At 39.4% G+C, this 107883-nt stretch overlaps 12 protein-coding genes across 30 annotated transcripts; 5 read left to right on the top strand and 7 right to left on the bottom strand.

Annotated features, from left to right (window-relative positions):
• The first annotated feature begins 403 nt into the window (after positions 1-403).
• On the top strand, positions 404-6145 carry LOC116261505 (uncharacterized). The gene is made up of 5 exons (XM_031640297.2): positions 404-910; positions 4053-4168; positions 4252-4623; positions 4767-5451; positions 5782-6145. The coding sequence occupies exons 1-5, from the start codon at positions 661-663 to the stop codon at positions 5841-5843; spliced, it is 1485 nt and encodes a 494-aa protein (XP_031496157.1). The 5' UTR covers positions 404-660; the 3' UTR covers positions 5844-6145.
• A 5255-nt stretch (positions 6146-11400) lies between these two features.
• Positions 11401-20147, top strand: LOC116261482 (4-alpha-glucanotransferase DPE2). Its single transcript, XM_050075346.1, has 22 exons — positions 11401-11912; positions 12944-13091; positions 13171-13232; positions 13391-13521; positions 13671-13797; positions 13872-14068; positions 14221-14299; positions 14450-14488; positions 15004-15123; positions 15379-15480; positions 15608-15691; positions 15788-16030; positions 16214-16339; positions 16487-16561; positions 16638-16709; positions 17224-17343; positions 17464-17561; positions 17896-18055; positions 18127-18225; positions 18541-18738; positions 18833-18926; positions 19801-20147. The coding sequence occupies exons 1-22, from the start codon at positions 11562-11564 to the stop codon at positions 19893-19895; spliced, it is 2820 nt and encodes a 939-aa protein (XP_049931303.1). The 5' UTR covers positions 11401-11561; the 3' UTR covers positions 19896-20147.
• Positions 20148-21915: 1768 nt separating this feature from the next.
• Positions 21916-25583, top strand: LOC116261511 (4-diphosphocytidyl-2-C-methyl-D-erythritol kinase, chloroplastic). The gene is made up of 11 exons (XM_031640310.2): positions 21916-22214; positions 22308-22403; positions 22533-22601; positions 22849-22953; positions 23193-23249; positions 23365-23565; positions 23785-23877; positions 23961-24060; positions 24147-24246; positions 25062-25147; positions 25236-25583. The coding sequence occupies exons 1-11, from the start codon at positions 22035-22037 to the stop codon at positions 25337-25339; spliced, it is 1191 nt and encodes a 396-aa protein (XP_031496170.1). The 5' UTR covers positions 21916-22034; the 3' UTR covers positions 25340-25583.
• Positions 25584-26728: 1145 nt separating this feature from the next.
• Positions 26729-31486, bottom strand: LOC116263196 (uncharacterized). Of its 2 annotated transcripts, XM_031642834.2 has the most exons (3): positions 31241-31486; positions 28890-29494; positions 26729-28791 (listed from the first exon to the last, which is right to left on the bottom strand). In XM_031642834.2, the coding sequence occupies exons 2-3, from the start codon at positions 28893-28895 to the stop codon at positions 26830-26832; spliced, it is 1968 nt and encodes a 655-aa protein (XP_031498694.1). In that variant the 5' UTR covers positions 28896-29494; positions 31241-31486; the 3' UTR covers positions 26729-26829. The 2 variants fall into 2 exon arrangements, with proteins under 2 accessions (XP_031498694.1, XP_031498702.1); XM_031642842.2 differs by lacking the exon at positions 28890-29494 and having other exon boundaries at positions 31241-31480.
• A 2263-nt stretch (positions 31487-33749) lies between these two features.
• Positions 33750-38710, bottom strand: LOC116262562 (uncharacterized). 4 transcript variants are annotated; one of them, XM_031642057.2, is made up of 4 exons: positions 38407-38710; positions 36757-36821; positions 36542-36650; positions 33750-35835 (listed from the first exon to the last, which is right to left on the bottom strand). In XM_031642057.2, the coding sequence occupies exon 4, from the start codon at positions 35812-35814 to the stop codon at positions 33841-33843; it is 1974 nt and encodes a 657-aa protein (XP_031497917.1). In that variant the 5' UTR covers positions 35815-35835; positions 36542-36650; positions 36757-36821; positions 38407-38710; the 3' UTR covers positions 33750-33840. The 4 variants fall into 4 exon arrangements, with proteins under 4 accessions (XP_031497917.1, XP_049936658.1, XP_049936659.1 ...); XM_050080701.1 differs by lacking the exon at positions 36757-36821; XM_050080702.1 differs by lacking the exons at positions 36542-36650; positions 36757-36821 and adding an exon at positions 35948-36073.
• Positions 38711-42161: 3451 nt separating this feature from the next.
• Positions 42162-53001, bottom strand: LOC116245105 (uncharacterized). Of its 11 annotated transcripts, none has more exons than XR_004170386.2 (11): positions 52753-53001; positions 51493-51547; positions 50880-50915; positions 50731-50775; positions 49039-49122; positions 47698-47763; positions 46851-46889; positions 45456-45555; positions 43927-44077; positions 42767-42899; positions 42162-42529 (listed from the first exon to the last, which is right to left on the bottom strand). XR_004170386.2 is itself a non-coding variant. In XM_031616819.2 (10 exons), exons 1-10 carry the CDS (start codon positions 52956-52958, stop codon positions 43644-43646), a joined length of 801 nt encoding a protein of 266 aa, XP_031472679.1. In that variant the 5' UTR covers positions 52959-53001; the 3' UTR covers positions 43557-43643. The 11 variants fall into 11 exon arrangements, 1 of the variants encoding a protein (XP_031472679.1); XR_004170387.2 differs by having other exon boundaries at positions 42162-42522; XR_004170406.2 differs by lacking the exon at positions 42162-42529 and adding an exon at positions 43421-43609 and having other exon boundaries at positions 45434-45555.
• A 1540-nt stretch (positions 53002-54541) lies between these two features.
• On the top strand, positions 54542-59143 carry LOC116265742 (RAN GTPase-activating protein 1-like). Its single transcript, XM_031646601.2, has 2 exons — positions 54542-54788; positions 57247-59143. The coding sequence occupies exon 2, from the start codon at positions 57277-57279 to the stop codon at positions 58933-58935; it is 1659 nt and encodes a 552-aa protein (XP_031502461.1). The 5' UTR covers positions 54542-54788; positions 57247-57276; the 3' UTR covers positions 58936-59143.
• A 214-nt stretch (positions 59144-59357) lies between these two features.
• On the bottom strand, positions 59358-60760 carry LOC116245274 (uncharacterized). Its single transcript, XM_031616912.2, has 3 exons — positions 60366-60760; positions 60186-60272; positions 59358-60077 (listed from the first exon to the last, which is right to left on the bottom strand). Exons 1-3 carry the CDS (start codon positions 60573-60575, stop codon positions 59997-59999), a joined length of 378 nt encoding a protein of 125 aa, XP_031472772.1. The 5' UTR covers positions 60576-60760; the 3' UTR covers positions 59358-59996.
• Positions 60761-61987: 1227 nt separating this feature from the next.
• On the bottom strand, positions 61988-68945 carry LOC116246104 (uncharacterized). Its single transcript, XM_031617809.2, has 6 exons — positions 68678-68945; positions 65156-65228; positions 64415-64508; positions 63717-63833; positions 63541-63595; positions 61988-62735 (listed from the first exon to the last, which is right to left on the bottom strand). The coding sequence occupies exons 1-6, from the start codon at positions 68708-68710 to the stop codon at positions 62286-62288; spliced, it is 822 nt and encodes a 273-aa protein (XP_031473669.1). The 5' UTR covers positions 68711-68945; the 3' UTR covers positions 61988-62285.
• A 1100-nt stretch (positions 68946-70045) lies between these two features.
• Positions 70046-72832, bottom strand: LOC116245980 (p-coumarate 3-hydroxylase). The gene is made up of 3 exons (XM_031617638.2): positions 72283-72832; positions 71159-71550; positions 70046-71035 (listed from the first exon to the last, which is right to left on the bottom strand). Exons 1-3 carry the CDS (start codon positions 72776-72778, stop codon positions 70391-70393), a joined length of 1533 nt encoding a protein of 510 aa, XP_031473498.1. The 5' UTR covers positions 72779-72832; the 3' UTR covers positions 70046-70390.
• Positions 72833-77092: 4260 nt separating this feature from the next.
• Positions 77093-84647, top strand: LOC116252354 (65-kDa microtubule-associated protein 1-like). Of its 5 annotated transcripts, XM_050076978.1 has the most exons (12): positions 77605-77834; positions 77933-78022; positions 78233-78436; positions 79107-79364; positions 79706-79921; positions 81432-81587; positions 81704-81863; positions 82272-82423; positions 82892-82979; positions 83481-83554; positions 83848-83922; positions 84088-84647. In XM_050076978.1, exons 3-12 carry the CDS (start codon positions 78278-78280, stop codon positions 84379-84381), a joined length of 1632 nt encoding a protein of 543 aa, XP_049932935.1. In that variant the 5' UTR covers positions 77605-77834; positions 77933-78022; positions 78233-78277; the 3' UTR covers positions 84382-84647. The 5 variants fall into 5 exon arrangements, with proteins under 5 accessions (XP_031482414.1, XP_049932937.1, XP_049932934.1 ...); XM_031626554.2 differs by lacking the exons at positions 77605-77834; positions 77933-78022 and adding an exon at positions 77093-77364; XM_050076980.1 differs by lacking the exons at positions 77605-77834; positions 77933-78022 and adding an exon at positions 77093-77364 and having other exon boundaries at positions 84011-84149.
• Positions 84648-90043: 5396 nt separating this feature from the next.
• Positions 90044-92629, bottom strand: LOC116251365 (WAT1-related protein At5g07050-like). The gene is made up of 6 exons (XM_031625630.1): positions 92311-92629; positions 92159-92221; positions 91939-92055; positions 91527-91779; positions 90957-91267; positions 90044-90532 (listed from the first exon to the last, which is right to left on the bottom strand). The coding sequence occupies exons 1-6, from the start codon at positions 92511-92513 to the stop codon at positions 90256-90258; spliced, it is 1224 nt and encodes a 407-aa protein (XP_031481490.1). The 5' UTR covers positions 92514-92629; the 3' UTR covers positions 90044-90255.
• Positions 92630-107883: the final 15254 nt, after the last annotated feature.

Raw genomic sequence — 107883 nt, 5'->3', positions numbered from 1 at the left:
AATATTCACATTCAGCCTCTTGATTGGGTCGAGATTTTCTGGTATGCATGTGAAAGGGCACATTACCACTTGATTCAGGATCCGATAATATGGAACCGCAGATCACATTAAAAATCGGGTCCAAAGGATGTAAGTCCAGATCCATACCCCAGTATTGGGGGACGAGTTGGTCATTTGTACGAATAAAAAGGCCAAAGTTCAGCGTAATATTCTGTTCCTCCAAAAAACAAAAGCTAGGAGATTCGTTTGGGAGGCCTGTGTTTGTCCATGGAGCCAGAAGACAGTGGCAATTAGGTCATTTCAGGGATCCGGAATCCTTCCTCCTTTTGGTTTTCGTTCTCTTTCATTTAAAATATATTGGTTTTTTTGAAGAAAAGGAAAAAAAATTGAGTGTACAGCACACAGGGTGAAGTGAGCTCGTCCTCTCTTCCAATAAAGAGCGCTTAATTTCTTCATCTTTTTTCTCTCCTTTTTTAAAAAAATGGGCGCTTTAGAGTGGAAGCAGCCGACGCAGGGAGCGCCTTTGCCCTAACACGGCCGATGCCCCAGCGAGACGCCGTCTGCCGGAAAGCCGTTCCGCCACCGCTCCGCCTCCGCAGCACTTTTTAGTGGGAGCTGAGACTCCGGGGAAGGTGATTTTGGCCCGGAGGATGCGCTGCCATGGGGAAGCTCGACGAGGAAGGGGTTCCCGTGACGTCGTCTTCGTCGTCGTTGTCGGCAGCCGATTCGAGTTCCACCGATCCTCGCAGAGGCCGCGGCTGTAGATCCAGGGCAATCTGCCGGTTTCTCAGTCTCAAGTGCTTTTTTTCCGTCATCTTCAGTCTCGCCGTCATCGTCTCCTCGGTCTTCTGGTTGCTGTCTTACATCCGGGGGGCTGATCGTGAGGATCTGGTACTATGGCGTTCCGGAGGTAAGATCGTGTGCTTTGGTTTCTATTTTTGCTGGCTTATGAGCTGCATTTGGGAGGAGGAAGGGTTTATAAGTGTTGTGTGGTGATTTGGAGGGGCATGGGTTGGGATCTCTGCTTCCGGAGGTTGAAGAGTTTGATTTGAGGGTTTGCATTTGGTGAATTGGAATCTGGAGTCATCTGCATTGTTGATTTTCTTGGTTTCTTTAATTTCCAACAAGTTTTGGTTTTCTCCTTTCCCTTTTCTTATTTCCGTTCAGGGGTTGGTTTTGAAACGTAGGTTCATCTACTTGGATGCATTTTCCGAGCACCTTTTCTTTGAGTTTATGGGGTCTTGGAAGTCTGTTGTCTTAACCTTAGTCGCAGTAATTCGATGTGTACATGGAATTTAAGGTTCTCCTTGTGATGTTGTTATTCTCCTGTATCATGTATGTTAAGTTTTCTGCTTCATGGTCTTTGTTTTACTCTTGTTCTTTTTCCTTTCCGGGCCCCTGAAATGGGGACAATTTTCTCCTTTTCCCCATCGAACTCCGAACTGTTGAATCAAGAAGTTGATGTGGAGCGCCAGTTTTCCTTTCTCACTTCCTCATCCTCCCGATTTTCCACGGTATTGGACTGGGATTTTGTAATATCTACGTATCCTTCGTGCTTTAAGGGCTGCGGTTGCTGTTCCCTTTTTTCTTATTTTCTTTTTATTCCGGCAGCTGAACTGGGTCTGGTTTTCTCCATTTGATGATATTGATGTCCTCTCCTTTTCATATTTCCAAATTTACTGTTGGTTGATGACTTTTACAGTATGGTTCATCTACTCAATATCAAATTTCTTTGTTCGTTCTATTGCTTGTTATATGGGTTTCGTAGTTCAAGCGTCTTTTCATAAATAAATAAATAAATAAATAAATAAATATATATAAATATATATATATATATATATATATATATATATATTTTTTTTTTCCTACCCGGTCTTCTTTTGCAAGTGCTGGCTTGGATTGATCTTGAAAAATATACGTTTGTTTGAGAAAGCAGAAACAGCAGAATGGATTTTTGAACATGACGCGGGTGCATTTTATAGACGAACTTCAGAATTGATTAGTGCTTACTTTTTGAGTTTTACAGTGGACCAGTGGTTGCTAGACTGCTGAGACTTATATGTTTATCATGGTTTACTTCTCTAACTGGTGATGCTGTAAGCTACACTTGGTCTGCCAGAGAGAAGCTGAAAAACAGGAAAAGGAAAAAGAGCTGCTCATTTTTAATGACAAATCTAAACATTTAATTATGATATTGTGAACAGAATTATAGAATTTCCATCATGTCGAATGGAATTGATCTTTGAAAGTGAGATAAGTGAGAACATAAACTAGCTTTGAAACTCTCAGATGCTGTAAATTTTGTTTCGGTTCTTTTCACTGATATCGTCTATATGAAAGTTCAGTGTACCACTCTTTTTGTACCTCTGGCCCTGGGTTGGAGTATCTTTTTGTTTTGTAGAACTAAATATCTGTCCTAACTCCTAATTATCCAGTAGATTGATATATCTTGAGTAAGATGTCATTTTGCACATCTACATTCTTGTGTGGCAAGTTATGTCTGTTATAGTGATTAGATGAACAGTCCTAATGTACGATTCTTTGTCTGATATTTTGCGTTCCAACGTTCAAGTAACCATGTTGATAAGTAACAATCGTTGCACGTTGTTAATAAATCACTTAAGTTCTTTTATCTTGATGTTAGAAGCCACCTTTACATAGGTAGCTGCTGCATCCTCTACTTTTTATATGCATATTTTCATTAAGAGCATGGGCTTTTTAATATCCTATGTTTATTTATCAAGTAGATTCTTTATTATTTCATCTGTATAACCTAGGATGTTGTAAGATATGAAGCATCCATGTTTTAACTATTTTATGGTCTTGAGGAATGAACTTTACTTCAGTTCGTTTCAAGTTGGTCGTGTGTTGTTCACTTGTTGTTAGTCATGTAATATATCAACTTAATTCTGTTATCACATTCTTGGACTGTTTTACCAATTTTTCACCTTTTCATTTTATTGTGCCCTGCGTTATCCTTTTCTTGGACAGTTTTCCTTTCATGTTTTTTTTGAGCTGCTGTTTCTTTGTGTGTGTTGGAACTTTATCTATTTTTCATAATTTTTTCTTTGGCCAGAGGCCGAGAACTCTTTGTTCTCTTCCATTTCATCATCCATGCTGGGGTGCTGCTTTGACAAGTAATGTGGCGTCACTGTAGATGTGATTTACGCTTAGTTCCATTAGTTTCTATAATAGATTAAATAAAATAATTATACATAAGGTTAATATATTCTTGCATTATGAGGCTCAAAAGTTGTGTACACAAGCAACAGTCGATGATTATCTGAAAAGTGATGATGGAATCTGTGGATTGTATAATTCTTTCATGTGTGTTATTGGTGGTTATGTTGTTAAAGTTTGATAATGACTTGGTTCCATAATTTCCTAGAAGAACTGTTTGTCCTTGATTCTAGAACTGGAAGCAGCATCAACAAAGATATATGAGAAAAAGTGAAACCTCCAGTTTTCTTGGTTTCATTTAGAATTTCTTTTAGTACATTCCTGGTCTTCTTTTTTAGTAACTACACCAAGCAATATGAGGTTAACTGGGCCTCTGAGTGTATACATACAGAATCTATGTCACATGAGTGCCGGGTGCGGATGTGGGTGCCGGTGTGACGTATCCCAAAAAATTTCTGTGCAAGGGTGCAGCGAGGTTGTATATATATATATATATATATATATATATATATATATATATATATATATATATAATTTTAGCTTGTTTCTTAGCTTAATCTGTCTTTTCACTTTTATTACTATACATAAAGAAAGAAAGGGACAGGGAGAAGAAAAAAAAAGGAAAATATTTTGAACTTGCATAAGAAAGGATGCAGTTGGGGTGCGTGTCGGAGCAGCACCAGCACCAGCGTCGTGTCGACACGGGTGCGGCCCCTTTTTTGAAGAGTCCGTATGACATAGTACAGAATGATAGGAACTTACTGATTAACATATTGTGCGCTTGTTTGTTATTATTTGCCTTTACAAGGTTCTGTCTAATTCTCTACCCAAATATTTTGGAAGTTTTTGATCTGAGAGAAGTTTTTCTGCAGCTCAAATTGAAGCAAGTTTCAAACTGCAAGGGCCTGTGTCGTTCCTGCGTGCGAAATCTACGATTCTAAAGCTTGAATATGATATACTTGGAGAAATTGGAGTTCCGAACACCACGGTTTGGTTTTTGTTTGCATTCCTTCCATGTCTAGTTATTTGATCAGTTCCAAGCTGCTATGGCTGACGTTGTAATATGAACAGGTGGTTATTATATCACTGCACTCCCATTCTCGATCAAACTGGACAAATGTTGTGTTTGGTGTTCTCCCATATGCTGAAGACTCACCTATTTCTTCTGCTGGGTTGAGTATACTGAGGTCCTCTTTGGTATCTTTGGTTATACAGCAGTCAAATCTGCAGCTGACTCCAAGCATGTTTGGGGTTCCTTCGTCTTTTGAGGTGTTGAAATTCCCTGGGGGAATAACTATTACTCCAGACCAACATGTGTTCCTTCTCCAGAAAGTTCAAGTTCGTTTTAACTTCACATTGAATTATCCCATATACCAAATCCAAGATAATCTTGATGAGTTGAAGAACCAGCTTAAGTTGGGCTTGCATCTCAGGCAGCATGAGGTTTTCCTCATCTTTTCACCTAACACTTTTTGAAGATTCAAGTTAATCATTGGCGTCGACATTTATTTATGTTCTTTTCTCTGATGCATTCTATCTGATAATGTTGATAATATACATTGATTAAAGCTGTCTTTCAATTGCAGGCTTTGTATGTGAAATTGACAAATTTAAAAGGTTCTACATTGTCCCCTCCAGTTATAGTTCAGGCATCAATTTTTGCAGAAGTTGGACTTCCACTTGCTGCACCAAGGGTGAAGCAGTTGGCCCAAACCATAACTGATTCGCCAGAAAGAAACCTTGGTCTGAATCACAGGGTCTTTGGTAAAGTGAAGGAGGTCAGATTATCATCTTCTCTTCCATATTCACTTGGTGGTGATGGCTCGCCAAGTCCAGCTCCTGCTCCTCACCAAAACCATCACCACCACCACCACCACGGGCACCATCACCACCATCATAATTTTCATGTAGCTCCAGCTTCTGCACCTTCTCCTCGCCCTGCAACTAATTATGTTTCTCCTCATCACCACCGCTATGCATTGCCTCCATCCCAATGCCATACTGGATCTTCCTTGGGTCATAAAAGAAATGCCCATGTTGCCCCTGTTACTTCTCCTTCTGCATCAGTGCAGCCAAAAGGGGACCGTCCTGCATCATCAGTCAGATTTCCTGCAGCACCACCTTTGCGAGCAGTCTATTTTGCTCATGTTCATCCTCCAAGTATAACTGCAGCTCCAAGCAAAAGTGTTGAAAGTTCTCCTGTAGCCAGTCCAGGTGATGCCAATCGGGTCTTGCCGTTGATTTCCTCCCCATCGCCATCTCCTGCTTCATGTATGCTCTCTTTCTCTCCCTCTCTCTCTCACACACACTCTCACATACACATACACATACACAGAGAGGACTTTCCAACCAAAGTTTATTTTTACTATCTTTGTGTTCAGAACTTGCACTGCTGTTTGGTTCTTTGACAACTCTGGAATAAGTTATTTCCTAAAAGTTGAAATTGATTCAACCAATTTGTTCAGCTGGGTGCATCTAGCACTTGGACGTTGCCCTTGTTTCAGGGTTTTTGTAAATATGGTCACAAGACTCACAACACACAACTGCCTTAACTCTTGTATTCTGTTCTGGTGATGACACAAGAATCTGCTGTTGATGCAGCTTCCTTCATGTTAATGGTTCCATGGGCTCTTCTGCTTGGAGCATTGTTGGTGCAGGTGTGACAACTTCAGGAAAACTGTTCATTTTCCCTCCCCTTGCCCGAAACCTTTCAGGTCACAAAGTGACTTTTGGTTTCTCTCTGCATAAGGAAAGATATGTTGGAGTTCCCTTGAGAAAAGTGGCACAAAGGGTGTCCAGGATCAGGTGGAAATTTTCTTTTTTGTGTGTATATATTAATGTAATGTGGTGTTACCAGCAAATATGTATTTCTGGTCGAAGCCAGAAGTGGCAGGCCCTTTATTATACATATTGCTGTTACGGACCCCCTACATTTTCCTTCGAGGGAAAAAGAAAGTTTTGCTCAGTCTTTTTCTTGTTACTGACTGTTGTCTGCCTAGGTCTCGTCGGTTGTCTGCAACGCGGCTTTGTTGTTTGTATATGGTCCCAAAGTTGAAAGACGGAGAGAAAAAGGGAGACAGGATTGGTGATTTCAGCAAATGCATTAAGGGCATTATCCTGTTTACTTCGTGATAGCATTTTGTAGTTTTCTCACTGACTGTCGCTGCATTTCCACTCAAATTTTCAATAATTCATAACAAATAACTTGAATTTAATGTAATTTTTCTATTTCCGGCCAAGCTTATGTTTGTATGACTGTCCTGTCTTCATCTCTCAAGCCCGCAAACGGGTTTGTTCTTGTCCGTTTCATGGATAGGGATGAACGGTGTTTGTCCGTGGTTTTCTCCTCTGTTCTGACCAAAATTTGCGTAGTAGTTCTTTTGGAGCTTCATCACCCAAAAAAAAAAAAAAATCCTTACATCTCATTCGGTGATGGTGGCAGGAGGTGTCCCCGTTCCCCTTCTTTTGTTTTATTTATTTATTTTAAATTGTTAATTATATACGTTTTTGAGTTCGGTGGCTGTTGTCTTGTTCGAGTACTCTGATGATGACAACATTGAGATAACCCCACAGAGGCTGGACGGATTGACTAGGGTGCGCTCTCTTTTGTTGCCCCAGTTGTTACAGCTCAAAATCGTTGAGCACTACTCTATTTGCAGTCGCTGAATTATACTACTATATCCCAGGAAACGATGTCATGAACATGGGATTGGAACATTCTCTTTAATCGGATGGTAACCCAACATAGAAAAGCTCCTGGACGATGTAAAAACAGAAACCTTACATAAGAAAGTTTCACCTCAAATAACATTTGGCAGTATAAAAACAGATAAGAACCTCATCAACGATTCAACCAGCGGCATAATAATATTTCAACAATGTTTACTTTGTGATGGCATCACTATGAGGGGCCTGCTTTTTCAACAACCATCAAAATTTATGGATGCCTCACACCAAACGAACACTTCTTGCTCGGGAAACTGGTAAGCCCGCCCCTATCGTATCTATGGGTTTACCTTTTGAAGTTTTTGAAGCTTATCAAATTAAAATTATGAAAAATTGTTTCTCTGAATTTGCTTGGTGTGAGTGACTTTAGATCATGCAACTGCAGTTTCTATTTCGATTGTCCGTTCGGTTCTGGGGATTTGATCAGAATGAAGAGGGGGTTTTATCAGAGTGAAGAGTAAACATAACGTCGTATCTATGACTTTGTGGATACAATGATTTATCATATAATTAGACATACCCACTGTCACCTAGAAGGAATATTAGGGATAGGAGAGTTGAAGTTGGCAGCCACCGCGGCAAGTTGGTGAGGGGTGGCCGCACTGCGCATGTGATACATCTGTGCAGGTTTCGCGGCACAGATTTCGTGGAGCTCAGGCGGAATGACGTTTGAGGCGTCAATCCATTTGCTTCGCGTCATCGCCATGTTGCTCTTGCGGTTGGCTGCCAGCCATTGACAGTGCTGCAGCTTGGAGTGTGGGTCATCTATGAAGCCGATTCACCCTTTGGGGTTGATCAACCATTTTTTATGATGAAAAGGTCAGGAAATTCGATTTTGTATCCTTTTTTTTGCCACAAGTTGGTAAGAATCTATTCAGGGTCAGCTTTTCAAAGGAAAAAGTGAAATCTTAAGACATATATTAAATTTAGAGCGCCAAAAATTCGATATTCGAAATGTATTTTTTTTAGGGGGCATCAGTTGGTAAGAATCTATTCACGTCAAGCCTTTCGGAGAGCAGAAATAAAGAACTCTCTGCTAACCAATGTGCAACTGCAATTCATGAATAGCAGGTCTCAGGTTCAATTCATGTGGGCATTACATTTTTGGTCAGCATTGATTCCATCTTTATCTAACTTATCAGAAGCTTCAACATTTCAATTCAGAAGGGCCTTCAATATCAGATTGGGAGGAGTGCTTTGTGCAATATTTCGCTTTGCGAGTCCTTTTTACTAACCACCAAGAATCTCAGGAGGAGGAGTGATCTTGAATGAGGTTTCATTGACCAGCTTTGTTCCACTGATCTCTAGACCGATCCAACTTTATAATGTTCTAATAACGGCTCATGCTGAGAGGTAAGAGTTGAGGGTGAGAGGTCCTGTGGGCTTTCAAGACGACTGAGGTTGTGTTTGTGCTCCTTTCTCCCCCTTCTTTGTTTCTCTCTGTCTCTTCCACCTTTAGCTTGATGTGGCACACAAGACACGGCAGCCCATTTGATTCAAGCACACCTATGGTGGACAGAAGATGAGAAAGAGATGGTGAGTGTCCGATTTGAGACTGCTTTGGTTCGATCTTCATCGTTGAATTTCTGAGGATCGATCACTAATCACCGTAATTTTTAATACGTATGGAAGCTTTTGCTGCCTCTCCTGATGATAATGTCAACTTGTTGAGCATAAAAGATATTTTACATCAAAACATAACCGAATAACTTTAACCAACTGAGAAATTTTCTTAACTACAATATGGCATAACATGCTCTGGTGCATTCCAAAAACCTGCATGAACAACAAATTCGAATCGAGGAAGTGGCAAACCAATTCAATTGAGAGAGCGACAAAAGATGCCAAATTTCATTTTTTTTTTAAATATTTCCAAAATATTATTAACGTTTTTCCTGTTTTTGTAACACACACATGCATTTCATTGATTTTTGAGATATGCCACATTTTTATTTTTAAAATATTTTCAAAATTATTAATGTTTTTCCCGTTTTTGTAAACACACACATATATGTGCACATACATTTCATTAATTTTTGAGAATAGGAACCAGATCCAATTTTTATGGCAGTGCTCAACACAAATCCCTCAGCTGCTGAATGTTTTGTTATTCTCACTGTACAGGATCCGATTCGGATTCAGTTTTCAATAGATTAAGCTGCTTCAAATCGAAATTCCAACCCACACTCGTCGCATCCACCAGAAAGACAAGCAATAATTGACCCATGAAACGTGTCGATGGAGGAATCCATTCTTGCCTTCTTTCGCCACCTGCCTTTGCACGAGAACCATGTATGGAAAACTCTTTCTTCCTTGAAACAGTAGAAGACAAAACATCAAAACAAATGGGACATCCTGGACGCTGACCCTCTCCCTCTGCAAGCATCTGCATTTCCAGATGCACTGTTTCTTCGTCACACCCTAAAACAGTTCTTCATTCTAGAGATGATCACCTCTGACTGGTTTGAATCTCAAGATTAAGTGCAAGAGGGATCTTTCTTCTTCTTTCTTGACCTTCCTCACCTCTCTTGTACAAAGCTCCAAACTGAGTGGAGGTGGATGGTCGTTTGATAGGGACCATACGGACATACAGTTGTAGTTGCGTTTTAACTCTTCCAGCACTCTGAAAATCTTTAACTTTTTCCTTCCACGTTATGGGTAAAGGTTTTTTTTATCTCTTTTCTTTTGTCGTTTTTTTCTATGGCTAAAGGTTTTTTTTATCTCTTTTCTTTTGTCGTTTTTTCTCAAGAGTATGGTTGTTACACAGGATTTTTTTAGAGTATCCCGAACATCCAGGTGGGGTAAGACTGAATTCGAATCCAAACAATATATGACGCAACTAAAATTTTTTAATTTTTTCAATGTGATTTTTTTTTCAATTGGCTCGGGTAGGGCCATGGCCTAGGTGGCCCTCCCCCTCCCTCCGTCTCTTGTTGTACACTATCTCCTCGTCTCCCTGACCCTAGATTCTAGGGCTGCTTCTTTACCTACACGGTCTTATGCGAGAATTTGCACTTGAGAGGAATAGCGTCCCTGAAAATTGAATTAAGTGCCACCAACCAGCTATCTTAAACCCATCAACTCCGGATTACGTTTGGCGAACATGTATTGTGAACATGTATGTGTACTTCATGCAATTCGGGCGGCTGTTATCAGTGGGATCCTTTTATATATATATATATATTCAAAGGTGACATCTACATGGATGAGTTACTATACAAATTAGGTAGATAAAAATTTTAGCAGAGACAGCCTTCGAATTTGAAAGTTTGGCCAGATTTTATTCTTGGGCTGTACATTCTTTTATAAACTTTATGGCTTGTATATAGCTCATTTTTTCTCCCATTAAATTAGTAAAATGTGATGTGGGTTTGTTTAGCCCCAGCTTCTTATTTGAAATATCAGTTTTGCCGAATAAGGGAGATGGTGAGAACAAAAACGTAGCGCATAAATGCTTTCGTTTTGAACTTTCTTTTTTAAGGACCTGAAATGCTACCGAAACTGAAGGTTACATGGAAACATAAGCGCATTGTCGCTCCAACACCAAAAGTTGGATACTTTGCTGGGAACCTTTTTCTTTTCCTTTTTAATTTTTAAAGAAAACTAATAATTTGTTTATAAGGAGGTTGGTATAATGAGAAGGTTGATATAAGGCTAGTTTTTATTTTGAACTACTTTCTAATGTAAGTTGAAGTATAGTAAAACGTCACTCCGATATATGAAAGCATGCTTGGTACCTTATAGAATGGGAAAAAAAGATGAAAGCTTCGGTTCTTTTAAATTGAGTGAAGGAATAAAATGCTCCTCTTACCAAGATTTTTTTTTTTTTTTTTTTTTTTTTCGTTTTTTGGCAACCAAGAGAGCTCCCAATTAAAAAGCATCATTTCCCTTGGAAATATGAGAGTATATGAAGGTAAAGAAGTGGAAGATTTGTTAGGACATGGGGCGTTTGTTGATGAGAAAGATTATCTCAAATATTCCTTTCGTGTATAAACAGTAAAAGGTTTCCCAGGAAAAGAGGTCGGACTTTTCTAGTGACTTCTATCTCTTTTTTCTTTTTTGTGTCGCCGCCACAATTTCTCCCACTCAAAAAGTGTGAAGGATGAATGCACGTGAATTCACTTTATTAACTTAAATCCTTCTTAATTGAAAAATGAGGATGCGAGTGATGATTTATCTGATTAAACATTAAACTGAACTACGCCGAATATCACGGAAGAAAATCTGTTTAAGGGGCTTTTATCCTCCTTTGTTTCCACTTATACTAATTGCACAGCTTTAATTACTTGTTGACATTCATTTTTATTAAATTATAAAGTACACGACTATGAATAATGTTTTTTGATGTACAAAACGCAGTTTGTAGTTAAAAAATTTTAAAGGTTTTTAGGCTGCTGAGTTTTATCGTTATGAACTTGTATTTCAAGAACTAGGCAACTATTTAGGTGCGGTTCATGTCTGTTAAATTTATCACGTTGATAGTAGAACGTTTGAACATTGATTTTCGTAACGTGACAGAATTTTTACGCAACCACGATTGCGACGAACCTCTGTAATAAATCACGAACTGGAAGAGTGACTTCCGCACCACAAACTGGAGTGATCTCGGAACACTTGCATTGGACTGTGAGTTCTCACTTCAATCTCTGAAAAAAATGGCGACCATCGATCTAAAATCCCCACGAAGCCCATCAAAGAGGCTCCTCCTGTCGTTCAGGATCCCTTACCACACTCAATGGGGCCAGAGCCTACTCGTCTCGGGCTCGGAACCGGTCCTGGGATCATGGAACGTGAAGCGGGGGCTCCTTCTAACCCCTGTTCATGCCAACAACGACCTTCTTTGGTGCGGGACGCTCAGCGTTCCCGTTGGTTTCAGGTGCGAGTACGGCTACTTCTTGGTGGACGACGAGAGAGAGCTGTTGAGATGGGAGGGAAGCAGGCACACCATCGCTCTAACCTCTGAATTTCAGGAAGGAGAGGTAGTTGAGATCCATGATCTTTGGCAGGTAATCCAATTTGCTTTGGCATGTTGTTCTTCGTTTTCTTGCCAGCTAGTTCCTTCTCGCTTCACTTTTATAGTTTGAGGCTTCTAGCTCGTGCTATCGCATTGGATTTTGGGACTTATGCTTACCTGTGATGTGCTGCTGTGAGTGTGTGCATGTGTGAATCTTGACTATGGGGTCCGACCTATGACAATCCCTAAGGTCAATTCAATTAAATTATCAGGAAAAATTCTAATTAGTACGGTTTTTTAGCACTCAAGTCCCTCATGGGCTTTTAAGACCCAACGTTCTGAACAATACATGGCCCTTTATGTGTTCGTGGAGAATTTTCTCTAGTTTCTTATGTTACATGAAATGAAATTGGAATATGTTTTACTTGAGGTCACTACATAAAGATTTTCGCCTGTAGGCATTGAAAACTATATATATATATATATATATATATATATATATATATATATATATAGCATGGAATTAGTTTCATAGGTATGAACCATGACAGTGGCCACAGAGTATTTTTGACGTTTGTACGTCATTATTGTGATAAATCATTAGCAATTTGAACGCGGAATTGAAATGTCTACGCTTATTTATTAAAAAATCTAGGAAGGGTTTCTCTGGTTGATTGGCTGCATGAGTGTGTGTGTGGGCTTGATAAGTAAACATATCCACCAGCCAAATGGGGAGAATGCAAGACTTTGAGCTTTTCATGCAGGTCGTTCGTCATAATTTTGCTGGTTTACTCGTTGATAACTTGATGAAGGTTTTGTTATACCCTTACTGTTCCAGTCGTGCAAGGGAATCGAAGTTCAAATGCACCTTAGTTGTAATCCTATCATGTGAAATACTGGGCGCGATTGTATCCTGTTCACTATAACAAAACATCATCTTGTAAGCATAAAATATCACATTTCTCTCATTTTCATGCTTTTTTGTTAAGCTATCGTTGGTTGAGCAGGACTATCTATGGTGACTAGTTCATTTAAAACATTGATGCATATAAAAAGCATGCTGATGGTAATTGTCCTAATCAGACTGCAAAAGAAGCTCTCTTCAATAGAAGTGCATTCAAGGACGTTATTTTTCATAGGAGGAGCAATTCAGATTCTTATGTTGCCCAAAATGGCTGTCAAAATTCCAAGGCGGCTCTGAATCAGCAGGGAATCAAGCCATTGCTAGCAGGTGTCCATTTTCTGGTCAATGAAGGAAAACTTGAGTTTTTTCTTCTTCTCTTTTCAACTTCAACTTGCTTTGGGTACAGGAACGGATTATGTGTACATTCACTTCAGAATAAACTGCCCAAAGTTGGAAGATGGTGTGTCTGTAAGTATTCAATAATTACATGAATATCTTGTGTTCCATGCAAACCTTTATGCATAACATGCTTCATGAATTTATCCTAACTCTTGGTAAGTCATATGTTGACTTATCCAGTTGTTTCTGGATATTCAAAGACTTGTTCACTATAAGAACATGTGCAGGTTATTGTGACTGGAAGCTGTAGCATGCTTGGGAGATGGGAGGTGAAGAATGGACTAGAACTTACATGTTTAGGTGGATCCATTTGGCAAGCAGATTGTATAGTAAACAAATGTGAATTTCCTATAAAATATCCTTCCAAACATGATTTTGTCATATGGGCATGGATGGATGCATACATATATATATACAAGTATGCACACATTAATCACGTGAACAGCACTTGTTTATGATGACGTTTGAATTCATACACATTGGTTTCCTTATTAACTTCTGTACATACAAATATGGTAAAATAAGCAAGAGAGGAAATGCAATCCTGGAAATTGGCCCCAACAGAGATCATACAATTGATTCAATCTTAGACAGGATACCAAGGCATATTTTGGCATCTGATGGTGTCTTCCGGGTAATATTTAGTTCTTGATATTCTCCTTTTGAGTATGCCTTTCCATGCTCACTACAGATTTCAATGTTTTGCAGGAAGCTTCCTGGAGAGGTGCTGGCATTGCTATTCCCATGTTTTCAATTAGATCAGAAGATGACCTCGGAGTTGGAGAATTCCTTGACCTTAAGTTATTAATCGATTGGGCAGTTGATTCAGGATTTCACTTGATTCAGCTTTTGCCTGTCAATGATACATCTGTCCATGGAATGTGGTGGGATTCATATCCCTACAGGTAAGAATATCATTCTGGTTGCTTTGTTGAACTCAGAAAAATAAACAGAGGTTACCGTAGGGCCAACATGCATATACACAAGTTTGTATGAGCCTTGCAGTGACTCATTATGAATTTGAAACATGTGAAGTAAGAATGAGATTATAGTGCAGTTCTCTATCCGTCTTTGCGTTGCATCCTTTGTATTTGAGAGTACAAGCCCTTTCAAAGAGTTTTTCAGATGAAATTGAGGTACCTTTTACTGAGCACTTATGTTCTACAATTTTTTAGGTTAGCTTTCCATGGTTTATGCAAATCTTCTTTTTCTTGATGTGTTCCCATTTGAAACAAATTCTGCAAATTTCATTATGTACTTAGAAATTGTGTTTCATATTCTTGCAGAACGAGATCATACAGGCTAAAAGTAATCTAGACCTTAAGGTAATTCAGGCGTTCCTTTTTTATTGCACAGGAACAAGCTTACCGATGCCAACGTAGGACCCTTAATACACTATTATAAAGATATTTTTGTTTCTTTATTGGTTGGGACCCATGATTTGATTTTCCAATTTACGTTTGCTTCTTTTTGCCTTGTTCTTAGCTTGTGGCACGGTGAGATGTGGTTATTGAGAATGCTGCATTAATGAATTTTTATGTTTAACTTGATCAACTTCATTTGAGCTCATTGAAGCTGTGGGATAAGATCAACATCAAACGTTTTAACAAAATGTTTTGTTCATAAATCAGGCTATTGGTCATTTTTATTGGACAACCAATTACTTTATGCTCCACAAATACAAATTCTTTTTTGTTCTTCATGCTATGGAGGTTATTCCATTTCAGAATTGTCCTAGCCATTTTAAAATCTTTGATATGGTGGAATTCGCATGCAACATGTGTTGCTTCATTATACTTGGTGTTAGGATCTGTTCTATTTTTACCTGGGTCAAATGCAGGATGTGGATTATGAAGCTACCATGAACATAAAAATTTCCATTGCCAAGAAGGTTTTCTCAGTAGAGAAGGATGCTGTGCTTTCTTCCAGTTCCTTTCAGAAATTCTTTTCTGAGAATGAGGTATATCATCTTTTTTTTTTTTTTTTTTTTTTCAACAGCCCCTGCAATATCATGTACAACATGTGAAAGCCATCTGTTGTTTTCATCTTCAATGCCCATTAACTTTTGTATATGTTCTACATATCTGTCATGCTTGAAGAAAAAGTTTAGTGTTTAATTAGTCAACGCTCAGGCTTGCTGCTTAACTTACCACTTTCTTGTTTACATATCAGCGGGGACCTTATTTTTCTTTTACCTTCTATCAACTATGGACAGGATTGGTTGAAACCTTATGCAGCCTTCTGTTTCCTAAAGGAATTTTTTGAAACATCAGATCACACTCAGTGGGGTTCTTTTGCCAAATATTCGGTTGAGAAGGTAATTTAGTTTCCTAGATTATTTGCACAGCATTTCAAAACTTTCTATTGTTTGACTTTCGTAAATTGTTTATATTTTGATTCCTTTCCAAGTTCTTCCCACTGTTGATATTTTTTGGATATTTCAGTTGGAGAAAATTGTTTCAAAAAACAGAGTACACTATGACATCATATGCTTCCATTACTATATCCAATATCATCTACACCTACAGGTGATCCAAGTTGAATTATCTGAAACATTATATTGCAGTGGAAAACTTACTGTTTTGGGATGCATATAAATATTAATTTGTTTTTTATTATATCAGCTCTCAGAGGTAGCTTCCTATGCAAGAAGGAAAGGAGTAGTCTTGAAGGGTGACCTACCCATTGGGGTGGATAGATGGAGTGTTGACACTTGGGTTTACCCAAATCTCTTTCGTATGAACACATCAACTGGAGCACCTCCTGATTATTTTGACAAAAATGGGCAGAACTGGGGTTTCCCAACCTATAACTGGGAGGAGATGTCAAAAGATAATTATGCTTGGTGGCGTTACCGTTTGTCACAGGTTCCTGCTTATCTTATAGCTGTTTATGTCATACAGTTTTCCTTTGTCCTTCAAAATTGATAGACATCCTTCTAATAAATCATGTTAATATATCTTTGACGCCATCATTTTCAAGGTTGTACTCGGTGTACTTGAGGACACCATAGACTTATCTACCTGTGATTTATTTCATATTACCTTCAGATGGGGAAGTATTTCACTGCATACAGGATTGACCATATTTTGGGTTTCTTTCGAATCTGGGAACTGCCTGAACATGCTATTACTGGTTTACTGGGAAAATTTCGGCCATCCATCCCTCTTAGCCAGGTATTGGTATCTACTAGAATAGCATTTTCCATTGAGCAATTTACTGCATTACTACATCTATTGTCAGCAACTTAGCATATAAGGAATATATAAGACAAGGCACCTACTGACATTTTTTCTTGGCTGCATCTTATTTTCACTCTCCAGGAAGAGCTTGAGAAGGAAGGTATATGGGATTTCAATCGACTCACCCATCCATACATTCGAAAAGACATGTTAGAGGTATTTGTACGAACATATTTTGAGCTTTGCGATATCCTATCCAGTTTTTCTTGTCTGATTACTGTGAGTATGTCAGGGGAAATTTGGATGCCTGTGGACGGTTATTGCTTCAACCTTCTTGAATGAGTACCAGAAGCTCTGCTATGAGGTGATTTTAGTTCCTGTGTTGGAGTTTCCAATGTCTGCTCTTTTGTTTTGGTTGCTGTTCCGTTTTGATGATTGTAGGGCTATTGGAATAACTTGCCTTATTATATGACTTTGCGTTAAAAAAAGTTACTCATTTATCATTTTTTGCAGTTTTCCTTTCTTCTCCTTTGGTTCAAGTACTTCTGATTTGTGTTTTGTGGTAGGTTTATTACAGATCCTCCAAACTGCTGCCTCCTTTGAAAAACTAACAGAACACATAACTGAAAAGCTATAAGTCTAGGATGTTTGTTCGTACTTCATAGGAAACATATTCAGTAATTTAGGATGTCTCACCCTGCACTTACAAATTCTTCTGCTGAGAAGGTTTCAAGATTCCTAGATGTCCATGCGTTTATCTGTTAAATTCATGGATCAATAGATTTTTAGAAATAAAATGCACAAGACCTTGTTTCTTTCATTTTGTTCACTCTTCCTGTAGAAAAATGAGCAAAGCTCATTCTTAATGACAATTCCAGTTCAAGGAGGACTGCAACACGGAAAAAAGAATTGCTGCCAAGCTTAAGTCAGCCACCGAAAGGATCTTGTGGATAGAGCAAGAGAACAAAATACAAAATGATCTTTTTGATCTTTTAAAGGTATCTTATTAAATAGTTTCCGTGATTCTTTTGAAGATACAGTTACTACAGTTCTGCATTTCTTACCTCAGGATTAGTGCAACTGTCACTTGGAAATATGCTGATTGGTTTTATTTGCAGAATGTTGTTCTTATTAGAGATGAAGAAGATACAAGAAAATTTTATCCTCGATTTAATATGGAAGATACATCTAGCTTTAAAGATTTAGACGATCACAGGTACTTGAATTGGGCCCAGTCAATGTTTGGTAACAATAAAATTACTATAATATTAATGATATTATTTTTATTATTGCTGCTGTTTTTTCTTTTGTTGTAATTACTAGAATTATTATTATCTACCTTAATTCTTGGTTTTTCATCATTTTGTAATTTACTAGAGCATCATGTGCTCTTGCTGGTGTTAGGAAAGATTTATGGGTTCCTCTCTCTTTTAAATAAGTTTATTATCACTTATGATGGATCTCTCTATTTATCTCTAAATAAGTTTTGGTTGTTCTATTTCTTGTCAAATTAAAAATCTGGCCTCATGCATTATTTTCTTGTCATGCAGTAAAAATGTACTGAGAAGATTATATTATGAGTATTATTTCCACCGGCAAGAAATCCTTTGGCGTAAAAATGCACTGAAGACCCTACCTGCCCTCTTGAACTCATCAAATATGTTAGCTTGTGGAGAAGATCTTGGACTTATTCCTTCATGTGTTCATCCTGTATGTTCTTTCTACTCATCCGTTACTGTAAGCATCTTTGCTTATTTATTGACCTTGGGTGCCCTGTTCAGGTTATGCAAGAGCTTGGTATAATTGGACTCCGCATTCAGCGGATGCCTAGCGACCTGGGTCTCGAGTTTGGTATCCCATCGAAGTATGACTACATGACAGTAAGTTATAATTCATCTTTAAAATGACTGTCAAGACTCAAGACTAGTGAACTAGTTGGATTTATGCATCAACTGGCATCTTGTTGAGTCTTTGATGATGCCAAGCAAGTTCTTTTAAGCATGATCCAGGTTTTCCAGTTTGACTAGAGAATTCTATTGAATATGACCTGGAACCCTAGAATACACAGTCCTTGAACTGGCCTTGGCATTTTTCAAGGTCATGTGCTAGAAGGGAATAAAATATTGTTGCTTCATAAATCACTGTGAGAGGCAAACCTGACTATAATTCAACTAGACTGCTTTCACTATTTCCAGGTTTGTGCACCATCATGTCATGATTGCTCGACACTGCGTGCTTGGTGGGAAGAAAGCGAGGAACGAAGAGAACGATATTTTAAGGAAATAATCGGAGACGATGGTATACCGCCTTCGTCCTGTGTTCCCAGTATCGCATACAACATCATACAGCAGCATTTTGAGTCACCATCAATGTGGGCAATTTTCCCTCTCCAGGTATTGTTGTTTGCCTAAAACAATTCACTGTAACCCCACAGTTAGAAATTTGAGAATGTGCATCATTTACTGGTAACCTTCTATTCATGTGCAGGATCTGTTGGCACTGAAAGAAATATATACAATCCGACCTGCAGTGGAGGAGACAATCAATGACCCAACAAACCCAAAACACTACTGGCGATATCGTAAGTTGGTCACCCTCTTTTCGGTGAAAAAGATAGCCTATTTTTATTGTTTTGGTTTTCACTTTGCTTTCCCAGCTGTTCATCTGACGGTCATTTTTTCTTCAACTTTATTTTCTTTAGTTAGAGTGACTGTTACTGCATTGGGTGGTGAAACTAGTGAACTCTCAGGCCCTTGAAGCATCACATATTCAGTATTGTCTCTTGCTAAGCAACTTGGATGGAAACACGTGTGGAAGATGAAAAAGCACTCGGATGAATCTGATCATCATCTTCTTTATCAGGCACATCAAAGATTCCTAGGCTTGACATTTACATAAGAAAAATAAGGTATCACCAGCTTTGTGTCTTAGAAAGCTGGGTAAACGTAATATTCAGTTGGGCCCTTACTGGGTAACCATCCTGGTTACACCTATATATGATGCATGGTAAGGGCCTTCTGAGAAACATATGGCACACATATGGATAGATCTTTGCCAGTCCAAAATAACTTACCTTGGCAGTTCAAAGAGTTGAAAACATATCTGAGTTGATGAGTTGGTCTGATGATCTTACTCTCTTTCTATTTGGTGGTTGTCATGTCTTCCCATGGCATTGTACTTCTCCAAGCAGTTGACTGTAGGAGCTAAAGACACATTTGTGAATGCTGAAATACATTAAATTAGACTTGTGTATGGGTTTAGTCCCGTTTAGTTACTGAAGGATTAACAAAGACTGAGTTTAGCTGCTTATAGGCCTATGTGTCTTATCTACATTTAACCGAACTGCACAAATGATACGCTACTCTTGCGGTTCCAAACTACATGATGATTTCAGATGTTCTTTTACATCTCATGCTCTTATTCTGTTTGTTGGATCTATCCAACTCACATTTCAGGTATGCATGTGAGTTTGGAGACACTATTGAGCGACAATGAGCTCACAATGACCATTAAAGATCTGGTGGTGAGAAGTGGTCGATCATCCCCTTAGGCGGAGAACGACAATAAGAATCTCAGTGATAAGTGCCGGTGGATACGGTCAGCATCATGTCTCACCCTGTTGGAAAATTTGACGCCTAATAATAATCATCATGGATGCAGTTTGCCAGCAGTTAGCTTTTCAGCTGTAATATGAATAATGAGCTATGTATAAGATACTTCATCTGTTTGGAGCTGCTTTTCTTTCTTTCTGCATATTGTCTATTGCTATTATAAACAATAAGCCACAGGTTTTGCATTTAAATTGGTAATGAACTGATATCTTACAGTTTAAAAGTACAGAAAATGTCCTCCAAGAGAAACTACTTCATGGACTCCGAGTTGGTGAGTCAGCTGGAATAGCAGCCAAAGCTTTTGAACTTATCCGCCGATTGGTAGATGGGGTTGGATGAGTTATGCAGCGCATTGGTGCTCAATCACTTACTGGAAACTCATTAACCTGACCATCTTCATTGGGTGCGCTGAAATCCAGAATTAAGATGTCAGTCGGCATGATACAACATCTGTCGGAATGCCCCATAATTCCTGTCATTGTCCTGACTATGTTAAAAGAAATCGCGAAATTACTTAGTCCTGGTGGAATTTTACATTTGTAAGCCGCGACTTCCTCTAACTTCATCGGCACTTCTAGGACCTGGGCTAATAGCTAGAGAACACAGATGGGTTGAATTTCATATAGGCGTTTTGTCAATTTTAGTTGTATCCGAATTCAATTACGAATTGACTTTAACGTGTGTAGTTCGACCCTGTCCAGGAAATTTGCAACTTTGGCAAAGCAATTTGTTTCTTTTACTCTCAAAAAAGTGCCTGAAATCAACCTGGTTAGACTCTGGTTTTGCAATACAGTCATTTAGCTGCAATTGTGGATACGGTCCACCATAGGCTAGGTGTAAGGTGTTGTATTATCCAGTAGCTGACACCAATCTTGCTTTAGGACCATCCCTGAGCATTTATCTGTAACACAGGGACACTTGATTGGATTGTGCTTTACTATTGAAATTTGTAGAATACGCAAGTTTTCATTAGGACAAACGGCTGCATCAATATTCTTTAATGTTTAGCATTATAATAACAGGTCAAAAGATTGGTTTTGTTATTACAGTAGAAAAAATAATGAGTGCCCGCCTACCCTATTAATTATTATTGGCAAGGAATTCAGAACTAATGAGTCACAGAGGTCGGAGCCGGATATGATTAGCCAAATTTGAATCTGAACTTGAATAAACTTAAAAGATGCATGAATATCTAATTGGGATCAGATTTTAGCTTGGATTCATAAGTGATTCAGATACAGTTAAGAAGTTGATACTAGTAAGAATTCAAATCCTAATTGAATCTGATTTTGGAATCTGAGTCCTGCCATTTACGCCCGTTGGCTACATCATGGATTGAAGCATAATGGATAAAACGTGGAGAGTTTCTTATAAAAATACGACCACTCACTTATATGCCTCCAATATGAGATTCATTTATCTGGTTCAAGCTTTCACCTCAGACTTTTACATTATTGAGAAGGCTTCCTTTATGTCGCACTATAATAAAGCACTCTACACCTAAAATAGTTTATTACATGCAACTTTTTGGACTTGAAGCTAAGTAAGATTGGAGGTCGTTGGATCTTGTCTCATCCAGTTTAATTCCAATTCAAACATGATTTAGCCTTGTACTGGATCCATTTGCCCCTAATCCTAAGAACTATGGTGTGAAGAGGATTTTTTCACTAAATCAAAGTGTGATAAAGCGCGGATCCAGGTCAAGAAGGTGAAACCCGATTAACCGGAGGAATGACATGCCAAATATTTACTACGTATATATCACATGTTTAATACTAAAATGATAATAGTATTATAATATGGTGAATTTGATGATAAAATGTTCAATTAACATTGTAATGTTATATAAAATATATTATGTCACAAGGAATTTTGCTAGAAGGGTTGGGTTCAAAAAATGTACCCTGATGTTTGGACGGTATAAAATATATTGTCATAATGAGCTTTCGGATTGGATTTGTCAAAAAACGTCACCTTTTTCTCCACGGGGCGGCGGAAACTAAGGAGCAGCCGTCTGCGGAGCCGTCCGCGGATTCCTCTCTCTCTCTCTCTCTCTCGTTCATGCCATTACGGCGACAATGATCTCCACGAATCTCTTTCCCCACCATTTCTGCTTTTCCATACAACCGAAAGATGAAGCCCGTTACTGTCGGAAGTTCCTCTTCCCCATGTTAACTTCTCGAAGCTCTCGGTTTCGAGAATGCCCCTTCCCCAGAATCGTGTGTTCCGACAGCAAGTCGGAGAGAAGACAGATAGAGGTGAATTGGAACCTACCACCATCTCTCTATCTCTTTCTGTCTCATATTCCTGTTTATTGAGACTTATTCCTTTTCTGGGTAATGTGCCCGTAGATTGTTTATGACCCAGATGAAAGAATCAATAGGTTGGCTGACGAGGTGGATAAGCAGGCAGGACTTTCAAGGCTGACACTTTTTTCTCCTTGTAAGGTACCACATTATTAGTTCAATAGGCTCATATCGTCATGTTCCTGCTTTACCATTCTGATGCTTTTGTAGCAATGCAATTTTAATTTTCTGTCTGCTGGTTTTGATTATATCGCGCCTTGTGGAAGCCAGATTAATGTCTTCTTGAGAATAACAAGCAGGAGAGACGACGGGTACCACGATTTAGCTTCTCTTTTTCATGTAAGCCTGTACGACTACGCTTTCCTTATTCTAAATCTGCTGTTCTTTTGAGAATTCGTAACAAAGTCATAGGAAGATTAGTCACATAACTAAGTTATTGGCACTTTCACTGCACGAGACCTTAGACTTCTCAGAGATTCTGGATGAGCAGGATTAAACGTTATATACTTGTGCAAACTGACACCAGATCGAGTTTTGTATGAAGTTATCTTGAATATTCTTAGCCTTGTGTTCATTTTGTGATCAGGTAATCAGTTTAGGAGATACAATTAAGTTTTCATTGTCCCCGACAAAAAGTAGAGACCGGTTGTCAACTAATGTGCCAGGAATCCCTCTCGACGAGAGCAATTTGGTGAGCTTAAACAAAACTTGGATTTCAAATTTAAGTGCCAGAGTAGATTGGATGTTTTCATTATCCTATGATGGCATGTTCTCTGTATTAGTTGTGATTTCTTAGGTCTCTGTAATTTACCAGTCTTTGGACATGCTCTGTCATTTCCATACGCGAATTCTGTTCACATCAAGCTGATGAACTTCCATGTACCTAAAGGTTGTTCTTTCTAATTTTTTGACCTATGTTATCTTTGCCAGATTATCAAAGCACTTAATCTTTACAGAAAGAAGACAGGCACTGACAACTACTTCTGGGTATCTACTATTAGGATCTCATAATATTTGTCATCATTATTTTTTGAACGTGTGAACTTTACATGAATGTGGAGCAACTGGACTGCCCCATCTTATTGTTTACGGATGCCTGCAGATCCATCTTGACAAAAAGGTTCCTTCTGGTGCTGGGCTTGGTGGTGGAAGTAGTAATGCTGCTACTGCATTATGGGCTGCAAACCAGTTTACTGGAGGCATTGCTACAGAAAAGGAGCTTCAAGAATGGTCAAGTGAGATTGGTTCAGATATTCCCTTCTTTTTCTCTCATGGAGCAGCATATTGTACTGGTAGGGGTGAGGTATGCTCTTTGCACCTTAAAGGCATGGCCACCAATGATTGTTAGGAGAAATAAAAAATGACATTGTTGCATATCTCTTCGCGGGTTATTATTTGCTTATTCTTATTTGGTAGTAGTCCTATCTCTTTTTCTATTACATCTCAACCATGCCTATGCTGTTCAGGGTTTAACTGTTTCAAGATTATGTTTTTAAAAAGTTTGAATAGTTGGACTGTCCAGGTCGTTCAGGATATTCCTTCACCAATTCCCATGGATATGCCATTGGTTTTAATAAAGCCTCAAGAAGCTTGCCCTACTGGTGAAGTTTATAGGGTACGTTAGTAAAAATGAGCTGATCTTCAATTCTTGCTGTTAAGCTTGTGTGGTGCTCATTTGACAGTGTTCTAAATATGCAGAACCTTCGCCTAGACCAGACTAGCTCAGCTGATCCTTTATCCTTGTTGGAGAAGATCAGGGAAAGTGGGTTTTCTCAAGATGTCTGTATCAATGACCTGGGTATGCTACATGCTTGGATGGAAACCTTGTAGTCTTATAATAATATTTTTCCTTGCTAGCTGATGAAATTGTCCGCTGTTCTCTAGAGTCCCCTGCTTTTGTAGTCTTGCCGTCCCTGAAAAAGTTGAAGCAAAGGATCCTTGCTGCAGGGCGTGGGCAATATGCTGCTGTTTTCATGTCAGGAAGGTAAACCTTTCTCCTTATAGGGCATTTGTTTCTCCATTTTTTGTAGGGAAGCAACTGGTGTTGCACGCATATGTATATTTTGAATAGATGAACTGTTGGAAGGGATCTTGGTGGTACATTAACCTGAAATCTGTTGGCTACCGATTTCTTTTTTTTAGGATCAAGTTTTTATATTCATCAAGTGGCCATGTTCCTTTGCATACCAATCGTTTTCATTTAGATAGTAATCTGTAAACGAGAAGAAGCTGCCAAGAGCATTTGGATGAATAAATTTATTAATCGTGTGAAACAAGTGGGGAAGCTGCGTAGAGCAAAGTGACACTGTTCACTAAGGGTGTTGATGGAGGTTTGTTATTTTCCTAGAGCTGATATGGCACGTTATGGAGTAAATCTTGTATTCTTCGAAATTGGCATACAAAACCACTATTAAAAAAGAAACCTGCTATCTGTATCTACAAATAGAAGCTGCAGCATCGTAGTCCTAGTTCAATTTAAGTTCCCAGACGGTATAGGGCTGAGCAAAACTATCAAGTACAAAAGTTAACAACCAAAATATATTTGTTGTAAGTAGCCCTTGAAGTCACAATAGGATAGCAGAATAAGCCTTTGGGATCATTAAGTATAGGATATTTACTGCTGAAGCTCATCGAAGTGATCTCCACACATTCGTTCTTCTTAACGTAGGAAGATTTATTTCGCCAACCATTCCAATGAGAAGTCACAATCCCATCTGGTTATCTCCCATTAGAGAATTATCTTTTGCTATTATGTCCATGTGTGATGGGTTGCATGTTCACGTGACTTATTTTCTGTAGTGGAAGCACCATAGTTGGTGTTGGAGATCCAGATCCTCCACAGTTCATCTATGATGATGACGAATACCAAAATGTCTTTGTATCAGGTAAGCATTTGGTTTGATGGATGAAACTGAAGTTTATTGTTATACGTTGTTTTTGCTGCTCATTTATTATTAGTACGTAATTTATCAGAGGCATATTTTCTCACTCGAAGAGAGAATGAATGGTACACTGAACCGATCTCGCCTGGGGCCACGCCTTGCAATGATAGCAGCGACAGCAAATCAGCAAGGTGATAGAGTGCAAATCATGTGTCATAAACAAATTGACATACAGCGATTGTAAAACACGATGGAAGTAAATGCTGTAATTGTTTATTTTAGTGCTCAAGAGAGTGGATACCTGATGTAAGCATGATCAGTGATGCATAATTAGTTTCCGTTGAGGTATAATCTTTTCTTATTTTGGCAATGACAAAGTGTGAACAGATCAAAATTGTGGACCTCCTTTATATATGAGAATTTGCATAATGCAGTGATACCTTTATTGCAGTATGGAAAGGACTAGCGATCATATTAAGTCACTAGGATCAACGACTACCTCCATGCTCCCTGTTCCATCATCCCAAATGAGAAAATCTCAAGTTTCATGCTAAGAAATTGTGCTCCAATAAAACTGAAACTGGTTGCACTTCAACTTCTTGGAAGAACACCACCCACCCACCCCCTCCCCCCCCCCCCCAAAAAAAAAAAAAAGAGATCTCTCTCCAAGAAAAGCTCGCTCTCCTCTCTGAAGGGGATAACTCATGTTCCCCCTTGTTGGTAGGCCCGAGCAAAAGCGCGGAAAGTCTCGACCTGTATTTAGCTGAAATCAATTCCAATCGCCCTGAATTTGTCCAACTCAAATCGAATCGATTTTACTTATCCAACTTTCAACCTTTAAGATTATATCAATCGTTTAACAGTTTCGGCTTATTCTTTCTGATTGATTGAACAATGTTACACGTTTTATGCCCACAACTTCTCACAGACAACTGAATTTTAGTAATGCATTATCCATTTGTCATAGAACAATTTCAAGAAGAAAGCTGGCCGTTCAGTAGCCTTTCACCTTTAATACTCCCATCATTTTTTTTAAAGATTCAAATTTTTAATAAACAATGTTGCATATCTTATTAATAAACAACGCATATCTTATTTTGAAGAATGAACGAAAATTTGCCTCACAAATGAAGTCGTTTTTGCAGTAGGCAGAAGCTAGCCTTCCAGTCATACTATAGATGAATAGATGAAACCGTTACAATAAATACTACTTGCGGATTTTAAACGATAAAGTTTTTCTTAAATATAATACATCAGTTATTTTTTTGGGAAAATATCAGTAAAATCTCAACAAGTTACAAAAGAAAAGATCCTAAAAATACCACGTAAAAAATTTTGAAAACAAAAATCCAATAACTAAAAAATGTAAAAAATAGAAACAAACGTTAAATAAATAAAATAGAAACAAATGTTACAATGGATGCGTTTTCTGTGACCATGGATGAACGTGCCATATATCGATGAACCTGGAGAATGGTACCTTTTACCGTTTGCTGAACCATCAGCTGCATAGCCCCAGACAATTGACGCTGAGAAAAAGGGCGAGAGAGAGAGAGAGAGAGAGAGAGGAGAGAGAGCCAGTCGTTTCACAGCAACATGCAATAGCACTCATCAACGGCAAATCACAATCTGTCTATTTCTTTTACGGAAATCTCTATTCCACTTTATCCTTTTTTAAATTTTTATTAAAGAGACGGAGAAGTCACGATCTGCCTTGGCAGGTTGAACAAATCCTTCCCAGCAAAGGGAGACGTCCAATCATGCAACGCAGAGGATCCTTCCCTTGCGACACCATCGTCCTGCAGCCGGGAGCCAAACAGGCCACCCTTGCCCTTTGAGTCGCTCGTTCCCAACCATGGCTCATACGGCCGACTGTTTGGACTCAGCGAGCTAAAACCTTGCCTTGCTTGACCCGGCCGAGATATGCAGGACGAAGGTGTTACGCTCCAGTCGATGTTGGTGTAATCACAGTCCACCATCAACCGGCCCCTATTCCAATCTGCTGGTGATGCCGAGAACGGGTTACTATACGGCCCTGATGAACTCCGCGCCGTGTACGAACCCAGCGCGAACGGCAAAGAATCGAGTGATACTGGAGCGCTCCAGACACCACTAGCAGGTAGCAGTTGGTCTGCTGATCCACCACAACCTCTGGAGATGCTAGTTGCTGCATTCCAACTTGCAGCAATTGCATCAACCGGACTGGGCATGAACGGCTGATACTGACTTAACTGACGGCGTTGGGCACCAGCAATTGATGTCGAGGTACCGACCGCCACTGTGTCTTCAGTGCCAGTTTGGTCGCCGGTGCTACCACCTTTCGTTTTCCAACCGACCGTTGCTGAAGTATCGCGCGGACTGGCTGCTGAGTGTTGCGTCGAGTAAACTGACTGGGGCCGCTGCATAACAATCACAGGCTCCCTAACCGTTACTGTCTGAGAATTAGTCTTCCTCTCATTAGACCCAACCAGAACCCTAGAATCAGGCTGCAATGCCTTTGATGCCAGTGGCAACACAGGCATGGTTGTGGCCAGAGAATAAGAGGGACTCGTATTTGCACTCGGCCACAACTTATCTGTGGAGGACGGTCGCAGAGTCCTAGCCCAGTCTGTCTTGCTTTGGCTTCTTTTCGCAGCTGCAACTTGTTTGTTGCTAGGATCTGCAACCGTTTTTGTGTAGTTGAAATCTCTTTCATCTTGTCTTCGCATAACCAGAGGAGAAGCTGCAGATTTGGCAACCGCCGGTGACTTCAAAATAGTCAATGGCACGGAGGTTGCTTGCTTGGTGCTGCCACTAGAAGGTGAACCTATAGGCTCTTCAGGTTTTGAAGATTTTGCTTCCTGTTTGTGAGCCTTTAGAATTTCTGCTGCTTTCTCAAGGTCACCTTCACAGGCAACAACAGCTCGTTCAACCTCCTGCCTCGTACACTTGAACGTAATTTCCATGTCTGCTATTCGAGAGAGCTCTTCAGTTATATCTAACTTAAGGTTACCTCTTGTGGGCATTTTTGCCTCTGCCCCAAGAACTTCCTCACCAGCTTCAAACAGCCATGCAACAGACTCTTCAATGCGGCCGTCGTTCATGGTAAGCGCCATGGTTGCTTGATCTGATGAGAATCCCATAGCCACAAGTTGCTGACAAAGAGCTTCCAGCTTCCATGACATCACGTAACCATTGCAGCGGTCATGGACCTCTTGTGCACGCCGCTCCCTCTGTCTCTGATGCTTCCTCTCATTCTTCTGACGAATCTTGTCCCGCTTCTCATTTCCAGAGGATGGACAGCCAAGAGGAGGTTCTAGCCTAAGACCAACAGAGACCTTGTCCTTCAGGTCTTCTGACCCACCCGAGCAGCTATCGTTGTTAGAGACGGAGTCATACTCTGCTGCCGTTCCAAGTGAGCTACCAGAATGTTCATCGGTTTCATCAGTAGATATGGATCGCCCATGAGGTGATGGGGCAGGTGAGACAGCTACCGTTTCAAGTGAGTGAAGTGTGACAAACCCAGGGTTGTATGCATTTGCTGGAATACCAGCAGTCGCATTGCTATTCACCATTTTGGAAGGGGTTTTCTGTTCCTTGGTGGCCTTTGTGGACTTCTTCGATTTGGACCTGCCTTGAGGCGACATGAATGTCAAATAGGAAATTACCTGCGTAACATGCATAAATATTCAGCTTTAAGCAACAAATGTAAGTCCATAAATAGCGACAGGCATCTTTATAATAAAGAACAAGATTGAAACTGAACTTCCATGCACTCTTGAGTTCTTTTAACGGCCTTTGGTGAACAGGATCTCCCATGCTGAAAACCTAACAAGCACAATGCGTTTGTGTCCGGCACTTAACGTTCCTAGGAAAAAAATTTCTGTCCACCACAGGCACTCTAGCATAGCGGTGCGCAGTGCCAGCAAAAAGTAACCACCTCACAAACAAAAAAACAGCCACCTCATATGTACAAATTCCAACAAATGGGAACGGACGTGGAAACCAATTTTTCCTATATCTTGTCCAGCATATCGTTCAACATATTAATCACGTCCCCCATAAAAAATCAGGATTGTGTCCTAGCATCATCCATGTGTTGTGTCCTAGCATCATCCATGTGAAACAGACAGACAGAGTTGAGAAGATTACATTCTGTTATGGCACCCATGACCCAACCGTTACTGCAATACATACAAGCAATTTGGCCAAATTGTCCATAAAACACATTTGTGACCTTGACATTATTGAGCTGCAGCTATAACATCAAGATATCCAATTTCTTCATCCTCCTCAAATCCATCTTTGCATCCAATCCCATATCAGAACTTCATGTTACGGTACCTTCACCTTCCATGAATGTTAAGGTAACTACATTTGGAACAAAAAGCAGGTTCAAGGTAAAGATTGTTGAGGTGCAGGCCCATATTTCAGTCAAACATAAACTTACAAAGCCATTAAACCAAGCACAAGTCAGGCAGTACATAGGGCTATAAACATTACAACCCCTCCCTCCCCAACTTCTTCTCTCTTTCCCAACGAACTGGCTATAAACATCTGGCATATGCTTATAGACCGGTTAAAATCCAGTAGGATCTCCAAAACGAAACATTCAGATGACTAATTTGGCAGACATAGAATCAGATTTACCAACTTGATAAAGTCAAAAGGACAAGAATTTCTAGATAAAGAATATGATAACAATGCAACAAAAATAGTACCAAGAGGAAGTGTTGATACAAGAAGAAATAAAAAAAAAGGTTTCAAGGAGATTAAAAATCAACCATAAAATATGTGTGTGTCTGTATTTTTGTGTCCGTTGACCTCCAACTACCAAGTAACAAACAAAAATGCTAAAAAAGAAATTATTAAATACTATTCATTAGGTTTTCACAGTTAATGGACGAAAGGCTCCCTTTCAGCAAGTAAGGATGTCAAATTAAGTCTATTTCATGTAAAATTGATGATTTAGTTGACCAAAATCCCAAATTCCATGGAATTTGGCCAGCTAAATCATCAATTTTACATGAAGCTGTATACTTAATTTGACATCCTTACTCGCTCAAAGAGAGCGTAGCGTCCATTAGCTAAGAAAACCCGATGAATGGTATTTAATTCTGTTGAATGCATGTCTGCCAAGTTACCCATCAGACAATCTAAGAAAACAGAAGGTAGATGCGTCATATTCCTTCGTGTTACCTCCAAAAGCAGCAATATGCAGAAATTCCTCCCCCCACGAACCACCCCGCCAACCCAGCCACCACCTTCTCTTTTTTCGGCCCCCCTCTCTTCCCCCCCTAACAACAACATGACTACCGATCTCAACATCGCTAATATCCGTAAGCATATTATACATTTTAGGACACCTTCAGTCCTTCTCTAGGCCCCTAAACTTTAGGAACTTCCGAAAAATCCAGAATGCAACCCCATATTAAGCAGTATAGAACCGTATCATTCCCATTGCCTCCGCAATTTGACTCTAACCGCTGCTAGCTCCATTTCAGCTTCCAAGATCAGGTAACCTTTTACATACAAGCACAAGCTGTTCACGGATTCACAGACGTCCCACATCAGCAATTTGTCTACGATTTTATCCATGATCAACCAAAAGAAAAAGTGAAGAAAACAGCGTCGAATTCCTTATTCGCAAACACATCGTCCACAGTTCGCACACCCAGACGTAAGAGTCTCGCATTTGCATCAATACATCCATCGAAGAACCAAGGAAAAAAAAAATCGATTATGAACACGGAACCCAAGTTTTCATCCTTCGACCATGAAAAATTCTAAAAATTCTATTTCACGCCGTTCGGCAAGTCTACCACCGATCAGCTGTGAAGCGGGAACTACGGATCAAGACCCAGCACATATGTTCCTAACCCACCCTCCACCCAAAAGAGAAAGAAAGGAATCATCAAATTAAGAACAAAATCAACAGGCGAGACCAGGGAAAAACAAGCCACTTGAGTACCAAATCGTCATCGGAACCACTACAACCTCAAACAAAGCGAAAACCTCAAAGCCCACAAATTCCGACAAAAACCAGAAGAATTTAAGCCACGGGAGGCAGATCAACGAAACAGCAGATGGAGAAAGGCGAGCAAGGTGACGACGTACCACCGGAAACCGAGATCCGACGGAGAATTAGCGGGAACGAGAAATGGACGGCCAGGAATGGATTTGGCGAACGGATCAAGCGATCGAGACGCGTCGATGACTTTAGGGTTTGCTTTTGATTTTCTCTTTCCCACCTTTCTCTCCTCCAAGACCAAGAGGCCTCGGACAACCTTAGGTGGATATGAATGGAGGCCCTTGGGTTCCGGCGAATTAACTAAATTGGGTTGGGCAATCGTGTCCGTCCTCCCTTTCACGACCGGCGTTTGGCAGATCCCGATAATTCCGTCTCCGAACGCGTTTTCCGCCGTCTATTTCGCGACTAGTCCCGTCCCGATTTTCTTAAAGCATGCCACACCCACGTTGTCGGGTCGGGTCAGAGTGGCCTACATTGTCTGAGATGATTGCTAGTCCACAATATGGATGTCAGAATTCGAATTCGGATCCAATTAGCATAAGACCGGACATTTGTACATAATTGGGTTGGATATTAGACTCTGATATACTGGTTACCTTATGAAAGTGCATACTGACGTCCTCTACAGTTTTAATTGGATGAATTCAAATCCTGACCCGATCCATTTATGTTCGTGGTTCATAAGATACTTTTCTATATATGCTTTGGAATTATGTAGTCTAGTCACAGATGAATTGACACATAGTGTTAGTAATAGTCATGCATAAATAGAAATTATTCTGCCTTTGTCGTTATCAGTTATGTGAAGCTCTACAGAAGATCAATCTTTGTTTACATGTGCCATGTACGAGGCTGAAATACATTCATATCAGTCTTGATTTCAACTAATCTTTGCTTTTTATCTTAATCTCCAAAACCATCTCCAACTTAATGCCTCGGTTAATTTGATTACTGTTAATAATTTATTTTCTTTTTTAAACGCATTCTTACATCTGAGTTGGGACTCGAACGAGGCCTCTAGTTGGAGGGCAATAGCGGTCATGATATTCGAAATAATAACTGACTGCCTACCAACCACTGGCGTAATCAAGTATGCCAAGCATCCTCAGCCATGGTGCAACACCATTATCGTAAACTATGAAAACTATGAGTGTTCTTTTAGTTCCAAAATGACTTCAGGTATCGTAGAGTTTCAAAAGTATGCTTTTATAGTGCATGAAGTATGCATGAATTTGGAAAACTTCAGTGCTTGTTTTATCAGCTCACCCGAACATCACGATCTGTTTACGTAATTGAGACGCATGCTATATATGTGGCGCAGAATGCATTGCTCTAAAGTCTAACCATTCCACAAGTATTGCTCTCCACAATGCATTTTAATTAATCCAAAAGAGATAAGAATCTCAAGTCTTCAAGGATGAGTGCTCACTTCGTGCATGCCAAACAGCGTACTTAAAAACAAGTGCAAGACCAGTAATTTAAAAAAATCAAGAACTTAATTCGCACATAGTTTTTTATTTTTTGTTCTTATTGAATTTGATGTTTTAAGTCTATTTGTACGATTATATTTACAAAAAAGTGATTTTTATACTATTTAAGAACAAAACAAAAGTAAAAGGTACAAATAGCTTTTGTTTAAACACCCAATTTTACCATTGTATGGGAAGGAAGAGTTGAGATCCTCAGGTTATGGGCCAAAACGTCATTTTGAAGGTCAGATGAGAGAGAAGTCTGACCTCAAATCCATGGATTTGAAACTTTTAATGATCTCAAATCATTTTGTATCTTAAATCTGAAGCTATTAAAGGCAATGAATAATTTTTTTTTTCTATCAAATATCCATCTTGTAAATATCAACGCTTAACATTATTCCTCGTAATCTAAACCATGAAGAGATTTAACCCGTATTGGTAGCTCTAATAAACTTGAGTTGTTTGTTTCAAATGCAATAATGAGAAACAAAATGCAAGACCACCGCCACGAATATCTAAAAAAAGATTGTAGAAAGCGCTAGATGGAAGTAAATAAACAACCAAAGTCTCCATTGAGCCGGTGTGTTCCTTTCTAAAATTGGTGGCCGAAACTCATCCAATTTTAAAAAATTATAGTTATTTGCTTAACAATTTAACATTATCGATTTTTAATCGACTGAAACGGACAAACTAGTTTATTTTTATTTTCATAATATTTAACGGCTAAAAGAACTTCTGTGGATCACATTTCTGTGGGACTTCCTTCTACCAATTTTAACAATAGGATATAATAAATTTCGTAGTTTAACAATTGTACCAATTCAATACTATAGTTCTGCAAGTTCTTTTCAGCAGAAATAGTTAGACATTAGGTTGAACACCTAGATCGTCGGAACTTTTCAGCGGTATCATCCTCGAGAGGTTTCGGAAATATTACAGTTTTTTATTCAATAAAGTAACGAAGCTGATGCCTAGCTTTCAAAAAATTTTTGACCCTTGGAGTCACAAAATCTACGGAATCCAGTGACGTTGAAACTTGCTTAATGAGATGGCGCTACACACCCTTTTATATATATATATATATATATAGACACACACACACACACACAGAGAGAGAGAGAGAGAGAGCAACACTCGATAGCACTCATCAACAGCAAATCACAATTTTGTCCATTTTTTCACTGCAAACCCTATCCCACTATTACCATTTTTGCTTAAAGAGACGGAGAGGTCACGACCTGCCTTGGCAGACTAAACAAATCTTTCCCAGCAAAGGGAGACGTCCAATCATGCAATGCAGACGATCCTTCCGGCGCAACACCACTGTTCTGCTCCCGCTGCCGGGAGCCGAACAGGCCACCAACGCCCTTTGAGTCGCTCGTCCCCAACCATGGCTCATATGCCTGGCTGTTAGAACTGAGCGAGCTAAAACCTGGCGTCGACTGACCTGGCCGAGATATACAGGACGATGGTGTCAAACTCCAATCGATGTTGGTGTAATCACATTCCATCATCAACCGGCCTCTACTCCAATCTGCTGTTGATGGGGAGAAAGGATTACCAGACGGACCCGATGAACTCCATCCTGCGTACACACCCAGCGCTGACGACACACCAAGGTGCTGGTGCCCTTGTGCGCTCCATCCAGCTCCGGCAGGTATCTGTGGGTCTGCTGATCCCCCATACCCACCGGCGATGCTAGTTGCTGCACTCCAACTTGCGGCAATGGCATCGACTGGACTAGGCATGAATGGCTGATACTGACTTGGCTTATGTTGCTGAGCACCAGCATTTGAGGTCGAGGTACTTGTGGCCACCGTATCTACAGGGCCACTGCTCGGCACATGCTCGATGCCACCATCACTTTTCGTTTTCCAACTCACCATCGCCGAAGTACCGCCCGGATTGGTTGCTGAATGTTGCTTCGAGTTATTGGACTGAGGTCGCTGCATAACAATCACAGGCTCCCTAACAGTCACTGTCTGAGAACTAGTCTTGCTCTCGTTACCCCCAGCCAGGCCCCTCGCATCCGGCTGCGACGTCTTTGGTGCCAATGGCACCCCAGACAAGGTTGTGGCCAGAGAATAGGAGACGGAGGCACTCGCACTAGCACTTGGCCACGACTTCCTATCTGTTGTGGGTGGTAGCTGATTCCTAGCCCATTCTGACTTGGCTTGGCTTCTTCTCCCAGCCACAACTTGTCTGTTGCCAGGATCAGACACCATTCTTGCATAGTTAAAATCTCGCTCCTCTCGTCTCTGCAGAACCAGAGGAACAGCTCCAGCCTTGGCAATTGACGGCGCCTTTGAAACACTCAATGGCACAGCAGCTACTTGCTTCGTGCCAGCACTAGAGGGTAGGTCCATAGGCTCTTCAGGTTTTGAAGATTTTGTTTCCTGTTTCTGGGTCCTTAGAAGTTCTGCTGCTTTCTCAAGGTCACCTTCACAGGCAACAACAGCACGTTCCACCTCCTGCTTCGTACATTTAAACTTAATTTCCATGTCTGCCATCCGCGCCAGCTCTTCGGTTATATCTATCTTAAGGTTTCCTCCTGCTCCTACTTTTGCCTCAGCTGCCTGAACTTCCTCACCAGCTTCAAACAGCCATGCCACCGATTCTTCTGCACGGCCCTCATTCATGATAAGTGCCATTGTTGCCCGATCAGATGAGAATCCCATCGCCACAAGTTGCTGCAAAAGAGCTTCCAGCTTCCATGACATCAGATAACCATTGCAGCGGTCGTGGAGCTCTTGTGCACGCCGTTCTCTCTGCCTCTGATGCTTCCTCTCATTCTTTTGACGGATCTTGTCCCGTTTCTCATTTCCAGAGGACCCAGAACCAGGGGGAGGTTCTTGCCTTGGAGCAACAGAGGCCTTCTCCTTTAGATCTTCTGACTCCCCAGAACAGCTCTCGTTGTTAGACACGGAATCATAATCTGCTGTAGTTCCAAGTGAACTGCCAGAATGATCATCCGTTTCATCAATAGATCTATACCGCCCTTTAGGAGATGCAGCAGGTGAGACGGCTACCGTTTCAAGTGAGTGAAATGTACCAGAAACAGGGTTATATGCATTTGCCGGACTACCAGCACTAGCGTTGCCATTCGCCACTTTTGAAGGGCTTTTCTGTTCCTTAGTGGCCTTTGAGGAGGACTTCTCCTTTGATTTGGACCTGGCTTGAGGCGACATGGTTGCCAAATTGGAAACTAACTGCATAAAATGCACCAAATATTCAGCTTTAAACAGCAAAATCAAAGTCCATAAATAATGACAGGAAGCTATGTAAGAAAGAACAGGATTTAAACTGAACTTCATCTGCTACCGTGTTATTTTGACTACTTCTGATGAACAGGCTCTGATAACAACACTGGGAGCTTAATGTGCATAATGTGTTTATGCATTAGCACTCGAACATGTTTCGAGAAGAATTTTACTCTCACATGCACTCCTGCATGGTGGAGACACAGTGCCAGACAAAAGTAACCACCTCACGGAAAAAAAAAACAGCCACCTCATACGTACAAATTCCTACAAATTGGAACTATAACGCAACAGGAATAAATTCAACATTTCCCCAGGTCGTGTATAGCATACTATATTACACATAATAACAATTTATGGCATACAAATCAGAAGTGTGTGCTGGCATCAATCACGCACAACAAAAAAAGAGTTGAGAAGATTGCATTCTGTTATGGCATCCAACGGTTGCTCCAATGGATACAAGCAACTCAGATTAATTGACCATGAAACAAGTTGGTGACTTTGACATTATTGAGCTAACAGTTGCAAAAATCCAGAAATCCAACTACTTCATCCTCATCAAGACCATCTTTTGATATTGCATCCCATCCCATATCAGACTTCACCTTTGGTAATCTTCACATTGAAAGAATGTTAAGATACCGACACTTACAATGAGAAAGGAGGTTCAAGGTAAAAATTCCTGAGGTGCTACTTCATCCTCCTCAAGACCATCTTTTGTTATTGCATCCCATCCCATATCAGACTTCGCCTTTGGTAATCTTCACATTGAAAGAATGTTAAGATACGACACTTACAATGAGAAAGCAGGTTCAAGGTAAAAATTCCTGAGGTGCAGGCCCATATTTCAGTCAAACACAAACTTACAAGACATTAATCAAGCACAGGTCAGGCAGGCCCAGGGAATCCAGTCCCCCTCCATGAGTACAGTCCTAACCAAAAAAAAAAAAAAGAACTAGCAGTCTAGAACTAATGGAACCAGAAGGAGGACCAAATTGGTAGTCATCAGCATGGAGAAAGATGGATTTGTGAATGCAAAAGAAAATTTTCCAATATTCATAGGAAGAAATGGAGGAATAGCAAATTGCAAGAAATCTGCAGCATCTCTAAAATCATATCAACTACACACTTAAGACAACAAAAAACCTATGCCCTCCACTTGCATACAAGTTCACTAGCAACTTACAATCAGCTTTTAGGAATAAGCGCCTCTACAGATCTTAACCACATATGACATACCCAACCATCAACTGACATGAAAGAATTTGCAACTGCAATTGCCAGAATTGTTACCGTCATATGCTGACTCTGAGAGTCTGAGGTAACAACGCCCACTGAAGAACCTCAATTCTTATAACGGCCTTCTATCAACTCTTCCAGGAAGAAGATAGAGAAATGGCAGAGATGAGTTAATGGGGTTAATGTTTATTTCAGCATAAAACCATTCCAGGCAAGACAAGCATTGGCAACCCAGAGAGTGAAATCAACTGGTGACATACGGCAAAAATTCCAACTAATTTGGAAAGTCATAAGAGGATACCGGCATAACTAAGAATGCAAAGAGACGTATACAAGTCGTGCCTTATCGTGTCACTGGCAGCCTGCATAACTACCATTTTTAGATGAAATTAAAGCAGCAACACGCAGAAATTCTTCCCCTCATGACTACCAATATCAACATCGCTAATATCCATGAGCAAATTGCACATTATAGGATACCTTCAGTCCTCAAACTTTTAGGACCTTCCCAAACATCTAGTGTGTAACCCCATGTTTAACAGCATAGAACCGCATCATTTCCCATTGCCTCCGCAATTTGAGTCCATGCGCTGCTAGCTCCATTTCAGCTTACAAGATCAGGTATATTTCGATTGGTCGTTTTTTGTACAAGCCCAAGCGGTTCTCGGAGTCACAGATCTCCCAAATCAGTGCATTTCTCCACGATTTTATCCACGATTAACCAAAATAAAGCGTGAAAATAAACGCGTCGAATTCCTTATCGACAAACACATCGTGCAAAGTCTCGCACACCCAGATGTAAAAGTCTCGCATTTGCATCGATACATCCTTAAAATATAAGTAAGAAATCTGAAACCGAAGCTTCCTTCCTTCGACCATGAAAAGCTTTAAAAACCGTTAAAAAAAAAAGAAAGAATTCCAAGCTGATCCGCCAGACTACCACCGATCAACAGTGAAGCCGAAACCACGGATCAAGAACCAGCACATACGTTTCCAAATCACGATAATCTCCCGCCCCACACACCAAACAAAAGTGAAAAAACGACACAAAATTCAAATCTTCAACCACAAACGCGAAAATGAATAAAACAACGGGAGAGAGCAGGAGAAAACAAACCATTTCAGTACCAAATCCTCCTTGGGACCACTACAACCTCACGGAACAAAACGGAAACCTCACAATCCACAAATTCCGGCCAAAACAACAAGAATTTAAGCCACGAGAAGCTGAACCAGGAAACAGCGGATGGAAGAAAGCGAGAGCAGGTGCCTACATACCACCGGAAACAGAGATCGGAATGGGGCAACGGAGACCTAGCCGGAACGAGAAATGGACGGCCAGAAATTGGTCAGGCGAACGGATCAAGCGATCGAGACGCCTCGATGATTTTAGGGTTTGCTTTCGCTCCTGTGATCCCTCCTTCTACCTTTCTCTCTTCCAAGAGTCCTCTTGGCCAACCTTAGGTGGATATGAAGGGAGGCCTTTGGGTTCCGACGAATTAACTAAATTGGGATGGGCAAGCGGGTCCGTCCTCGCTTTCCCCAGCGGCGTTTGGCTGACGCCGATAATTCCACCCGAGAACGCGTTTGCCCTCCGTTTATTTCGGGACCCAAATTCGGGCGGCTTCATTTTCTTACAAACCCACGTTGTCGGGTCGGGTCGGTTTAGATTTTCCTATGTTATTGCCAGTCCATAAAATAGAGAATGTAAGAGTACGGATTCCAGTCGAATCCAACTTTTATCAAACCATATTTAATTAGATCTTGTGCAAAAAAATCTAAATTTAAATTCAGATTTGAATCGTTCAATCAACTAGGGCGAGACTGGAACTTTGTATGTAATTAAAATGGGTAGTCTGACAAGCTTCAATTAAATGAACCCAAACTCATGACCTAAAAATTATACATATATAATAATGGGATAGGTTGGCTGGACCGGGGCTCAACTCAATCTGATACATACTTTTAAACCTTGTATCTCTGGCATTTTTCTCTGATACATACTTTTAAACCTTGTATCTCTGGCATTTTTCACTTTGTTGCCTCTCTCTCTCTCTCCTCTTCCTTGGCGAGACTCCAACAGCCAACTCCGTTTCTCAACCACTGTCAGTCTCCGACAGGTGCATTCTCTTTTTAAAAATACAGAAACCCTATAAGGTAGGGTTGGGCAGCACCAAGATTTAAATCCTGAGATTCAAATCTTCCTGGAAAGGATCAGCAGAATGAGGATTTCCAAAATGCAGGCTTTTTGTTGAACTTGAATTATAATCCACTGGATTTCTATCCAGTGCTTGTTGACAACATGGAAAACAAATTGGAACATTGTTAAAATTTTTAAGTACAACTTATTCAAACCCTAAAATTGATCTGTTTGATAAAGTTTCTCTCTATACGATTATGTTTTTCATGTAATTGCCTCAATTGCACACTAAACATATGGTTAAATGAAAGAAATAAGAAATCAGTCATTTTTAATTTGGGCACCCTCGAAAATCACCAAACTTTTGCTATTCTTTCTCTGCGTTCTTACAGCAACAGAGAAACTGCTCTCATGGTGAAATACATAAAAGCAAAAGCCAGAACACGATCTAAAATTCGGCTAACAAGGACAAGAAGGTGCAGTAATTGCTTAATCTATCCATTGCTAACTGGAGAAGGGGGCTGTCGATTGCTTCGGCAGGAACAAAAGAGCTTCAATGCCCAAACATGAACAGCAGAGCTTCAATAGGGGACACCCTTGGTGACGAGTAGGAGCTTCTGCAGGGAAAAGGGGCTGTCAAGAGGGCACACGCTTGGCAGCAGGAGCTTCTGCAGAGGAGTGCCGATAGTCCACCGTCTTAATGAGGGCCATTTCCATTCCGTCAACGGAAAACTGTTGGGAAAAAAGGGGCTACGGCGGGGCGAGTTAGCGGTGGTGTTGAGACGGAGAGAGAGATGAGTGGGAGATGGCTGCGACGACGGAAGAGGGCGATGGTATTGAGGCAGCAGTTGGGGGACGCACCAGTGGTGTTGAGGATGCGGTGGGGGTTGAGGCAGCAGCAGGGTGAGGCAGCGGCGGAGAATGAAGATGAGAAGAGGAAGACGATGGGAACCCCAACGGGCACAAAAATACTCCAATAGGGGTGGATCGAAATCCCGAAAATCGTTCAGAAATCCGGGATTTCGATCCCGTGTTTGTCTGAATTGTCGAAAAATCTAAAAAACGGGATGAGGATTTCGCTGACCACGTTTTTAAGAAATTAAAAAAAAAATGCTGATGGTTTTGAACAAGGATGGGTACGAAGCCAGAAGACGATGGTTTTGAACAAAGTTGGGTACTAACTAGTAAGCTGGAAGACGACATGAAGATGCAGCTCAATAACTAAATGGGCAGAGTTTAAGCTGTCAACAAGAGCTTTGGACCTACTGAGCCAAGCTTTGTCCAATATTGTGCCAGTCGGGTCTGGGCTGATGTTAGCTCTAATGGCAACCATAACAACTATTTGGATTAGAATAGTTGATTGTGAAGTAATTCATCTTTAAGTGTGTTCTTGGAAAAAGGAAATCCAATTTTGAACCATAACGGGGACAATGACACACCACTTAGTCATTCGATGGAAGAGTGTAACTTCCAAAACTATTCCCCTGCCCCTATGGTTAAGTTTTGATCCGTCTTGTTCATGCCAGCCCAAGCCGATCTCGGAATCACAAGTTTTCCGAACGAGCAAATTCCTCTGCCATTCTATTCATGATTAACCGAAAGCAAAAAAAAAAAAAAAAAGGATAAATCCATCGAATTCCTCCTCGACAAAATATGTGAACTACAATTTTGCACCCAAACTCAAAATTCTCGCTCTTGGCTAACCACATCACCGGATAATCCAAAGGAAAATGTTGGATCATTAACAAAATCCAAGGAAAAACTTGGAACATGAACAAGAACCCCAAGTTTCCTTCACTCGCTCTTCGTTTATATTTTTGCTTTTTGCCAGTAAGATTCCTGATCCCTGCCTATATATAGGGCGATTTGCCATTATTGGATTTGAACTGGACAAAGAAACCCAGTTAGAATGACAATTGAATATTGTATTCTGAGTCTAATTTAACCTCAAGTCCATATAATGCTAATACGCATTACGTGACCATCAGCACTTAACTAGGTAATTTGACACAAAAGTACGAGTTTGTAAAGCAAGGAAAAGTCTAATGAATGTCGGCACTTAAGTTGTTTGAGTTCGCCTTGTACTTGGTGTAACAGATAATTACATTGATTGGTTTAGGATTGCCAAACAAATTATATTGAAGTTGGCGCTGAATTTGGATGCTGAGAGAAAGAAAAAGAAATGGTTCTTTGATATGCATAAATCCAATCCAAATCCGCTCCATCTTACATAATTTCCTAATTCTTTATTATCCCACATAAGCAGCCTTCGGGAAAATTCCCAAGGGCCAATTTTAAGAAATCAAGAAAATAGGAACCACACTAAACAATGTAAGGCTCAAGCTAAAATCTACATTTTCTCCCCTTCTTGTCAGAACGACTCAGATAAGGCAAACTCCCTACCAAGATTATGCCTAAAAGCACCATTCCTTACGTCATACTCTTTCATTTAACTTACGGGCCTCTAATTTGGTAAGATAAAAAGAGCCTTTATTGGCTTAAGACTGTCAAATTGTACATTTTATAATATTCTTTTAAGCAGAACAGTGGTTCTCCACTCACATTTAGAAAGGAAGCTTGATCAACCTCACCAAGTGTACAGCTCTTAAAAACTCACTCACTTTCACGAAACTTTCCAAATAGAAACTCACTCGCTTTCTGGAAAACTGATGAAAGACTTCCTTTCACAGCTCTTAGGTCATGTACCACCTTCGTTTCCATACTACAAATAGAGATACATGTAATAGGCGGGCCTGTGTTTAGGCACCGCTTGTGCACATCAGAGACACAGAATGCCTGATAAGTCCAAGCTAGACGTCCTGAACTCAAGTTCACTCATTTTCAAAAGAATATAACGGGTCGTAGGCAATGGAGCGGCATACCCATTTCCAACTTGAAGGAAACGAAGCTAAAAACAGATTCCCATTGGCATAAGAAACACAATATCCAAGCTATTGATTGAGAGCTCCTCTTTTGCTTCAAGGTTACATTTTGTGTGCATGCTTGACATCTTTTGGTGTCCGGTTGTAAATGGAATATCACTTGCTACAAATACTAGAGCTTTTGAACTTAATGCTGTGCCATCATGCTTTGGAGACTGGAGGTCCACTTACTGATTCTTGTTTTGCAAATTTGCCAAAGGACTTGCTTTTCTTGAACAACCTTGTATGCAAGAATAAGCCTCCATATTGTGTCCTCTCTGCTTCTGAAATGCTTCCTAACCTTTTTATTATATAGGATGGTGCACAGGTGATCTGACAGCTTCAGGTTTCCCAGCAGTAATGGAAAAGAAACAAGAAAAAAGTTAAGAGCAATGATAATAATAGAAATAATAAAAGAGAACAAAAAAGCCGTGATTAAGAAGCTGCTTTGCAACAGAAACTGTTGCAGACTAGAACTGATTTTGTATAGAATGCACAAATTCCTTTTTCTAAGTCATCCATGGACTGGAAAGATCGTGTCACAGCGTGAGGATGAAACTTGTGTCATAATTCATACCTTTCCTCACTCCACACATTTGGTAGTAGAAACAGATGCTGCCTTGTCCAGAACAAATTACCAATGGCCACTCCGGAGTAATGTATGGAGAAAAATAGATGCAGGAAATCAAGGATCCATTTCTCTCTTCCTCCTGCATGGAAACCGAGAAATTTTACATTGATTTTTTTAATTCATGAGAAATGCTCACTGTACAAAAATTGAAATGACCACTTCAAAGATTGCATTCACCCAAGGGCTGAAGGACCACAAGACAAACAGCACCGGGGGCACAGATAATACCACACTTTGGACTGGACATCTATCAGAGTTCATCGGTTAATGGGCCAATGCTCTAATAACCTGAACTATGATCTCTCTCTCTTTCTCGCTCTCTCTCTCTACATATATACAAATATATATATATATATATATATACATATATATATATACATATATATATATATAAGCTATATCTAAACTTCTAACAAATATCACACCAACGAGTAATATGTTTTTCTTTTTCCTTATTGACTGCTCGATAGTGAACATTCAATGAGAGAGAGAGAGAGACTCAGAAGTTGAAGTTCTTAGGATTTGTAGAAGTCAAGATCTAGTTTCTTTATATGCATATATGAGAATATAGATCCAAACTAGTTAGAGAATATGACAAACCTACTACTATGTCAATTTGACATGAGGCTCACAGTGAGGATGCACACTCGAGAGAACGGTACTAGTGATGCCCCTTCAGCTTGGGAATGTTCGCATTTTGTATATCATATCAGCACAAAATATGTAGGCAACATCTGCCGAGTCATCCCCAGCATTCAACAATTTCACTCATAATTGGCAGTGGAATACCTGATGGACTGCAACGTATCAATGATTGATGTGTCTAATTGGCCGTAAATACTCTGGAAGCAGAATATTCAGGTAATTGTCTACATCAATTCAACAGTTGAAAAAGCCAAGAAACACAGACAAAGCAAGAGAACTTTGTTTTGAATTGAACATAATCCTTTCATATAGCAACTTTTAGAGAATAGGCATTAAGATGAACAATGGTACACTAAGTTCAGGTAGCTGCACTTTATCGCTTTGAAGTAATAGACATACCCATGTCCCATGGACTATGAAAAAATTCTACATGGTTAACGAAAGGAGATCATGGTTCATACCTCTGCATGGCATTGCTAGCTCGAGAAACAGAATCTCTAGCTAATTGGCATATTCTGTCAAAATCTCGTTGCCTCACTGATACTTTGTTAAATATAGCATCAGATAAAACCACTGCTGAAGCTCCACAATGAATATATTGTTCGATTGAATCTGCAACCAAAAAATTATACAAATAAATAAGATATCAAATAAAGTGCCAATTATTCCAGTTAATCTAGTGGATCATTTTGAGAAACACTGGATCCAAAATGAAGTGATTATCACGCTTCCACATTCATCTTAAAATAAACTTCATAAAGTGTAAAAAAGAGTATATAAGAAGTATGTGAAAGCTAAGGAGTCACAATGTCCATAGACATTCAGCAACCGGAAGTACATTAGGATCACTAAGGAATAACTGGAGGCCTGCTAACATGTGAGGCATTACCCTCAAGGTACTATGTATGACTTGGATACATAAACTGGAACTTGAAGTGCAGTAAGTTCCTCGATAAATCAAATGCAAGCAGACTAAGCCTTCCACGCTACTAGAGAACATATTAGCAAGCCCAAAAATCTTTTTTGCCACCAATCCATGGTGCAGAATATCTGCATAATGGATCAAATGTACAATATGATGCTAGCTTAACACGGATATATCCAATGATTCATAATTAACTGCAGGAGTGAGACTCCATGTATTCATTCCAGCAAATTTTTTGTACTTTTAGTATGATCTGGAAACCACATTTCACTATCAGCCATGACACTCGTTGAATAGAAATGAGGCATGGACAAAGCAATCAGAACAGTTTATCAGGATCAGTAACTATGATGCATTCACAAGCAACCATAACTCTGAACCTGTTGTGCATATCCCCAAACAGGCACTTAAAGAAAGTCAAGGCAGTATGTACAGGCAGCTTGCTTCAGTCAAGCTTCCTATACCAGCTTGCATCAGCCATGGTTTGTGGCAAAAATGGACTGTGTCTGGACCAGATTCCAGTATATCAGATCTAAAAGCTGAATATCAGAATCCTAATCCAAATAAATCCAATAAACTGGTGTCAAATCTAGATCAGAGAACTCTGTAATACAATGGGATCTGATAAAAGGTGACAGACAACATACTTGATCTGATAAGGAGTGATAAAAAAAACATACACTTTTAATGTAAAAATTGAAGTCAAGTTGGATCTTGTTCAGATCCAAACTGACAGTGATTTAAATGCTGGTGTCTGAACCTGAACTAAATCTGAATTTCAACCCAAGCACATTTTGCTATAAATTAATGAGCCAAATGCAGAAGTATCAGATTATTTTCAAATAAGACGCGACTTAAACTGACCCATTTGATGCTCTAACTAAGGTTCTCCATTGAACAAAAATGTTGTTCCATAATGATATCTAATTTTGACCAAAAATTCCCTCGATCAAATATTCAGATGTGTCAGAACAAATGAAAAACGTTCAATGGTATCAAGCAAACAGAACAGAATCAGACTCCAAACATGCTTTGACAATTACAAGTTTGGCTCTTCCGAGAGACCTATTGTGATGCCTTGAGAAGCAACCATTGGAATATTGGGAAATGGCTTCTTAAGAGCTGATATGTATTGCGGGCCTCCTAGTAATGAAACTGGATAAACCTGCACAAGTAAAAGCTGTTAAAAGATTAATGTGACACAAAGGAAGCATGACAATGGCAATCCGATCCAGACAAATAAAATAATACTGAGACTACTACAGTCAATGGACATAAATCACAAAATCTTGGCAAACCAAATCACAAATAGCAGTCAAATATAAAGCACACATACATGGGGAATTATGACAAGCACAAAGCAGAAGTGATCAACAAGGAGAAGAACAAATTAACCGGAAGCCCACAACCGAACTGACAGATCCCAACCTACTCTTTGTCCTACTTGATTCGACACCAAAAAAGAGTTATAAACTAGGACACAAAGTACTAAAAGCTCAGGTTTGGATGGATATCATTCTGAAAAAAACAGATGTGAGGCTGTTTGGCATGTTGAAAGTCGCTAGCAAGCATGGATGTGACAAAAACAATAACCTTTGTGCACCTTAAAGTAAAATCCTAGAGTAATTATAATTTCAGTCCAAGTGGTGCTGAATTTCCTGACATAGGGACATCTACTATAACGCGGAGAAACTAAAGTAGGTGAAGTTTGATTTAGTTCTTAGCATGATCAAAGCATATCTGCTTCAAAAATCCAATGGTTCCATTACAAACCTCAACCTGGCTAGTATAACCATATTTATTGGATATAGAGCTGGTGTCATGGATCGAAATGTCCAGATCTGGCTCAAATCGATGCTGAATGCTACTACATTGGTATCCTAGTGTCATAAAATGGACATAACATGTGGTCAGCCCTTCATCCACAAAATCCTTTCTTGATAGGGATAACCTGAATTTGATTGGAATGAGGACCCCTAAAATAAGGCAAATAAGAATAAACAATCTACCCAAGTCGGACCCTTCCATGTGCTTGTGTGCAACTTTGTTCTGGTGGTTTTACTAAATACCATCGGAAAGGTGGCTAACTACTTCAGCCCTTGGCTCTCATTATAACAAATCAAAGGGTGACAAAAAGGATGACCCTCTCCCTTACAAGCAAAGCACTTCCCAAAAATTCAACAAGTTCTAGGTTCACAGGGAACATATATTTCTTACCACAAATAATGGGAAGTAGCAAACCAAAGAACGTGATAAGTACCAAACTAATTGAACGAAGAAAATTTCTGAACATTTTTAAAAGAAAGACCAAGTATGTATGTGCCTATCAGAGGATGGCATTACCAACAAAAACGCCATCACATAAGATGTAGAAGACAAAGTATATCAATCACGTAATGAGATCCAAATCAAAAGATATAATGCATTATGTACACTCAAAAGAAAGACAAAATCTCTAACCTTCACAGCTCTGGCACCCTCAACATATGCAGTTAAAACCTGATAATTTGTTAAATATAAGAGAGTAATTATTATTCAGACAAAAAAGGATTCCAAAGTTAAGACTCCAGATAAAATGAATTCAAATGCCTAGCTTGCTTATACTGGGATACCATATCATTCGGGATGAGCACAACAAAAGTAGGTGCTATGCATACATTGACAAAATGGCAGGCTGTATACTGTACTTAGTACAAATTATGTTCTGTTTTTAAGAATAAGGCAGAATCTTCCTGAACAACTTATCCTACCTTCTACAAGCTATCACAATGCCACCTCAGTTCTCTTGAGTCATCTGTGTGTGTGCATGTGTGTGCTTTTGAGGAATAGAGGTTTAGCTGTCCACATGCTTTCATTTGACCAGGTGATATTCAACTTGGCATTAGCTTTGTCTTAACCTGTGTCTCAATTCAGACTAAAGTCTTGCTTCATCCCAGGTTGAATTTGACTTGGACAGCATATCTAAGATTCTACTTCATATCTTTCATCAAACTCAAAACTTAGATCTGATAAAATCAAACTTTGAGAGATAAAGTTGGAGCTGCTGGCATACAGACATACAGCAGCTACACACCCAACTGCTTCTTCCAAACTAGATCAGTTGTATCTTCTATAGTCCACAATGACTGCATCAACATCCATATTGGTTGGATACAGATTTAAATATGCTGACTACTAAAAAATTCAATATACACAAATCCACATCAAAGACACGCCATACATTATACATGATGATACAAATGGTTACTTAGTTAAAAGAAATCAACTAAAACTAAGACTAGATAAGCACAAGAGAAGATTATCTCACTTCTGTTGGGGTCATTACTCCAGGAAGATAAAGAACAGAACTGCTTCTCAAATCGCCAATGATATCCTACAAAAGCCACAAAAGCGCATCAACACCTATAGCTAATTGTATCTTCAGTTGAGGAGAACCAAAACCCTCTTGCCAGAACAAAATTGGAGATCAACGTGGAGAAAAGAGAAGCAGAAAATAAGAGGAAGTAAGTCAAATAAAAAGCTTCAGGCTGCCACACGGAATACTTCATTTCTTTCAAAATTACACTTTCATCCGCAAAGATGTATAACAAGAGTGTTCCATTTTTCCAAGCTAAAACAATTCCCAGTATAAAATCCGAGATGCACTATCGCCAGAAAACTGGAAAACATGAGAACTCCAAGTATCATACAACATCATAGTCCAATTCAGCTTGGCAAGACAAGGGAATAAACAAATATCTTAAATACTTAAAATCCATGCTTTGGAAGAATTTTCATATTTCAACCATTTGCATGGCTAGTAGAAAAATAATGCACATCAATGATGTATCGCCTTACTTTCTTCATGGTATTTTGGAAAATTTTGTACATGAATATTACATAAGATACTTCTCAAAAAGCTAAAAACAAATGTAGTCAGACAATGTATGATACAGTATACAAGAATAAAAGTACCTCCATGGTGCCTGGACATGGAAATAGAAAAATTAGCATTAAGCATCCAAACATTTATGCTGTTGAGTCTTGAGTACCCTATGCATTCACAATTCAGGTTGAATTACTTCTATCTTCTCATGGCATGTACCGTGCACATGAAATAAAGGATTTGATACTGTTGAAATTCAGAATTTTTGTGTATATGAAACTATTATTTTCTCACATTTTTTTCCAGAATTCAGTTGAAATGTTCTAACCTTTCTTCCTCCTAGTAATTTTTTCAAGATCAATTCCTTGTGTTTCATTTTCTAGAGCCCCTTGTCCTTTTTTGGCAGCCTTTAACTGTAACTGAATGTTGTTTGGCATCATGATCTGGATCCTTTTATTTTCATTTTTTAGTTCTTACAGTCCAATTGAGAGTGAGAGTGCAGTCTTCCACGGTCTTATGTGTGTTTCTTGTTTATTATCCTGGTATTATTTCTGGTTCTTTGTCTAATCTCCTTACACATCTACCTCTTATGCTTTCTATTCATTTTTCCTTCTTTTTTTCCTTTTAGTCAACTCAAGAGTTTCTAACCAATCTCTCTCTTCTGTTAACAAAGACATGATGCAAAAAGGCAACTCAAATGCCATACAAGTCACATTACTTTCTGAATAGATAACAAATGCAGATAAATGATGTCCTATTTCAGTAGAAGTTTTATAGTCAAACCTTAATAGTTGCTGGACTCAATAGGAATTTTGCCCCAGCTTGTACAGCATGTTCTGCATCCTTGGAGCAGAGGACTGTACCCGCCTAGGCAATAGCAAAGCCACATTATTCCAATTTGAGAGAAGATAAAACACACACGCACATTTTATAGAAGCATGTGTTAAACATTGACAAGAAATGACATGTTAGGAGACGAGGAGCAGAGAAGAAAAAGTGGAAGGCACAACCTGCACAACAGATTCTCAAACTCGAGTTGTCTATTAACGAGTGCTTTTGTAGAGATTTTTACGAAAGCTTAGGAAGCATGGTAAGCATGGATAGTGATCAGTTACCAGCCATGATTGGTTATGAAGCAACAGCTAGAATATCTTCACAATATACACATATACATACCTATAATTATATAGTAACATAAAGCTGTATGATACATTTATATGTATTGTACGGACTAAGAGTAACTAATGGAGCTCCTAGAGCATTAGCTTCTAGTCATCGCCATTTCACCTGTTGAGATCCAATGGCTGTGACAAGAAATAAATTAGTCTTTCTATCTGTGCATGCATGAGGGAAGAGAGACTTACCAAAGCGGCTTGGTGCATGGACACATGAAAAAGACATAAAGAAAGTTAATAACTCCTGGTTTCAGCTTTGGAAATCTACTCTTCTGTTTGCTTTTTCTAGCTTCAGTAATAACTAAAAGCCGTGAGCATATCTAACCTTATCACAAAAAACCAATGTCAGTAGATCTAGGTGGGTGCTCCATGAGCTTCTTATCATTAAAGAACAAAATAATATATAGTATACATAAAGCATGATGAACCACTTCTCACACATATGTCTTGCCCCAACCAATCACAGCAAGCATGCACTCGTGTGTGTCAGTTATGACATTACACCCACGTGAACTGTCAGCTAGGTGAAAACCCTGGCCTCAAATAGCCTGCTTAACATTTTTATCCATGTCCAAAACCAAATCATCACTCTTAATCTAAAACCATTAAAATATTGAAATCCCTCTACAGTAGCATTTCTGGTAGAACTTCATCCGGACTTATACACTGCATTAGGAAACCATGTTGTGTTTGCAACTTATGATCCGCATGCAATAGTCAGATGAACAAGTTCAAGACCAGATCACAAAAAAAATGAGCCTACAATAGCCTGTTTTCCCTTCATTTCCCTTTAGTGGTGATCCTTCTCTAGAATGGACATGATTAAAGAAAGGTATAATTCACATTCCAATTAGAGTGGCAAGCGCAATTAAAGAATGGAATTTCATTACAAAGTGCACATATTTTAAAACATTAAAGAAAAAACAAATCTCCCATTGGAACCAAGAAGAAGCCTTGAAGACCACATTAATTCAAACATCCAGAAATAAGCAAAGGCTGTCATGTACCATTACCTTGTTTCAGTGGTATATGTAGCTTATGACACTTATACACTGTGCTTCTAACCGTTGAAAATTATAATCCATCATAGAACAATATATCGAAAGAACTTGTCTGAAAACTGAAGAATTTACAGTTTACTCAAAATCTAGTTCTAATTCGTTAAAGGCATATTCCAATATCATAGTTAATTGACAAAAGTTTTCCACTATCCTAACAATAGAAACAGAGAAGAAAATTAAGTTCATACGTTGAGACCTACTGCATGACATTGCGTCTAAGTTACACATTATATACTTACTCCTATAAGGGATGATGGATATTCTCTTACAAGCTCTTGAATTGCCTGCACATGGAGAAAGAAAACATACTTTAGTTTCTGGACTCAAAAAAGCAATGGAAATTCAAGATTAAAACAAGAGAGCAAACCAAAAGTTGTACAAAAACAACCTCGAACACACCTGGTGTAGAAATGATGATCTCCAACTGCAAATTAGAGAGTAAAATATTTTAAAATATATCAAAGAAATACTCATTTTCATAAATGAAGTCCATATTCTTATATATATATATATATATATATATATATATATATATATATATATATATATGTATAAAGCCCCACAGATTCATCATCAATGGATGAAAAACGAGGAAAAATTTCCCTGCTTTCCTAACAAAGTTACTCAAATTCCCCTACATGACATACGATCAGCGTATTCAATGCATTGGCACTTTGAAACATCAGACATGTATTTATCATCTACAACTAGAAGACAAGAACATCAGCCACTAAATTTCCTAAGAATGAGCATGAATTCTGAATACCATCAAGATTAACAACGAAAAACGCAAAATATTTTGTAATGGCATAAAAAACACACATCCATGTGGTAATTAGCACACTTCATCTACCTATAGTGGGTTATGTACCCATAGGAATTAAACTAGAAGGATGTTTTCCCATGAAAACTGAATGCCATTGCCATAAAAGGTATAAAGACAATTGTATAAGGAATTGGAAGGAAGGAGATAGAAAATAATATGATTCAAGAATTCCCACCAAAGAGATACCACCACTCAGAGCTGCACGTGCTGCTTCCACTGCCAGCTCCATGCTTCAGGGAAAAAAAGAAGGATTTGTTAGAGCAGAATATATGATGCCGCACAACACAACAAAGAGAAGAGGAGGAAATGGAAGCTTAAATAAGATGCATAACAGGGTTTGTTTCTCGAGTTGCAAAAACAGGACATCATTTATCATCACAACGTAACCATCATGAAGGGTTCCTGAATCAACTCCCTAGCATTCACCACAAAAGAGGAAATCTCCAAATGGCATGATTCAGATTGGAGTTTCTATCTTGCTCCAGCTATACCAAGGACGCCAATGAGCTTCCTCCACCTGGCTAGGGAGGCGACTTAAGAGCTAAGACCCTTCAGCTTCAGATGTACCCCAGAAGAAAGAAAAAGAAAACCAACAAAAATAAAACAATAACTTGTTACATGTAAAGCCAGACATTGTACAGGTTAAAAAGGTAGAACAAATCTGTCTATTAAAGCCTATCAGCATTGAAGTACAATCTTGAACACAAATCTGCCTTGATCCAATTCGGCAACAGAAGCATCTAAATAAAACCGTAATAATTTGAAACTCAGCTCCACCAACCACCACCATCCATACATGTTTCAGAAACAGCTTCGCGATCAACCACAATCACATAAATGCGATCGCATTGAAAACATATAACCATTTAAAAGACTGGATCTGGATGCGATGGCACGTAGAATCTAGAGTTAGAATTCCCGTCCGCCAACAGTGCCAATGAGCCAACAGAAATTGGTTTCCGCAATTTCCCGTGTTACGATTCGGACGAGACTCATAAATTATGGAAGAAAGTATTTACCGAAAGCGCGTATACTTACAGTCACTCTGAACCTTTATTGGAATTTGATATCCTAAGCGACTGACGATCCAGCCTTGGACATCGAATGCGATGACTTTTTTCGCAGGTTGCAATATTTTCCTGAGTAATGGACAGTAACTCCTGTTCCGAAAGTGGGATCCGTTGGGATTTCAATTTAAAGTAAATTCAATTTGCAGACACAGACCTACTCTATTTTCTTCTAGTTGATAAAGACACTGATTCCGAAAACAGAATTCTGACAAAACACCTTCCGAGTAACTGTAGCATAAGCATCCACAAGATAAACCCCGCCGTAATCAGGTGGCGATGATGTCCATTTCTACGAAGCCTTTTCCCTCGAAAGGACCCTAAAATCCACAAATACATGCAAACAGAGAAAGCGTCTCGGGAGTTACCTATCCGCCCTGAGGCAAGCAATGACGCCGGAATTCTGAACGGCCCTCAGGACGTCGGTCGGATAAGAGACCAAAGACGACGAAGACTCACCATGATCTTCCTTCCAGAGACAGCGGCGAGCCACCGCACGTCGCGGCGCCTGTGAGAATCCGGCTCCCACGGGGAGCCGGAGAGACGACGCGTCAGGCAAAGGCAAGGACAGCATCCTTCTCGGGGTCTTGAGTTGCAGCGCGGCAAGAACTAGCGGAAACGAGTCTGGGAAGGATAATATAAGATTACCATTATGTCCACATTCCCGCCACGAGACAGGATGATCATTCTTGATTCGGATACGGGTCCTAATTTTTTGTTCTGGATCCGAAATTCCAATTTTGGATCTAAACGCGAACCTGTGAGGGTCATTATTCGGGTTCGATTACTGAATCTGCTCTTTGGCTAATATTTTCGAACATTGGTACCGTCTCGTTTTTCTTACAAACGATCCATCTTCGGCCGATATGGACCGATGTGTTGCGGCTCGTATCGGTGATATTAAAATGCTTTCATATCAATGTTTTAAAATAATACAGTAACTCAACATTCGATAGGTTGATATAAGGTCATTTGACCCGATTCAGACCCATACGGATCAATATTGGAGTGGACTGTTTCATGTTTTTTATTGTTTCATTTTTCACAATTGATATTCATATCAATTTGGTATGGTTTTTATCGACTATTAACACATTCATCACTACCCAATTTGTTAAAATTGAAATTTGAATCAAACCGCCACAATCAGTATATATATATATACATATAACATTTAAAATCACTTTCCTACTTTCCTTCCCGAACTTTTATTACAATAACATTACATGTTTTGATGGTACTAACAAGTCTAACACAAAATTTGTATGTTAAAATTTTTGCTTGGGATATGTGTTTAGTAATAAGATCATGGTTATCTCATTGGGATCATGGTTTTCTTTAAAATCCAAGTCAAAGTATAGAAAAATCGCATCCATCCAGCTACAGTTGCCACATTATATTGTTGGATGACATTTTCTTCGTTACTTTTTAGACTTGTCTATTCTTCCAAGGAAAAGGCCGAGCAGCAGCACATGCGAAATCTGAATCACGACTGCCTGACAAGAAAAGGTTGGTGGAAAAACAAAAAGGAAAAAGGCTGTTACGATATTTTCTGGTTTCAATCTCAAAATTGCTGTGTTCTTTGTCTCTAAAATGTTACAAAACAAATAATTGATTCGTATTTGTCTCTAAACATGCAAAAGGAAAGGAGGCTTTTGCCTGATGGCAGCACATTCACAGCGCCGTTGCGTCAGATCCAAATAATTGGAGGAAAATTGGTGCTTATTGACCTTCGCATTAGGTGTTGTCAATATAGGGACTTATTTAACATGTTAGGTTCTCACTAACTTGGAAATGATAAAAATGAAAATGATAAAGACTTATGAAAAAATTAAGAAGAAAATTTGGCATATCATATAAAAAGGCAAAACACTTGTAAAATTAAGTGCTTTATGCATTATTTGAAGTTTGAATATATATATAGATAATATAAATGTTGAACTATTGTGCAAGCTTGCTCTTATTGCCTATGGATGAGGTGAGCGGGAGGACTTGTTAGAAAAGCATGGGTTTAAAATATAGTGGATGCGGATGGACCCTTGTGCAGATGGATTTGGATACGGGTTGACCCGCAAACCCATTTTGCTTTATTGGATGTGCAGTTCAAATTCAAATTCACATCTCGAGAAAAGAAAATAAAATAATGGTGTAATAAATAAGGATGGGGCTTGCGGGGGAAGGGACTCTGCCTTCCGGTCATCTGCGTGAAAGATTGAGGGCAGATCAAGAATTGCCGGGGGGAGAGGCACACTAGGGAGCCCAAAAAGGAGGCGGAGAGCGCCCAATCGAACGACTTCCCTCGTTTCCGTTTCCCTCTCTCTCTCGTTTTCTCTCATTCTCTCGCTCTCTTCCGTTCCATCTGTTGAAGACTGAAAGGGGAAGAAGAAGAAGGCGAAGAGAAAAGGTCAAAAGTTTATCGCCTCTCTTTCTCTCTCTCTCTCTCTCTCAACTATTTATCCTTTTATTTTCCGTTGTTTGTTTTGGCATTGTTGCAGAAAAATGTTTTTTCCCATGAGAAAATGTTTGGTTTGTTCAAATTTCCTTTGTGGGTTTCTGGTACAAAGTTGCATTCAGCACCCTTTGTTTTCTCTTCGCATTTTTTTTTCTGTTTTCTTGCGCTTGGCGGACATTCCCAAGAATGGTTTCCATGGTTTCCTTTAGGGCATCGGTCTGTTCCCTTCATTTCCCCCTAGTTAACCACGAACCTGTGACCCATATGTAGATTATTCACTCGATTTGCGTATCCTGTCATGATTTATTTTATATTCGGCCTTTTTTTTTGTCTGCGTGGCTGTGGGAGAGCCACAGTGAGTGCACTCCTTCCCTGCGCTTGTTTTTCCCTTTTCTATTTGAATATGGAATATGGGGCTAGGGTTTCCAAATTTTCTTATTTTTTGAATTTTTTTGGTTGTTACTTCATACTTGTGTTATTACTCATGATAAAGTACCCTATTCTCACATTTCGTTCGCATCAAAATTGACTTATTGGCTTGTGTTCCTTAACATTCTTTTCTTAACATTCTTTATTTCAATGTGGACATTATTGTTGGATCCATTTCCAAGGGCATATCGTTTTTAGAAGCCGGCTCGCTTTTATTCTGCATTTCGATACTCCAATATAAATCTGAACCCCGTCTTGGCATTTTGTAGTTATATTACGTTTTGTTGGAATGTAGTCAGATTTTAAGTCTGTATCTTCTCCTTTCAGACATAATTATGGGTTCGTCCTTAGCTCGTGCATTTTCTTGTTATTGTGCTTTCTTCAACTGTAACGGTATTTTTAGTTCCCCACGTTACTAGTTGTCCTCATCCCAGCAATTCCTTGATCCCCACAATTAATCCACACACATTTATATCTTTATTTATTTATTTGTTTAGGGTTGTCCCTCCCGATCGGTGATTATACTTGCTGTGTGCACCATTCTTTTCTTGTAATTTTCTATGTGCATAACTTTTTCAAAGGGGTCAGTGGCGGCAGGCGTTTTTGTTTTCTAAACCTTCAATACCAACATTCGGTGTTAGTTATGTAAGAAAACCTCGTTGCTAGAATCATTTGTTAGGCTCTGTTCATGTCCTTTCCGAAAGCTGAATATAAATGCCCCATTTGACAAATAACTTTTTGAAGCTAAGTGGGTTGCTTTTGTAAGGAAGACTCTTTCATCTAATATGTGGTCTCCACTTAATAGCAGATATAAGACAAATTTAGGGTGTGCTTCTCAAACATTTCAATGTTTTACCAACTTGCCTTTCCTGGATAAAGAAGATATTTGTTAAACAACTGCTATCGGTTTATGTTTTCTCTGATAAATTCGGTTTTCATGTGCTGAGTGAGCTATGTGCAGTAATGGAGTCATTTCCGTTTGGAAAAGGATGTAGGTGAGGTTCAAGTTTTGCATAATATATATGGTAAACTTTTTAGTATGTTTTGTGATTTATTTTTCTTCATAAAAAGATAATTACAAAAAAGCCCTTCAGAGTGCATGTCAGTTTTTTTTATTTAAAGCTTTTGTTGTTTTTTGTTTATTTAATCATTGTTTATTCTATTATTTGTTTAATGGATAGGATAGGTGCTTTTGTTGGAAATTAAATGCCCTTCCAAACTGGAATAATCTTTAAGATTCTTCTCTATGTACTCATATTTGGTAGCGTTTAACTTTGGGCTTTTATGGACATGGGAAAGAATGTCTTCATATGCCCGTCGAGGTCTTAATTTTGAGGGTTTCACGCAATATCTTCTAGGGACACTGTTACAGTTCTTTCGAGAAGGTTTTTTGATAATTTAATTCCATTATTTCCATGATCACGATCTACTTTAATAAAATGAGTTTTTGAAACTGTTTGATGGCCTTGAAAATGTTTGGTTGAGACTTTTGCAACGTGTAGTCTAATGGACAAATAGATACATTTTTTGCAATCCCTCAGCTTCCAGAAAGTAAAATCGAGGTTGTTGCCGGTGGCAAGGAAATGAAAAAAGAGGATTCTGATTTTTCTGTCAAATAAAGCTTTTCAAAAGCTGTGTTTTTATAGACTGTGTGGTCCTGTATGATACATGTAGCCCTGGGCAGTGGTCCCTTTGGCTGTATGAATATCTGTTCCATTATCTTTGTTGATTTTCTATAGTCTGGTCTTTTCATCTCTTTTAGCGGAATGTAAGATTAAGTTGTTCTAAGGTTGATACATATTTTTCTTTCTTGGGCAACTTTTTGGTGTTTGTAAGGAAGGATCGAGGCTTTTGAGTTCTCTCTTTCTCCTCTCTCTCTCGCTATAAGGGCTCCTTCTCATCCCCTCATTGTGGTCATCTTCTGTTTGAACTTTGAAGTATCTCAAACGTGATGTGTCACTGATTATTTTTTTCCATTCAGATATTGTTCTGTGCCAGGAACGCTTGGGCAATGGATAAAGTGGCAGATGCTCTTTCCACTCGCTCATTTACGATCAAGTTATGGCCTCCAAGCCAGAAAACACGACTGATGCTGGTTGAGCGTATGACAAAAAATCTTTCATCAGTATCTATCTTTTCCAAGAAATATGGCCTTTTGACACCTGAAGAGGCTGAAGAGAATGCCAAGCAAATTGAGGATGTGGCATTTGCTGCTGCCAATGAACACCATGAGAAAGAGCCTGATGGTGATGGCAGTTCTGCTGTACAACTGTATGCCAAGGAATCCAGTAAACTTATGCTTGAAGTTTTGAAAAGAGGGCCAAAGGGTTCCAAGGACACTCAAGGACCTGAAGTTCCAAGAAGCATTGATAACGGAGTTCCTAGAAAAACTGTTTTCGACATATCTGGAGGTTCTCGTGCTTTTATTGATGGATCTGAAGCGCAGGAGCTCTTGAGCCCATTAGCAGAAACAGGGAATTCATACACTAAGATATGCTTCAGCAACAGAAGCTTTGGAGTTGATGCTGCCCGTGTTGCCGAACCTATCCTAAGGTCTCTTAGGGGTCAGCTAACCGAGGTTGATCTTTCTGATTTTATTGCAGGAAGGCCGGAGACTGACGCTCTTGAGGTCATGTCAATATTCTCGTCTTCCCTGGAAGGTTGCCTGCTGAGATATCTTGATCTTTCAAACAACGCTCTTGGTGAGAAGGGTGTTAGGGCATTTGGAGCGTTACTGCAATCACAACGGGACTTGGAGGAGCTGTACTTCATGAACAACGGTATCTCTGAGGAAGCAGCTCAAGCCATACGTGAACTCCTTCCATCCACTGACAAGCTCAAGGTATTGCACTTCCACAACAATATGACTGGGGATGATGGTGCTGTGTCCCTTTCTGAGATTGTCCAAAGTTCTGCTGCCTTGGAAGATTTCCGGTGTTCTTCCACAAGGGTGGGTTCTGATGGTGGTATTGCATTGGCCAATGCTTTGTCTGCCTGCAAAAATATAAAGAAGTTGGATCTCCGAGATAACATGTTTGGAGTAGAGGCTGGAGTAGCTTTGAGTAAATCTGTTAGTGTACATGCAAATCTTGCAGAACTCTACTTGAGTTACTTGAATTTGGAAGATGAGGGGACCATTGCCATTTCCAATGCCCTCAAGGGTTCTACTTCAACGCTTAGGGTACTAGAATTAGCAGGCAATGAGATCACTGTTAAATCTGCGGGTTCCCTGGCTGCATGTGTTGCTACCAACCAATCCCTGGAAAAGTTGAACTTGTCTGAGAATGAACTAAAGGATGAAGGATGCTTGGTGCTTTGTAAAGCGTTGGAAGGAGGTCATGATAATCTAAAGGAACTTGATTTAAGTTCCAACTCTATCAGGCGGGTGGGAGCCAAGGTTTCTGCTCAGGCAGTTGCTAACAAGCCTGGTTTTGCACTGCTAAACATTGATGGCAATTTCATATCAGAGGAAGGAATCGATGAAGTAAAAGATATATTGAAGGCTGGTTCAAACTCAATTTCTGTGCTTGGACCATTGGATGAGAATGACCCAGAGGGTGGCGACGAGGACGAAGAGGAAGAGGAGTCATCAAAGGCTGCTGAGGACGGTGAAGCCGAAGCAGGAGAGGAACTAGAGTCCAAGCTTCAGGATCTTAAAGTAGAGCAGTAGACTGGTTTTTCTTAAGTACCTCCTTCTGGCCTTTTAGAAGCCATCTTTATGTTGTTAACTATCAATCGATCATTGCTGTTGTGATCATTAGGTCCTCACAAATCGAGATCGTTAGGTCGGTTTTTGTTTCCTACTGAGAATATCATTAAGTATCAACTCGCAGTAGATGCTTCGTTTTAAGGAGCCATATTATATGCGTTTTTCTTCCTTTTTTGCCCCCGTTATTCATTTGTATGATGAACGTTCTGTTTCTGGGTAAGCACTACGTATATAGTTATTAAGGAGGCCAATTTAGATGAAATACTGTAGATGATTAACACTTAGCTTCCAAGTCATTCAAGCGCCATGATATATAGGAAAAGGAACGCCAACTTGTGATAACACGTCGTTTTCACATTGTTCATACCGGCTTTAAAGTGATAAGAAAAAGTACTCTTTAGTAAAAATTACATTGACATGTCCGAGCAGAATCGGAACTGCGGGTATACAAAGGCCCCTGCATGGCACTAGGAAACCTTACCACATGTTCTCTATGTAAAGTTTTCCTGCCTTCATCCAGGTATGAACTTGAAAATCCGGCAAAAGCTTCAATTGTTGGCTTTAACTTTTTTGGCGCAAAAGGAAATACTTTTAAAACCTTGTTCCAGCCATCCACTTTATGTGATTGAATAGAAAAAAACACAGAAAGTTGAACTGTGCTCCACGCATCTGTCCAGATTTGAAACTCCAAAGCTCATTTGTGGATGATTACTATTACACCCTCCTAGAATCTGATTGTGATGATTGTAAAGAAAGCAGACAACGGATCTCTCTCTTATTCATTTCACAATTAAGTTCAGCTGTGAAAAGCAAAAGATCAGACCTCGCAGCCTTTGAGAAGGCAAAAGCAAGAAACTGTATCGAAGGGGGAAAAATGAACATACCAATAGAAACACAGATACACACACATGCAATTTGTTCGCTACAACAAACCGACACCCGAAGCACCATTAAGAGTAAGGCCTTGAGTAACGAGGATGTCAACATGGAAGAAGATGACAAACAGACGACGAAAATGGAGTTCATGGAATAATGAGCTTCTTCCCGGCGTAGATGGTGTCGCTTGATAAACCATTTGCCTCCTTGATCGCATCTATCGAAACCTGAAGGAAATATATGAAAACCAAGAACACAGCTCTCAAAGTGGCAAAGAAGTACACAGATATAAGAAGCAAGACGGCAAGGGAAAAAAGGACAGCAGAGGAACGCACCCCATATCTCTTAGAGAGCCCCCAAAGAGTGTCTCCTTTCACAATCTCGATCGTCTGAGAGCCTCGACCTTGTTGAGTTTTCGGTTCCTGGTCGAATAGAGAAAGCATAATATGAGGTACCCACACTGTGATTTGAATGTCAACTGATGTACTTCACTAGTTTTCTTTCTCTCATTTTACCTTGGTCGAGAGGTCTACTGAAGGCGATGGTGGTGGCGGTGATGGTAATGTTGGTGGCGAAGATTGTTTCTTGGGGGCGAGGGCCTTGATGAGACTCATGGCAATGCCGGAGAAAACCACGAATCCGGCGGTTTTTGCAACAGCGGCTTCCTTTGCTCTGATGTCGTCGTCTTCTCCATTAGGTTTCCCGTTGGGCTTGCCGGATGCCATCTTCCCGTGCAGAAGCAACTAGCAAAAAGAGAGGGAGAGAGAGAGTGAGAGAGACAGAGAGAGAGAAACTTTTGACACTTATTTTGTCGAGTCAAAAGCTGCGAGACGATCCAATATTTGCTGCCAGAGTCTCGTTGGAAACTTGGAGGGACTCGATAGCGAAGGGGATCATTGGGGCAAACTGGACGTAGTCAATCAAAACCAAGCATGTGTTCTTGAATCTGTCTATAAATTGAAGTCGGTAAAAAAGGTGTGAGTGCAACATTATAAAGCAGCTCGGTCAATAAATCAAAATCATATAGGTATTTAATAACTTTAGTTTCCTCCAGCCTATTTTAGCTCCTTCAAAATTCGTCATGGGTTCAAGATTAGACGCCCTCTTTGCTATTAGATGCACCTAGTTTTGAACAGCACAACAGCAAATCGCGAATCTCAAGTTTGGATTCACTAGAATTCCTGACTTTGAGGAACTATAAATTTCAGCATAAATCTACATAGATACATGGGGACCGTGTGGCGTGCACCAGTCCATCAAAAGTTTCATGGGAGAAATAAATTACATTGTCATGAATTCAAAATCACATAAAGCACCCCTTCAGAGCTCGGCTGGTAACTCAAGTGCCCCTTCATAAAAAATTATGGCTTCGCTGTTCTTACAACAACATAAACCAAAATTTATGTCGACCACTGCTTAACTTAAGCTGGCAAGGAGGAAAAGAAAAAAGAAAAAACCTATCACAATTGCGAACAAGTTGCTCTTATTTCTTTGCTGGTTTCATTTTCATTTTGCAGTGTTGAAATCTATATAGCGCCACCAAACATTCAGTTTGTCACAAATCTCTGCTTCTTCCTCTCTCTCTCTCTCTGTACCTTGACTGTTTCTGCATCAGTTGTCATTAGTGCACACAAAACATTTACATTTGCAACTATTTTCTTTTGAAGCTTCTCGGCTAATGTGATCCTTGTTGTCCAAATGATGGCTATTAATTACGGGACCAAATCATCAAGCTACGCAACTAACACGGTTTCTATAAGAAAAATGTCTCCAAGCCGAACCGCTATGCTTTTCAAGAGGAAAACTTATGCAATTTCAATTGGGTGCATACTGCCCCTATACACCCCAAGTTAGGTTCAATAAACTCTTTGACATTTTAACCGATTTAAAGGATTTAGGCGCATAAAGTAGTATAGGCCAATATTTAGGCATATCGTGGCCTCCGTTGCCTAAAATGCGATGGACGTTTGGCCAATCATGACCTGGAATTACCTTTTGGCTAAAGGAAGATTTGAAGTGCCGAAGGTTTAGAGATCATACTAGCTTTGCTAAAGGACTCTGAAAAGGTTCTTACATGGTCGTCACCAAAAACCAAAAGCGAAGGGTGGAAAGTAACAGGAATGTGTACGCGGCAAAGGAGAAGAAAAGATGTCATCCCCATCATGGACCTTTATAACAAATCAAGCATTTAATAATTAGAGAAATGAAAGCTTAACATTTGAGCATTCTCCATGTCGAGCATTTTCTTGAACTGTTCCCACGCTATGAAACACTATAATACAATTCCTGAAGTGACTAAAACTGCTTTCAGCCTCTCTTCTATATCAGGTGAGGGAAAAAGACGTGTAATGTGGGAGCTATTTCCTTCCTAACGACCTAGCTTGGAGTACAGAACAATTGGTCAGGATGAAGTTACAGAGCTGAGACTTAGCTTGTCATCCTTCTTCATTGTCATAATCTTCCTCGTCTTCGTCAGTGTGCCTAGTGAGCTGTGCGAGCTGCAAAGGGTCAATCCGTATTTTGTTCATCTCGGATAGCGACCATCCAGGGTACTCCTCATGTTTCAGTTCCACTTCTGCTGTGGAAATGGAAACAGAAGCAGATGTAGAAGCCGCGGAAGTGTTACCATTTTCATCCAAGTCGATATTGAGGTCAAAGTTTCTAAGGCCAGGGTTGTTTGCATCCGAAGATGCATTTTCCTTTGGTCTTGCCTCAACTCCATCATCTAACCTTTTAGAAGAGGGTTTATCTCCACTTTCAGGGGGAAGATCAACATCATCTTCACATTTTTCAAAGTGAATGCTGTCTCTTCCACTTGTCCTACCGCGACCTCGGCCTCTTCCTCTGCCCCGCCCACGTCCTCTACCACCACTATGTGGCGCATCCTGTTGCAACATTGAAAAGAACGTTTACAGGATAAACAATTTCTGGCGATACAACAGTGCACATACCATCTATGTCCCACAAAGATTTTTGGGGCCCTTATTAATCACTAAAAGGTTTGTCAGGAAAAGAAGATAATGAACACAGAACATTGTGGTGGCTACCACCAATGAGAAGACAAAGAACTAATGTGCAAGGTACTTCAAGAGTCATATATTTTGAGATCACATGATGTGAACCAATTTCAGTTCAGCTCGAGTTCACACATAGTTGTGCATACCTGGGGCAGATAGATTGCCCCATGTCAGCCTGACAAAATACAGCATAGACATAAGGCTTCTGCCCAGACTTACTGCAGGAATAAGACGAAAACTTCATAATGCTGACCAGATGTTAGACTAACATACACAGTCCCAGAATGTTGAGTACCATTATGTTTAGAAATGGTGTTGAATTCAGCACTAAAGATCTCTTGAGTTCCATTGTAAGAGATTGTGGCTACTTTCACTTTTTTCAACTGCGTTTTTGCCCCTCTAAGCTTCTGATGTTCAGCATCTGGATGAACCTCGTCTAATCAAGCCTAAGATCTCCAAAACCGAACCATGTCTACTTATCTTCTTCAAACCTCATTGTTCAGTTTTTACCTATCGCTAGGAGGAAATAAGTGTGTGCAGAAAACGACATTTTATTTCCTTATTCCAATCCCGCATATTAGAAATGCATAAGAAAATGATGGTAATAAGATCATATTTACACAAATGAATAGTCAGACCGCGAGAAAGCAATTGGAACAATGATGGTACTTACAGTCTTCATCTTTTTGGGCTCGTCCTCGCTACCATCTTCATCATCTGGAACTCTCCTGATAAATTGACAAAGGTGTTAATTTATGTTTGATTTGATTATGGAACTAGCAATCAATTAACCATTTGTTTCTGACATGAGATGCGTTGTTTGTGAATTCATGCATAATATCATTTTACCTTCTTCTAGGTAGATGTCTCTCATCACCTCCAGCATCAGCACCACCAAGGTCCGGAACTTTGTTCACAATTTCTCTCAAGAAGTCAAAGACACTGAAGCTTTGCACACATTGCTTCCTGAAAATAGGAGTTACAAACGTCAACATTTATGTCCTATGTAGTGTGCTCAACTCATCAATGAAGCTTACGTGATCGGACAGACCCCATAATAATTGTAAAAGGAAAACTTGTAACAAATCATGGCAGAATATCGAATGGCGATTCCACACCAATTGAAGGACAAATAGGAAGAATTCCATAAATAACTTCATCAGTGTCCAGAAAATACAGTGGAAAAGATCTTCAAAGCAAAACAAGCATCTGTTTGTAAAGATAATCAAGTGTCCAATCACTTGATCGCATGATTTACCAGTAACACCTAAATCCCAAGAAATAACAGCATGAGGTTTGATGAGATCATCATCAAGAAGCTCACTCCTCAGGAAAGGGCCAGTTCTACTAAAATTTTGGATGCCAACAGGATTACGAATGTCCAGTCCCCATAAATGACACAAACAGGCTGCAGCTACCCAGAAACTCAGAGATGAACAATCAAATTTCACATATACCATTGTCGTTCATCATACTCTACAGCCTCTGTGCATACCAAAAGCACTGCGACAAAAGAAAAAAGCAGTAAAAAGCAACAAAAGACTTACAGATGTAGAGAATTCATTGTCTTTGCTCCTCTTTGCAAAGTGATCTCATATGTTCGATCACAAAGATCTTGAAGAAACAATTCCAGTGCTTTTGCTGCAAGAATGATTAGTTCAAAACTCAAATAATGCCAGACAAGCACCAAAAAGGCATCTTAATCAAAAGCCTATACAGCAGAATTTGCATATATCTGTAGAAAGGGATAAAAAAACAGTACTTTTTGAATGTTTTTCGGTCCCCTTTCATTTAAAAAAACCAGTACTTTTATGTTGCATACGAGATGAACAACCAGGAGAAGAGTATGCCACTGATCGCTACAGTTGAATGAACAAAGAAAACACTAAAAAACTGTAAATAAGACCTCTTAACCAAATTACTTGTTCTCCTGCATAAACTATAGCCCCTGCATTTTTGTTCTTGTTGATGTCAGACGAAAAACTCTAATGAGAACAGCCCCTCCATTTTTGTTCTTGTCAATATCAGATGAAAAAGTTAGTCCCACTTGGGGACTAGTTTTTTAGGTCTCCAATCCTCCCTAGGATCGGCATGGTGGAGAGAATAGTTCTTTAGGGTAAGAAAGAAAAAAGAGAGAGGGCGAGAAAGAAAAAGTACGTAAAAGTGAGAGAGAAAAGCTTGCTCCTAGCCAGAGTCAACCTCAATCCCTTTACCAGACAACGTCTAAAAAAAGAGAACTTTTTGGCATCTTCAACATGAACAAACAAAAAGTGAATAATATTCCTTACACACTAAAACTGGCACTGCCATAGCAATTTTTCCGACATCTTCATCAGCTTGCATAATCTTTTTTATTCGAGACTGCAAAAATAAAAAGCAAACACATGAGATGTGATTAACAGTCTGTTTGGCCTTGAAAATATGAAATCTATTGAGAAAATATTCATTTGAAAATTTAAAAAGAGAAAAGCAAAAAACATTTGAAAGCAATGAGACATCCGTGGGATACTGATAATAGCTAGCACTAGCTAGTAAGGTTTAACCAACACTATGGCATGCCTATGCCATCATGGCATTGATGCAATAGCAGTCAATATTAACATTGCTTACTTACTAATAAAGATTAAAACTTCAAAATGTTCAAGGAAAGGCTCAGATAAAACTGATCAATCTAACAACAATCATCTGGCTTTTTGTTGGTCTAAAGACTCTAAACATGTTACCTGCTATATCTTGGGTATGTATTCATGTTCTACAATATTACATAAATCCGTGGTGCTCTGAAGACATCCAATTCAAAAACTGATTTTTATCCTTTGCATAACCATGTTGCCTATTGAAGCATTCTTTTTTAAAAAAAAAAAAAAAAACACAAGACCATGAATGTACTAAATGATCATGTTGCAGAGTAGGAACAAGTTATCGGGTTTTTGCAATATGAATGTGCATAGAAGAGTCAAGGGCATGTACAGACACAGCTATGCATATACAGTCAAAGACACAGAAATTTATCTTACTTGTCAAATTCCCAACTAGTTGGCCGACTAGTCCAACCAGTCGACTAAGTCAGTAATTGACAGACCTGTGTTTCAAACCAGCAACTAGTAGTTCAGACTAGTCAATCAGTTAGTGTAGTTGTTCATCAGCTGACTAATCCCTCTATACATACATACATACATACATACATATATATATATATATATATATATATTTCTGTATTTAATTCCATATAAATATATGAACAAGTGCATGTATTTATTTATTTATAGCCAATCAACTTGGACCTAGTCAGACCAACTAGTCCCTGTAAATCTTTTTAAGGTCTTGAATGATCTGTGCCGGACCTCCCAGTTTTGAAAAAATAGACTAAATCAGGTCCATGTGCAATCCAACAGCTATAATTTCCTTGCCATCAAGATATAAAGCACCAAGTTCATAGATTCTTTTGGAATTTCATAAATTCAAACCCTTGTTTTTCATTTCAGTGAAATTAATAGTTTACCTGATTGCTTGATCAGGTTATATTTGATTAGTGAAATAAAGATTGAAAATTTTAGGTTCCCGTGAAGGACAATGTAACATAAACAGGATACTGCCAATCAATTTAAATTTCACTTATGACATCCCGACTTTAATGAGATTAATCAGTTCTTATGAATAAAGACAACCAGCCATTTCAGAGGGCCATTTTCTGCATGAATGGTGACCTCAATTAAGTTAATAACCAAGAAAACAAATCAAGCGCTAAATATACAGAAATATCTAGAAGCCTCAACAAGACTATTAAAAAAACAGTCCTATGATTCAGGAGAACATCAAAATATCACTCACAAAACACCAAGAATGCACTTCTCGGGTAAAATCTGAGAACTACTTGAAGTGAGTGTCATTATACAGTTTGAAATCCTCTTATGGAAAGCATAAAATTGACTAGTGATGTCCATTGACGAAAAGCAATGAGGCTTCATTTGGGTTCAACCAATAATTTTGCCAATAAATCTGATCCCTAAATTTAAGGGCCACAAAACTTGGGTGCACCTCCATGTAACACAAATTTACAGAGAACAATTTGGAATAGGCATATCCTTTTTTATCACAAGGTTATGAACATTGGATACAGTTTATTACCAAGATTAGAATATCTTCTTATGCTTAGGTGATCTATTTACCTACTTTTTTTCAAAAGCACAAAGCAATGTCATAATGCTAAGCATTAGTCATGCAAGAACCAAACTCAATCTGAACAAAGAATATAAAAGTTTTAAATTCTAAAACATATCTGATCATAATTTTCAAGGCAAGGTAGCTGCTAGAATGCCATTCATAGTGTTGATTTTGAAAAATATGCACTAGACCAGAAAGAAGATGAAGGTAGCTCTTCTAAGGATAAAAAAAATTCATGAATCTTCAAATATTGCAAAACAGGGAGAACAAGATGACATAAACATGTCAAATATCCTAAAGAATAAAAAAACTTGGCTTTCATCATATGAAATGGAAAAAGTGATAAGTTAAAAAATGATATTGTTTCACCATTTTATTGTTTAGAATGTGAGGCAAAATAATATTCTCAATTTCTTGCTGGTATTGCTGTTGCTGATTCAACATTCAAGCAGGTCTCAGTAACAAAAATTTCAAAATAACCCAGACATTATTGAATAAGACGTCATTGTGTTACAAGTAGCTGGTGCCACAGTGACACTGCCACTCAGATCAGAACCACAACCACCACCAACTTACACTCTGACTCAGCACACACAATGACACAAAACTGAAGTTGTTCAGCATGTCAGTATTAAGCTTAATACTCCTAATCAGCTTAGTTTAAAATTTACCCACAGTTAGTCTAGGAGTACTACACGGTCCACCTTCCAGCAGTGTCAACTCAAACTGCTCAATAAGCAATACTACGTCCAATTTGATTGGCTCCCTATGAAAGGACTAAGCAGGTCTACTGCAACTATTATCCTACTCGTAAATTATTTTTTTAAAAAAAAAGAATACAGTAAAGTGAACATGTTTAGGTTAGTTAAGTTTGTTAGCAGATTTGAGAAGGTGAGATCCCTAAACCTCCCTTTATCTTTATCTCAACATTTCACCGAAGAGTCAAATTGTAAAATTGCTAGGCCAGTGCAACCGTTGCACTGCAACAACAGATAACGATAAAGTTCCTTCAGAATAAAGCCTCTTACTGACAAGTTGTTTGTTATTTGCGACAAATCAACAAAACAGCAGTTGAAAGAGGCAAAGGAACCACTGTTGCAGATCAGTTATGCAACATTTCAAGCTGCCCCCACGCAACAAATGAAACCAAACTTAGTACTGCACAAAATCGAATCATTCAAAGAGAAGAAATCTTCAGGAACTTCAGGAAAGAGATGGCAAGCAAGAGACAAGTATGTCCAACGCAAAGATCAACCCCCACCAAACACTGGCTTTCGTTTCTAGATCGACGTCTCCCAGGCAGCCATGCTGGCGACCACATCCAAAAACCTAAGAATGACCAAAAGCCGCCATGAAACCATGGTGAAGTTCAACGTGCCAAATTCTACACTAAATTTCAGAGCGGCCATCACAATCCCCACCACGTCCATCATCGCAATCCATAATCACTAAAATTAATCAAAAACCCTACACTAAGCCTCTGCCAGAAAAGAACCCTAGAAGTACAAGAAGGGCAAGCCGCAAATAACAGAAAAGAACGCATCCAAAATCGACCAGAACAAGAAGCTCAAAACGAAATCAGATAAAACAAGCAACAAAAGGAAGGAAGAAAATTAGAAGAAGAAAGGCGGGAATGGAAACCGTACCGCCGGGAAGCGAGTGTCGAGCTTCTTCCTCATGGTGTCAGATTCCGGCCATCGATTCAGACTCCCGATTGGCGATAAGGTTAAAGATGAACCCAAAAAAAAAAAAAAAAAGTAAACAAGGAAAAAAAAAAGATATACTATAAACAAAATTACATATCGCTTCGACAAAAAATCCCCAACAAAATCTTTTTTCACCCGCCCTTTTTCTCCTTGTGATCTTTTGTGTCCCTCACCTCGCCGTGGAGACGTGACGAACAAAGAAAAGGGGATTGGATCAGGCGGATACGTAACCCGAGAAACCCTAACCTTCAAGCTGCTCGCTAAACCATGGTTCGGATCTTCGGTTAAATTCCGGGTCCGACCTCCCCCAGTTCCGACCCGTCGATATAATTCGCCGAGTTCTTTTAAAAAATCGGTGGTGTGGGGCCCGGTACGAGCGGGACCACACCTGAGTGGAGCCCACAGGACTGAAGCAAATCGGCAAGAAACCGCTGATAGAATAGCCGAAATATTATCCTCTCTCATGCCCTCTGGTGGAAGGGAGGAGGTGATTACTATAGAATCTTATTTTTAATTATTGGATTTGGATGAATTTGGTTCTAATTGTAAAATTTGTTAATTATATATGTAGTGTTTTATGAAACAAAAAATCTTACTCGTTCTACTTTTAAGATCCAGCCATTCGGGGTTGCTGATGAATGACTGCTTCGAAACCTGGATGGATCCATTCGCAACCAAAATGTTGTTAATACAACAGAATTTGAACGCCCTTTCTTCCAATGAATAGGCACGGTTCCATAAAAAAAACCATTTTTACTATTTTAAATGAGCGGGAGGATTCTAAGCCGCTGCATAGAAACCAACATTTGAACATTCGAAATCTGGGTTTGTTTAGATAGTTGTTTTTTCTGGTCCTATAATCATGGAAGCCACTTTTTCGTGACCTCTTACAACCATGTATGTCATGCATGACACTTGAGTTGAATGATGAATTTTATGTTTATCCAAGCCCCGAGACAAGGTAAAACCTTAAAAACATAAAGGTATGGTACGTTATCTTCAGAGTGCAGGGTTACGCTGGTATTTCTTTGATTTCTCGTTACGCTCGAGGTTTAAGGCTCCCAATGAAAAGATAGTGTTCTTTCATCTTAGTACCATGTTTCACCCCATGGAGCACAGTTTCAATGTGACAATGTATTTATTGACTAGCTTTGCTATTTGAATTGTTACTTCCCAAGTTATTCTAAGCGGTATTTGGTTGCCCTTGATCTAGTTCAGTCTTAAGATATTTTATAATATGAGATGCATAAACTTAAGATTAGTATCTATTATGCGATCTTAGGCCATAGTTATTTTAAATGCAAAAAGTAAAATAATGAGCTCACTTTAATGAAAGGAACATAAAAGTTACATGTAGAGATGGGCTACTGAGAATCGAAGAAATGAGAACATGAGGAGTGATTATTTTCAGAAAAGGTTGATTCTTATGAAAAATACTTTAGAGCCAAAAATGCAAACCAAATACCAAATGCGAAACGCCGAGACCGTACTCGACCCTTTACAGCCATTCACGAGAATAGCGACGGGAAAAGATTCGGTTCCATCTCATATAAATATACAACAAATGTTTTGTGTGTCTGCTCCAGATCCAAAACACCAAGTATTGTCTGCAAGACGGAAATCCCAAAGGCACGATACGAAGGTGGGCTGGTTTTAGCCCTCGTAGGGCACGCGTCGGTACAAGTGAGCAGGCAGCCTGGGCGTGGCCCTCGCCTGCAAGGGCGTAGCCATGAAGCTGACCATGCCCGGGTTCTCGGACAAGTCGATCTCCTCCTCTCTGACCCCTTCCAGCGGCGCCCACTTGAAGTGGTGCAGCAGGTGCCCCAGCATCGACTGCACCAGGAACACGCCCAGCCCCGCGCCCGGGCACACCCGCCGCCCTGCGCCGAACGGCAGCACCCGGAAGTCTTGGCCCTTGATGTTGATGTCCTCCTCCAGGAATCGCTCCGGCCAGAACTCCTCCGCCCGCTTCCAGACCGCCGGGTCCCGGGCGACGGCCCACACGTTCACGTTCACAATCGAGCCCTTGGGCACGTCGTAGCCGCCGAGCTTCACGTTGGCGGTGGCCTTGTGGGGCAGCATCAGCGGCGTGGGCGGGTGCAGGCGCATGGCCTCTTTGACCACACACTGGAGGTAGGGGAGGTCTGGGAAGTCGGTTTCGGACATGACCCTGTCGTGACCGATGACCCGATCCAATTCCTCTTGGACTTTCTCTTGGACCCTGGGGTGCTTTAGGATCTCCGCCATCGCCCACTCCGTGGAGATCACGGTCGTATCCATCCCGGCCGTGATCATGTCCTGCAATTCAGACCTTGTATTAGTTCCAGGATCCAATTGAGCCTTGGATCTTAAATCATGTGAGCCTTGGATCTTAAATCATGTGAGCCTTGGATCTTAAATCATGTAAGTTTGGAAGCTCACCCAAAGGAGGCCGATGATGGTGTCCTCGCTGAGGTCGTACTCCTGCTGGAGGGTGAGGAGGGCGTCGACGAAGTGCTGCTTGGCGCCGCCGGACTTGTTGCGGGCGAGGGTGTGCTCCTCCATGATGGCCCGGGTGAGGCGGTCCCGCCGGTCGCCGTGCTTGGCGATGGCCTCCTCCTCCAGCGGGAAGGCCCAGCGCAGCCAGGGCACGTACTCGCCCCACGGCAGCGACGCCCCGAGCTTCAGCCCGTTGGCGACGATCCCCTTGAACTCCAAGCCCTGCGGGTGCATCTTCCCGTCCGCGTCTATGAACCTCTTCCCGAACACCAGCCTCGTCGTGTTGTTGAACGCCACCGCCCCCAAGTGGGTCCTCAACACCATCCCCTTCTTCTCTGAAAGCCACCATTGTTCGACTATTGGTCAATCAATCTCCTCCAAATTAAATTAAATTAAATAGAATCGTTTGTTTAAAAAACAAGTATTAAATGAATCTTAAAAATAAAATATAGATTCTTTACTTATCCTACATTTGTTTTGGTGAGACTATATTTTAATCAGCCCGTTCCTAATTCCAACTGCTGCAATAATAATAATATTAAGCTTTAACCAATCTTCGCTCCACCAACCACATATGCGTCTTATAATTTTCATGTCTTTTTGGTGGAGAGGGTTTGTCCATGATAACGACTCTTCTCCTACCGTAGTCCATTAAAGCCACACCTACTCCGACTTACCGAAACCACCAAAGTTAGATTCTTCTTTTTAAGGAGATTAATGAGACAATAGCAATGAATTACTATCCCTCTTTTGTTTGTCCTTTTCTGATGGCACCAGAACTCTCCAGGGCCACGGCCATTCAGTGCTCCTTCCTTTAAAATTAACTAAAAACTTGACGGAGTCCGGACCGTGTTGCTTAAGTTTTTACATCAGAGCTTTCCCTTTGTTAAGGGAAAAAAAAAAACACGACCTACTGGTCCGATTCAAAGTCAGACTGGGGCGCGCCCGGACTCGGTCCGCAACCTTATTTGGTAGCCCGAGCCCGGCCGAGCCTACTTTACCTATATAAATCAAACACGATATATCACTGAAAAAGAGGCAAAAGCTTCAAGAACTGGAAAAAATACCTTGATCTGTGCAGTCTTTAAAGACACACTCAATCATGGCAGTAACTTCATCCTCTCTGATGGGTCTGAGGGCCTCAAGCCTCTTTGGGGAGAACAGTTCCAAGGTGCAAACCTTCCTCACCTTGACATAGTGAGGCCCATAGTCAGCCCAGATAAGGTCCTTGCCGTCCCGGCTGAACCTAGCTGCGGACCTGGTCCTGTGCCTGTCTGCAAGGTGCTGATCGTTGTCCTTGAGCACCTCCTTCGCCAGCTCGGAGTTCGAGACGATCACGTTGAGCGTCGAGCCGAACCAGACCGACATGATCGGCCCGTAGGTCTGCGCCCACTCGGCGAAGCACCTGAACCTGATGGGCTTGATGCTGAATAGGTTGCCCACTATTGGCCATGGCCTGGGTCCAGGAGGCAGCTTGTACCTAAGACTTTGGAGGAATTTGACAGATATGATGGAGAGGAGAAGAACAAGGAAGATGGTGGAGAGTGGGAGAGGGAGATCCATGTTGGGTGGAAGAGAAGGAAGAAGGAAAGTTTTTATGCTGAGGAAACATTGGAGACTCTCATCTTATATATAACACAAGGTTGGGAAAGAAGTAGGTAGGTAGGAGTTTGTGGGCACCTTATTTTAAGCACAAGTGCGCAATTACAAAATTGGCCATGGAGGGACCCAAGGTTCTCATCATACCTGCCTGCTGTATACTTTTGAATACTTCAAGCCACCTCATAATTATATCACTGGGCACTTCATAATTAGGGAAGTAGGCAGTAAAGTTCTACATATATTTTTTCTAAAGAAAAAAAAGTGCTTTATATTTTTTTTATATATATTTTGGAAGGAAAAACCACATACATTTTAAAATTTGGAAAACGTAGTTGTTCATAAGACAAGGGCGATATGGTAGAATTTTCTAATACCCAGGGCCTTTGGCGTCCGTTAACAAGGGCAGGAGAGCAGGAAGAGTGAAGAAAGTTGGTGCACGTAGTTACATGGGCTGTGATGGTCTGAGCCCCTGGTTTCTCGTTTCCCCCTTTTTTCTTTTAAAAGAAAAAGATATAGGATGCAGAGAAGCGAACTACGTTCAAGTCAATTAATAAGTGGACTAAAACGAGTTTGGTCAGCAGTTTCCCTCCCTCAAATTTCTCACATGGAGTATTTCTTTTAATAATTGTTGGATTTTTGTAGTTGTTTATTCGATTTGTGCAAGAGGCTAAATATTTAAATCAATTTTAACCGGTCCAAATCAATGGAAAAATGTAACAAATATGCCGATTCGTGCATCGATTCCTTCTTTCCTTTTAATTTAGTAGGGTTTTGTTTCGAGACTTTTTTTGATGTGATGCTTTTCCATGGACTTAACGGCGTTTGATGGTTTGAAATTTGGATTTTAAAATGAAAATTTCAGAATCATAATTTCTCTTCAAATTGGAATGAAATCAAAGTTTCAGTTTCTTAATTCCAAAAACAAAATACCCCGTTTGTTTGATAATTTTTTTTTTTTTTGAAAAATGAACATTTTGATTCTAAAGTTTCACAATTTTAGATATGTCAAATGCCCCCTTAAGGATGTAATCCAATTGAAGTCGGATTTTATGTAATTTGATTTTTTACTCAAATTCAAACCTTAGTTTAAAAACTCAATTTTAATCCGACTTGCTTAAGGTCTACCATTTGCATGTAACTGCGTGGTATGTAGCTGAGACCCGAACTTGGTTATGCATTTCTATACTAATTCAAACCCAATTAGAGATCGAATTCACACTGTCTTACTTGATTCGACTAAACGAATTCAAAATTGGACAGGTAATCGGATATGTTCAATCCATCTACATCAGCATATATGTCGTTTTTTGTTTTATCTTCATATTTTTAACTAAGCAGCATATATGTCGTTTTTGTTTTTATCTTCATATTTTTAACTAAGCATTTGAAGAAAGAAAGGCAAAATGAAAAACTTATTTATTTGATCAACGTGGGATAAAGTATCTCATCAAATGTGATTCTGATAGAGTCAATCGATCTTGGACCCGATGTTTCCGCCCCGAACCAATCTATCCCGCTTCATGCCGCATGCGTGCTGGTCGCTACCACTCAAAATTGAACGCTTTTTCGTGGATAAGAGCAAGGGGTCGTTGGTGAGGGTTCCACCAAAGGTCGGGTCCCACCAGGGGTTGGTGGGAGGGAATGGGTCCCACGGGGTTGGTGGGGAAGGTGGTTGAGAAAATAAAAAAAAAAAAGGGGGGGGGAGGAAAAAGAAAGTAGTATTAGTCCGCCATGGCCAAAGTTGGGTGATGATATTGACTTGCCGTATTTTCAACGGCGGTGCTGGTGGGGCTTTTTCTTCGTAAAGGTGCACTATTTTTACTAATTGTTGAATTACAAGCAAATTTATGTGTTTTTGTTGCTCGTTTGATAATAGAGGGAGAAACTTTCTCGGGTGAGTAAGAGGTAAATACATAATAAAGGTAATTTCCAGCATCAATATGTAATAAAACCAAATTATATGGACTCGTCTGCGATTTGGAGTTGGAGCTTCAATACATCACAAGTTGGTAAGGGTTAAATAGGCATGGAAATTGAAGGAAAGCCATTAAATACAAATACACCTCTGTGTTCTTTCCTTTGCCCCTAAATCAATTGAATAAATGTTTCGTTGAAAAAGAAGTTCAAAACTTCCTCACAATACAAAAATAGGTAGGTGAGAAAGGTGGAAGTTTGAATTTGTTTTTGTGTTTTTTTCCATCTTTATCTTGGGGAGTGTGATTCAACTTTCTCTTTACATTGATAATAGACAGAAATTTTATAAGCCTTCGGTCGAATTGGTTTTTACTCATCATCTGATACAATGGTACCATGTGTCCTTTCAGAGTTATTTGTAAGTAATTTTAAACAATTTAATATAATTAATTTGCATATTTATTTATTTATAAATAAATATAAAATATTTTTGGTTATTCGACTGAATCAGCGAGTCTGCTCATTCATTGAATAGGTAGTTCAAGGCTAGTTAAATTCAAAGACTCACTTCCATAAGATTTGGTGCCCGAAAGGCCCCCATTCCTCCCTTCTCAAGACCAGTTGGTATGACCCAGGTTGACCAACAAGTTTGGAACAATTGCATACAAAAGCTAAGAATTGACTTAATTAAAATTCATGCAATCACATTTGGATTTGAACTCATACTTTTTCTTCCTAATCTTAACTGGGGACATAACATTGAAGATTTATATATGAGGGCGGATGCGAGGTAGGGGCTGCATGGCCATGGTCCCACCTTCGAAAAAAAAAATTACATGTAAAATTTTAAAAAATTTCACTTGTCTTATATAAAAATTTTGAAAAAAATGATATTTGAGCCAATGTCAAAATTTACAAACTTTAATTGAACTCTCTTCATTCAAAAATTTTTAATCCCATCCCTATTTGGTTCGACGCACCAAAGTAAAAAAGATGACAAGCTCATCTCTATTCCAACGGGGAAAGAGGTGCCACCACGCTCCTCATACTTTTGAAAAAAAAAAGTATATTTTGAAAATATTCCTCTTCTAAAAAACCTGATGTTCAGGCACCATCAGAACATGTTATTAAGTTTTTTTTATTTTTAAGCCTTTACTATGATAACGTTCGTTCTTTCGTGGTTCCTGAATTGTTTTCAGTTAAGACATATAAACATATTATCTAATGTATGGCCACCGATTTAGACATATTACTATCTTTAGGACTGCCCCTTATTATCATTTTATTCCAATTAATAAATAATAGCCTCACTTTTGTCTGCCTTTAAGTCCAAAAATTTATTTGGAGAGGCACCTCAACATTTATGGAGGGGCACTTATATATGCATAAAAGGTAAATTTATCAGTACAAAAGTAAAAATTTGAAAAGAAATAAATTTTAAAAAGTTGGTGTGGGCACGTGTGGCTACGCCTCTTCCTATGTTGCCTATGTTTTTAACTTCTGTTGTTTTTTGGATATAGGCTTCTATTTACAATATCCGGTACTGTACATTTTAAAAGTTAGTTAGTAACATTTTAAGATGCAGATTCCTTTGTCCATAAGAGCCAGATCAGATGCTAGCAGATTCAAAATATACAAAGGGGCCGTTTGATACGGTTGGAATAAATTAAATGAAATTTGAGAACTGCATTATCAAATAAATAATTTTGATCCTTAAGTAATAGGATAATCAAAATTCTTGAATTATGATCTAATCTTATGAGGTGAAATAATGATTCCAGAATTATGGAATTTTTTCATCTCTCTTTGGGGCACAAAGCTTGAAAGTTTTAATGTATGAGTTCTAATTTTTTTTTTTTCTTCATGCAAGTCCTTTTTAATTTTATAATTAAAGAATATACAGTCGTTTTCAATTATACTCAGTTTTGATTATATAATTAAAGAATCTATACAATGAAACTCAAAAGGAAATTGAAACCGGAGTGTTCATCCCAATTTCAAGTTGAGGTGAAAATTGATTGTAAAGAATTATACATAAATTTAGATATTTGAAGAAACTGTGTGTTTTCCTAGCAAACTTAAGTGTGTATCTGATTTTTTTTTTATCGACACTGACACTGAATCAGATTACATGTCAAAAAATGGGAATCCGTGATCTAAATTCGATCCGTCCAAAGCGATGGACAGATTTACAAACAATCCGAACCCGGATCCGAACCATTTCAAGAGGGAGCGATCAGCTAACGGGAAACAACCGCCTATTTTCGTCATCACAAACCGTCCTTCTCCCTCCCTCGATTTTGGCGCCACCATTTAAACCGCCCGATGGGTTGCCCCCAATAGAGTCTTGGTCTCGCCATTTTTCACGCGAGCGAAATTTTCACCTTTCCCCTTTTTATCTCGTTGTCGCTCCGGGGAAAAAGGGAGGGAAAAGAGGATTTTCATCTTCCTGCGGAATCCTTCAATAATTCCGTCTCCTCCGTCTCTTTCTGTCACAAGAAAGGAGGAACGAATCCTAGAGAGAATCTGAAGAATGCGTCGCTAGATTTCGGATCGCCATGTCGATCGCGCAGACAAGGCGGCCGCCCGATCCCTCGAAGACGACGTGCGCGTCGCTTCTCGAAGAGTTGCAGGTACCTGCTGCGCGGTCGCCTTCTTTCTTGGCTTCGTCGGTTTCTTGGATGCTCTGTGCCGTTCCTTGTTTATTTATCCCTTGCAATGGACGCGATTGTTTGCTTCATTTCGGGATTTTCCCGCGCGATGTCTCTAAGTGCTTGTCCTGGTTCGGTGGCTAATGGATAGATTGCTGAATGTAGGTTCGGTTGATGGTATAATATGTCAGATTTTACTTTGCTGGAGTTTGTGACGGTCTCTCCGTGTTTGTGAACGCTTGCCTGTCTTCATTCATGTAGACGTGCGCCTGCATGTCTGGTTGTTTCTTTTTCTTGCTGTTTGTGCGCGCGTATGTCGCTTGTAGTGACACTCATTAAGACTTATACATGTATATGTAAAGAATTGCTTGTGCGCATGTACAGGTCGATGCATATCTCAAATAACTATGAGATAAACCATATCCGTCAAGTTTGTCGAAGCCACATGACGTGTTAGGTTCCTTTCCTTGCGTTTATCCTTTAAGATATTTCTTTTGAATTAGTGTTTGTCTTTATTGTGTGAATGCTGGTTAGGTTTTTCTATCTGCAGCAAAGCCTGCAATGTATTCACAATTCAGATCATGTTTCTGTTGGCAAGATAACAGGAACGGGTGCGCATCATGAAGGTCAAGACTAAAGGGTATACTAGAACCTACCTGTCTTGGCTATATACCAGCTTTATGTTTACCCGAGCGGGATCCTGGTTCTAAATAAGATTGTAATCTTGATTGATGCTTCGTTTGGTGTAATTGAATGATTTTTATTGACTCGCAGCAGTTCAATGAAGCGTGTTTGTACTGCCGTTATTTTTGTTGGAACATTTATGAGCTGTTGTTGGTGATGCTTGTAGAGAATATGGGATGAAATTGGTGAGAATGATGTTGAAAGAGATAAGATGTTGCTGCAATTGGAACAAGAATGCTTGGATGTATACAGAAGGAAGGTTGACCAGGCAAGCAAGTACAAAGTAAAGCTGCACCAAGAACTGGCAGATGCAGAGAAAGAAGCCATTGACATTATTTCTGCGCTTGGAGATCCACATTCATTTACTCGGGTGTGTGGTACATTCCTTGCAACTGATTGGCTCTAATCCTGGACTAATGTTTTTCTTAATCCAAAACACAGCGTAATGAAGAGATCTAGTGTATATAACATTGGTGAACATGTGGGTGCCATTCTATGATTTGGATTGACGTCGCTTATGGGATAGCCCTTAGAATACTATCCAACAGCAGTGCAGTACTTCCTAGTCGTGCATCCTGAAAGAAAGCACCTTTTTGTCTTGCTTATGCAATGAAAGTGGCACGTCTTTAAATAATTTGTGAATTACGTTTCTTCTTTAGATTCTAGTTCTTTTGGTTCACATACCATAATTTGGTTGTAGATGCATTCTTCAATATGATTAAGATTCAGAAAATGAAGAAGCATCTTACTTGGATAAATTTGAAAAGTTGGAGGAAACTGTTTTGTTGCTTGTTAGTTATCTTATTCCTCCTGGATTGCACATTGTCTAAATGTTCGTTATCTTCTTTATCTTATTTCATTTTTCTCTTTTGCACTAATGTGTTATTTTATCTCTTGGCACCTGGTGGATTCAGAAATACAGTTTGCTTTCTGGTATCATGTTTTATTAATATTTCTAAGTGGAAACTGAATGTAAGCATGGACATCCTTTTATTTTCCATCTACGTTTCTATGTTCTGATTTTATTTCTGTTTGTTAAGTTGGACAAACCAAAGGGCTCATTAAAGGAGCAAATGTCAGCTATAGATCCTCTTCTCAAGGACCTTAGGCACAAGAAAGAAGAAAGAGCCAAGGAATTCTCTGAGGTTCAAGTCCAGATTATCTCCATTTGTGGAGAAATATCTGGCAATGTTCAACTCAGTAAATCTGCAACATCAACCCGATTCGATGAAAGGGACTTGACTTGGAAGAGGCTTGCAGAACTAAAGGCAAAACATGAGGAGCTTAGAAAAGATAAGGTATGAAATGAAAAAACGCATGTGTATGCTTCCTGCCTTGGAAGGGCTTCTTGCAAGTTTTCCTACTACTGTCTCTGGTGCGAATTGAGCCTGTGTTTAAGTGCCTCTGGATTTCGATTTTCATGCTCGCATTTGCGTGCACATACACATAGAGTGAATAGATTAAGTAGCTAGATATTATTGCTTCATTTTTTTGATCTGGCTTCTTCTACTCTAATAACATTTCTGATCTGTAGCTGTCTTGCTATTAATTGTTTTTATTTTTATTCTGATGAAGTTCTTAAGCTGACTAGGTTTTTTCTAAAGAATACCTCTTTTTTTTTCATGTGATATTTTTTCAGAATGTTCGGCTGCAAAAGCTCAGCAATTATCTTCGTCTCATACATGAGCTATCAGCTGTGATGTCCCTGGATTTCTTAAAGATAATAACTGAGGTTCATCCTAGTTTGGGAGATTCCACAAATAGCCAACCAAAGAGCATTAGCAATGAAACTCTTGCCCGGTTAGCTGGGTCTGCACATTCACTAACTCAGTTGAAGCAAGAGAGATTGCAAAAGGTGTTATTGTCTGTTTCCTTTTTCTGTTTCCACTTATACTGTGATAAACCAAATCATAGTTGTTGGACGCTTTAGATGTAGTTCAATATCTCAATATGCTACTCGAAAAAGATTTTATCATTTGTTTCATTTTTTTCTTCTAGAGCATCCAAAAGTGTATGTTAGGAAATTAATCTTCTAAGTCTAAGTTAAGGACATGCCACCAGCAACCATAGTTCCAGAGGTTGAAAGGCAAAAGTTTCAGAGAAGCAAATCATCTGATGCTTACAGGTCCAGTTCATTATTCATTTGCCTTAGACATTTTAGATTAGCATATGTAAGCTTGATTAAAGAAACACTGTTAAAATGAATTCTTACTGCTGCTTGAAAGTTGAAACGAGTTACACATGCTTGTCATTTTTCAATCAAGTGCTGCATTATTTCAACTGACATTTGTGTCATCTCATGATTTATTCTTAACTCTTAAGTCTTTTTCTCTCTTTCGATTATATGATCTTGTGGTAGAGACCACTTGCTCATATTGCTCATTTTGTAGAATAAAATAGTTCACCACTTGTTACAGAATTATTTTCCTAGTCTTGTTACATATAGCATAAAAGACTCATTTATACTGCACGGTGCATAGTAGTTAATGTCATAGATAGAATAGGTTAAAACCTTGTATTTTTTATCTACCTATAAGTTTCTCCATAAGCAGGTTATTCATATTATCAGCTCATGTGAATCTGGCTGGAGAAAGATGATTTGGAGATTGGGTATGATTGGTCCTTTCTTTTCCAGTCTTCTTCTAGGAAGGAGATGTTTTTGCTGGCCCCTTTTTTCTCCCTTCTTTTACAAAACCTAATCCATCTATTTCCAAATTCTCAACTATTGGAGGGACCACAAGTTCTGATGATTTTTGTTGCAACTTTGGTCCATGTGGGTTATTTTCTTTTCAATATGTGTTTTGGAACAATCGTCACAGACAGCCATATGGCTCTATGCCTGAGCGTGTATCTAGCTGCATGTTATTTATGCATGCTAACTTTTTCAGGTGACTGCATGAGATGTTGTCCCATTAGTATTTAATGACACGTTTAGGACTTGCATTTTTCTCTAGTTATAGTTCCATTTTTTCTTTTCAACATTGTTTGGGTTATTGCTTTGTAGATGTGATTTGCTACTGTGGCAGTTATTCAAAAGAAAAGGTTCCTGTTTGTAGCTGTCAGGTTGTCATTGCATGTTGGCATTCCAAATACTTTCCTTCATTTAGATGCAGCAACATGCATTTGTGTCCATGTGCTCTGATGAACATATAAGTTGTACTTGTGCTGTCTTTGTCATCCCAAAAAGAAAAAGGAATATGTGTCATGTACTCACAGAGAATAAACCTCTTAGCAAATGGCAATTATTTGTTCGATATTTCCTTAATGAGCTTGTAGCAGCATAATATTTATCACATAATTTTTTGGTCTACGTTTTCCAGCTTTAGAACATCTGACTATCCTCATGTGTTTTGTTCTCTTTGAAGCTTCAAGATCTTGGAAGTACATTAGTGGAGCTATGGAATCTTATGGATATTCCTAAGGAAGAAAGGAAGCGTTTTGATAATGTGGCTCGCTTGATTTCTGCTTCAGTTGATGAGGTTGTTGACAGGGGAGTCCTTGCTATTGAATCCATTGAGCAGGTGTTTTGAATGTTTTCTTCTTGTGGTTTGATTACCTGATTGCTACTATCTTACTTGATAAGTGGATATAATTTTTTTTATTAGGATATACATAATATGGGGTTTGTTGTCATTAGGTGGAGGTTGAAGTTGAGAGGTTAGACAATCTGAAAGCTAGCAAGATGAAAGAGCTGATTTTGAAGAAGCAAGATGAGCTGGAACAAGTTTACAAAAATGCTCACATGGATGTTGATACTGAATCTGCAAGGCAGATTCTTATCAGCATAATTGATTCAGGTTCATGAGATTTCTCTTCGGATATTCTGTTTCACACTTTGTGTGTATTTTAAGGATCACATTAACTTTCCTCTTCCTACAAAATTGCCTCCCCTTGTCTTTATTCGTTAATTCTTTGTTAAATATTTCCTTCATTATTGCCCATAGTTCTTTAGGATCACATTAACTTTCCTCTTCCTACAAAATTGCCTCCCATTGTCTGCATTCTCTAATTTTTTTTGAAGTATTTCCTTCATTATTGCCAGTAGTTTTTTCTGTTCATTTTCATCGATATTTTTTAAGAGAAAAGGTTGAACTGAAATTTATATTTCGTGTGAGATCGTGAAACTTTTCTTGCTAATAAAATGTTCATATTTTTTTTTTTATGATTGTAAGGGTTATAATACATTTGACAGCTTTCATTTTTAGGAAGCGTTAATCTCTCTGAGCTGTTTGTGGGCATGGATGATCAAATTAGAAAAGCTAAAGAGCAGGCAATGAGCAGGAAGGATATTCTAGAAAGATTAGACAAGTGGACATTTGCGTCAGAAGAGGAGAACTGGCTTGAAGATTATGAAAGGGTAAAATCTTTTACTGAAAAATTAAAAGGTTGCTACTTACATATCTGCCTTTATGGCATTACTAATGTTTGGAGATGAAATAATTAAGGGATTACCGTTTGACATGTAGGAAATAAACGTGACTGAGATACATTTTTGCAGTCAGTGTTGTGGTTTTAGTATATCAGGGTTATTAATGACTGTGCTTACATCATGAACATGTGTTAGTCTTTTAGTTGGTTGAGCCCTTATTTGTGTATGTCTTAAATGTACATAAAAGAGTACAAGCATGTAGTTGTGATGCATCATGCATATGAACATGTTCAGCTTTCTTCTTACTTTTGGTGTTTTAATAGTTAATTGTAGTTCTTGGTGTCATAACATTCATAAAATTAATGACGGGTTGTATGTATCTGTGAATGATGCAATTGTTATAGACCTATAATTCCTCCTTTTGTTCTAGAAGTAACAAGTAAAAATCTTCAACAGGATCAAAATCGATACAGTGCTGGTAGGGGTGCACATAAGAATCTCAAACGGGCAGAGAAAGCAAGGATTTTGATCAGCAAAATGCCATGTGAGCAAATTTTCTTAATGTTCTTTTATTTAGCTACTCAGGGCAGTCTATCTTGACCTTATGCTGAATATAGACAATTCTCTTTTTCTCATTCTATGTTATTTTGCGGCTCAAGCTATCTTATAAGGCTACCCTTTCCTTTCACAATCACCAACGCCCAACTGGAAGTGGCCCATCGAAAAGTTTGTGAACTTTTGGTCTGCCTTTCTCTTCTGAAAATGGGCTATTCTATCCATTAGAGTGTGATCCAATACTGCATTCATAAACTATTATCCAACGCAGTGGATTCCAGACTGCTATCTGAGAACAAGGATTTCTTGTAAGATCCAATGATTTGCTGTTGGGTTTGACGTGTATACATTCAAAGCTTCAAAACTTGTATATCAGAATTTCAAGGATATGGCAGGAGGAAATATGCACACACATTCTCTTGCCCCCTTTCTTCTACATAGCCTAATGGGGCACTGTTGACTTAATCATTGTTTTTTCTGCTTCATTTAGCTATGCTGGAGGCACTCAAATCCAAAGTTAATGCATGGGAAAAGGAGAAAGGGGAGATATTTTTGTATGACAAGGTATGTAGGCAACTGATTATAATAATAGTTTGATCTGTGCTAGTAAGATTGAAATCAGTGGCTATAACGAAGAGTAGATCCCAATTGCAATTGTTGTACGTCAAAAGAAAAACTCAAAGCATATTTAGCCAACAACTTTTTACCGTTCTTCTTTCAGTGACTTCACCCATCGTGTTTCACCGTTCAGATTAAGCATAAGACTTTCACACCATATTTCTCGTAGATCTGAAGCCTAAGGACAATGTTTCTAGACGTCTTGACTCGGGAATTCTTGTGTGATGTTTAAAACTCAGGCTCCACTCTCACAAACTCTCGAGGAATTTTCAGCTATCCGTCTGGAACGAGAAGAGGAGAAGCGAAAATCCAGGGTATGATGTTTCTTACTCTGATTTCAAGATTCGGACGTTTCCTTTCTTCTTTCCATTGATAGCACACAGAGCTATGCTTGCAATGCAGCGAACACGAAACGGAGATTGCATAGGCTTTTAACTCCTTAACACGAAATGTAATGCACTGTGGTGTGCCTCTCCCAGGAGCAAAAGAAACAGCAGGAGCAGTTGACAACCGAGCAAGAAATGCTCTTTGGATCAAGACCAAGCCCAATAAGAACTGGTTCGACGAAGAAGACATCGGGCCAGAACTCGACTGGAAACACGCCCTCTGGGACCCAGGTGAATAAGCATTTCCCATCTCGACTTGGGTCAACTAGCAAGGACGGTAAGAAGGAGACACCAAAAAATGGTGCCGAGGGCATACCCATAAACTACGTCGCTCTTCCAAAGGACGACAGCTTAACTCGGAATTCATCGACTCCCACGTCTCCTTGATTTTTTCTGCATTTATATAATTGCTCCCCACTCAATCGAGAGACGAATGGCGGGCAGGTTTCCTCTACCTAGCCTTGCAGGTTCTGAGAGCATGTACATTCTTCATCATAGGCATGAGAAAATAAGTCTCCCTCTCTCTCTCTCTCTCTCTCTCTCTCTCTCTCTCTCTCTCATGCACACACATCATAGACGTGCACTTCATACATGTATCTGCTACTGATGCTTGTGGACTCCATATAGCCATGACGAATCCTTGTATGTAGTTATATCTGGGCGACTACTAGCTTTTGGCGTGTATATCCGATATCTGCACCGATAGGTTTTGACAGTGTTAACGAGCAGGAAGAATGAGTGTCGGAGTGGAAGGTGTGGCTGCTTTTTGCGGGTTTCTTCCCCCTTCGGATAATTAACTGGAGAGTCGTTCCGTTCGCAACCTGATGTAGGTGAAGGTGGCTGGTCATGCACTGCCTGTTACATCTTGATCATATTTGAACCCCTTATCATCCCATTTCCTATGAGCATAAAAATGTTGGCATATGAAATATGAATAAACTTATTTCTGAATATAGTCTATTTCGTTTCCGCTTTTATTGTTTAAAGCTGCGTTTTCTTTTTAAAGGTTTTGTGTTTTTATACTGATATTTCATTCAGTTAATTTCTTATCCCGACCAAAAACAATGGAAATTTCTTTAACCAGATTTTAAGTCTACGTGTTTAGCATGTTCCCTGGTGCTGCTGCTCATGATGTCTACTGAGACAAACCATAATGATCAATCCTCCCCTTTACAAAATGTGTTTCATCTCTCTGTCTCTGTCTCTGTCTCTCTGTCTCTCTGTCTCTCTCTGTCTCTCTCTCTCTCTTTCTATATATATATATATATATATATATATATATATATATATATATATATATATATATATATATATATATATATATCTGTATCTGGTATTCGAGGGTCCATTGAGAAATATCATTTCCACCAGCGTCTAAACGTCACGATGGCCCTTGGGTAACTGCGGGTGGTGGACATCATGAGCAAGCAGAAACGATACAAGCTGAAAATGACGACCAGCTAGTAGAAACTATACTGATGCACATACATCACAAGTAATATATTGTTTGTTTTTATTTGCATGCTAGCTAAAAATGCATAATGGGGCAAGTTGGAATGTTTGGAGTTCCCGTCCCTGGAATGGGAACGCTTATGGAGAGGCAGTCCCTGTGTTTGCAGTGTCCCCACTCTTCTGTGGGGTGCAGTGTTGCCCAAAGGTATGCTGATGGATCCTGGAGTGACTATGCTCTTTCGATTAGAAGGCACTGCGGTTCTACAATTTAAAACAAACACAAAACTTATGAATGTGATTTCACACACAATAGAAGCTAGGGTCCTTTTCTGATATCACACACAATAGTACTTGTTCTTTCTTGATAAACATGATGATGATCTAATCGAAATTGTCCAAACCAACGTACCTTAGGAATCCGATCATATCTCTCTTATTTGAAATCATATCTTGTAAAGCAAGAGTATATTCCCGATCTAGAAGGCCGGTCGATCGAGATGGCACACATCCGCCTCATTTCCTGTGACTCCAGTAAGGTCATTATAATTGGCGCCCAAGCCCATTGTCAAAAGATAATGACGAGAGTAAAGAGCACACAGTTGGAACACTCTCTTTTAAGTAGTGGGTGTGATATCCACTAATCAGGCACAAATTATGGGCTGAAACATAAATAATATCGACATGGGACCCGGGGAGATGAATTCAGTGATGCTTCGATAATTTAATCAAGTTTAAAATTCGTTTATCTACATGGAAATCCATATGGAGAGCATAAAAACTTGACATGACAAGCCTACCTCGATTCCTCACATCTTTAATTCTATGTGCTCAAGCTAGGAGACAATTAAAATCGCACTTTTTTTGTCCTATATCCTAAAGGGTATATATATATATATATATATATATATATATATATATATATATCTCAATTATTCATATCGAAAATGTCAGTAAACATTTATGCCCCATAATCAACAGTAATCCCTTATATAATATATGTATATATATATTAAAAGGCCCTCATCTGAGCAGTCTTTGTGTTTTTAACTTAAAAAATTAAGCACTCAAGATTCCATGTGTGGAACAAGCAAATCAAGCAGCTTTCCACCTTGAATGTAGAACTTTTGGATTAAATATTCTCTGCTTTGCTCGACACGGCGGTTTGACACTGAGATTCCATGTATTTTATAACAGGACTTTATATAAGTCCTTGAATCTTTATGCCTTAATGTCAGCTTCATATCATTGAGCAAATCAACGGTATCAGGTGCTTGAACTCAATTTTATTTTGTTACATGCACCGTAGCAAATATGTGAGCTTCTACTTATGACGTTGGTGGCGTAGTGTGCTGGATTAGCAATACAATAAAGGAAACAAGTCTGGTGAGGGGAGCCCAATTGCATTGTGAAATCATGCATATGACCAAGCACACTAAAGCAACAACTCGCACCTGGATTTGCATTCCTGCTCTCTCTCTCTCTCTCTCTCTTATAAAACCATAGGCAAATGAAAAAGGATCATGCTTCATTGGGGAAATAATAAAAAAGAGAAGGTATTCTTTCGCTCCATGGCATGAGTAGCCAAAGTTGATTTACAGGTATGCTTTAGAGTAGTTTTGATTCGGAACGCTACTCTGTCTGTTTCCTTCTCGAAGTACGGTCCCACTTAGATTATGGCGAGAATGTTCATCACATGGCTTTCTGTGTTTATCTAGGCAGGGATGTAAACATTTTGGATATGGGTTGGTTCCAGCTTTTGCCAAATTTGACTTAATCAGATTCTATGTAATCTGATTCGTTTTTTTTTTTTTTGGTTTTTTTTTTGAAAAAAACTGAATTTGGAACTGGCAAGCATATGAAGGGACATTCATATGCAATCGAGTCAGATCTGTAGCAAGATCCAAATTTCTTTACCAGATTCGATTAAATGGGTCTAAAAGCTGACCGATAATTAGATGTATCTGATCCATGCATGCATCTAAATTTAGGAATACATGGTAGCTCATTGAGAGCCATTAAGGCATTCTACCTGCGCTACCCAGATTAGAGGGAGTGGTATAAGAGCCATCTTATAATAATCCTTCAGCAGTTCTCGACCCTTTGAGGTTGGCGAGTTTCGTAGAGGAGGACGGTAGATATGATGGTGGTCAATCTACCGTGTTGTTTTTGTTTTGCTCTTTTATGGCTTGGTGGTATGGGTTTTAACAGCAGCCATGGCCTTCGATGATAGGTGAGAACAACCCGGTCCTGTGGGCCAGGTTTTCCTGTATATAATTTTTTGATGTAGATGTCATTTTGGTTTAATAAATGATAGGGAACCTATCTTCTAGCAGCCTTTCATTGGGATTCTACTCACGCTACCTGGGAATGTACAATGCTCGAATTACTACTTGAAATGCCTCAACCACCAAAGTCACATAAAGATAAAACACTCCACCATCACAATCTAAATGCCCTAAAAAATAATATTTGGAGGAATCAACGTTTTATTGATAAGATACCATTTAAGCACTATACCTTTTATCTATTTGGAGTTTAACGGCGTTTGCTTTCCCTTTTTTTCTTGGACGCCACATTGTTGTTGAGTTTTTTTTATAGAAAGTGGCCGTCAGAGTTGGGCTAGCGCTTTCCAATCAATAGAAAAACCATCAAGAGGGACGTGTAGCACAGGGAAGTCTCGTTTATTGAACCTGCTTCCGAAGGTTCTAGTTCTAATGCAAAACAATGAACTTGATCTTCAAATAACTTACTCTGCTTTTGACAAATATCAGACAAGCAACTTAGAAAGAGCTGTCATATGAGAAGAGTTTCATTTACTTATTGTCTTTTTAAACTAAAAAAAAAAAGCTTTAGAAGGGCATTAATTTCACTGTGTGTAATAGTGTTCGCCTTTACAGAATCATACTTATCTTTTGAAGGAACAGAAGATTGGTGCACTCTCACATTCGAAGCTTCTGCATTAAGCTGCTTGAATTAAACATAAAAAAGTGTCAAAGTGAGACAAGTATGAAATTTTCTAGTATTACTAAAACTTAGGTGATTTTCTTGTGATAATCACCAAAAGGTTGGTGAGTTTTTGCGCTTTTACTGGACTTGTCGTCCATAAATATATATGATCAGGTTTACTTTTCAAATATGGAAGTCTTTCACTGGAAAACAGAGTCATCCATCCACTTACAGCGCTGAATTACTGAAACATGGTGTTCTTTAACCGTGACATAATTAATAAAATTGAACATTTTACAACATGCCAAGAAGATACATTTTTAATAATAAAAAATAAATTTGTATTCAATAAAAACATTTACAAGTGTGAAGAAAAGCTCTCGAGCCGATCCTCGTACGTGCTAGTATTTTTTTTTTTTTGGTGATTTATTCTAAAATATCTTGATATTTTGCTTAGTTAAAGCCAAAACTGAAAGGTTGGTATATACAATTGAGAAAAAGAAGAGTTCAGATTGGATTTAGAGTTTTCAACTTGACGCCTTTCTCAATCTTCTCTTTTACAGTTTGTTCACCAATCCGAAAAGCATATTAATGTTCTTGTTGAATAATTTATCAGGAAAATAACAGTAAAACCTAACGTTACGTAAAAGCCGCTCGACCGTAATGTGTACTCTCCTTTTTTATTTGGTGCATATTTGCTTTATTATAAGTAAAGTGAGGCCAATGCCAATGTGCACTCAAATTTTTTATTGAAATTCTCCAACTTTATAACAGTTTTTATGTAAAAGTAGACTATTGTACAAGCATTTATCAAATACGTTATACATGCTCATGATAATCATGTGAACGTGCTCTTATATGATGGTAAAAGATCAGGACAGGGAAGGAATATCACATTACGTAAGCAAGCAATAATGTTTGGATAGTCGGATGTGAGAAAATGATACGTTGGTTATTGCATGAGAATATGTTCCCTTTTAGTAGTGACTGCTTGCTGTTAGGCTTGGATTCTTCGGTTTTCTCTCAGATTCTTCTTTTTCTCCGCACTCATTTTAACCTTGTTTGTTAGTTAGGGTTAAGAGCAAGAACTTGGAATCAGATGCCAGAGGAGAGGAGAGACTTGGGAGGATTCGAATCCAGCGTCGTGTTCTAAAATTGAACCAGAAATGGTCAACCACTAGGCTCAGCGCCGATGCCAATGAAACACTTGATACCGCCACTAGAATGAACAGAAATCGAACAAAGCAAAAGCAAATTGGAAGAGTATCATGCGGTTGCGGTTGTGTGAGAGCCCAAGTCCCCCTTATCCTCCTAAGGTAAAGGTATAAGGATATGTAGGTGATTAAGTAAAACTCTCAATGTATGTTAGCTAGTACACTAGTCTTATCTCATCAAAGGACGGGTTGACGCCCATCCCACTTGGCCAATGACTATTCTGTCTAATCCATTTTTCTAGCAATGGAAGGTGGTTATGTGTGCCGAGGTGCACTATGCACAGTCCCGATGCATGACAAGTGTACCATTGGTCCACGGGCATGTACTATGCACATGGGTTGTGCATATAACCCGTTTGACTAGCTACTGGCAGGTGCACCAAACCCATTCCGTGTGAAGAAAAAGAAAATTCGATTTACCAAGTGCTCATGCAAAATGATTCAAAGAGTTGTTTTCATAGTTTTCTCAGTCAGAATATGGCAGGATAGTACAAGAGACTAGAACCCCAGGGGTTGAATAAAAAGACAAAACAGAGGGGGAAGAAGAGGCCCTTCTAAGGGAAGGAAGGTAGTAGTATAGACAACCCTTCTTTTTTTTCTCTCTCTCTTTCATTCTCCAAGTACTAGCAAAAGGAACGAGGTCGAATAACTAAGCATTCGGCGCTTGCGTTGGCTTGATGGGAGTCTGTGGCATTGAGAGGATTAAGGAGCTCTCAAAGGAGGACAACTTTGCTGCATTTGCCTTCTCTAGGTCCACATCAATCATAGAGATGTCTTCAATCTGCCCTATTTCTTCAGTATCCTTTGCTGGAACCGGCAATGCTGCTGGCGTGTTCGCTGCTGCTAGTTTGGCTGCTTTGGTGTCTTTGTATTTACCCCACAAGACTGAGTACAGGCCTGCCACGATTAATATGGCTCCGATAATACTGAAACCACGTACAGATTTTAAATGTGAGAAACACCGAGTTTAAGTTGAGTATATTTAGATAGATACACGCAGAATAGCACCTGATACCAAGGGTTGAGTTGAGTTGAGTTCTGAATAGCATTTGATACGAAGAAAATGCTTTAAAAGGTGTGGTTCATAGGGTTTTAAGAATGCAGCTCCTTGAACAACAAGGAATCAGAAGACTGAGTTTTGGTTATTCGAAATTGGCGAGTTGTAAATTTTTCTGTCGAAGACTCTAAAAAGCATTTGGTGTTGGTAACAGACTAAACGTCATCCAAACCGGAAATAATAAATTTGGAGTTCGAGGATTTTGTTTGAAACAAGTTGTATAGATTAAAAGGCTACATATTTAACCAGATGAAGTAAAAACAGAGTATGAAGACAATAGAATATGAAATTACCCTCCAAGATAAATGACTTCGTGCAAGATGAAAGATCCCATGATAGCAACGATGATCATCATAAGGGGGCTGAAGGCAGTTGCAAAAACTGGGCCCTTTTTCTCCATAACTAGCCCTTGAACATAATATGCCACTCCAGAGGCAATTATTCCAGCATAGGCTGCAGCCAGGAGGTTCATGTCAAAACCTATTTTCCACACTGATGGGGAGTGTTCTGCAACAAAAGTGACTGCCATGGACTGCAGGGTTCCCATAAAGCATATCAAGGTTGTGAGAGAAAGCTGAGCAGTGTAGGTCTTCATTGCTATTGCCTGCCACCCATAAAAAACAAGAAATAGAAAGTAAATAACATGAATCAATTGTCTCACATGCTGCATATCTCAGAACAAGAATCATGGCAAGCGATCTGTCAAAAGGACTAATAATCTGAAACTCGTCTTGTCTCATTACTAGTTTTTCTCAACCTGGTACTATGAACATGAGAGGAAATATAGTTATGGAAAATTGTTTTTATCCATTTGGTGGATGTGGGCTGTGAGACAAAAAGAGTGTTTCTTTAGCTCTTTTTACCTGTAATATGAAGAAGGCTGCCCAAGCAAGACATGCAATGATGAGGAAAACTGAACCCTTGAACCAATCTTTGGCTGCTGCTGCTGCTGCAGCGTTGGCTACTTCTGCGGTCTGAGCATCTGCATGCTTATTCCACACCATCTCAACAACAGGTCCTTTATACAAGGTCATCAACATAGCCCCTGCTACTGTCACCAGAGTCCCCACTATTTTCGCTTGGCTCCTGACCTTTTTCAGGTGTACTTTCTCCATTCTAGCAATAAAAGTTAGATGGAGCTGTCACTTTCTCACTCTAAAATGGCACTTTCCCTATCTTTCAATATATATAAATATGTATGTTTATTACATACACTACATATATAAATACGTAACTATGTATTGTATAGTGCATATTTGTCGATCAATGTTCTACCTGCAGAGGATGGCCATGACAAAAGTAAGTGCAGGAAGAATATTGCTCATGGCACAGGAGAAGGTAGGGGAAGTAAACTTTAGTCCCGCATAATAGAAATTCTGATCGATAACAGGCCTGCCAAAACCCAAGAAACTGCTGTTAGACATCCCTGCAAAATTTTCTTAGCATGGTACACACATACAACCAAGGATGAGAACTAGTCTCTCATGATGCTCACCCCAGGGCGCCCAGCACAAATATGAGCATGAAATTTCTGAGCGTCATCTTTGGCCTGACTTTCCTGCATGAACATGCAAAGCGAGTTGTACGATAAGCTAACGTCGAATTTCCGGTCGCCTGAACTTTAGCACTTCTTGGAAAACGGCGTACCTTTCGACAAAGAAGGCAAAAGGAGCCATGACAGCAGTTGCGAAGGCGTGGCGGTATACCACTAGCACGTAGTGGCTCATTCCCCTGTTCAGGGAGACTTTGGTGATGATGTTCATGCCTGCATAGCCAAATTGAAGTGAGATCATTGCAACATAGGGCTTGCTCTTCTGCAATATACTCGAGCAACCGCTTCTTCCTTCCATTTTTATGTGGAAGTGTCCTGCTCGAAGCAGAAGGCTCACAGGCACACAGTGAGCTACAAAGAGGCTGAAGGGAGCACCCAGGAAGTGTTTCTCAAGTGCATCCCTGAGTAGTGAAGAGGCACCGGCTCAGGTATTTATGGAGCAGACTCCCCATATGGATTTAATGGATAAATCAATATGGGGAGGGCCCCCTTCTTGAGGTGGCATCAATTGGAGGAGCTCTTAGTGGCATGTGGGGCCTTGAGGAGGGCCCTCTTCCATTATAGTGTGAGTGGGGTGTGATTTGATGGACATTATTCGTGCTTTGGTGATGTAGGCATAAGGCCCACAGCAGGCAGCCCTGCGGTGGTGGCACACGCGCCGAGTGCTAGCTTGGTGTGAACAGAAGCCCTCCACAGTGTTGCCTCTGGTTCTGGTTGTGGTCTCTGTCATGGCATCTGAGCAAGAAGAGATTCAATCCAGCAGTGAGGAATTATTTTGGCTTTGCCGCTGTTGCAAATGACCAAGATGGTATTCTGCAACTATCTAACAGAAGATTCTGTTCTCTTTTTGCTCGCTAGTAACTAGAGAAATTCACCTTGATCCAACAAAATAGAACACTTGCACAAGTTGACAAGTATGCAGTGACTGCTTTTCCTTTTGCCATTAGATCTCCTTTATGCATCTTACTTCAGCTAAGGAAAAATAATGGTTCCTTCCCAAGTGCATGGAGATTAAGCTTCTCAGATTACTTTTAACCTTAACTAATCTGTTTTTTCAAAAAAACACTTCAATTTTTGGAATTAGTTGCCAAGAACGCCGGGAAGGATAGTTTTCTATTGTATAGATTTGAGTTTCTGCTGTGAGTGTGAATGAATAGGATCTCACTTATCATGCCCTTGTAAACAGACATGGCTGACAGACGCATTTGTCATTCGCTCGTTTGGCATGATCATACTTCAGAGTTCCTCCATTCTGAATAGACTACTAACATACTTTAAATAAAAGAGAAATGGTTCATAGTTATCCCTACTTTAGTAACCATTTACACATTCATTTCCACTAATGAAATCATTCTTACTCGAACAATCATAATTAATAGATTCCTTTTAATCAAAAGACAAATGAGTTAAAAAGGAGAAATCAGAGAATGAGTGGAACAAAATGGCGTAAAGGTACTTATTAAATGATATGAGATCATTTTCTGACTGTTAAGCTTCAAACAATAGCTAAAATAGCAGACCAATAAATTATTAAATTTGTCTCATCGTTTATAAATTAAAAATGGCAAATGTTGGATCACCTCTTTAGCCTAGATTAGAGACTCAAAACTAGGAACGATTTAAGAGTTCATTACCGAAAGTGCATATATCATGGAAAAATCTGTACATGGAGCTTATCTTAAGCTCTACTTGTCTATATATAAAAAAAAGCAAATTAAACAATTACAAAAAGCATATATCCAAATTAGCAAATTGTTCCTTGGAGGAATCTGCAACTGCATGTCTCGCTCACACTGTCAATCCACTTGGTTGCCGGATTTGAAGGACTATAGGCAAGATGCCTTTTGAGATTTATCATTGACATTCAAAAACTAGCCGCATCTCGGGGGATTTGGTGCCCCTGGAGGTCCATGGATAATCGGATGTCTGTGAAGAACAATGACCGGAGTTTTGGTCGGAGGCATGATGGTGGTTGGTGGCGATACGATTCCGCAGTGGCGTATCAAGCTGTCCTCATCTCTCACCCAATCAGTTGATTAGGGGTAGTCGGTAGTGGGAAGTGATGATGGTAGCCCTAGATTCTCACAAATCATGAGCATATGTGTGTATGTATGGCTCCGGCCGGCCTTTATTCTCCGGCGGCTGTCGACAGTTGCCACGCAATGTCGTAATTCGCTAGCTCGTCCCGACAGTGGTGGTGGTGGTAATGGCGGTGATACTGATGGCAGAGGATTCTTGGTTCCCCGATCCGCTCATTATAGGGCATCTCAGATTCTCAACGCTTGTGGTTCCTTGGGTATCTGTGTGAAGCCGCGGACACTTGCCAATATGAGCTCCGTTCGAACTTAGGACCCTCCATGTTGACGAGGGCTCCTCTGTTTCTCTGGTTTTGTTTGAATGCTTTTTCTTTCATTCTTTTAATTAAGGCGTGTTTGAATGGCGGGACTTTAATCTCCGATGTATTTTCACTCGAATGGCCTTTACTTTCACAATAAACAATAAGGAAAGATAGTCGGACCTCTTCTCATTTTCTTAACTTTCCAACAGATGAAATTATTTTAGATAATTTTATGCTATTTTAAAACCTTGTTGTACGACAAAAAAAAGACTTTACACGATGATTGGTTTGTGCATTAGGATGTAGTTGCTCTTTCACATCATCTTGAAAGTACCGGAACTACCAACCTTAGTCGGGCGTGTGAGTCCTCTTTGTATTCTTGGTGGTAGTGTCTAGTAACTGAGCATCCTCCATCACACTTTTTATTTGTTCCAAATATGACGTGTCTTCTTCTAGTGATTGTAATATTTTCATCTTTCACACCTCTCCCTCCCACTTGTAGTGCAACATGTTTTCTGTCCTTTCTTTTTTCCTTCGTCGTGCTGATCTTCCATCGCTTGTCCCCCTATCTTGGTCTCTTTCTCCTTCCCATGGATTCACTTTTTCTTCTTGCTACCTGGCCTCCTTTGGTTCTTTCGCTGCGTCGTTTCCACCTCGGTTCCTTTGATCCCCTAGTCCCTCTCATCGTGCCATTGTTTCTTCTTGTTAGTCACATTAATACTTTTGATCACCTACAATGCATTGATATTAGTTTAGCTAACCAATGTCTCATCTATCTCGTCGCGGCTGAGTCTTAGATTCACATTTTTACTTCATGTCTTTTCTTCTATGGTGTTCTTGTCTCTGCATGGTCACCCGCCCTCCATTTAACTTCTTTTTCTCTTTTGTCATTCCCTACACCTGTCCATTTTCTGGGGTCGTGTCTGGAGGTTGTGGCTCATATCTTCTTGGTAACGTATTTGGAAGGAGCGTAACAACATGGTCTTCAGAGCCACCTTCTCATTGCCGGATTCTGTGGCATGCCTTGTGCAGGGGGATGTCCACTTTGTTATTCGACTATGGTGCCATATTTCGTTTGCTGCTGAGTGACTCGCTCTGTCTATCAACTCTCTCCTCACTCCTCTTATTTTGTTTTATTGTACTACTGTATTGTATTATTCGTTCTTTATATTTTATTATTGTAGTTTGTTTTCTATCTAAAGAACTTTTTGTCTTCAAATTTTGTTATACATTCTCATTTGGTTGACTCTCTCTCTCTCTAAAAGTATAGGGCATCCAAACTCATACTAACCTCGTAATTTTTGGTGAGAAGAAAAATCTCCTTAAAATTACAAATATTTTGTTAAAAAAGTCATTGGCGTAAAATTGGAAAGAATAAAACACAAGAACCAACGTCACACTGATTGTCAAGTTAATGCATGAGGAGAAACGGACGAACAAGATTCTTTAATTTGGTGATATTTGTCAAGTATACATCGCAGCATTAACAAACATAGTTCATCTCAACAACGACTCCTTCTAGCTGGCTCGGATATTGGTCTCAACAGTTCAACACAATAACCTATAAATTAAGAAGTACAAACATATTTCATTGGGACGGAACTACATATGGGCTGGTGTAGTTAGTCTCATACACCAGTCTCTCAATATTTCTTTGTTTTCATGTTAATATATTTAAATATTTGCTTTGTTATATATATAAGTGTCCCTTCAAATATGAAAATATGTGAATGAGTGCTCCTCTAAAAAAAATTTCTCGATTCACCACATATTGAAACTTACTTGTATTTGTTTTGGATTGAGAAGCTTGAGCCAATCTCAGCTTATAGCGAACACAGCTGAGTTGGATCAAGATTTTTGTTCGTGAATCATCAAACCACTAGGTCAAGTAAGCCGCAATCCGGAGACCAATAAATAGGTTGAGTCCAAGTTGTCTGGAACTGGGCTAGCTTAGTCTGCAGGATGTGCATAGATGACGAGGGCAACAATCCCCACTCAAAAGTGAAGTCATTCTCCTATAAGAAAACATCCACTTATGCTCTCCAAGTCAGACACCATGAGGACTCACCAGTTGGATCATGTCAAGTGCATCAAACCATAGTTAGCATAGTCAAAACGTTACTCTGGTGAGAAACACAGATCCAGCAACAGCAATTCTCATCCTCTTCCATGACACGAAATCTTTTTCAACAGTCATGGTCAGATCGCATGTTCTTCCTTTGTTTCTTTTCCAATGGCATGGAACTCTTTTGGCCAAGTTTGTTGACAGAGGATCAGAGATAACTTCAGATTAGATGTTTTAGAATGAAAAAGTGAATATGAAGTCTATGATTTACAAAATGCATGTGGAGACAGAGACACGGGGTTGGCCTCAGTTAAAAAAAAATTACATGCAAATTTTACAAAATTTCATTTATCACCAACATAAAAATTTTGAAAAATTATATTTTGGTCGTTGTTAAAATATTAAAACTATAATTCTGCCGCCCTGTCATATCTCGACCCCAGAGATCCACCGGTTATTTAAATAGTGGCACACGTAAAGCCCCGATTTCAGATTTTAAGAGTTAAGCCATTAATAGAGACAAAGAAATAATAGGGTTGAGGAATCAAGGTCTTCACTTCAACTTCCTTCATCGTTTCCATCTTGCCGTCGGGTTTGGCCCAACCCTAGACACTCTAAGCTGGATGCTGCAGTACCCGTGTCGACATGCCAACACAGATACAGCAACATGGCAGGAGAGGCAGCCATGATTTTTGCAGGTTTTTTTATATTTTTCTGAAATTTTAAAATTTTGCACTTTTTGTGATGTTTTCCATATTTCTTGTGGAAATTTGCACGCATATATATATACATATATGTATATATTAACTTATCATATGTCCATGTTCATAACTTTTATAATTGTAGTGCCCCTACTCGTATCCCCATGCCCATACCCGTATTTGTACATGTATCAGTGTGACTTAGCTCTAAAGGGTTTGTATGAAATAATGGAATGGTAAGCATTACTGTTTGAAAGTGTTCCACGGTGAATAGTCTAAACGGATGATTGCTCTCAAAGGAGATTCAACTCTTTAGTCCTGCTTTTCTTCTTATTGCGTCGCAAGAAAAACAGGAGAGAAACTTTTGTCTTCTATTTTCTTTGGCCCAGTTTCTTGAACTCAATGGGCAACAAGGACCAGACCCAGTCGACCACTTTACAACTCTGACCGAGCCCAGTCATGGGTTGAGCTCATCGTGATTGATAAGAACCAAGGAATGGAGAACCACAAACTGTTCGGCTTTACTAAAGCAGTTCGCTAACATCACCCCTCTTTTGTCGGCCATGCATCCATGAAGGCAACCACCACCAGCAATTATCAGAAGGTGCCCCCCTAAAAATAACACTTCTGTGAATATCAGTGTGGTGTTTCTAGATCGAATATCAAATTAAAGTACATATTCAAACATTTTATCTTAAGACTTCAACAAATATTGAATCAAACCCAAAATCTCATATATTTCAAACCCCATCTCATGATCCAACACTTAAGTGACACTCTCATTGCAGGTATCCAACATGCTCCTAAAAAATAGCTTAGTGAGAATATTGTTTAGGATGACACTTAGGTCATGTTTGGTTGGTTGGATAATCTTTTGATTGAGTGAGCTGGAAGAATATTTCATCGTACTGCCCAATAAAAGAGATGAAGCCCTTACCCATCAACTCATCGCTCCATAGTACTTGTCGGCTTTTTGCATGAACAACTTTTTACATAAAAGCTATTAAACAGATGGTGATGACTTCATTAACCATTATTATCTTGCAATTAATACATTTTGGCAGTGGCAGCGGCAGAAGCAGGTTTTGGCTTGCGGGGCCAATTGCCCACACAGGCACTCTCACAAATTGCTTATTTCTATAGCCATACATGTTTTTCTTTTATATATCGGGACAATTTGAAGTCCAAAATTTGAAACATTAGCGTCCCTCAGCCACAAATTTGCAATCTGGTGAAAGTACAGTCGATAAGCACTATAAAGACAATCAAACATGAGCTTATGGTCGCAGGAGAACGGAGAAGATGATATATGGCTCAAAAGTATACCTCAAAAATATTTGAGAGCGACTGGAAGAGTGAGGGAAGCAGTGCGAGGTGTGCAGCGAATCTCGAAAAAGAAGGCAAGTGTCAGTAGGTGTGGGCATTTGCCCACACCAGCCCCACAAAAATCCGTTACTTCACATTGGTGCTTTAATGTATGTATTAATTTAGATACAATGGTGCGCCTAAAACTATAAGGGTCCCTAATTGAGCCCATGAAGCTAGGGGCATGCACTTATCGTTCATTTGGGCAGGGGCAGAGCTAACGATAAAAAAAGAAAAATCGCATGTAAATTTTAAAAAATTTCATGTATCTTATATATAAATTTTGAAAAGTGATATTTTTGGCCCCTATCAAAATTTTGAAACCATTATTTGGCTTCCCTCATAAAAAATTTATAACTCTGCCCTTGCATTTGGGTCCTATGTTTCACACACATTTTCAACTTTTCTACGACTACAATGCCTGGTCAAGAAAACAAGATGAATATCATTCAATTATTAGTGGGTGAGTAGCATCTGAGCAGGTACTAGATGAAACGTACATGCTCGCTCCTTAATCGACATGCTTTTCTTTTATAGTAATCTTTGCATTGCCTCTTTAGCAAACCATTAAGAAACATTTTTTATACCTCAATTTTTGACTCATTTAGCCTATATAATTAAGGCATTAATCCATAGGGGGCACATAAATTGAATTGAGTTCTATATGAATATGCCCTAGGGTGCAATTTAGTTAAAATTCATATATGATTTTCCTTCAACCAAAAATTTCTAACTCCACCACCTGGCACCAATGACACTCAAACGGATATTGGTACTAGGGAAAGTCATATCAAACATCAAATCAGTCAAGCAAGGTTTCTATCACAAGGGGTGCGCCCCCCTCCCTTTGCATCAATTTTTTTTTTTTAAATTTACATGTAAATTTTTTAAAAATTTATTTACATATAAAAGAATTTAAAAAATTATATTTCAACTCATAATTGGACTCTCTCATGAAAAATTCCTAACTATGTCTCTCACTCATGGATAATTGGATATATGTATATGATCACTTTGGCAGCAGTTGCAGTTGATTTTGAACTTCTTAAAAAATTTATAAACATGCGTACACTTGAAGGGATTCATCCATCACCTTCAAGAGATTTAGGTGCCCAGCAGGAGACTGTTGCGAGTGACTGAAGGATACTGGCGGTACTTTCAACGGCTGTGGGGTTACAAGTGCGAGTGTTTAGAGGGGTGGAGGTGGAGCACCGATCTAGAAATGGCAATCTACTCACCCTCCCAGCATCTTCTCTCTACTTTTTCTGGTATAAAACAACCTGATGTCGTCTGAATTGGGCCCTCAAATTTCTCCATCTACTTCTCCTTTAGCGACAAAGCTAGGGATGAAATTAATGAGAAGAGGAAAAGGAGGATTTGCTTTTCTTAGGGCAATGATGAACCTTCAAAGGCTTCTTCCCTTGTGGAAGAAGAGATAAGACCCACCACATACATGGTTTAGGTGCTGCCCTAAATAAAAAAAATATTGAAAAGTATAAGACAGAGAGAGAGAGAGAGAGAGAGAGAGAGAGATTTTGTGGGAAATGGAAGGTGGTGGGTTAGGCTACAAGACTTTCCTGACTCTCTTGTCCGAAGGCAGTGTCCATGTCCGAGGGCACATCAAGTTTGACCCCACTCCTTTAAGACCAAAAAAAAAAAAAAATCCCAATAGTAGTTTCATCTACTTGATTAGAGAGTAGAGACTCAACTTATGACCTTTAATGAAAGTTTAATATCCATTGGATGTTTCTTTGGCAAAAGTTGGCAAGAACGTATCTCACCCAGCTTGCCCATCTACAAAAATGTATAGTGAAGCTTATGGTAGTTGCATCTATTAATGTACATCTACAGTCACATTAGTGGCAGAGGTAAGAGTGCTGAGCCTGTGTGTGCAATTGCCCACAGAGTCCCACAACAAAATGGTTATTTTTATATTGTACCACATGGCTATTTTGTTTATGTATATTAATGTCTCTTAAAAATCTATACTTCTTTAAGTACTAACGCCCCTTGAAAAAAAAAAAAAGGTTTAGAGCGCTACCACTTGGTCACTTATACAAGATCAAGACTTAAGTTGCTTAATTCTGATGAATGCATGTGTTCCAGTGAACCACCCAAGAATATTCATACGAATTTAGTTTAAACAATAATTAAGAAAAAATAAATGCTTTGAAGTGTTCTTAGCAAGAGCAAATCAATAAGTGCTTTTATGGCAATAGATTTGTCAAAACTATTCGGCAAGTGTGTGTGTGTGTGTTTGTGTGCGCGCGCGTCATCCACTGCTATGGAGGATAGAGTATGCGTCATGCAAATCTGTCTGCTGCATGTCATATGAGACAATACTTTGACAGGCACTACTGCAAATGCCAGACATGATTCATTGGCCCTTTCGGCTCTCTCTCTCTCTCTCTCTCTCTCTCGTGCTGCTTGTAATTGTTTCATCTTGCACATTATTGCCGATGGTGAGCATGGTACGTGCTTTTCCTTTCCTTGGGCCAAGCACTTTGCTGCTCCGGCCTTATAATGGTGAATCACAAACCTCACTCTCTCACAAATTATTGGTCTCTTTGATTCATTGCTTGGTCTAAAAGTGTCGAGTGTCCAAAGTGAACCTCTCTGCTTTCCATTCCCGCTTCTGAACGTCCAATTATTCATGGTGTAGATGGATGGTTCCTACTTTCTATTAGAGGACGTTTGATATTCTGTTGCTGGGACGCCCGGAACAGATGAAATTTTGCAGAAAGCAGGTGCGTTCTGCATGTTCCATTCACAGCAAATCAAACGTGCTCTTGGCGTTTGGTCCTTGTAGCACAGCTAGCCTTGTTTTCTTTCTCTAAGAGCCATGAAACATTAATTGATTGTGGCCCATGGATTAGCGTTTCCATGGGGTCAGTAACATCTGATTAGTGACATAAAACTGGATCTGTTTAGTTTGATGCGATAAAGAAAAGTGGGTCTCAATTCAAATGACCAAATCCAAATATGAGGTCTGATAAAGATCTGACCTGATGACATGTATATTTCAGTTTTTACTTTTCTCAGTTTTGGATATGATTCCAGAATTATAAGTCTAACGCAATCGAATCTGAATTCGAATTTGATTAAGAAAGATCCCAGTCAAATATGGAGCCCACCTGAGTTGGAATCCTTCACATCTCCAACAACAATGGCATCCTTTACATCTGTATTATCAGCTGCAATTTCTTGTCAGCAGAATTCTCACTTCTCTCAAAAGGGAAAATCTACCCTAAGAAGAAAAGGGCAGCTACCCGTCTCACTTAGGCCCGTATGTTCTGTAATGTATGCATAACTTCACCCTCCCTGATTTGAAGTCTGTATTTAGACGGTCAAGGTTGCAATGTTGCTGGTCAAAGATTCACTTTCTGCACATGTGGAGAAGGATCTTTTGCTGCCAATCATGGATTCCTTTTGTCCTCCATAATAGTACAATAAGGCGTGGTCTCCGAACCTTATTGGCCTTTATTTAAACATGAAGCTGGCCATCTTCACTAAAAGAACTGCCTCTAAATTGTCTCTTGAATGCGCCTCACTTTTCTGTGTAAAGTTGGTTCTTCAATATTAGAGAATCGGTTTGGATATATCTTGTGTTATTTGGTATACATGTATCGATGACTTCATTCATTATATAAGAGCTTTGTGCTTTGAGCTACCACATTGATCAGTTAGGGCTGGGAACACCACCAATCAGTAGTGCCACTTAAAAAAGCCGGGCATGAATCAAAAGTTTGGTCCAATCAGTCAAGTCTAGCCGTTTATAAAAAAATCCCCTCTTCTTTCTCCAACTTTGAACACCTGGGATTCACTGATGCACAAGGCAACTTTTTGAATCCACTTTATAAAAGTTCTTTCTTAAGAAAGGTGGAAATTAGCTAAAAGCTAGTGCAATATTTATGTATAAAACACCATTGCACATTCTAATGCTGATGCTTCTGTGCATCGTTTTCTTACAGGAGGAACGCAGAATTGGAGAATCTTTGGTTGCTATCGCTGTGAAGCCCTTAGACACATTGCATGTGTGTGTGCTTACACATGCACATACATACACATATATGCACATTATACTAGTGAGTGCATGCATAGACACAAATGCTCATACTTGTCTGCGTGCCAGACGTGTGAATTGCCTAAGTTCTTAGGCACATTGTCTGTGCACAGATACGTAACACTAAATAAGCATATTATGGTCAACCGTATTTATTCCTCTATCCACAGAGTACATTGAATCTATAGAAATGGATATAACAGAGTTTCTGTTATTTGTATTAACAGCTACTCTAGGAGGTATGCCTTTATCTAGTGTTAACGTTTTAATAACTATCTTTGTAGCTCCAGAATGTTTCAGTTTATGCTCCTACCTGTATCTATATACCAAGAGAAATGTACGGCCTAATGAGGCTACAACCAAATATCCACTCATGGGTGGGGTGGGGCAAGTTCTTTTATTCTGGTTTATGGTTTCTTTTGACTATATGGTTCATCGGGAGAGAGATTGAACTGCGATAAATAGTGAATGGACTTATCAATACACAAATGTATAAAGCCCCAAGAATTTTGATCGGGCTTATATCCATCACTATGGGAATTGGGTTTCAACTAGCTATAACTTCTTAATCCAAACTTTGAGTATATATGTTTATCATGGGATAATTATTAAAAAAACCCATGTTTTTCTTTTTAGATCAATTTTATGAGATTTTTACTTTTCCGTCCTAAGTTGCAAATCAGCCAAAACCGATTTGATGGTTTTTTGTCATTGTTTACCTTTCCAGGTCGGACTCCAACCCGATCTCCAGTTTGTTTAGCTGTCCCCAATCCAACACGCGTACTGCATTAATATTACTGTTTACACAACGTTTTATACCATAATCATATAATGGGGATTACGTGCATATCCTTGGCTAGTTATGTGTTTAAGAGTATCAATTATTTGATGCGTGCACGTATTATCAAATGCTTTTCAAAGCTACTGAATTAGATAAATTTGGACAATCAATTGACTGCTGCCTAATAAAATAGCCAAATGTGCGCTGAACGATTAGTTGGAGAAATCTAATTAGCATATAGAAAGAGAACACACTTACAAAGAGGTTCCGGTAGAAATGCATTTACAATTATTGATACCAGGAGATAATGTAGAACCTCAACCTAACTCCATTAAGTGAGTTTGCAGTTTGCACACTTCGGTGCTCTTACTTGCATTTCAGGCTTTATGGTAATTAACTCACTGGTGCTATGTCAGAGATAATGATGTAACATCCTCGTCTATAATCCAAATTAGTTGCTAACTTCATGAGTTTGAAGAGAAACCTGAAGCTAACCCTTGTGAGATCAGAAGTAAACGGTTGGGCTTAGCTACTTGGATTGATGTTCCAAATAACTAGTTCATAGCTCTACAAACGACAGAAATAGATAAAAAAATGATTTGTTTTAGTAGTTATTGATCTTTTCTCGCATCATTTCGTATTGCAAAAGTACCCTCTGTTGAAAGATCATTTAGTTTGTGTTTGATTACCACGGACCTGAGATCCGAAGTGGTCTGAGATCACAACAGAACTCGGATCCATGGTTTTGAAGTCCAACCTCCCCCCTTCAGACCTCAAATCCATGTTTTTTACAATGTTTTGGTGGGTTCAAGCTGAAATCTGCAGTTTGTTAAAATTGTAGATTTCAGCTATCACTGATCTCGGATCCCCTTGGACCACCTGTACTTCTACATCATTGAATTGATTGATCATGTTTATGAGGAAATTGGAGATTGGCAATTCTGAAAAGGGGAGAGAGTCAAACCAAAATAAGAGGGTCCCTTTTAGTGCAAGTGATTGCTTAGTGTCTTCCATGAGAGAATGAGAATTCCCAAGATCATAAGAGCTCCACAAATTCAACTAGTCGCCACTGACGTGGCGTCGTTGCGCCACGTCTATTTTCCAAATTCTCAAGGTTGATTTTACATATGAATAAAGGACAATGGGGTTAGCTAATCAACTTGAAGCTACAGTGAGAATGACAAGGACAAAGAGCTACCATGGCAAAGAGTACCCAGCAACAACTTTGCTTTTAAATCACTGAGGTTGTGGATGCACACGCACACTCATGGGTGGTTGGTGGTGGACTAGACCTGCACATACAAAAATCAGCATTGTATGATCACAACTTGAGATCAAATAGTTGAACAGTGCCTTGGAATTGGCCAAAATAGCAATGGACACATAAATGTGGGCGTCACCAGAGTGGACCATACCTTAGACATGAGATCAAACACCTTTAACGAGACTTAGTGATCGAATCTCTCACATAGACGCTCACAGCATGAATTAATTGAGAGAAACAGTCCATCTTCAGCAAAAATACCGGGCTACACACTGCCATAATGTCATGGTGCACGGAAGGGACGATAAAAATGATGCATGATATAAATGACGTCACAATTTATTATTGCGGCTATACGATGATGATGTAGACGTGACATTAATGTGGTAGCACCAATCGAAGACGATATGGGGTCGTCAATTGTGACTGATGTGTCAATCATGGCGGAAAACGGATTAAAGAACCATGTTATGGAGCTTATTCGGGTGAACGATGACATAAACATGCTGGATGTGCATCACAAGGAGGTGTTCTTCCTACAAAACACACACACACACAGATGACATCATATTCTCGGTAATGGCAAAGAAGATAGCAGTCCCAACAACCAAAAAGACAGCCCGGAACAGGTATGAGCGATCAAATATTTCGATAACGACAAATGTTATTTTTGGTGATGGCAAATTTGGGGTGTTGGCAAGAGCGGTTTGAAGGCGATCGTAAAGGAGAGTTCTGAAGACTAATGATGATAAGTCATGCCAGTAGCAAGTAGAAGAACTGTCGACAACATGAAGTTCTTGAAGCAGCAAGCTGGTGATGGCCATGCGTTTCTTTGTAATTTCAGCATAACAAAGTGGGGAGTTAGCAGAACATAGTGACAAATGGATTCAAGGGACTATCTTGCAGTAAATTTAGTAGGACGAGATAGTAGCAAGAATACGAATAACAATTCCGGAAACTCGACCAACAGCGTAGTGATGAAGAAAATAAGAATTTGGTACAACAAAGTTTTCGCGGTGACAACAGAATAGCTTATGGCTGTGACTGACATGCCGGTGGCATATGAACATGACTGGCCTGCCACAGTGTAGGCATGGTTGGTACCTGGGAAGGGGTTGTACACGACGACTTGATATTGATGAATACATGGAGGGTGCATTTGGTAACAGGAATTACAGGCGTCAGTGTTAGCGAATTTGTTCAATTATAGAAATTGATCTTCGGGTTTACAATGAGTCTCATCTGGATCCAACGCACAAAACCCAAAACCCAAAACAAATATGATATGGGATAGGGATCTGTGACATCTGAAATCAGATCTTCGATCCGGACTCATTTACCAGTCCTTCATCTGGTTTTGATATCTGGATTGGATCCATGACAGACTTATGCGTCAGTCATCACGTCATCACATTGGTCAAGCAAACTGTGATAAGTCAGGCAACCGCAAGCAAGTCGCCTGAAGCTTACTCCGACCCTGGCATGCTTGTACATTGACTAGGTTCGGCAAATTGGATTGCAGTAGTATTCATCGGGAGACATGCACCATCATGTATTCAGTCTAGTTGACCGATGACAATACCAGAGAAATGGATTACGAATTACTTAAGCTTATACATTATCAGCAAGGATTGCCCATGAAGAGTTCAAACAATCAAGGTGGTTCATGTGCAGTCTGAAGGCTGAGACAGGAGACAAATTCTTCATATTCAAGTTAGCTGCCAACCAAGTTTTAGTTATCGCAAACCGCAATAACATCAGTATCCTCCTTGACTTGCTTCAAACTATCAAGTTAATGTCCTATTACAAAAGGCAGAAGAAGTATAGATATTGACGACAAATAAAAGTGGAATTGGAGAATCGGTAGTTCATGTGGTCCACCTTTGACGAGTCGAAGGGCTCCCTGTACCTCAAGTTCCATACATAAGAAGAACGCATCAACACAAACAGTGGACATCAAAGTTAATTTCAAAGAAGTAGGTTCGATTAGAGTCCAAAGATACCTCCAGCCTGACCCTCATCGAGCTTGAGTCGGGAGTCAAATGAGTGGCCTGTCCTTTAAAGATGAACTCATTTGAGAAAGCTAATACAGATAAGAGTATCCTTGAAAGACGGAAGAAAAGTCTGACATAACTGACCAAAGTCACCAAACCCTTCTCTTCCTTTTTATCTCGTCTTATGGTTGCTTTCCAAGAGTACCATCGTGCTGTTGTCATCTTCACCAGAATGGAACAAGTTCACATATTCTCATATTCTCACATATTTCTTCGTTTTTGGAAGAAACTAGTACCGGAGCAGCAAGCTTTTGTCTCGGGACGACAAACGAGATTATCTTACAGAATACCATTCTTAAAGTAAATATAGCAACTGCCGTGAAAACAGGCCTCAAGTGTGATCACCGAGGCAAAGATACCAGCACACTGTACTCGCAACTTTGTTTCTTATCCAGACGGTATCAACTACCACACAAGATACACAGCCACGCAGCCCATGTGAGAAAAAAACAAAGCTAAGATGGAAAGAATTATTGACGTACCTACAGCGTGTATATAGACAATGACCAGAAAGATTCTGGCCAGTTCATGAGCCCATGGATATGCTACTCGAGAAAAGTGCACATGCTAAAGATATTTTGAAACAGAGATCATAAAATCTGCTATCTAAAGCAAAACAGCAATAGGAAATATAGGCCAATGCATATATTTATATGCTACAATCTCTTCATTTACAGAGAAACATACTTGTATAACTGCTTTAAGTTTGAAATATTACAAAATAGAAACATTAAATAAAAAGAGAACTACTAGCAATCCACATTGGGCAAGAAACATTGGCCTCTGATCATTTAGGAAAAGTAAAGGTAATATTGACCAGGAAGTTTTTCCATCTTTTGAAAAATATGTCATACTAAAGATATAGCATCTGCAAGCCTGTCTCAGCAAAGCAAAGGTAAAACTAAAACATAAAAAGGGATACAAATAATCTACATTTGTAACTCATCAAAAAGATATGTTTCACATCATTTTTCACAACAGGAGAAACAGAAAAGTAGCAAATTCTTGGTTGTCTATGAAACCGGTTGCAACTAAAA

This window comes from Nymphaea colorata, chromosome 1 (assembly GCF_008831285.2).
Source record: "Nymphaea colorata isolate Beijing-Zhang1983 chromosome 1, ASM883128v2, whole genome shotgun sequence".
NCBI lineage: Eukaryota > Viridiplantae > Streptophyta > Magnoliopsida > Nymphaeales > Nymphaeaceae > Nymphaea > Nymphaea colorata.
This window is presented reverse-complemented; position numbering and strand designations above follow the sequence as displayed.

Bases quoted from the DNA above. Each gene is read 5' to 3' on its own strand.
- LOC116261505 (XM_031640297.2), top strand. From the start codon at position 661: ATGGGGAAGCTCGACGAGGAAGGGGTTCCCGTGACGTCGTCTTCGTCG. The intron at 4,169-4,251 runs GTTTGGTTTTTG...TAATATGAACAG, and splicing joins TTGGAGTTCCGAACACCACG to GTGGTTATTATATCACTGCA. The intron at 4,624-4,766 runs GTTTTCCTCATC...TTTCAATTGCAG, and splicing joins TGCATCTCAGGCAGCATGAG to GCTTTGTATGTGAAATTGAC.
- LOC116261482 (XM_050075346.1), top strand. From the start codon at position 11,562: ATGGCGACCATCGATCTAAAATCCCCACGAAGCCCATCAAAGAGGCTC. The intron at 14,300-14,449 runs GTACCTTTTACT...ATATTCTTGCAG, and splicing joins GTTTTTCAGATGAAATTGAG to AACGAGATCATACAGGCTAA. The intron at 18,739-18,832 runs GTATTGTTGTTT...ATTCATGTGCAG, and splicing joins GGGCAATTTTCCCTCTCCAG to GATCTGTTGGCACTGAAAGA.
- LOC116261511 (XM_031640310.2), top strand. From the start codon at position 22,035: ATGATCTCCACGAATCTCTTTCCCCACCATTTCTGCTTTTCCATACAA. The intron at 22,404-22,532 runs GTACCACATTAT...TGTGGAAGCCAG, and splicing joins CACTTTTTTCTCCTTGTAAG to ATTAATGTCTTCTTGAGAAT. The intron at 25,148-25,235 runs GTAAGCATTTGG...GTAATTTATCAG, and splicing joins CCAAAATGTCTTTGTATCAG to AGGCATATTTTCTCACTCGA.
- LOC116262562 (XM_031642057.2), bottom strand. From the start codon at position 35,814: ATGTCGCCTCAAGCCAGGTCCAAATCAAAGGAGAAGTCCTCCTCAAAG.
- LOC116245105 (XM_031616819.2), bottom strand. From the start codon at position 52,958: ATGCTGTCCTTGCCTTTGCCTGACGCGTCGTCTCTCCGGCTCCCCGTG. The intron at 50,916-51,492 runs GTGGGAATTCTT...TCTAATTTGCAG, and splicing joins TGAGTGGTGGTATCTCTTTG to TTGGAGATCATCATTTCTAC. The intron at 44,078-45,455 runs GTCTCTCGGAAG...TTTTGGTTGCAG, and splicing joins TTCTCAAGGCATCACAATAG to ATTCAATCGAACAATATATT.
- LOC116265742 (XM_031646601.2), top strand. From the start codon at position 57,277: ATGGATAAAGTGGCAGATGCTCTTTCCACTCGCTCATTTACGATCAAG.
- LOC116245274 (XM_031616912.2), bottom strand. From the start codon at position 60,575: ATGGCATCCGGCAAGCCCAACGGGAAACCTAATGGAGAAGACGACGAC. The intron at 60,273-60,365 runs GTAAAATGAGAG...CTATTCGACCAG, and splicing joins CAGTAGACCTCTCGACCAAG to GAACCGAAAACTCAACAAGG. The intron at 60,078-60,185 runs GTGCGTTCCTCT...TATTTCCTTCAG, and splicing joins GGCTCTCTAAGAGATATGGG to GTTTCGATAGATGCGATCAA.
- LOC116246104 (XM_031617809.2), bottom strand. From the start codon at position 68,710: ATGAGGAAGAAGCTCGACACTCGCTTCCCGGCG. The intron at 63,834-64,414 runs GTAAGTCTTTTG...TCCTATTTTCAG, and splicing joins ACAATGAATTCTCTACATCT to GAAGCAATGTGTGCAAAGCT. The intron at 62,736-63,540 runs GTAAGTACCATC...ATGTTGCAACAG, and splicing joins AGCCCAAAAAGATGAAGACT to GATGCGCCACATAGTGGTGG.
- LOC116245980 (XM_031617638.2), bottom strand. From the start codon at position 72,778: ATGGATCTCCCTCTCCCACTCTCCACCATCTTCCTTGTTCTTCTCCTC. The intron at 71,551-72,282 runs GTATTTTTTCCA...GGTGGCTTTCAG, and splicing joins TAAAGACTGCACAGATCAAG to AGAAGAAGGGGATGGTGTTG. The intron at 71,036-71,158 runs GTGAGCTTCCAA...TCTGAATTGCAG, and splicing joins CCATCATCGGCCTCCTTTGG to GACATGATCACGGCCGGGAT.
- LOC116252354 (XM_031626554.2), top strand. From the start codon at position 77,290: ATGTCGATCGCGCAGACAAGGCGGCCGCCCGATCCCTCGAAGACGACG. The intron at 81,864-82,271 runs GTTCATGAGATT...TTTCATTTTTAG, and splicing joins TATCAGCATAATTGATTCAG to GAAGCGTTAATCTCTCTGAG. The intron at 82,980-83,480 runs GTGAGCAAATTT...TGCTTCATTTAG, and splicing joins TTTGATCAGCAAAATGCCAT to CTATGCTGGAGGCACTCAAA.
- LOC116251365 (XM_031625630.1), bottom strand. From the start codon at position 92,513: ATGGAAGGAAGAAGCGGTTGCTCGAGTATATTGCAGAAGAGCAAGCCC. The intron at 92,056-92,158 runs GTGAGCATCATG...GGGTTTTGGCAG, and splicing joins TTTGTGCTGGGCGCCCTGGG to GCCTGTTATCGATCAGAATT. The intron at 91,780-91,938 runs GTAGAACATTGA...TTTTATTGCTAG, and splicing joins GTCATGGCCATCCTCTGCAG to AATGGAGAAAGTACACCTGA.